The sequence below is a fragment of the Salmo trutta genome, chromosome 6 (genome assembly GCF_901001165.1).
Source record: "Salmo trutta chromosome 6, fSalTru1.1, whole genome shotgun sequence".
Classification (NCBI taxonomy): domain Eukaryota; kingdom Metazoa; phylum Chordata; class Actinopteri; order Salmoniformes; family Salmonidae; genus Salmo; species Salmo trutta.
The window spans coordinates 42,385,111-42,507,006 of record NC_042962.1 but is presented as its reverse complement, the minus strand read 5'-3'; the positions used below and the strand labels follow the sequence as shown (position 1 = coordinate 42,507,006).

Here is a 121,896-nt window from a genome sequence, read left to right as displayed (position 1 = left end):
TTCCCTTTAACATAATTGTCAACATTTAAGCACGAAAACAACAATTTTGTTATTGGAAGTCTAAAGCAACGTAACTTCCCCCAGATTTATCTAGACACTGGTGCCGGGACCTAGCGCCAGACTAGACAATCACCGAGCAGGAATACTCATGATACCAAGAAAACTGGCTAAATGTGTGCCCTCTCGGACAGATGATTTGTCACAAGTCTGAACATCACAAAGCTGTTCTTTCTGATTTGTGGTTGGAGAAGAAGGGGTAAATAAAAGTCCTAGCACCAACAGGAGACAAACACTCTCTCTGTGTTGGTTACGATTGAGCTCCTTTGGCCATGCTGATTGGTCTATAATGACTGAAATGACAATTTTGAGTCCAACCATGTGCTTGCCTGAACATTCTCTGTAATCCTTTGTGAAAGGCACATTTGTTTTTGTAGAAGGAATAATTGTTGTCGAATCATGCCAGAGCTGTAGGCAATCAGTTGAATTCGAACGGTTGGAATAGTGCAGCTGTCCATGTCAACGCCAGAATGCAGCCTACAGTCTGATTATTTAAAAATGTGTTCCAAAAGGGTTCTTCGACTGTCCCTATAGGAGAACCCTTTTTGGTTCCAGGTAGAACCCTTTCGGGTTCCAGGTAAAACCCTCCTTGAACAGGGTTCTACCTGGAACCCAAAAGGGATCTCCAAAGGATTCTCCTATGGGACAGGCAAATAACCCTTTTAGGGGAGGGGAGCCCACGGTGTCAATGGTTTAACTGGTATAAGTACAGTATTGCAAGGCTTATATGATAATGTGTTTTCAATGTTGTCTCGATGTTAACATTCAACAGCTTACAGGCCATTTCTAAAGTTACCACTGTACACTCTTAGAAAAAAAGGTGCTATCTGGAACCTAAAAGGGTTCTTCGGCTGTCCCCATAGGAGAACCCTTTAAAGAACCCTTTTAGGGTAGGGGGGGGAGAAAAAAAAAGGTTTCCAAAGGGTTATTCGGTGGTCCCCATAAGATAACCCTTTTTGGTTCCAAGTAGAACCCTCTGTGGAAAGGGTTTTACATGGAACCCAAAAGGGTTCTACCTGGAACCAAAAAGGGTTATCTTATGGGGACCACCGAATAACCCTTTGGAAACTTTTTTCTAATAGTGTACTTGCTTATAGCCATAAGGCTGTAATGGTATAGCAAACATGCCTTTAAAAGCAGTCTGTGAAAACCAGGAAGTCATGGAAAATCAAGTTGGAATTTGGTTACTTGAAAATAGATTGCATGTGCCCCTCTCGTTCTCTCAGTCTGTGCGTTTGTTTGTGTGTGTGTGTGTGTGTGTGTGTGTGCGTGCGTGCATGTGAGTCGTGCATTCCTGTATGCGTGTGTGTGGGTCTACATGTATGGTTTGGAGGGAGCAGAGACAAAATGGGAGTTAGTGGCCAATGTAGAATTGCCATTGTGCTCTAATACAATCTGACTTCCCCTCCTGACCTGAGATATTCCTCTCTCTAGAATAGAGAACCAGGCAGGCAAACCGAGGGCATTGTGGGCTGAGAGAGAGGAAGGCAGAGGAGGAGGAGGAGGAGGAGGAAGGGAGGAGGCTGTGGGAGGGCTGCAGGGTACTGGGTAGGGTAGGAGGACAGGCCACAAGTGATGCCTGGTATTTCTTCCACTGCCCCCATGCTGAAGGCTGCATTTCTGTCCATGGTCCGTCCGGTAGTCTCCTACATTACAGACAGCTGCTCCTGCTCGTCAGCCTTAGGTCTGTGCCCTCATCTACTCCATCCATCCTCGAAGTCTGCATCACCAGTCCCTCTAACCTGATCTCTTCCAAGGAATGAAAAAAGGGAAAGATAGGGAAATAGTAATTATAGTTGACGAAAACGTTTAAGTTTTCTTAAAGTTGAAAGAGTTTGTTTTATTCCGCAGATCATTGACAGATAGTGGATTTGATCCCTCAACACATCAAGCCAACTGGTGAGAGACTCAATTTTCTGCCCCAGTGGAGAGAGATAAACAGCTTTCTGTCTGGACTCTAGAAGAGAGACTCGACATTGGGGGACAAACCCAGTCATCTTTAGCCAGGACACTGAAAGAGACTAAGTTTGCTGCTTTACCTTGAGAGACACAACCTTCTGTGTCAAGACAAGACAAGCCGAGAAGTTTTCTGTCTAAACAGAGACACACAGCCTAGAAAGAGAGACCAAGACCTCTGGATTTCACCCTCTCAGGGACAGCTTTTTGCCTTAATACATAAACGGAGAGTACGACTGTTCTACTACAATATTCCTTACCCCTAATATTGAGAGTCCTTCACTTTTCTTCCCTGTCACCTGAGCACTGAGAAAACTTTTCTGCATTCTCATTTTTAACAGAAAAGGCACCAGCCTGGTCTAAGCAGCGGCATCTCAGGTAGAGTAACTCTGTCTGTCTGTCTCTGTCTCTGTGTGTGTGTGTGTGTGTGTGTGTGTGTGTGTGTGTGTGTGTGTGTGTGTGTGTGTGTGTGTGTGTGTGTGTGTGTGTGTGTGTGTGTGTGTGTGTGTGTGTGTGTGTGTGTGTGTGTGTGTGTGTGTCCCAGTGGTAGAAAAAGTATCACATTCTCATACTTGAGTAAAAGTAAAGATACCTTAATAGAAAATTACTCAAGTAAAAATGAAAGTCACCCAGTAAAATATTACTTGTGTAAAAGTATTCGGTTTTAAATATACTTAAGTATCAAAAGTAAATGTACTTGCTAAAAAAAAAGTAAAAGTACAAAATATTTTTTATTCCTTATATTAAGCAAACCAGACACATTTACAAATGAAGCATTTGTGTTTAGTGAGTCCACTAGATCAGAGGAAGTAGGGATGACCAGGAATACTCTCTTGATAAGTGTGTGAATTGGACCCTTGTCCTGTCCTGCTAAGCATTCAAAATGTAACGAGTGCTTTTGAGTGTCACGGAAAATGTATGGAGAAACAAAAATACCTTTTTTTTTTAGGAATGTAATGAAGTAAAAATAAAAGTAGTCAAAAATATAAATAGTAAAGTACAGATACCAAAAAAACCTACTTAAGTAGTACTTTCAAGTATTTTTACTTAAGTACTTCACACCACTGGTGCGTGCGTGCATGCGTGGATGTAGATCTGTAGCATCTGCTGTGATGTTGAAGGAGTAAGCATTGTTATGTTAGTACTGAAATATTATCTGACCTGTCAGATGAATTTGAGATCTAAAGTTGACTCTTTTAGACCAAGGGATTGCAGCCAACACATATAAAAGCAGTTTTTAGTCAACTACTCTGGCATTGTCTCCAAAGACAAAACCCTCCTTGTCTTTCAGACTTTTTTTGTTTATGCTGCTGGTGATCATGCCAAAAATAAAACAAACATGACATAGGAAGGAAAAGAGCAGCAAGCCAAACAATATAGAGAGCAGGAGAAAGTCAAATTAGGGAAGTCATACATTCTCAGAGCTTGGACTATTGCTATTAACAATGGGTCGACCCTTATCCTGATGTAATCTCTTAATATTGCATTGTCCTGTGACTTTGGGGCAAAATGTGGCCAAAAGTATTCAATGGGCTTTGAGTGACATGAAAGAATGGTGTTGGAGCTTAAAGGAAAGGACATGATGTCAGACTAACTCTGAGACATCCACAGTTAGATGGTGCTGACGCCTTTACACACACTATATATACCTTTCTCATTAACCTTTTGTAGAAGCAGTTGACTTTAGACACTTAAATAAGTCGCTTGATAAATAACGAAGCTTTGAATGATTAGTGGCAATTACTCAGTCAAAGCGAATTCGACTAATTGTTTAAAGATCTGGACTATGCTCTGTGAAATTGAAAAAATAGTCTTAAGTAGTCTCTTAAAAGTAAGTAAGTAAAAGGGACTGAACGATTCAGGAGGAGTCCAATACCTTCATTGGTCAGACTTCTAAAAGTAAAGTGTGGAATTGTGGATAGACTATAAGGATAGGCTACAGATGATCCAAAAGTCCAAATGTCCAAACCCTTTAGTCTGTAGCTCCCAGGTGGCAATAACTGGGAGTAAATGGTGTGTGTGTCCACCAAGACATAACATGATGAAGTCATGGCTGGTTTACTCTACCATTACAGTACCTCTACGGAAAGCTATCATTCAGGTACCAGACTTTAGTAAACCCTGCTGGAGAGATGGTTCACCTTTTTGAAGTTTTATCTTATTTTCTACTTTAAAATGTGAACTATCCCTGATGGGAATATTTTTAATTTGTGACTAACTGGTCTGTATGAGGATTGATCATGTTAATAATAACTTATTTATGAGCAGGGTGGGAAGGTAAAGGCCCCAGTGGACTGTCTCCCCTATTTCAAATTAGTCAGGAGGCTAAGAGTCAAGTCTGCTAGGAAAGCGTGAGTCAAAATCATCTATGTTGCTGTGAATGATCTAGAGGGACCATACTGTATGTATGCCATGACACCATTATTTGGTTAACACAGACATAAGACAAAAAGCAGAATAAAGGATTGTGTGCTGTGCTTTCCTTATATCATAGAACAGAAAGAACCACGCTGTACTCTCCTATCAGGTGTCCCAGAGTGTTTTCAAGGTATTTTCCCCTTCCCTCTCCATTCATCAGCTGCCCTCAGTGTCACCAGCACAGAAATATAACTACCATAAGGGACATTCCCATTTAAGTCAATGTTCTGTGTAGCCATGAGCGTGAAATTGCCGTGGTCTGAGGGGCTTTGTCCATTCTAGTTTTCCTATTTCTATGGACTCCAGACAAGCACCAAGCACCGTAAAGCGAGCATCATTGTTCTCCTTTCCGAGGTAAACAACAGAAGGAGCAGGGCGGAAGGGCAGAGGGAGCACCTTCTTCCTCCCTAAAGTACCCCCAGCTGCCAAGACCCCAGTCAGGTACATTGTCCTGGTGCTGATCTAAGTAAGACGGAGCCTGCAAAGTGCCAACAAGCACTGACGAAAACCATAATAAGCTGGTCTGGGATAATTGTTTAAAAAAACAAAAAAGTAAACACAGCAGGACTGCTTGGTGTAAGAAAAAACGATTGACGGGTTGGTGTTTTTTCTCATAGCGCAGAGATGAGCTTTTTTGAAACTTGTTTTCTTGATTATGGGCGATTTCCTTTTAAGTGCCTTGGCAGAAGGAAATCATATTGTTTGACATTGCTTCCTTGACTGCCTACGGGGAGACAGGATGGCGACCAAGACCCCTCAGACTGAAACGTAAAGGGAGGTGAGTTTCTATGGGAAGTGAGTTAGTCTCAATGACTGTTCTCAAACTGATTTACTAAATAGATGTGCAGCAACAGTAAAACCTATTCTTCCCCCTAGAAATAAATTCCAGGTTATTTTGCCATGTTTGAATAACTGTTTCTAGACACCAATATGGGCCAGTATTATTTATATTATGTCTTAAAAAAACTACTTTCCACTCAGCCATAGTTCCCATAGCTTGCCTGAGGTCACTGTCATGTGGCCACTAGAACTTAAAACGTCCTCCCACACAAACTACTGGTCTGCTGTAGATAAAGAAGGGACCCCTATTGGTCCACTTTCCCTCTTACTGACACACACTTATTTTTTTTAACCTTTATTTAACTAGGCAAGTCAGTTAAGAACAAAATCTTATTTTCAATGACGGCCTAGGAACGGTGGGTTAACTGCCTTGTTCAGGGGAAGAACGACAGATTTTTACCTTGTCTGCTCGGGGATTCGATCTAGCAACCTTTCGGTTACTGGCCCAACGCTCTAACCACTAGGCTACCTGCCCCCCATACACAGACATGCGAACACACACACGCACACAGTCTAATCAACACCCTCACTTGAGCTTAAAGAGCAGCTCCATACTTTCCATTGGTCCTGCCCTTCAAGGAGAAGTGAGGGAGAAAGAGAGGGGAAATGCTACAACCTTACAGTAATACACAGTCTGACAGTAATACACAGTCTTACAGTAATACACAGTCTCGTCTAGATAGAAAGACTGAGGATCTATACAGTCTGAAAGAAAATATAACCTTCGGTGCCAGATGGATTTTAGTTCAAGGAGGGTTTATTGTCTCTGCTGGTAAGACTGAACACGACGTCTTAGCAGTGAACGCAACCTTAACTTGAACCACTTAGTCTGTACAACGGTAATTATCATACTGGATAGTTTGTCAAACATCAAGTTTGGATAGCTGTCTTTTTACATATGCTATTTAGTTTAATAAAGGTTTTCACCGTGTGCCTACTGTATGAAACTGAGTATTATGAAACGTTGTTCAATAGACACGGGTTAGTTTATCCTTTGTTTGAGTGTGAGTGGGGGGGAGTCTGGAGTGCACACTACAGTGCAGTAGTGTCTGTGCTCATGGAGCCGATGTGGAATCGCCAGCTAGCGAGCTGTGTGTGCTAGTAGTGTTCAACATAGAAGTAGCTGTTTCCTTTGCTCCGCAAGGGCCAAGGCTTTCGTATCCTGTCAGGTAACGTTGCTAGTTCGAGTGCAGATATACAGTATATGCGCAGAGAGAAGAGCTGACAGTAGAGTTCATGGGGTGATGAAATGGTAAAGCTCAGGTGTTCATAAATTAGACCAAGATATCTACCAAGAAGAAGAAGAAGAAGACTTTCCTATACTACAAATAATATTGTTATTTACTGTATATTGTCATATGACGTCTTTTATTGGAAAATGCTTTTGAGGGAATGGGTCCTTTGGAAATTTCTTGACTCAGTTCTGAAACGGTTGAATTTCCATCAACAGAAACAAAGTGCATTGATTTATTAGTTGTCAGCTCTTTATTTTTATTTTTTTTACATCTTACCAGTCACCACTTCCTTATTGATTTTGCTTGTTTTCAATATGTAAAGAAATATGCACCACCTATCTCTGGCCAAAGGAAATGGAAATCAGTATGTCTCACTTTCCCAGGCTAAGTAATGCAAAGATAAGCCCTGTGACATGTTTATTTCTGTGTTTTTGTTGACTTTAGACTTCCTTAAAACTGACATCCGATTTCCCAGAATGCTGGGCCAGGCAGGCAGGGCTGTGGGAACATACTTGGCCCGAACCAGCCCAGTCTACTGAGCCCACTTTGGTCACACAGGGAGAAAAGTCTATTAATATACCCACTCCACAGCCCCAAACACATCGCCTGGTACAAAACAGGATAGAATTGTAAAGCACAGCATCACTCAATACAATACAGCACAGCATTGCTCAGTACAGTACAGTAAGGTACTGAGCAACTCAGAGCAGCTCAGCATAGCACAGAATACTTTGGTGTAATGAAGAGATCCTTGGAAACCAGTAAAATAAAAACACAAGTCAACACTGCATGGCACAAGTGAATTAAGTCACAAAGTGTGACAAGCCATGAAACAGAATAATCAAAAGTCCTGAAAAAAGAAACACAAATAAAATATCCCACAGAACAACAACAGCACTTTCATTCAATGCAGAAATGTAATTCATTGATCTATAAGTGCAGTAGATCGTAGTTAGCGTGGTCCCAGATATGTTTGTAATGTCTTTCCAACTCCTATCATCAATGGCATACCAGTGACCATCGGAGTTGGAAAGACAACGCAAACAGATCTGGGACCAGACTAGATGGTAGTTATAGATGGTGACTGACTGTTCCCTGACTGCTCTGCTCTCTCCCAGGCCGTTCCAGAGGTGTGGTGTGTGACGGGCGATGGCCGACTGGAGTCTACTGGGAAACTTCTTGGAAGAGGTGCAGGAACACTCGACGTCTGTGGGCAAGGTGTGGCTCACCATCCTCTTCATCTTCCGTATTCTCGTCTTGGGCACGGCCGCTGAGTCGTCATGGGGCGACGAGCAGGAGGACTTCACCTGCGACACGGAGCAGCCCGGTTGCGAGAACGTTTGTTACGACACGGCCTTCCCCATCGCCCACATCCGCTACTGGGTGCTGCAGATTGTCTTCGTGTCCACACCGTCGCTCATCTACATGGGCCACGCCATGCACACGGTGCGCATGGAGGAGAAACGCCGGCGCAAGGAGCAGGAGGACCAGGGGGGAGGTGACGGGGAGGAAGGAGGGGAAGGAGGAGAGGAGAAGCATTATCTGGCTCACGAGGAAGACAAGGGGGGAGAGTGCGGGAAGGAGGGCAGCGGCATAGGGAGGGTGCGTCTGCGCGGGGCGCTGCTGCAGACTTACGTGTTGAGCATCCTGATCCGGACGCTAATGGAGGTGGTCTTCATCGTGGTGCAGTACATCCTCTACGGGGTCTTCCTCAATGCCCTGTACGTGTGCCACAGTCGGCCCTGTCCCCACCCGGTTAACTGTTACGTCTCGCGGCCCACGGAGAAGAACGTGTTCATCGTGTTCATGCTGGCCGTGTCGGGCGTGTCGCTGTTTCTCAGCGCCGTGGAGCTCTACCACCTGGCCTTTAAGCAGTGTCAGAGGTTTCTGAGGAGGAAACGACAACAGCAACAGCAACAGCAGCATCAGCTGCTACAAGGACGCACGCCCTCAAGTGCTACGGTCATCGCCGCTGAACCTGACAGCCAACCCCGTCCGTCCATGCCATGCACCCCGCCCCCAGACTTCAGCCAGTGTGTGAGCTCTTCCCCTCACACACACCCCATGCACTCCCAATCCCACCCCCATCCTAGCTGTCCCCCCTTCAACAACCGGTTGGCCCACCAGCAGAACTCAGTCAACATGGCCACTGAGCGCCACCGTGTTGTCCACAATGACCTGGGGACGGAAGACTTCCTGCACATGACTTATGAGGGGCACGCCGACACGCCCAATGCCTGCGCCCCGCCCCCTTCGCTGCTCCAAAATGGCCTCCTGAAAGACAAGAGGCGTCTGAGCAAGACCAGCGGCTCCAGTAGCCGTGTGCGACCCGATGACTTGGCTGTATAGCGCCAATTCCCAGCACACACACTGTTCCTGGATCGTTTCAAACACACACACACACACACAAGACTGGGATGACTATGGCTCATCTGTTGTGGGCGACTAATTTGAGCACTGCATGGCACAAGTCAACGAAGTCACAAAGTATCACAAGTCATGAAACGGAATACTCGAGCTAATCAGAAGTCCTGAAATATGGATGCTTGAGGAACAATTGCCATACACATTGGCACTTACATATCATTAGTATGGGTCTCAGTCATGGTTTTGAGACATGGATCCACGGGCACAACAAAGCTGTAGAGGGGTTAGTGCCTTCATATTTAGCCCTCAGGACTAATCCCCTAATGTGACTGTCTGAGACATCTGTCTGGATGCGTCCTAAATGGCACCCTATTGCCTATATAGCGGCAGGTGGTAAGAGTGTTGGGCAAGTAAGCGAAAAATGGAATCCCTGAGCTGACAAGGTAAAAATCTGTCATTCTGCCCCTGAGCAAGGCACTGTTCCCTGAAGACGTGGATGTTGATTATGGCAGCCCCTCGCACCTCTCTGATTCAGAGGGGTTGGGTTAAAGGTGGAAGACACATTTCAGTTGAATGCATTCAGTTGTACAACTGACTAGGTATCCCCCTTTACTTTTAACCAGGGCACATATAGCTTTGGTCAAAAGTAGTGCACTATATAGGAGAATAAGGTGCCATTTGTGACAGAGACATTGACTGCTGTCTCTGAGTCTCTCCCTGAGAGACAGGGGGGCCTTGTGCCAAACCTGAGAATGACTGGGTCACTGCCACACTATCAGCTCTGTGACACTGACTGGCTGCTGGGGACAGCTAAGTGGGACAGATGACAGCCAGTCTGTCGCTCAGAGAGAGAGAGATACGTGAAGGACGGCTGCCTGTCAGTGACCCACAAACACACGCTTAGACAAATGCTCTACGCGTGTAGGCTTGCTCTCTCTCACGCACGCACACATACACACACACACTACATTTACAGAGGCGCACAGACACGTTCATTGGCATACAATACAAACACGCAGACACACCATGTGAATCCTAATGTTGTAATCACCTCCCACAACCACTTCCCAAAACCATTGTTACTAACTTTGCAATTGAAAACGCTCGTAATCGAACAACTTCTAGAACAGCTAAGTGCGTCAGATGCTTTTTCGCCCTTATACACAGATATCTCTGCTAAACATTGAATCACATAGTGTGATAGTGTCTCTGTGACATCGAAAACTTCAGAACAAAGTTGACTACAAATACAAAGATGCCAATGTGTTTGCAATTGATACAAACAAGCGACGTATAAAAATATTCTTCAAATGAAATCCGAGATGACTGCATTAAAATATAAAGCGTAGGCTGTTGGCCTATTTCAATAATATGTTATAAAATGTTCAAACAATTGAGTTAAATTTTGCTCCAGGGCGCAACTTTTGTTTTAGAAACTAGGGGACATAATAAATATATATATATATATATATATATATATATTTTATCCTGTCAGATAAACACTCCAAACAGCCTACCCAACTGCTCGGAGGCGTCCGCATGGTCCTAAAGCACACCGTTGCATCATTTTGTATCATATTCCAATGACATGGGGGGGACAAAAAATGTAATTCCAGAATGTAGGGGGGACATGTCCCCCCATCGCCAGTGAAAGTTGCACCCCTGATTTTGCTACTTGTAGGCTACTGTCAGTATTTGTCTCAACATATTCCCTGATGTGTCAAATTGATGATTTTGTGCATTTTCATTGGGTAAGCATTATTCATAATAAGCTGCCTCAATATTTGCAGCAGTAGGTGGGAATATATCTCTATATTCCAATGATGTGTCAAATTGATGATTTTGTGCATTTTCATTGGGTAAGCATTATTCATAATAAGCTGCCTCAATATTTGCAGCAGTAGGTGGGAATATCTCTCTAGGAGCTGATCCGTTTTCAGTATTATGAAATAATTATAATGTTAAGGAAATATTTGAACGGAGAAAGCTGATCTGAGAGCAGCGCTCCCTTTCTTTCGAGCCTATCAGGATCTACAAAATGCTCCAACGATGTGCTTTGCGACCGTTCTCTCTGCATGGTGTTTTGGCAGACGCATGATAGATACATCGTTATCGGAAAACCGGGCGGAGACCTTGAACGTGATCTTGCCAAACGAGTGTCTATTGTCAAGGAAAGACCGCTTTAGTTTACCACTGTCAGCTCGTGAGTTAGGAGACTGTGAAAAGTAAGCCGGAGAGGAATTCTCTTCATTTTTGGAAAGTCATTCCCTTTCAGAATTATCAAACAGAAGGGATGATAAATATTAAAAAATAGGACTTCTCTTTTTTACCTGGCAAAGTATGTGGTCGAAAACTGAAAACGTTTTGAACTGGTTAACCTAATCTGTGTGTGTGGTGTTTTACGTTTTGAAATATTTAACTAAATCTAAATGCGAATTATTAACAAAAAAACGTTGTCTAGCTCAGTTTCAATGCATCTTTGTTTAACGTGAATGATTGTATTGGTGTGGTGTCATTGCAATCACATTTTTGTAAACTTGGCACTTTAGCAAAAAGCAATGAAAATATGTATCTTTAGTGTTCCAAATGTTTTCATGTTTATATGTAAAAGTAGATATTGTCTGTCATTAAAAACACATTTACCCGTGACACATGATAGGAATTTGCAAGCTATGTCTTATCTAATATTTTAAGTAGAGCGATTCCATTTTGCACACTGATGACAACGTTCACTGTTCTATCTGCACTATATTGTATATTGACTGTGTGTACGGTAACGACCACTGATCCTCTTCGTACTAATTATGACTAAATGTAAAACAAGCACAAACGCAATATATACATTCCATATGTATCATGCACTGTATTTGACTGATATGTTCTAACCTATGAACACACTTCATCAGAGATATTGGGTTTGATTGTGTTTTTTTTTTTACTGGCTTCTTATCGAGCAACAAGGTCAATCATTTGTTGAGTTTCAGTTTCCATTTGTCCTAATCTTCTATAACCCCTCTTTATAGCCATATTTAAAAATCACAGCTGCATGACAAATTTACCATCACTAAAATTAGCTGAGGACGAAGCCCTCTTGACCAGGCTGCTCTCTGGAATGCTGGGTAATTATAGTGTGTTGGTGGACATTTAATAGGGCTAGGGAATTATTCCCAACGTATCCCAGGGCACAGCCTGGATGGGAGCCAAAGATAACAAACCCCAGGGAATTAACTTACAATGAGTATGTATGGGCATTCATTGGAAATAGTCACTACTTGTGCTTGAATTCACAAAGCATAGCAGTGCCGATCTAGGATCAGTTTAGCCTTTTAAGTTATAATGAATAAGAGGGGGGGACCTGATCCTAGCTTAGTACTCCTACTCTGAGATGCTAATACGGCCCCCCGATTGTACAGTTATAATTTTGGCCTGATACACTTCAAGAATTACTTCAACATTACACAGGAGTAAAACAATTTGCCAACACCAGTCTGTCGGATATTGCTGCCAGTTCCGAACTTCAATAACAAAAAAGGTTTAATGCACTAGGCTCTATTAAATAAAGCAGTAGTCAACCAGGTACCCCTGGGGGATACTTTACCTCTCCACAGGGAATACTTGAAGAGACTCAAAAGACCATAGGCTTACTGGTGAAATGCAAACGAGGGGGTACTTCAGGGAACAAAATGAACTTGGTGGTACAGTAACCCAAAAAGTTAGAGAACCACTGGAGTAGAGTACCACAAAAGGATAGTTGTTGGCATGGGCCCTGGAACTCTAAGAATGGGATGTAAGCACCGCTGACCAGTGTTCCTCCACTAGGTGGCCTCATTGCTCTATACTGTGTGAGATCCATTACAACCGACACAAAGGACTCTTCCATATTGTTTTGATGGAAAATAACATTCATCATACCTAGATTACTCCTCCAAAAGGTGCGATTGACCAGTGTCATGGGAATTCTGGTGCGCTAGGGGAAAATAGTATACAACACATCACAGGCCACCTGTATACCAAACAATATATTTTATTTGTCTTCCAACACCACAGCCCTGTACCAAATTCAATGGAGTCACATGACAATGTGTTAACACAGGAGAGGCAGGGACACAGATACGACCTATTAGCTCATTTTCTGTTTCGCTTTTTTTTGTTGTCATTTTTGTTTAAAAAAAAAAAAATCTGTAAAATTCCATGGTCACCACCCCTCCAAGTAATCCAGACATGGTTAAGGCTGCTCCGTCTTCTTTACTCTCCTCTCTGTACTCCAATCCTGGAAAAGGTGAGAGCAGAGGCTTTGCTTGCTGCTGTGTCCGTTTGTCCGTTAGGGCTAAGAGGGGTTTGAGGTGTGACAGACATCACCCCCCCCCAACCCCATATCCAATTCTAAACCAGGCCTCACCAGCACCTCACTGCGTATGCCCCAGAATCACCCCTCCTACCGAGTGTTTTGACAAAAACAGGAGAAAAGAAAAAAAAAAATAACATTCTTTACAGTTAAATCATGTTTGTGCTTTTTTAATAATACTATTATCTGTATGAGGTCATCGTTTGGCATATTATACAGAGTAACAAAGGAAAATGCAGTTAAAATACTTTGACCCCCCTACATGGTAAACAGCATTTCGGAGTGGGAGTTGCAGCGACATTTGGCTACCCTACCCCCCTCTCCACACCCCCACCCTCCTTTACAAAAGAAGATGGGAAAACAAACTAGAAGTCACTATTAAAATCCCTTTAACAACACAAATACAGTACACAAATACAAATAGCATTGAATCTCTGGAGGGTAGTGATGAGATGAGATGTAAACATACAGCCAAAAATGGTGCAACTCGAGACAACAACAACAACAAAAAAAACGGTGACCTTTTCGTCTTTTCATTCAGTTCCTTGTGTTTTTAATCCTTTATTGTTCTTTACATTTCGTCGTTTAGCTGTTCTTATAACAGTACAACTACGGACCTCTGGTCCCGGGTCATCCCTTGACTTTTTATGAAGAGGCCCATTTCCTATCCGTCCGTAGAACACTGGAGCTTAGACTCGTCCCGTACATTCTACGTTTTCCCAAACAGAGAAAGGTCAGTCCCCTCTGAAATGGTGTACATCCGCCTTCCCCTCCGTGGAACACGCTGCAGTTGCACCACCACACCCGACAGACTGCTAAACCAGCCCAAAAGTGTCTCGGGATGTGTGTGTGTGTGTGTATGTGCCAGAGTGAATGTATGCGTCCCCAGTCCACACAACAACCGCCTAAGAGAGCACAAGTCTCATGTGTATTCCTTTGTTGGCGCAGGTTCTAGACTCCAGGTTCTAGACTCCTGCGGGTTCCGAGTCAGGTCTTTAGTTTCTACTTGGCTGTAGCGGCTCAGAACATGAGGTTCCCGGGGTTTCCGGGACCAGGGTTGAAGCCCATGCCCATGTCCCCTGCCATGCCGCGAGGCCTCATCTGAGGCGGCATCATCATAGTCTGCTGGGGGCCACCCATGCCGTGGAGTGACATCATCATGTTGGGCGAGCCCACAGGGCCCGGGTGATTGTACATGAGCCCCCCCCTCTCTTTAACCTGCATCATCCCATGCCCAGGTCCTCCCATCATGCCCGGTTGCTGTCCCGGTGACAGCATCCGGTGCTGGGGTCCCATCATGCCCTGGGGCATGAAGCCGGGGTGGCCCGGGTGTAGCTGCCGCATGGGATTGTGGCCAGGGTTCCCCATTGGCATGTCTTGGGGCCCCCCCATGTGGCCGGGGCCCGGCGGACCCCCCATCCCCTGCATGGGCATCCCCATCCTGGGGTTCCCCTCCACCATCATCCCCTGCATCTGGGGAGGGAAGCCCTGGGGGCCGGAGGGGTGAGGAGGTTTCCCCCCCGGGCCGTCGCCACCGCGGGGGAAGTAGGACAAAGTCTGGCTGGGCTTTTCCGATGGGATAATCCGGGAGAGGTCAAACTCCGGCATTCCGGTGGCTCCCGTTCGCATGACCTCGTGGAGGTCGTTATCATTATTAAACAAGTTGAAGTCCTGGCCTCCTCCGGGGGTGTTGGGTTTACACATGCTTCCCGGACCCCCGCCGGGGCCCATGTTTCCCATTCGGCCCATGGGGCCCCCCTCCACCTGGAAGCCCATGCCATGGGGGAAACCACCCTGGGGCCCAGGGCCATTGTGGGGGAAAGGGACCTGCTGAGGAGGAGAGTGACCGGGGGGGAATCCCTGGCCTCGGTGGGGGAAGCCCATACGGCCCTGAGGTATCATCTGAGGGTTGCCCATCCCTGGGTCCTGCCCGCCGGGCATCATCATGCCGTGGGGCCCCATCATACCCGGCCCCATGGGCCCCTGGTGGGGTCCTCCCATTGGGTTGGGCGAGGGCATCTGGTTAGGCATGCCGTGGGAGAGGGGCTGGGAGCCCATGGTGTTCATGCCCATGGGGCTGAGAGCGGGCATGGGGCCTTGTGATGTGGGAGCCATCATGCGGTTGTGGCCCGGGTGGTGGTTCGTTCCCATACCTATAGGAGGCAGCAGAGAGGCAGGCAGGGTGAGATCACTACATTCAAACCATAAAACAAAGAGCAAAAACATAAAGTGGTTGGCATACGCTTACACCTCAGTATAGTGAAAGTTCTAGGCTCCAGAGGTGTGTGTAAAAGGCAATTGCAAAGGTGCAAATTTGGATACAGATACGTATAAGTATTTATGATTTGTGATGCATTAACGGAAAATGGCCTGGTCTAAACAGCCACCTCTCTGGTACAGCTGTGTGTGTGTGTGTGTGTGTGTGTGTGTGTGTGTGTGTGTGTGTGTGTGTGTGTGTGTGTGTGTGTGTGTGTGTGTGTGTGTGTGCAAAATATAACAGCGTGTTGGAGCTCTTACCAGACATGTTCATGGGCGGCAGGTTCGGCGAGCGGGCCGGTGGCGAGTCGTCGTCCGAGCTCGCCACCGTTTTGATGGCGTCGTGGTAGAGGGGCGTGGAAGTGGGCATGGCGAACTTGGACATGCGTGACATCATGATGGACAGTGGGTTCTGAGATATCGTGGGCTCAGGGGGCAGGGCGTAGGGGCTGCCAGACGGAAGACTGGAAGCACTACTGGAAGGGGGTGCTGTGGGGGGACCATTCCCACCTGAAGGGGAGTGGGAGAGGAGGACGAGAAGGGGAGAGAGAGAAAGCCAAGGGGAGAGAGAGAAGAGGAAGAGAAGGGGAGAGAGAGATTAGTTACATAAATATCCACTGTATCTTTTTATGCAGAGAACACATTGGGCTGAATCCTAATTAAACTCAAGCTTTCACACATTGCCTGAGTCTTAGTTAAGCGCACAGATCTCAAGTCAAGATTCAGTCCATAAAGCACAATCTACTGAACTGAATTGATGGAAGGCTAACAGAGGAGAAACTTCTGGGACTCACCTTGCTCCACGTTGCCCATCATGTTGGGTGAGGTCATGCTGAGCGGCGGCTGCTTGTTGTTCTGGGGAATGCCTGGGCTCTGCATGGGAGGCTTGGGGGACGATGTCCACCCTGGGGAGGGTGCCGGGAGCGAGGGCGACTTCATGTGGACGGGAGAGGCTCCAGCCGAACCCATCATGGGTGGAGACTTGATGGAGGCGGCCGCCGCGGCTGCAGCCACTGCTGCCGCCGAGGGACCCTGGAGCATGCCGGCCAGCTGGGAGGGCGTCTGGGGGGACTTGAGGTTCCCAGAGGGCGAGCCCAGCATGGGGGACTGGACCTGCCTCAGCGTAGGGGACTTGAGGGGGTTGATGTTGGGTGAGTTAGCCTGGCCGCCCTGGATGTCCTGGGGACCCTTGCGGACCCCCATGTTCCTCTGGTTGGGAGGCGGGCCCGAGTTGGGGGGCATATGGCTGAGGCGACCGTTGCCGCCGTGGTTGGGTCCTCGCTGGTCAGGGCCGAAGGGGGTTTCACCTCTGGGGCACCTAGGGTTCCCAGGCCCTGGCCCGTGAGGCCCCATGCCTGGGAAGTGGCGGTTGGGGCCCATGTTGAAGTCCCCTGGGTGGTGCCCCTGGTCAGGGAAGGGAGCCCCCTGCATCATCTTCTGCGGGCCCATGTTCTCTGGCATGGAGCCTCCTCTCATCTTCATTATCTCCTCGGGGCTCAAGTTCATGGGAGGCTCCCCCCTCATCTTAGCCTGCATCATCTGGGGGTTGGGCCCCATGTTCATGTTCCCGGGGCCCATGCTGAACTCAGGGCCCATGTCCCTGCCCAGGCCCTTGACAAACTCCATCCTGGAGGATGGACTCATGGGGCCAACGTCGCCAGGCATTCTGGGAAACATCATGCCTCCTCCGTTAGGGCCATTGCCAGGGCCTTCCATTGGCCCCCGGGGGCCGTTGCCCCCCATCATCCTGTTCATCTCCATGATCATGCCCGGGGGCAGCCCCATGCCCTGCTTGTCACCCCCCATGCCCTGCTGGAACATGGCCTCCTGCACCGCCTGTGGGTTGGGGAACCTCTCCACCCGACCCCCTGGCCCTACAAACTGCCCCTGTCCGGGCGGGAAGCCCCTGCCATCGCCCATGTTGGGTCCCACGTCGTCGGGCCAATTCATTCCAGGCCGGGGCCCCCTGGGGTTGGGGCCGCCCTCCATACCCGGGTTCATCATGCCAGGAGGGAAGCCGCCGGGCATCCTCTGCATGTGGGGGTGCATGGGGCCCCGGTGGCCCATGCTCATCTGCTCTGGGAAGTGCTCGGGGCCCCACATCTCCCCAGCCGAATTGATCTGGTAGGGAGGCGGGGGCCCGCGCATCATGGGGCCCCGGGGGCCTTGTTGGTGCATCATCATGTCGCCCATGGGCCCCCGGTGCTGCATCTGCTCCTGCTTTCTTTTCTTCTCCTCGTAGAACTCCTGCTGCAGCTTCAGCCATGCCATCTGCTCCGGGTTCATCCCTGTGTGATCCCCGTGCTCACCGCCGGGCCCTCCGTGAGTGTTCATAGGCGGCCCAGGAGGCAGGGGCCCCAGCTCGTCCGGGGAGAAGGGCATGTCTCTGAGGCCTCCGGGCCCAAATGGAGGGCCATCGGGCCGGGGCCCCCCAGGGCCTCCAGGCTTCCCCAGGCTCTGGGACTGGGCCATCATGGCCTGGAGGGGGCCCTGCTCCCCTGGCTTCTTGGGCCCCCCCTCCATCATGCCGGGGTTGGACCCGGGGGGCCCGCCCGGGTTTCCCTGCCCCATGGCTACCATGTCTTTGAGGGATAACTCCTTGTCATCAGGGAAGAGCATGCGCTGGATGTCCCGTAGCGTTTGCAGAGAGCGTTCGCGGTGCTCCAGTTGCTCCTGGGACAGGCCCTCAGAGTTGTCCCCCATGCTGGACATCAGCTCATGTGCCAGCTGCTGCTGCTGCTGGGCTGTGAGTTTGGCGTCGGCACCATTGGGAAGATCCAGAGAGGGGAAGCCCTGTTGGGATGGTCCAGAGGGGGTCTGGTGGCCGGGCGGCCCTCCAGAGTTGCTGTTAGGGTCGTGGGGGGTGCCGTCCTGGGGGCTTCCGCTCTTAGAGTCCATGCCCCCAGAGGCAGCCCCGTCCTGGGGGAAGCTTCCAGGCTTGGCCCCCTGAGGCTGGGCTTCTACTGGCTGCTGTTGGCCTGGTGGAGGTGCTTTGGAGGCCTGCTTGTGGTTCTGGTCAGAAGGGTGAGATGACTGCTGCTGGGGGGCTCCACCCAGCTGCTTGGAGTCACCCCGAGGGGGTCCCATCTGATTATTCTACAACACAGGGTGAGGGTGAGAGGGGGATTGGTTGGGTTACCAAAAGTTCCCACTCACTGACACATTAAGAGACACTATCAAAAGCATCCCAGGGTGCATAATTAATATAGCTTTTTTTTAAATACACAATTATTTTGAGTTGGACAAATATAACATTGTCCGAACCGTGCTTAAAGTTTTAACATTGTTATATAACATTATATTACCAGACCAACAAGGGGCACAATGCAAATGGTCTGCAAATTGCAAACTGACAGGTTTTTATGATACCCCAAATCCTATGATAAATAATAGGCTAGTTAAAAGTGGTTTGTATTGAAGTGGGTTTGTCTTACCACAGGTAGATGGGGCTTGTTGCCCTTGCCGTTGGAGATGTTGTTCATGTGGAAGGCAATGATGTTGTCCGAGTGGCCTGTGAAGACCGCATCAGCCGCCCTGCAGACAGTAGGAGCACACTTATGAGTAGGTGCGTGCGCATGCGTTTCAAAACAGGCAACAGGTAGAAAAGTCCCATTTCAAAAATCTGGTTAATAATTGAATAATCAAAGCCATATATTGAGCATAATTGTGAACAATTGCCACAGCAGACATTAAAAAAGGTCCAATGTAGACAGGGTTTGTTTTTAATTTCTGGGTAACAATTAAGTACCTTACTGTGAATATTTTTGACCGTTTTAATTGAAAACGAACAAAAATAACTTAGTGGAGGGCAATTTCTCAAGCAAGAATTTAGATAGAGTGATAACTATCTCTGTAACTCCTGTTGTTCTATTAACTAATTCACTGCATGGTGACATTACAGGCCTTTAAATGCAACTGCTTAGTAGTGTGGGTTCAAAAGCATCTCATTAGTGTGCAAGATCTTGAGAATCTGTCACAAGTCCCTTTACTTCTATTCGAGATGAAAATTATCAGACACCTTATCGATAGCAACAGCTCATGGTCCTCCTGGAATCAGATGTTTTTTTTGACTCAATGGAGGAACATAGTCAGAGAAATGCTGATGAATGTCTTGCTCGAGCTGTGTATGCAGCTGGTTCACCTCTGATGCTCACAGGCAATGTGTATTGGAAGAGATTTCTGAATGTTCTTCGCCCAGCATACACCCCTCCAACCAGACATGCTTTATCTACTCATTTGCTGAATGCAGAGTTCAACGGAGTTCAAGTGTAGGTCAAGCAAATTGTAGAGAAAGCAGACTATTGCAATCATCTCTGATGGGTGGTCGAATGTTCGTGTGCAAGAAATAATTAACTACATCTCCACCCCTCAACCGGTATTCTACAAGAGCACAGACACAAGGGACAACAGACACACCGGTCTCTACATTGCAGATGAGCTGAAGGCAGTCATCAATGACCTTGGACCACAGAAGGTATTTGCACTGGTGACAGACAATGCTGCTTGGTCTAAAGTGGAGTCCTACTCTCACATCACACCCATTGGCTGTGATGCTCATGCATTGAATCTGCTCCTCAAGGAGATCATGGCACTGAAAACAATGGATACACTACAAGAGATCCAAGGAAATGGTTAGGTATGTGAAGGGTCATCAAGTTATAGCAGCAATCTACCACACCAAGCAAAGTGAGAAGAATAAGAGCATCGCATTGAAGCTGCCCAGCAACACCCGCTGGGCTGGTGTTGTCTTCATGTTTGACAGTCTCCTGGAGGGGAAGGAGTCTCTCCAAGAAATGGCCATTTCACAGTCTGCCAATATGGACAGCCCCATCAAGAGGATCCTCCTAGATTATGTATTTTGGGAGAGAGTGGTAAGCAGCTTGAAACTCCTGAAACCTATAGCAGTAGCCATTGCACGGATTGAGGGAGACAATGCCATCCTGTCTGATGTTCAGACTCTGCTTGCACATGTAAGAGAAGAAATCCGTACTGCTCTGCCCACTTCCCTGTTGCTCCAAGCAGAGGAAACTGCAGTTCTGTAATCCATTAAAAAGCGTGAAGACTTCTGCCTGAAGCCCATACACGCCGCAGCGTATGTTGGACCCCAAGTGTGCTGGCAAGAGCATCCTGTCTGGTGCAGAGATCAACAAGGCCTATGGTGTCATCACTACTGTGTCTCAGCCACCTTGGCCTGGATGAAGGCAAGGTTCTTGGCAGTCTGGCATAGTACACTTCCAAGCAAGGGCTTTGGGATGGAGATGCAATATGGCAGTTGTGCCAACATATCTCATCAGCCAGCTGGTGGAAGGGACATTGTGGATCTGAGGATCTTTCTCCTGTTGCCTCCATCATCCTCCAAATCCCACCAACATGAGCCGCGTCAGAGCGCAACTGGTCCTTGTTCAGGAACACTCACACGCACACACACCAAATTACGCAATGGGCTGACCAATACAAGGGTTGAAAAATTGGTGGCCATCCGGGGATATTTGAGGCTTTTTGAGCCTGACAACGAGCCATCCTCAACAAGGTTGGAAAGTGACAGTGAAGATGAGGCCTCAGAGTCTGATGTTCAAGAGGTAGACATTGAGAAAGTCCAGGGAGAAGACAAGCCTGAGAGAAAGACAACCAAAGCTTTAGTTTCTAGACCATCATTTTACAGATGTATGTTGAAAACGTTTTTGGGAGATGCGATGGCTCATTGGGGATCATTCAATACTCCCTTTCTTTTGTTGTTCAGTGGAATCATCCCATGTGAAGAGTCAACTCATTTAATTAAAATTATTTTTAACTAAATGTGGTTGTTTTTTTTCCTATTGGAAGGATTTAATAATTTGCAATTATGTCTACTTATGATAAGGTAAAAGGTTTGTTTCTGTCTCTATATGATATGGTAAATATATCCAATGCAAAAAAACATCTACATTTTAAATGGTGTTAATATTAATTTGCATACATTTCCCATATATTCCCGTTAATTCCCACGGAAAGATTCCACATCGGAATATTCCCCAAAATGTGCAACCCTAAAGTCGTGGCCAAACGTTTTGAGAATGACACAAATATAATTTTTCACAAAGTTTGCCGCTTCAGTGTCTTTAGATATTTTTGTCAGATGTTACTATGGAATACTGAAGTATAATTACAGCATTTCATAAGTGTCAAAGGCTTTTATTGACAATTACATGAAGTTGATGCAAAGAATCAATATTTGCAGTGTTGACCCTTCTTTTTCAAGACCTCTGCAATCCGTCCTAGCATGCTGTCAATTAATTTCTGGGCAACATCCTGACTGATGGCAGCCCATTCTTGCATAATCAATGCTTGGAGTTTGTCAGAATTTGTGGGGTTTTGTTTGTCCACCCGCCTCTTGAGGATTGACCACAAGTTCACAATGGGATTAAGGTCTGGGGAGTTTCCTGGCCATGGTCCCAAAATATCGGTGTTTTGTTCCCCGAGCCACTTAGTTATCACTTTTCCCTTATGGCAAGGTGCTCCATCATGCTGGAAAAGGCATTGTTTGTCACCAAACTGTTCCTGGATGGTTGGGAGAAGTTGCTCTCGGAGGATGTGTTGGTACCATTCTTTATTCATGGCTGTGTTCTTAGGCAAAATTGTGAGTGAGCCCATTCCCTTGGCTGAGAAGCAACCCCACACATGAATGGTCTCAGGATGATTTACTGTTGGCATGACACAGGACTGATGGTAGCGCTCAACTTGTCTTCTCCGGAAAAGCTTTTTTCGGGATGCCCCAAACAATCGGAAAGGGGATTCATCAGAGAAAATGACTACCCCAGTCTTCAGCAGTCCAATCCCTGTACCTTTTGCAGAATATCAGTCTGTCCCTGATGTTTTTTCCTGGAGAGAAGTGGCTTTCTTTGCTGCCCTTCTTGACACCAGGCCATCCTCCAAAAGTCTTCGCCTCACTGTGCGTGCAGATGCACTCACACCTGCCTGTTGCCATTCCTGAGCAAGCTCTGTACTGGTGGTGCCACGATCCCGCAGCTGAATCAACTTTAGGAGACGGTCCTGGCGCTTGCTGGACTTACTTATGCGCCCTGAAGCCTTCTTCACAACAATTTAACCGCTCTCCTTGAAGTTCTTGATGATCCGATAAATGGGTGGTTTAGGTGCAATCTTACTGGCAGCAATATCCTTGCCTGTGAAGCCCTTTTTTGAAAAGCAATGATGACGGCACATGTTTCCTTGCAGGTAACCATGTTTGACAGAGGATGAACAATGATTCCAAGCACCACCCTCCTTTTGAAGCTTCCAGTCTGGTATTTGAACTCAATCATCATGACAGAGTGATCTCCAGCCTTATCCTCATCAAAACTCACACCTGCGTTAACGAGAGAATCACTGACATGATGTCAGCTGGTCCTTTTGTGACAGGGCTGAAATGCAGTGGAAATGTTTTTGGGGGATTCAGTTCATTTGTATGGAAAAGAGGGTCTTACTTTGCAATGAATTGCAATTCATCTGATCACTCTTCATTACATATGCAAATTGCCATCATACAAACTGAGGCAGCAGACTGTGAAAATTAATATTTGTGTCATTCTCAAAACTTTTGGCCACAACTGTACTTCTGACTAATCAGATCGGCTCTTTTGCCAATAATTGGGCAAGACATCTGAATTGGGATGCCTGTGTAAATACAGCCAATGTGTTCTGGGAGGAAGTTCAAGCAACTATAAACCAGTAATAGCCAGCTGAACTTCACAGGTGAACTAAACAGTTGAAAGCTCCATGGTTAGGGACACGAGTGGCAGGGCTGGAATTGCCTCTTGTTATCTATCACCAATCTATCAAATGTATTTATAAAGCCTTTTTTTTATATCAGCAGATGTCACAAAGTGCTTATACAGAAACCCAGCCTAAAACCCCAAAGAGCAAGCAATGCAGATGTAGAAGCACAGTGGCTAGGAAAAACCTACTAGAAAGGCAGGAACTTAGGAAGAAACCAGGCTCTGATGGGTGGCCAGTCCTCATCTGGCTATGCCAGGTGGAGAACATAAGAGTACATGGACATTAAGGCCAGATCGTTCTTCGATACGTTCAAACGTTCATAGATGACCAGCCGGGTCAAATAATAATCACAGTGGTTATAGAGGGTACAACAGGTCTGCACCTCAGGAGTAAATGTCAGTGGGCTTTTCATAGCCGAGCATACAGAGGACGACACAGGCAGAACACGCCGATCAGGGGGTTGGCTGGGCTACTCAGGGCAGACAAGGGTTGGGGGAAGAGAGAGAGACCTTGTTGTCATCCCCTGTCAATCAAATGAGAACACCCCACTAGGGGACAGCCCAGAGTTTCTTTGGGTGACCCTCTGTCATTACTCACAGCCAGTCTTTCAGTGACTGGCAGAACACACTGAGAAGGTGGCTGGCTAGGCTACTCAGGGCAGACAAGGGTGTGTGGGGGGTAAAGGGGGTGTGGAGGAGGAGATGGTAGTGTACGGGTCAGAGACAGGGAACTAGCTAGATCTCTCTGAATCGTGGGGAGGGAAAGGGGCAACACACCTCACACTAAGAGGTTTCCATCCAGTGACTTCACTTCATTTTGAATGCATTCACTCGTCTCGACCATTCTCCAGAAGTGTGAACTTGCACCCTCCTTTGTCAGATTTAAAAGCATCAGATTGGTCAAAGAAGCATTGGCCTGAGGGAGTTTCTGACCATTGTTAAATCCAGAGAGTTCAGGGTGTGGTACACTTTAATGTATAGATCATGAACAATGACCAATCAACCATACAAACAAACAGCCAGAGCTAGCTTACTTGTTGGCCATCTCTGTTGTGAAGACGTACACAACCTTTGACCCGGGCTTGGGACCGCTGCCGCCCAGCTCCATGCTCTGCCCTCCAACGGCATTGTGGGTCGACGTGGCCGAGCTGAGCGCGTTGTTGGAGTCCAGAGGCTTCATCTCTATCGAATTGCAGTCTGGAGAGAGAAACAGAGAGTAGAGGGGAGAATGAGAGAACACTATGGACCAGACCATGATGTTCATAACCAATGGTGTTGTTTCAGGTTGTCTCCATTGTGCATCTCAAAATATCGCGTTGTGAGATCAGATATAATCTGTTCACTGCAATAAATACAACCTGGAACTATTCGGATGAGATATACAGTATCAAGCATCTCAGAGTAGGATTGCTGATCTAGGATCAGTTCCTCCCTGTCCATGTAATCTTATTCACTGTGATCTAAAAAGCAAAACTGCTCCTAGATCAGCACTCCAAGACCCTTGACACATACAGCCCCAGACCATTAGGCCTGTGTAATCTTCTCTGCGTTATTTAGGAGGACCATGGGGAGCACTCACAGCAAATCACTTCTGTTCCTTCCCAACCCCAGTTTACTGGTCTAGTCCCAGATCTGTTTGGCTGCATTTACACAGGCAGCCCAACTCTGAAATTTTTCCCACTCATTGGTCTTTTGACCAATCACATCAGATCTTCTCACATATTTTTTTCAAAGCTGATCCGATTGGTCAAATTATCAATTCGTGAAAAAGAGGTCTGTATTGGGATGCCTGTGTTAAACGCTGCCAGAGTACCGTTTGTGGCAGTGACCATAGGAGTTGATAAGACTGTACAAACAGATCTGGGACCAGTTGACCAGGTAGCTACAGTACTTACTAAAGAACCCTGGGTCTTCCTCGTCACTCTCGCCCCCAGAGCACCAGTCCGCTCCACTGTAGGGCTGCCGCCGCTCAGCTACACACAGCCTCTTGGCTCGGCTGCCCAGCTCTACACCAGAGAGAGAGATGAAGGAGCTAAGTCTGGCTAGTGTCAATCAAGCACACCTATAAAGCTGTACTCATTACAACTTACTGATTTTGTCATGCACAAGTGAATTGAACAACACATTTAGGCCTAGCTGGTGTTCCGGGGTTTACAATAATGTGATGCAGCATTCGTAGCCTGGTTCCAGAACCGTTTGTGACGTCTTGCTAAATCCGTTGGACAATGACGATATGAGTTGGCTATACAGCACAAACAGACCTGGGGCCAGGCTAGGCGACAGCATAAACACTTTACGACCAAATAACGTGTTGCCTATTCACTAGTTCACATCAATGCTCTCAGCGGGCCAATGAGTGGAGGGAGACGAGCTGCCTGTGAGGCATGTGGAGTAAAGTGGGCGGTCCTGATTGATCTCAGAGAGAGCGAGAGAGGGGGGTGGAATGTAAATTATTTAGCCCGGTGTCTTTTAAAAACAGACAACAACCACGGGGAGCCCAGCGGGACACTGAGGGGTGGCCTGGGTCGTGTTCATGAGGCAAAATGTTGTGCAACAAAAAAACAAAAATGAGCATTCAGATCGTACAACCCATTTCACTTTTGAGTGTTTTCTTCCGATTCGTGCCTACCGAATATGACCCTGTACCTCTTACCCCAAAGTCTCACATGTAGACAACCAAACATGCAAACGTGTCACACACAGTCACTCATTTAATAATAGCATCTTAAACTTTAAAGGCTGGTTTCCCTGACCCAGATTAAGCAAATAGCCTCCAACACTCTACTCAGCAAATTGGATGCAGTCTATCACAGTGCCATCCGTTTTGTCACCAAAGCCCCATAGACTACCCACCACTGTGACCTGTATGCTCTCGTTGGCTGGTCCTTGCTACATATTCGTCGCCAAACCCACTGGCTCCAGGTCATCAATAAATCTTTGCTAGGTAAAGCGCCGCCTTATCTCAGCTCACTGGTCACCATAGCAACACCATCCCGTAGCACGCGCTCCAGCAGGTATATTTCACTGGTCATCCCCAAAGCCAACACCTCCTTTGGCCGCCTTTCCTTCCAGTTCTCTGCTGAAAATGACTGGAACTAATTGCAAAAATCACTGAAGTTGGAGACTTATATCTCCCTCACTAATTTCAAGCATCGGCTGTCAGAGCAGCTTACCAAATCGCTGCAGCTGTACACAGCCCATCTGTAAATAGCCCATCCAACCAACTACCTACCTCATCCCCATATTTTGTTTTGTTTTTCTGCTCTTTTGCACACCAGTATTTCTACTTGCACATCCTCATCTGCACATCTACCACTCCAGTGTTAATTGCTAAATTGTAATTACTTCACCACTATGGCCTATTTATTGCCTTACCGCCTTACTTCATTTGCACACACTGTATACATATTTTTCTATTGTGTTAATGACTGTACGTTTGTTTATCCCATGTTTATCCCATGTGTAACTCTGTGTTGTTTTTGTCGCACTGCTTTGCTTTATCATGGCCAGGTCGCAGTTGTAAATGAGAACTTGTTCTCAACTGGCCTACCTGGTTAAAGCAGCATGCTTAATGGAGGCTCTCCAATAAGTCTCTATTTCAAGTACTTTTAGTCCAGGACTAGGCTTAATCTGCATCCCTACAATAGCTCCCGGTCCACCATTGTATGTATACTTTAAAATCTCACACATTACTAGGATTGTGCACTGTCGACACACCAGACCACTCGCTTTCAGAACTGCAGAACCTTCTGTCCCCACCGCCAGCCCCAAACGTGTGGGCCCCTCCAGGCAAGCAGCTGTGAGCAGTGCACTGCAGGCCCCGAAGCATAGAGCCTGAAAACTTTATGAGGTGGGGTGGTTTGTGTGTGTGTGTGTGTGTGTGTGTGTGTGTGCATGTGTATGTGTGTGTGTGTTAGCTGGAGATGGACATGGAGTGGAAGCTTCATGTGCAGAATGATCCACATGCTCCATCAGATGCACATGCCACAAACAAAATGGCCACTGGCAAACACCTAAAGTATGTCAATAAAAATCAACAATTACCTAACAATCCACATTAACACTAAGGAATCAAACTGACGTGTCTGGAGGGGTATTCTGGGAGAGTATTTTATTAATATATCCTACACCCATACACATTTTTTCTCAAATGCTTTTACCATTTACCACACTAAAATTATAGTAAAGAAAACAAGGGTTGTCATTTTAATTCATCTATAAAATATCTAGTTGTGGTAGGCTTAATACTGAAGAAAAATACTGTTCACATTTATATGATTTCATATCATGAAAGAAGTAGAACCAGATCCTGCTCAGTAACAACAACCTCAGTTGTAACCACCAGAGGTCTCAGTGAAATGGAAATACTAAGGGGAAAATGACTGGACACCCCCTCTAACACAGTGAAATGGTTTCTTCCAAGGCTCCAGCCCACACAGAGTTTTTTCCACCAGGACGTAAACAGCGTTGTGGATGTCTTAATGCAGCACTACAGCCAGCCCCCAAGGAGGAACACACACACATATATATTATATACACACATGCTCCCTCTTACTAGGGCGACAGCTACCAAGAATAGTGCGACTAATGCCATTCCCTGTGGGGTCCCGGGGGCCATCGTGACATGCCAGATAAGCCTGGGAGCCATCTTATAAGGACACGACTCTACATCCGTCACAAATCACAGAGAGTGAACCCCACACCGACAGACCATAAATACACTCCCACTGACAAGCCCACTCAGACAACTCCATATCATGAGTTAATAAATCCCACTTCAACATCCAAGACCTAGTCCTTGTATTTTGGCGGTTCGAATTCACCCCTCTGACTAGTTGATGTCACGGCGGACCGTTGAGAAGAAGGTGCAACAGCAAGGTGATGTTGAAGGTAAAAAAATGTTTTAAAAGGGTACTATTTGGTATGAACAGTCATTTCCACGAGGGGCCAATAATCTGCCTTGAGATTCTGGAGAAAATGACCTACGTGACAGTAAGAGCAGCATGTGCATATCTGAACTGAATCGGGCCCCATGAGACTATTATGATGTAGTGATACTGTAGGTGCCAGAGGATGTTGATCATTACCCTGGCTTGACAGACTAAACCTGTCGATGGCGCCATCACTAGTTGTAGGGGAGGGCTCGGCCTTACCTTTCTGATCCCCCTCGTTGTTGGACGTCCCTGTGTCACGCTGCTCAAACGACTCCACCGAAGTGCTTCTTTCCCTCTTCATTTTTCCCTTGGCCCCGTTGCCTGCATTCAGGCCTTGTCCGTTTTTTAGTCCTAGGCACCCTACGGGCCCCTTAGGGCCTAGAGTTTTGGGGTCACAGGGCGAGGGCTGCGATTGGCTGCCTGCGCCCCCTGGCTTTCCCTGATTGGGTAGTTTTGAGTCCATCTGGGCGGCGCTGGAGGGAGACATGACGGGTGGAGAGCGCACCATGGCCTCCTGCTTCTGTTTGGGACTGCTGATGGAGAGGAGAGACAACCAGGGTTAGTGGGGGAACATCAAACAATGTCATTGCTGCTCTCCCCCAAAAAATGTAAAATGCCAAAAGCAAGTCTAATCACATGCGCTTAACAGTAGAAACTAATACACACATTCTTTACATCAAACCACCAACCGCTGTCATTATCAACAACACATGAGAAATCACAGAAGAGTCATTAATATTCTCTTACATAAACGTTGCAGCGAGAACAGACAGGCAAGTACTACGGCTGAGACTAGTTCCCCAGAGGCTGAGGGAGGCACATGGCAGCTCCCCGCCCTGAGAAAGCATCACTCTTAAAACAGCAGCTGGGTCATGTTCATTAGGCACCAACGCGTTAGAAAATGGACCAAAAAAAAAACAGGGAGGGACTCCACGGACTTCTCAAATAAGGAATGTTTATTTTCATTTTCTGTTGCGTGCCCTAATGAACACAGCCCAGATCCTGGCCGGGGAGCCATGACGCACACAGGTGAGTGACTAATAAAAGGGTAAACACAGCCACCTCCAGTCCTCACCCTTTCTTTGTTGACAGAGTTGGGAACAGCAGGGGAGGTGGAGGGGGGTGTTAATGTATAATCGGTGCCTTGTTAAAGTAGGCACTTTAAGTACACAGCCTTATTTCTCCCCGTGCTGGGCCGAAACCTAGAGACAGGAACACAACTCGCCTCATTGCCATGGAGACCTGCTACACATGGATAAAGCAGGGGACAGGGGGCTGCTCTGTAGCCGACACGATGAAGTCGGAGGAGAAAGGGGAAGTTGAACCTAACACAGGGAAGCACAATTGATACGGAAGGCGAAGTCAGACCAAAGATGGTGGATAAATGAAGATAGTTCACTCAGGCATTGAAAAATGTTGTGTCAGTTCCGTTCTACTTAGCTGGATGTGTCTTCTATAGACACCAATGAAATAGCAGCTGGGTCTGGTCTACTTAGTTCATGGACTTTCATTGAACCAGAAAATAAAAAGTGAGTATGGTGCCTCGCTTCCTCTTCCGTCTCTGGTCTGACCACACACTAACGTAGCTCGAGAACACTGTCGGAATCCATTGCTGGTGGTACGAGGTTTAGCATGACCACTGCAGTGGGCTAAAAGTCCACGGACAGATCGAAAATAGTTCACTGGCAGCATCACAGCACTCAAATGGGAGTAACAACAAGCTCCAAACAGGCCCCTACCAGGCCTCAGTCAATCCTCCATTTAAATGGAGCTCTCCTCAACAGCTCACCCTTTCCAGCTAGCAGTGAAACATAAGCCCTAGCACTCTCCTAAAAACCCAGCCAAAATGGCCTCGCAGCCAAAACCGGAGCCAATATGGATGCGAAGCCAAACGTTGAGCCAATATGGCCGGCGTGCCTACTGTGAGATGGGCCCCAGCAGGGCTTTGGCAGTGCAGCTGCAGCCTTTATACTAGCCCCAGAGGGCCTGAGTCAGCACAGGCCGAGCCAGGGATGGGCTGGCAGAGAGGCAGCTGCGGGGTGGAGACACTCAGGTTCCAGGGCTCACGCACAGCCAGGACCTGCTGCACTAGGTTAAGCTTTAACAGGCCAGAGTAGTTCACCAAGTCTGGTCGTCGTGTAACCTCATACAGGATGCCAGATCTGCTAGATCTGAGCTCGCCTGACCTCTTAGCAGGTTTAGGAGCGGAGGACTTAGATCCAACTGCTAGACAGGATTCAATAAATACCACGCTATAAACTACAACACAGAACGGAGAGTCAGACGGCATGGCTGACGACATGGTGGTCTTAATCAGAGAAGGACAAAGGGTTCGTTCTAGGTCGTCTTTATTGCAGAGACTGTCCGATCTCATGACGCCTGGAGAAGTGTTAAACATCTCAAGAACCACGTTGAGATGGTCTAGCAATCTTCTGAGATACGCAGCCCGATTGCTTTCGAGACAGCGTGGCAGGCATTCAAACTCATTTCACTATGCAGCGGAATTGACAGGTTCTCAAGCGGGGATGCACAACCTACGGCCCTGGAGCGGCCCTGGAGCGGAGGATGGTTTGTCCTTAAAGTTGATTTGTTCCCCTGTTTTAAAAGAGCCAAGAGAGAGACATAATAGCAGACAAGGACCCAGCTCACCTCTGCGTGTTAGCCGATGGGGAGTTCCTCACTTTGGGATTGCTGGAATGCATTGACGGCGATCCCAGGGAGACAGAGGGCGGAGTCAAGTGCTGGTGCGGGCTGGCCGAGGGTGTGGCCTTGGCCCGGGAGTTCCTGTGGCCTGTGCCGGCAAGGGCGGAGTTAGGGGTGGGGTTGTGGTTATTAGAGGAGGGGTTAATGTTGCTATTGGCTCGGCCACTGTCTGGGCCTGCCTCGTCCCGCTCCTTCTTGACACGCTCTTTCCGGCTAAAGTTTCCTGCTGTGGCTGCTGCTCTTTCCTCTTGCACCTCCAGCATCATCTGGATGTCAGTAAATGTGAGGTGCTGTGTGCCTGGAGTCTCCTCAAGGAGCTCTCACAGTCCTTGGGCACACTGGTAAAGACAGGGGTGGAGGGAAGGAAAAAAGAAAAAACAGGAGAAAATGTTAAGAGACTTCACAATGTGTGCATGTTTTGGAATGCCACTGTTGTATCAGGCAACCCTGGCATTATAACATCTCCTTAGATGGTTCGCATCACTCAAAACAAGCAGGTGACATTGACAACTAACCAAATCACGACCCTTTACTTGGTTTGACTTTACACCGCATTAGATACTGATGACCGGTCCACCAACTGACAGGACAACAGTATCATAGACCAGGGGTTGAGAAACACAGACAGAGGCTCTGTTTGAGTAGCCACACTAACATACTACTAAGTACTCAATCTTAAAGCATGGCTTTAGTCTACGTGGTATGCTAGTATGGATGAACATAGAGAGGCCTATTCCTCCCGTGTAACCTTGTTTGGCGTGTCCTCCTCCTCCTCCTCCTCTCCCCCAGGGCCCTTTTTCTCCGAATAACTATCATGAGACAGTTCCCTATCCTCTGAGAAAAGTCCTCCATAAAGCTGCACTGTCAAGATAGCATAAAATATTCAGGATAGCTCTGATGATGCAAGTGGTTCCATAAGCCCCCTCTGGCTAAAGGGTAGGAGACTGAAACCCATGAGAGAATCATCCAAATGAAACTAAGGCCGAAACTTCAGCTTGGCCACAACCACCAAAACACAATTCCACACTAGACTCACAATCAAAACCCAAAAATCGTTCAAAGACTAAACCTTAAAAAAAAAAGCTAGTTGGCTGCCAGTGAATCAAATATTTGGTTCTGGCTTCTGAGATGACTAAAAAGGTTAAAGACAACGTACACTACTCAAACTACTTCGACAGCCCTCCTAGCTTGACGTGCAAACTATATGTGAAATCTAAAAATGTAGTGACAAGAGGACGGGATCGGACTCAAGAAACCAGGGTCCTGTCCTATCCACTAGACATCAAACGAAAGCAAACGGACCGAAACGAGGAGTGGCTACCAGTACTTATAAGATAACCAATAAGAAACTCTTATTTTCATTGCAATTTTGCGTTGCAAGACATACCTTGCTACGTTTAGCTATGGTGTACCCTAATGAATACGGCCCAGCAATGGGAGCACATCTCCGCAGACGTAACAGGCTCAGTATCGGAGTGTGTGAGGCAGGTTTTGTAGGGGTCCTGCTATATCTGACACATCCTTGCCCTCCTGGGTATGCAGCGGGACACATTACTCATGGGAAAAAAATGTGGTAATCAAAACCCAGAAAGAGAGGAGTCAGGGAGGTTGAGAAAGAGAAGGGTGAGCTCACCAGCAGCAAGCCTTGACCAGCTCTACCTCTCCCATCGATGACTGAGAAAAACAAAACAGGGTTCTGTTCATTAGAGCACATCATCGCAAAACATTTCCAACCGGCAGACACGTGGGCTTGGTGTGTCCAACTACAAATGACAAGAGCTATATAACAGAGTTCTGTTCATTAGGGAACGCCGTTTGAAAAATAATTGCAACGGAAAACATAACATATCTTATTGGACAAGTTCAGATAGTACCTCTCCATTTCACTGGGGCGTTTGTCCATTTTGTGCCTAATGAACACAACCCAGGCCAGTATCCCTAGGCAAGGCTTCTGCCCTCTCCGAACACAGTATGTTCATGATATTAACCCGTGTCTGTATAAGGCCATGAAGAGTCTAAGAGAAAAAACAGTTTCCATTCCACCACTCGAGTGCGGTAAGCACCGGCAGAAGCATTGGAGTCAGTCGAGCTTCTGCGCCGGGGAGAGAAAGACCGAGACATTACACTTCACTAACGAGCGTGCACCCACACGGTCGCCATGGCAACGCCACTGGTGTCTGAATCTGAACGACTCCCAACACAACTCAGGAGTGTTTGAACGAACCGTGCCGCTCCACAGACAAGCACCCACCCCCACACACACTGGGAGACACACTGGGAAAGAGGCAGGGGGACCACAACCCCCCCCCCCCAACCAGCCTCATTCAAACATCGACCGACCCCACACACACACACACACACACACACACAGAGAGTGAATGCAAGAATGCACCAGCGTTTCCTGCTCCCTCCCTTCACCTGTGAGATCGGAGATGGACTAAATAACGGGATGATACAGTTTATCAGGCCTGCTGGTCCAGCGCCAGGACAGGACATAACCCCTGACTACAGAATGGTGCAGCAGGAGCCTTTACTAGGCCGGGTCAGGTCAAGGTACCTTGGCTAATGCCCCTCTCTGCAGTGGACCAGAAAACAAGCCAAAAATCACAGACACTTTATTTGATGATGGTGAGAGTATGAGAAGGAGAGGAAAAAGGAGGAGAGAAAGGGAGAGGGTCATATGAGGGAGAAAAAGGAGTGGAACTGAAGGTTTAGAAAGAGACGAAAAGCGGGAGAACGAGGAGAGAGGAGGAGCAAGCGAGGGAGACGAGGAGAAAGGGACAGGCTCTCACCCACCGGCATCATCGCCCACCGATAACTAGCCGGTTCGTCTCAGTCTAGCGATCACAGCAACTAATTGGAAGAATTTAAACAAACTATCAACCCAGCACAGCACAGCGCAACAACAGAGAGCCATTCACACAAACAAGACAGAACAGACCCTCTCCAGCAGTCTGCTTTGCTGTGGTGCCACAGGGGCTCCATGCTAATAGCTAATGTGTCTTCTTAAATGCCGGTATGAACTGCAACTGCTTGCTGTTTACTCTAACAGCGTTCTCTGTGTAACTGTTTGTGTGAGCGAGAGAGGGGGAGAAACAGAGTCAATGAAAAAGAGCGAGCGGGGAGAGAGGGAGAGAGAGAGAAACCATCCACTCACATTTATTTTTTGCATTGCTGGAGGGCTGTGCAAAGCGTTGCAACATCCCCTCTCTCAAAGAGCACTCATTTCCATACTCCCGGCAAGGAGATGAGCGCTCTCAAATTGACCTTGACGAGGGCTCCAAATAAACCCGCTGCGAAGACACCAAAGCATCCTACTGAATACCAGATAAACATCATGCAACTGTGTGAAGTCTCCCCCTGGACGTACTGCGTACTACAGAAATATCCTGAAAAAAGGGGGGGTGCTGGATAGAATTAGTCTAACCAACAAATCTCAGAGAGTGCATGTAACCTGGTGGTGGTTACGCAATATGCACGCATGAATGGAAAATATGGATCCAAAATTACACTCCGATGTTTCACAAACACAGATCTCCATTTTCTGAAGGACCCATTTCTCTGGACCACAAAGTAGACATGCACGTAGGCTACACACACACTCTGTGCCCACCAGCATCTACCAGCCATATTATGTAAATTCCATTTTGAAGCAAAGCCACTACTGATCAGTGAGACTCTCCCCCTCCCTCCATCCCTCCTGTAGTGAGGATATAGCCTCCCTCTCTCCCCCTCCCCCTCTCTGTGTTGGGTCTGTGCTTGGCTGCCTGCAGGGACAAAGGCTCACACACACATGCAAACGAAGCCTGGCCAAAATCTCAGGATTAAAGACCGGCGGTCCCACCAGACACAAACCTGAGTACACACACACACACACGCCTACAACAGAACACAAACGCGTACAAATGTACACACACAATAACAATGTATGACCAAAGAGTAGAGTGCTAAACATGGAACAAAATGGGTCAGATTCAGATTCAAGACAATCCTGGGTGGGTTCTTCTTCTTCACACAGACAAGGCAAAGTCATTCTGCAAAGCCTCAGTCAGTCTGTTTTCTGCCTGCCCGCCGGTCGGCCCATCCAACCTCCTTCCCGTTCCGTCTGTCTGTCTACTCTAGGCGGACACCTTGGATTTCAGCTGATTTTACATCTGTAATGCTCACATTTCAATAGAGGCCAGGGACATTAACTGGTTGGATGCAAAAATTAAAAAAAAGTAGGGTGGACATACATTATGATCCCCTTCCAAAGACAAGCTAACATCACACCAAACCGTTTCACTGGCTAACGGTTGCTGTCAGTCTTGACAAATGTCATCGGTGTCACCTCCAGTCCCGGTGAACTTTAAAACCACAGTTTGCGCGCAAGGAGCTTGACACGCCCTCGGGAGGATGACGCAATCCTACGCTCCTCTGGCCAGGCTCAGTGTGTGCGTGGTGTATGTATGTATGTATGTATGTATGTATGTATGTATGTATGTAAAAGTTGCTCGCAGTCATTAACCGCTGGGTCTAAGATGAGACTGAAAACACTTCGCTCAGAATGAGTCAGACATGAAAGCTAGAAAAGGCTACGGCTACTCAAGAGTATAAAACATCCTTTTTTAGATCGAAATTAGCATATTTTAAAATGTTTCACCAAGCCCAAAATGATAATAATGGTGATTTGGGACTTTAAGAGCAGCCAATGCTATAATGCACCACTAACTGATTCTGTTTCCACTAGCATTGCTAACATGCTCCAAAAATGCTAGCCAGGAGATTCTGGCCATTGCTAAATAACCAATGGTTTGGATGAAATGACAACTGCCTATGTAAGATGAAAATAAGCTAAAACGTATTTTAAAGCCAACTATCCCTTAACTCCAGGCGAGTATTACATACTCTGGGTAAAAATAATACTCAGACTTGGTTCAAGGCAGAGGGAGAATAAGGAGGCTTTACTTCTGAACATACAGTTCTTTGTTGCCAATTTACTTCTAGGAAATTGATTATTGTTGACGTCAGGGACTCATTCCAGGGAACCGCTGTTCTGTGGACAGGCAACTACATCTTGTTTTGAAATCACCATCCTCAAAATGAAGTCTTTGTATTACTTTCATAGAGGACGCCCAAGTCCAAGCGCATGCCTTGGAAAGAACGAGGCTTAACTCTGAGATCTTGTGATCTCTATTTTGCGTTCTAATCTAGATACCCAGAAATCCGCAGGCGCCTTTGAGCCAATGTCACAGAGAGAGGCCTAGGCAAATGTTCATCTGAGCCACTGACCGACCGACCGACTGACTGAGCTAACTACAGGGAGTAAGGTACATTGTACTGCCTCTAGGGTTTGTGCCTCATGGACAAAGATGGAGGAAAACTGGATGTGCTCACTCTACCAACCACTTACTCTCTACCTCTCCTCTCATCCAACCTGTGCTGCTCACCCTCCTCTCCATCCCCCAGCTCTTGCTTCACCAGGCTAATGCTCACCCCCTCCTCCTTCTCAACCCCCTGCAGTCAAGCGGCTTGTCTGTCTGTCTGTCTGTCTGTCTGTCTGTCTGTCTGTCTGTCTGTCTGTCTGTCTGTCTGTCTGTCTGTCTGTCTGTCTCTGTCTGTCTCTGTCTGTCTCTGTCTGTCTCTGTCTGTCTCTGTCTGTCTCTGTCTGTCTCTGTCTGTCTCTGTGTGTGTGTGTGTGTGTGTGTGTGTAGCACTCACCATATCCCTCTGTGTCACGATATAGCCGTGGCCATGTCTGCATTGCAATGGGCCGCGCTCGTCAAATCCCCAGCGCTGCTGGAGACAAAGAGAGAGACATCACTCACCAAATCACAACACCACACTGTCCAACATGGCTGGCACGCACACACAGGCTTAGCAGACAGAGCTGCGGGTAGGCACTTGAGCGGCACCCCTTTTCGCGATACAATGCAACTTTGGTTTAGCAGTACATAACAGCAGCACTTAGACAGCTAGTGGTTCAGTATAGCAGGAATGAGGCCTATTTACATGTACAAATATACATGATTAGGAATAGCATGAAGGAAAACCAAAAAAGGGAAGACCATTAAAAAGGTCATTTCAACCATTACATGTCAACATCATATCTTTACCACATAACGTGCAAACAGAACACCTCCACCGGACATTCTAATTGGTTTGTTAATTACATTTCCTATTAGGTCCACCCGCTCACAGCAGCAATTTAAAAAAGAGATTTATTGAAATTAACCCTAAAACGCATATCAAACTGTACCATGAGGAGAGTGAAGAGAGCAAAGTGGAACTGAAGTTGTCATGTGATGTAGCCCTGTTCTGAACATGATGGAGCGATGCCCATGTCAGATTATGTAATCCCCACTCTCTCCCACACACACGCTGGTGTGGACAAGAGTGTTTGTGTGGACAAAAGTAGTGTGGCAGTTCAGCGTTCACCTTTCAGTGGGTGAGCTAATCTGCTTACAGTGGCTGGGGCCAGGGCCAAAATCTCATCAGCACCACCAAAGACGATCATCCGGAGCAGGTCAGCCCTAGCACCAGCACACTCACTTAATTCCTCTAATCTGCACACGGTGTGTGTGTAAGCCACATCTTCGTGCTTGCATTTAGTACATCTGTGAAGAGGTGCGAGAGTGTTTGTGTACGTCTCCACAATGTGTGTGAGGGTCTGAGGCATGCGTATGCAACAGTGTAGGTTCCGTCCCTCTCTAAGCCCCAACCTCGGCTCGAACCAGGGACCCTTGCACACATCTACAACTGACACCCACGAAGCATCGTTACCCATCGCGCCACAAAAGCCGCGGCTCCTGCAACGCAAGGGGAAACCCTACTTCAAGTCTCAGAGCGAATGACGTCACTGATTGAAATGCTATTAGCGCGCACCACCGCTAACTAACTAGCCATTTCACATCGGTTACACGTATGCCTTGTTTGTGTCCTAACAAGCAATCCTGCACCACCAGTCTGATGCCAAGGAGCAGCAGCCAGACACAAACTAACTTGAAACCAACATGAAACAACAGTGTACCGGGCAGGCATACTTAAGCTCAGCTCAAGTATGAAAGCATTTGACCCAGGTCTGCTGTCCCTGGTTTTGGGTAAGACATCCTGATTGGCCCCAACACTGTCGGGGTCAGCTCATCACACAGTTAATAGGTCACAATATCTGCAGCCAATCACAGTTCTAAGACAATCTACCAACAGCACCGAATGAACAAAAAAAAAGGTCCACAAAGCAGCAAGACGATCACAGAAAGCTATACCCAAACCATAGCCAAACGTTTCCTACTGTGCAGGTAAGAAATATAATTTCATGTAAATCAAAATGAGGAGTCGGAAACGATTGGGAAGGCGGCTGTGTTTCTTAGGAGCGAGAGGGAGAGCGAGAGACCGTATCGATAGAATAATATAATTGATGTGCAGATGGGGAAAGAGAAAACATTAAAACGCAGAGAGCTGATGCACCACTTACAGCCCCATCAATGTGTGTGTGTGTGTACGTACATACGTTGAGTGTACGAGCATGTGTGCTTATGAGTGTGTGTGTGTGTGTGTGTGTTTCTAGTGTACCGAGGGCTATCAGACATCCCAGTCACAGGGGCTGCATTACGGCTTGACTGCGGCAGAGCAGGGGGGCAGAGAGGAGGGGTTGTCACTGCATCGCTCATACATAATGAGGGGAGCATGATCAGCAGATGTGCCTCCCCTCAGCAGACCCAACACACACACACAGACGTATCATAACTGAGATACTCAAACCTAACTCAGTAAACTGATTGCTGTCCAAGCCCTACACAAGACTCACACACAGGAACACAGCTCACTAAACAGATTAAGCTACTGACAAACCAAAGCCCACTAAACCTATTACCAACGAAAACCCTACAAATACCCCTCAACAGACAAGCAGACCCACAACATTTTACCAACAAATCCAGTGGTAAACATAACCCTGTGCAACACCCTCTGAGACGGGGCTGTGACAATACCAGTATTGTGGTATTTTTTCCATCACCAATTGTTTTTATTATTATTATTATTATTATTATTATTATTAGAAGTAGACCAAATTCTTTGGTCCTTTAAAAACCTGCAGCATATAAAATATTGTGTGCTATAGCTTGGATGACAACACCAGGGCTGTTTTCCTAAAGAAGTTAAAACCATGTGTTTCCTTGCCACAATACTAACGAGAAGTCCTGGCTTTACTCTGTATTACACGCCAAATAGTTTTGACCTTGACTTAGGCCTGAACTAGCCTGGTCCCCAGATCTGTTTGTGCTGTTGCCTACTCCCTTGTCATTCAGGGTCGCAAACTGGTGAGGGTCAAAAAAGGGAACCAAAAATCTTTGCACAGAAAATCTGAGTAAACAGCAAGAAAATGTTCCTATTTTAAGAGTGTGGTTGTCACAATACCAACATTTTACTAAAGATGTGTTACATTTTAGTCATTTAGCAGATGCTCTTATCCAGAGCGACTTACAGTATTTTATCTTTATTTAACTAGGCAAGTCAGTTAAGAACAAATTCTTATTTTCAATGACAGCCTACCGGGGAACAGTGGATTAACTGCCTTGTCCAGGGGCTGAAGGACAGATTTTTACCTTGTCAGCTCGGGGATTCGATCTAGCAACCTTTCGGTTACTGGCCCAACACTAACCGCTAGGCTACCTGCCGCAGTCTTTATAATCGTTTTATTTTTTTTCATACTATCACGATTCCGAAATGCATAATGATCTGCATTTTCATATCGGCAGTAAGGGGAAACACACTCGGCCTATATGAAACCATCTTTAACCTACTCTTCAGGCAACTTTACACACAGCCTACACTCCCTCCCTCCCACACACACACACACACACACACAACCTTCTCACTTACTTGCAGCCCGTGAGTAGTTTAAAAGGGGCTCGCAACATGGTTTATAAAATTATATAAAAACGGCCTGCTTGTTCTTAAATGCGAAGTGAAAAGATACAGATCCACTTCACTCGCACTGTGAGCCGTTCCAATATTTAAACAATTGTAACAACAGAAAGCGCACCACGCCATCACGGCTAAATAAACATTTTAAACTGATGGAGATGGGCAGAAAGAACGGCCGGAGACAAGCAGCTGAGTCGGCTAATGGCTGGTTAGGAGATGCGGCTGACTGCTCACAGCTGTCACAGCTGATACTGGATGAAGCGTTCTGATATGACATTTCTGACATCACGCTCTGAACTCCGATATTCTATTTGTAGGACACGAAGGGATGCATTCTGTGCGGTCATTCATTTAGAGAGAGAAGGTAGTGATCACACAGGGAGAAGAACTGTTTGCACCTCTTTTATAGCTCAATGGGCGATACACTCTGCGCCCCACACAGGATTTTTATTTTACAAATCTACACGATTCGCGTGGATGACCGATTTTGAGATCAAAAAACGGTAAATATCGCCTTAAAGTGACGAGTTCGCATCCCTGTCTACGGCAGTGGCATTCAGAGGCTGCGTGACAGCGAATCCTAGTCAGACTGGTCTGTTTGTTCTTACAGGCGAAATTAAACGTATCCACTTCGCTCACGCTCTGAGCCGCTCCAATAATTAAAACAAAATGTAACAGAAACCCCAACACTGTCTGCACACCCCAGCTTGCCAACACGGCTAAATACCATTTTCAAACTGACAGAGATACACAGAAGGAACGGAAGGGGAGAAGTGGCTGAGTTGGCTAATGGCTGGTTAGGGGGATGTGGCTGGCTGCTCACAGCTGTCACACCTGATATTGGATGAAGCGTCTGATATCACGCTCTGAACTCTGATATTCTATTTGTAGGACGCGTAGGGATGCCATCTGTGCTCAGCCATTAATTTCGATATGAGAACATACACCACTATTTAGTGATCACACAGGGAGAAGATCTGTTTCCGCCTCTCTTTTATAGCTCAACGTGTGACACACTGCGTCTGTGCACTTTTCGTCAGACTGACGCCTCGATCACACCTACAGCATCCCTGCACTTTGGTACACCAGAAATACATTCATTTCCAATGGACTGCTGCGTTTGCCTTGCAGCATTGCGTCGCAGAGGCAGTTGTAGTACGTTCAGTGTGGTGCGTACACTGGATTAATTGAACATAAGCCTCAAACTGTATGCGTAGACGGCTTGACAGAAATGAATGATATTAATATATAATATAATGATATAGAAGCTGAATGTTGAACTTTTGTTGCACACACATGCAGAGGTTAATGCCTCGTACCATTTCGCGCAAGAACACTGTCTGTGTGATAGAGGGGTTAGCGGACCACGTCACGTGTCTTGTTTTGAGGCGTTGACTGATTTCATGTCAATGCTAATATGGCTAAAACTCCCTGGCTAGCTAACCAACAACTGTAACAACGTATGACAGACAAGTGCTCATTGTGCAAATGTATTCGTTTTCAATAAAAATTGGAGACGAAATATAGTTTACATGTTGTCAACAATCTATGCCAACCCCGTCTGTTTTGCCCCATAGTTGTGCCAACGTCGGTTGTTGCTAAACAGCCAACAATTCAATAGCAAATAACACCTGATTGGTACTTAATTAAACTGGTCAATGGATCTACATGAATCTCATTTCCATGTTCTCATATCACACTGTTCACTCAATAGGCCTATGTAGCCATGAATTCACACTGCCATAGGGAAAATTTAATTAACAATTTGAACATTTAAGTTCTAGGCTAAGCGGTTAAAACGCAAGTACGACATTTACCACTTTGAGCAGTCGAACAGTTTGCGACTCACCAATCGCCACAACCCAGGCTCTTGCTCAATGGTCTAACAAATGATTTAAAGAAATCATTGTAGCCTTGCCTTCAACTGCAATGATTGGATAAGCCTTGACAGGTAAATATAAGCTCATAGGACAGGGATTTCAGTTGTCATTTCGGAAATTTCAGTTCTGTCATTTCAGTATTCATAGTGCAGGAAGTTCAGCTCTGTCATTTCAGTGCAGGAAATATAAAAACAGGTCAAAGAGCATCTCTAGACCGCATAGAGAATCTTGGTCTAAAAAGTCCTGTTCATTTACCACAAAGGCTGTTCTATTGGCCGTGGCTTTCTCCACTGCCAGTCTGTTTCACCCTGCCACCACTTTTGGAATGGGTTTGTGGGCACAGACACACGCAGCCAAACGGTTGGCGACACGGTGTCAGACCATCAGCTGGTGACGTGAGTGACGCGCATTGGCATGGACACACCAGACACACAAGAGCAGGAGAACTCACAGTGGTGACGAGAGGTTGTGCTTACAATACCGCTGAACAATGCTTATGTTCCTATCATAACACCAGGACCATTTTATCTACGGGTGGTGAAAACCTGTGCCCCCCCAATATCAAACTGTGTTTAGCTAGAACAAGCACAACGCAGGAACAGGAGCAGAATCCTTTGCCAGTGAGAGACAGTTCAAAAAGTAGCCCATTTAATGTCCTGGCAGGCCTCAGCTCTTCTTGGCACGCTGGCACTGTGACACAACCTGGCACTGTGACACAACCTGGCCTTGGCATCGGGAAGAAACCATTGGCAATACATTGCCACTCCAGAACTCACTGCGCTTGGCAAAGCCTCGCCAGTACACTCATATAGCATAAGGTTACAATGTCTTGCCAATGCTTAACCAGCCATATTACAGAGTGAAAGGGAAAAGGAAAAATGTGCCTTGTTAGCAGAAGGGATTATTTGGGATAGAAAGGGGGGAATGGAGGAGAGAAATCCCAGAGTTCTCCTGTTTCAGTGGAGGACGCCAAATGCACCCCTCCCCCAACCGCCAGTAAAGTGTTTCAAATCAGCACACCCTACATTTTTCAACTCAGGGAGGGATAAGGTATCCGTAGACCTGGCAACCTTCATATTCACATCAGGAGCCCATGGGCTGAATTGAAAAGATTCCACTACAAGGAACTGAGCTATACTCAGTAGCCACTAGACAATCAGAGAGAATGTTTCCATTTTCAGGGGGTGCCACAAGCCAATCACAGAATGCCATTCCCTCACTGGGGGTACCACTAGCCAATCACAGAAAGTAGGGGTGTAACGGTTCACCAAACCCACGGTTCGCTACATATTGCGGTTACTGTAGTTCATATTTATATAAGTGTAGGTATTTCTGATTGTGAAATAACAAAAACAACACTAAAAACAAAGTGCAATATGCGTGTGAAATCAATACGTAAACATGGCTCAGGCATTGTATAGGCCTACGCTATAATATTTTTCTTACAAAGAGAAAGATGCGCACTTGTGTGACTCGAATAGAGGGGGCATGTCTGTAGCGCGGTAATTCTCATCTCCCACTCTGGGGTAATGTGATGGGCTGTCACTGTTAAGTAGCTCTCTGTAGCCCTGGAGGTCCATCCATCTGCATTAAGCGCAACACCCGGTGCATCGGCCAAATCATTGACAACTTTGGCTTTGGCTTGCTTATATAGAGCAGGTAGTACCCATTTGCTGAAATGGGTGCGAGAGGGAAGTTCGTAACGTGGCTTGAGCACTTTAACAAGGTGCTGAAACCCCCTATTCTCAACCACCGAGAATGGCCGCGTCTATATACACCTAGCGCTCTTGTCATTTCTTTGGCCTGGTCAGAATCAGCTGCAAAGGGCAACGTGAATACAGACGGGAGACAAAGTTGTGTTGTTGTTTCCTTGCGTTTCCGTCTTGTTCCGGTGGTAGGAATACTGGGGTGATTTCACCGTAAATGTTAAGCCTCAACATGTTTGAGGTGCTGGCAGCTACATAAGCCATTCTCATTGAGCAGTGGCGACACACTGTTAACGTTTTATCCCCAAATCTATGTCCATCTCCGTTATAATCTACTGGGAAGCCAAAATATTCCCAAACTAGGGATTTAAAGGATGATGGAGGATCCTCCTGGTTGCGACAGTTCATTTAGAGGTTATGTGACAGTACCGGAAAACTGAGCCACTGCGAAACCCTACAATTTCAGATTATACAGAGGAGAGAGCGAGAGAGACGACAGAGAGAGATGGCTGATAAGAATTCACATTATGCAGTGGAGGGAGAAGTAAAAAGAGAACGTTCCATTTCTCCAATGGGGTTTTGAGGAACAGTAACTAACCGTGCCAGATTAAAAAGAGGCCCATTTATTAGAGCCATAGCCTGTGGCAGCTGTGGCAGTGACAGATGGCCCAGTGCACTATGGGAGAGTAGCTGGGTCACAATCAGGTCAGTTGGGCACTGGTGGAAAGGGCAGCAACACCCACACACTGCACATGAGTGGAGAGGGAGAGACTGCACATCACCAGGGTCATGTTCATTAGGCATTAAATAGCAGAAAACAGACCGATACTGGGTTTGTCCAATTGATAAATGTTTGAAAACATGAACCAACATGGCCTACTCTTACGAAAACATACAGACTGCTCACAACAGTCTAACACCATCAACCGTATGCACAGAATGTTACCAAACACAATAAACCAGAATAGAACACCCTCCAATACCCTATACACACACCTGAGCCAAGCCAAAGTTGCTGGAACTGTGCTAGGAAGGACAGTGTGAACAGAAACATTTTACCCAGTACGGTTTTGATGAGCATGTTAGTGTCGCCCCAAATTTACATCAACAACAATCTAAACTGAAGCATTAGCCTATATGTTGAGCCAGCAGTATGTCATGACCATGTGACTGGACGAAGAAAGAAAAACTATGGGTCCCAATTAAAGGACATAACTAGACTACTACCCAGCCTTGGAAACAACGCATACACCACACAGTCTCCTGTACATACGAGCACACACACCATTTCCTGTCTGTCAGCCTGTGTGTTCCTGCATCGGAGGCCACTAGTGGGTGTGTAGGTCACGGGCTGTGATTACAGGATGGTGTGCTGGGCTGTTTCATGCCATGTGTATGTGCCCGCCCTCAGATCTGCCCAGGCTGGCGTCACACACTGTGTGTCTCTGCGTCTGTGTGTCTAGGCAGGGCCTGAGATAACACCTGCTGCACAGCATAGCGTTCCAGAAACAGGGTGCACTGTCCTCTACCCAGGGCCTGAACTCATGGATACAAGAACATGCCCCCCCCCCCCACACACACACACACACACACACGTGTCTGAAATTTGTGGAGTAAACCATCACTTCAAGATTTCCCTGTTACTGCTCTTTGAGTTCTTTAAGTTTAGACTCTTAGATCCCATGCACAAATAGACGATCACCCAACATAAGCAGTCAGATGTCATGTGAGGAGTCGATATCTGTGACTACATTGTCATAGAAAAAATAATAAACCATTTGATTAACCGTATTGTAGTCCGTGATACGTGTTGTGCCTAACCTTCCTAATTATTGAATAGAATTGACACATACACCAACCAGCACAAAAACATTTACACATACCACCTGCCTGTAAAGTCCAAACCACAACAGTGACAAAGTAACATGGAGGCTACCTATACACGCATCTGTGTGCGTGTGATGTTCCTTACCTTAAATGACCCCAGGTCTCAGAGACCCCGGCTACTCCTCACGAGGAGAGCCTATCCCAGGGTTCCCTTTGACCTTGGTCCGGCAGACAAAGCAAGCTGACTGGCTTAGCGTCGGCCCCGGAGTCACAACTGTCGCAGAGCCTCAAATCCCAGCCCTCCCTCTCAGCAGAAGATCACAGTGCCCATTCACAAACCTGCAGAGAGAAAAAGACAACCATCAGGGGTGAATTCAGGGTCTTTAAAACGCTCAGAAAAATCGCAGATAGAAACAGAACAAATCCAGTTGGCACGATCCCCTATTCCATCTGAGAGACAATCCTTTTGGTTCTGCACAATACATTCCCTCTACGAACGTTCCGTAACATTACATCCTCCTAAACAGGCCTCAATCGCCAAAGAAGACCTAAAACACGCTTAGGTTTTGGGTGAGGAAAATGATTATTAACAGACCACAGATGTTTACATCTCACTCATATCAAGCCGTTTTAAAAAGTAACAATTGCTACATTCAACGCCTGGTTGAAAAGCAGTGTCTGGCTTTTGGGGGTTTGAGGGCAATGTCTTAGAGAAGAAGAATTAAAACAGGAAGAGGAACATGGTAGGCACAGCCTGGCCCAAATCAAACTTCTTTGATTTTTATTTTAGATAGATTGTGTTTCTTCTTTCTCTGGCTGCAACAGGGGACATGCAATTTAGCAATTATACATTTAACAACTAAGATGCACAAGGGAAAAGATACATAGAAAAAGTGTCCCTTGTATCATGTGTACATGATACATCCCACATATACCAAGCCAATGCATACAACCATCACATATACAAAGGCAATGGAACCACATGGCAGATTCTACACACAGTGCAAAGGGAATAGATAGCAGACAACCTACATATCCACAGCATTTGTGTAACGCACATCAGCTTTGACATTAGGTTAGATGCCCAGGTTTTAAGCCCCTCCACAGCAGAAACACTACAGGACAGCTAGGATGAAATAACATTTGATCCAAGAGGACATCTAGGAAATAACATTACCCTAGCCTGGTATGCATCAGCTTTTAGGCCTTAATTATCATCTCAATGCTCAGATCCATAGTTGAAACAAAAGCAAAGCAGCCACCCCACCTCTATTTTGGTAAAAAGCTAAGATTGGCCTGGAGAAACGTAAACACTCTCAAATTCATAGTCAGAGCTATGAATGAAACCCTGACCATGATATCAAAACTATAGTTTTAACCATGTTTTGAGGCTGTACAGTGTTTGTTTACAAACATTGGAGTAAAAAAATAATTATATTTTGAGTTCTGATGTGGTAAGACACTTGAACTAAGCTCATGCGGCATTTATAAGCTATATTCTTCAAGAATCAGTGGGTATATATATCATTCATTTATAAGTCCAAACATGCATGTAGCAACTAAGGACTCTAGCTTTAACCTACTGTACTGCAGCAGATTTATTTCCCATGCTGGCAAAATTTGCGTTATACGGCTTCATCAGCTATTCTTACCAGTATCAATTTGCCATGGCATCATTCACATCTTCTATATGAATAGTCTACAACACTAAAAAATAACCTTCTGGCAAATATTGATTATGCCCAGACAGTCGTGAGCAGAGTGAATAGGGTGAATAGGCCAACATGTTGGTTATCTAACTAACCTAACATACAAGCAGGAGCCACAACCAGGTGGACACAGGACATGACGCAGTATTCTCTATGGCCAGAACAGGTAGACAGTCCTTGCGCAAGAAACAACTGGGCTAGTTAAACATAAAATACCATGTATAAAACTACAACGGGGTGGTGATGCAAGTTTCCAACTAATTGATACAACACCTATTATGAATACTATACAAACGTATAACTCAACATTTTCCAGTACCTCCAATCCAGTGTTTACATATGCAAAGGAGTTTGGGCTACATTAATTTCAGAATATGTTGCAACGTCCCATTCCAAATTGAGTCGAATACCATGAATGGAAAAATAACTGTACCCTCTCGTAGCTTTTTGTGTTGGTCAGAAAGTTACAAAACATCTCCTTTCACGCTTGTCTTAACAAGCGGCTCAACCCCATTTTTTATTTTATTTAACTAGGCAAGTCACTGCAACATTGTAACACTTCTGTAGCACGAAATGTAAATATAGATTTTGCTTATTCGACCATGGCTGCTCGAGCCTTCCACTAAACGTCGGGGTGGATCACAGAATGGGACAAAAAGCTTCAGGTCAAGTCGGCGAATCACGATCAACATTGCAGGATACATTTGTTGCTTACTGCTTTGCAATGATTTCACCACGTGTAGAACTGAATAAGTGCACTGATTTAAGTTTTCCGAAAGGCAGAATTGGTTAGTATTAGTGGGAAAACGATAAACAAGTAATCGGTAAAGTAAGTAACCCCAACAAATGCATTACGAAAATAGAAAGCAGCAGCATGTGTGTTGCAATGGACAAATACCCATCTACACACATTCATAGGGTAAAATTAGCACTAGGGACAACTTTGAAGCGATATATTGAAATAGCAAATTGAAGTCTAATGTTTAAAGGTGTAACGTTAACTTCAGAGAATAAGGGTCTGACTTCCCAACGGAGTAGGGCCAAGTATGTTTACAGCTGAAAAACGGGCATAAAAATGCTATCTAGCTTGGTTAGGTAAGGTTAGATGTAAAGGGAAACCCTCTCTTACCCATTGTGTCTGACACAACATCCTTCATTATTGAACACGATATCACATATGTATACAGAGCTCCACGAGTCCCATCTTTCTTCGGTGAGGACAAATTATTCCATACACAAATAGACTTTCACCAATAATTATCCTCGAGGAAAGTAAACCATTTTCAAAAGAGGTTAGGCCTACGCGAAAGACGAGGTTAAAATGTTATTTTCCACGACAAACAAGAACAGTAGAATACTTCCAGATTTTGCACAAATAAATCTCAAGCGATAACAAGGGCTTCTCCAAGACGTTCCAAACTTGTGCAGCTTTTTTTCTCTCAAAGGAGTTGTTCCTGTTTCGCCAAAGTTTGGGGGAGGGGTGCTTGTCAAGCAAGCTGAAAACCCCAGCCAGTTTAGAACACAGACAAAACTCACAGAGAAGTGAGAGCGAAGTCGATCCGTTATAGCCTACTAGGAACGACAGTGTAAAGATAATAACCGAATAACCAATTGCAAGACTAGGATAACCATAAAATATCCTATGCATTTTGCATTTGGGAAATTTTAATTTTGGCCTGTTAGGCTGGACAGTAAATAGCAGTGGTGTAAAAATACTATACAATATTTTTACACCACTTAAGTCGTTTTTGGTGTATCTGTACTTTACTATTCATATTTTTGACAACTTTTACTTCACTTCATTCCTAAAGATGTACATTTTACTCCATACATTTTTCCTGACACCCAAAAGTACTTCTTACATTTTGAATGCTTAGCAAGGACAGGAAAATGGTTCAATAGAGCCCCACAGTGGAGGTGTCATAATACCCATAAATCCTAGCAGTCAAACTGGGAAATGGTTCCAATCGTTTTTCCACCATTCATTTTTCCCATAGGGGATTTTTGAAAAACTTAAAATAAGGGCTGTTTCGTGTAGGCTTGCCCTGGCATGATGTTTTGACAACCATGGAAATCTCTCTCGGACAAGGTGACTTTTATCAATATGCTCGGCTCTATTTACTCTCAGATTAAAACAATTGTAATTATCATCAAAGTAGATGTAACAATGTAGGTTCCGTCCCTCTCTTCGCCCCAACCCGGGCTCGAACCAGGGACCCTTGCACATATCAACAACTGACACCCACCGAAGCGGCCCTTGCAATGCAAGGGGAAACCCTACTTCAAGTCTCAGAGCGAGTGACGTCACTGATTGAAACGCTATTAGCGCGCATCACCACTAACTAACTAGCCATTTCACATCGGTTACACTCACCCCCCCTTTGACCTCCTCCTTTTTTTCCGCAGCAACCAATGATCCGGGTCAACAGCATCAATGTAACAGTGTAGGTTCTGTCCCTCTCTTCGCCCTAACCCGGGCTCGAACCAGGGACCCTTGCACACATCAACAACTGACACCCTCGAAGCATCGTTACCCATCGCGCCACAAAAGCCACGGCCCTTGCAACGCAAGGGGAAACACTACTTCAAGTCTCAGAGCGAGTGACGTCACTGATTGAAACGCTATTAGCGCGCACCACCGCTAACGAACTAGCCATTTCACATCGGTTACATAGACATGCCAAACTACAAATCCCTGCACGTCACATCTCGCTGACACCTTTGCTAACAGGTTTTGTATCAATTTAAAGCTTGCACAAGACAGTTCACATAATTGTCCATTTAAAGAAATGTTGGCAATGTATTCATTACTACAGTTATTTAACATTAGATAGTTAACCCAGAGATTCTTACCTTTACCTCGATTAAGCAGTCTCATTCAGATCATCATGGCATTTGTAGTTCTTTATGATAGCCACATTAGCAGCCAAATAGCATTTAATTTTTGGTGGGTAAATAAAGGCGAATATATTGATAAAAGTCACCTTGTCCTAGAGAGATTTACACATTTATCAAAACGTCACACCAGGGTAAGCCTACACAAAGCACAGCCCTTACTGGGGCGGCAGGTAGCCTAGTGATTAGAGCGTTGGGCCAGTAACTGAAAGGTTGCAAGATCAAATCCCCGTGTCATTCTGCTCCTGAACAAGACTGTTCCTAAGCTGTCATTGAAAATAAGAATTTGTTCTTAACTGACTTGCCTACAAAAAATAAAGGTAAAAAATAGTGTTTCTAAAATCCAGAACATTTCCTTGTTTGACCGCTAGGTTTTAAAGGTATTATGACTCATACTGTGGTACTCTATACACACACTTATCAAGAGAACATCCCTGGTATGCCTCTGATCTGGCGGACTCACTAAACACACATGCTTAATTTGTAAATTATGTCTGAGAGTTGGAGTGTGCCCCTGGCTATCCCCCCCTCCAAAAAAAAGAATGGTGCTGGCTGGTTTGCTTAAGGATCCGCCCCTTTTCTTTTTTACATTTCGCCTAAAATGACATATCCAAATCTAACTGCCTGTAGCTCAGGCCCTAAAGCAAGGATATGCATGTTCTTGGTACCATTTGAAAGGAAACACTTTGAAGTTTGTGGAAATGTGAAAGGAATGTAGGACACAATAGATCTGGTAAAAGATAATACAAAGAAAAAAACAACTGTTCTTTTGTATTTTTTTGTACCATCATCTTTGAAATGCAAGAGAAAGGCCATAATGTATTATTCCAGCCCAGGTGCAATTTAGATTTTGGCCACTAGATGGCAGCAATGTATGTGCAAAGTTTTAGACTGATCCAATGAACCATTGTATTTCTATTCAAAATGTTGTATCAAGACTGCCAAATGTGCCTAATTTGTTTATTAATAACTTTATGTTCAAAATTGTGCACTCTCCTCAAACAATAGCATGGTATTCTTTCACTGTAATAGCTACTGTAAATTGGACAGTGCAGTTAGTTTAAACAAGAATTTAAGCTTTCTGCCAATATCAGATATGTCTATGTCCTGGGAAAGGTTCTTGTTACTTACAAACTCATGCTAACCACATTAGCCTATGTTAGCTCAACCGTCCTGTAGACGGGACACCGATCCGGAAGAAGTTTTTTATTATATGGAATTTGAAATTATCTATACTATTACTTTTGATACTTAAGTATATTTTAGCAATTACATTCACTTTTAATACTTAAATATATTTAAAACCAACTTTTACCTAAGTAGTAATTTTCTATTTTACTTGAGTCATTTTCTATTAAGGTTTCTTTACTTTTACTCATGTATGACAGTTGGGTACTTTTTCCACCACTAGTAAGTTGGCATATCTTTCCATATTTTCACAAGCTATTGGAGTAGGAGAAACAATGTTTTCATTAGTCTATAGTTCAGTAGGGCAGGCAATTGCCTCTATCCATATAATCATACCTATGTTTGAGTGCAAAGTAGGCTAATACAAGGGTGGAGGTGTAGCCATATGCATAAGCTATAAGCTTCATAAGCTATCATAATTGTCCAAATAGGTGACATGTCGATGCCATCAGGGTGACAAGGGCATAGCTTATTTGCTAATTTCAATAAAAAATTGCATTTAAAAACAGAAGAGCAGTAGCCTATAAATCTTCCCCTATTTATGATTTCTGCATTGCTCCTCCTAACGAGGGTTGCTGGCATCAATATCTCAGGTTCCACCTACTGCCGATGTTCCCTTGAGCAAGTGACTTAACCTCCAAATTGCTCATTGGGCGCTGCACAGCGGCTGCCCTCTGCTCCAGCCTCTCCAATCAAATGTGTGTTTTTTTGTGTGTATGTGTGTGTATATTAGGGGGGTTGGATAAAAGCAGAATACAAATTTCCACCTCGCGTGGACTAATTAATTAATACAGTATATTTTGTCTTGTCTTGTTTCCTCTGCTACCCTCACTTTGAAAAATAGTTTAACCCTAATTCTTAATCAGATTCTAGGTAAAGTCTATGTGCCATACTGTATGTGAACTGTCAGATCAATTGTAGTTGAAAGAGCCGTGCACCGCATGCCTGCACAGGAGACTATAGTAATTGAAAAAGCAGACACTTTCCTTATAGACTGACGTCTTTTTAGATGTGCTCAAAGGTTTGAACATCAAAGGTGTAGGTGTGTTCTCTTCAAACTGCACCTGGCTACTCCACCACCCCAACCCTTGATTCCCCCCACCCTTGCTCTTATCCACTTGTTCTTCTTTGAACAGTTTTATTTTATATGGGCCTACCTGGCAACTACTTTGCCCCTCCCCCATAGATTTAGGTAAGAGTCTGTTAAATGACAAGAAGTGAATGTGAAGGTATGTCCGTCATCTGTCTGTCTAACTGTCTGTGTCTTTATCAAATGTAGTAGACTGTAGACATGAACAATCAACCTGGACAGATTCATATGATGGATCACTTAAACCCCTGGCATCTCAGGATGCTAGAAGTAGCCAACCTGGACTCAGGGGTAGACGTAACATAGTAAATGTAAATCTTGGCCACCACAATTAGTATAATATGTTAAGTTTCGTATGGTATGTATTAATATGTGGATGTTCATCTTGCATTTCGTATCTAATGTTACAATTACAATTCATATTACATATTACGAATTTAGATTTGTACAATATGTTCCGAATTGCAATTCTTACAATATGTTATGAATTTGCGAAAACGTATGATATGTTACAAATTCCAATTTGAAGTAGGTAACGTTAGCTAGGTGACTAACACTAATCATAGCTAGGTGGCTGACGTTTGCTAGGCTAGGGGTTAGGGTTTAAGATTAGGAGTTAGGTTAAAGGGTTAGGGGAAGGGTTAGCTGACATGCTAAGTAGCTGCAAAGTAGCTAAAAAAAGTAGTAAGTAAACTCAGCAAAAAAAGAAATGTCCTCTCACTGTCAACTGTGTTTATTTTCAGCAAACTTAGCGTTTGTAAATATTTGTATGAACATAACAAGATTCAACAACTGAGACATAAACTGAACAAGTTCCACAGACATGTGACTAACAGAAATGGAATAATGTGTCCCTGAACAAAGGGGGGGTCAAGATCAAAGGAACAGTCAGTATCTGGTGTGGCCACCAGCTGCATTAAGTACTGCAGTGCATCTCCTCCACATGGACTGCACCAGATTTTCCAGTTCTTGCTGTGAGATGTTACCCCACTCTTCCACCAAGGCACCTGCAAGTTCCCAGACATTTCTGGGGGGAATGGCCCTAGCCCTCACCTTCCGATCCAACAGGTCCCAGACGTGCTCAATGGGATTGAGATCCGGGCTCTTTGTTGGCCATGGCAGAACACGATAAACACAAATCCGACCATCACCCCTGGTGAGACAAAACCGCGAATCGTCTGTGAGGAGCACTTTTTGCCAGTCCTGTTTGGTCCAGCGACGGTGAGTTTGTGCCCAAAGGCGACGTTGTTGCCGATGATGTCTGGTGTGGACCTGCCTTACAACAGGCCTACAAGCCCTCAGTCCAGCCTCTCTCAGCCTATTACAGACAGTCTGAGCACTGATGGAGGGTTTGTGCGTTCCTGGTGTAACTCTGGTAGTTGTTGTTGCCATCCTGTACCTGTCCCGCAGGTGTGATGTTCGGATGTACCGATCCTGTGCAGGTGTTGTTACACGTGGTCTGCCACTGCGAGGATGATCAGCTGTCCGTCCTGTCTCCCTGTAGTGCTGTCTTATGCATCTCACAGTACAGACATGGCAATTTATTGCCCTGGCCACATCTGCAGTCCTCATGCCTCCTTGCAGGATGCCTAAGGCACGTTCACGCAGATGAGCAGGGACCCTGGGCATCTTTTTTTGGTGTTTTTCAGAGTCAGTAGAAAGGCCTCTTTAGTGTCCTAAGTTTTCATAACTGTGACCTTAATTGCCTACCGTCTGTAAGCTGTTAGTGTCTTAACGACCGTTCCACAGGTGCATGTTCATTAATTGTTTATGGTTCATTGAACAAGCATGGGAAACAGTGTTTAAACCCTTTACAATGAAGATATGTGAAGTTATTTGGATTTTTATGAATTATCTTTGAAAGACAGGGTTCTGAAAAAGGGACGTTTCTTTTTTTGCTGAGTTTAGTTGCAAAGTTTCTAATTAGCTAAAATGCTTAAGTTATCCGTGATGAGATTTGAACGTGCAACTTTTGGGTTGCTAGACGTTCACGTTATACGCACACCCATCTACCCTGCCTTTAGTAACATTCTGTCCTATGTAACCATACCAAACAAAACATACCTTACTAATTTGATTGTGCCAGTTTTACATTTACTATGTTACGTCTAGTCTATGAGACCAGGCTGTACTAGCAGCCTCATACAGACTTCAGGATAGCAGTTGACATCTTTTGTCACATTTGCATTTCCCTGTGTCCCTTACTGAGGACATGCTATTGGCTGTACTCTATAGTATCCTCTGACCGTACTAGTCGGATCCCCTCAGATGTAGGATACAACACACTCACAAAACCAAAGAAAGAGAATGCCATCTCAGAGATACCAATTGCAATTTTTCACAATCACTTGCCTCTCTTAAAACACTCTTCCTTCAAATAGCTGAGCAAGAGTGATACAATGCAATAGGGATTCTTTGTATCAACACAATAGAATAGACACTAGGCAAATATTTATCTGTTCTATTTACACATAAAGATATAGTTCTTTATATTGGTTAGAAATAGCATCGAATGATCAGAGAGACCTATCGCCATATATATGTTTCTTTATTCAATATGGAGACAAAGACAGTGAATGTTAGAAGGAGGAGAGGAAGCACTAGATTTTTGTCTGTTGTTCGTTCTGCTGCATACTAAGCGTGCAGCGGAGGGAGGGCTGGCAGACTCAAGGGATTAAAAGCGTTTGTTTACCATCTAATCCTTTGCATGAACCCACAGCACCACCACTACGCACCCAGCAGACTCCCGGATCCCAGAAAGAGCGGGGAGAGATAGAGAGAGAGAAAGAGAGAGAGATAAAACAACAACAATCTAAGTGAATACTCCGTTCTGGGGAAAACAATTCCCTTAGAAGTTCCATGGCAATTGCTTTTACCATTTTACTCAGTTGATTCTTGTGCTGGAGCTCTTAGATAACAAGGGGGAGAAAAAAAGGCAATCCTTTTTACTCTTTGGAAGTGATATGAAAGATCGTCTCCTGCTGATAAAATGTCTGTTCCTCTACCCCCAGAGAGTACATGACAGACATGTTTCAGACATATACCACTTACTATATGGGCAAAAACAGAGACAGTTGTCAATGTTTGCATACTTTTACATATAATATGGTGCCTGACATCCCCAGTGTTACAGAGTTGTGTTCAACAGGGTACACCGTGGCAAATTTTTTGCAACGGAAAACAAAACATTTCTTTCTTATTAGAACAAGTCCAGATAGTCCAAATAGGGCTGTTTTCTTCCAATTAATGCCTAATGAACACGGCCCTGTTGTCTCCACAGAGTTAAATGTTTACGGCACACAGTGAGTAAAAACATCAGTTACATACGTTTTTCATGTTTAACACCTCAGAAAGTGGTGACATCTGGTAGCACGGAAAAGCAAAAACAAATCCCGGTTCACAGTGAGGCATGGGCTTTATTTCTATCCTGCTGTCTTGTGTTCCAGGTCTAAGTTGACTCTCTAAGTGAATGTATGTCATTGCCATAGGTTAATAAAGAGACCAACGTATGTGGCTGCTTAGAACAGTGCAATATAGTGAAACAAAGGGATTTAGTGGTGCCCATAAAGATGTATGTTTTTATGAGAGCTGCTCAACTACTGTATATACAGTACCAGTCAAAAGTATTTGGACACGCCTACTCATTCAAGGGTTTTTCTTTATTTGTAATATTTTCTACATTGTATAATAATAGTGAAGATATCTAAACTATTAAATAGCACATATGGAATCATGTAGTGATTTATATTTTAGATTCTTCGAAGTCGCCACCCTTTGCCTTAATAACAGCTTTGCACACTCTTGGCATTCTCTCAACCAGCTTCACCTGGAATGCTTTTCCAACAGTCCTGAAGGAGTTCCCATATATGCTGAGCACTTGTTGGTTGCTTTTCCTTCACTCTGCGGTCCAACTCATCCCAAACCATCTCAATTGGGTTGAGGGCGGGTGATTGTGGAGGCCAGGTCATCTGATCCAGCACTCCATCACTCTCCTTCTTGGTAAAATAGCCCTTACACAGCCTGCAGGTGTGTTTTGGGTCATTGTCCTGTTGAAAAACAAATGATAGTCCCACTAAGCCCAAACCAGATGGGATGGCGTATCGCTGCAGAATGCTATGGTAGCCATGCTGGTTAAGTGTGCCTTGAATCCTAAATAAATCACTGACAGTGTCACCAGCAAAGCACCCCCACACCATCACACCTCCTCCTCCATGCTTCACGGTGGGAACCACACAGGCGAAGATCATCCGTTCATCTACTTTGCGTCTCACAAAGACACAGCGGTTGGAGCCAAAAATCTCAAATTTGGACTCATCAGACCAAAGGACAGATTTCTACTGGTCTAATGTCCATTGCTCTTGTTTCTTGGCCCAAGCAAGTCTCTTATTCTTATTGGTGTCTTTAGTAGTGGTTTATTTGCAGCAATTCGACCATGAAGGCCTGATTTGCACAGTCTCCTCTGAGCAGTTGATGTTGAGATGTGTCTGTTACTTGAACTCTGTGAAGCATTTATTTGGGCTGCAATTTCTGAGGCTGGTAACTCTATTGCACTTATCCTCTGCAGCAGAGGTAACTCTCTGGGTCTTCCTTTCCTGTGGTGGTCCTCATGAGAGCCAGTATGAAACTGGCTCTCATGAGGAATACCACAGGAAAGGAAGCGCTTGATGGTTTTTGCGACTGCACTTGAAGAAACTTTCAAAGTTCTTGAAATTTTCCACATTGACTTTCTCTTTGCTCATTTGAGCTGTTCTTGCCATAGTATGGACTTGGTCTTTTACCAAATAGGGCTGTCTTCTGTATACCACCCCTACCTTGTTACAACACAACTGATTGGCTCACACGCATTAAGAAGGAAAGAAATTCTGCAAATTAACTTTTAACAAGGCCCATCTTTTAATTGAAATGAATTCCTGGTTGACAGAAGCTGGTTGACAGAATGCCAAGAGCGTGCAGAGCTGTCATCAAGGCAAAGGGTGGCTACTTTGAAGAATCTAAAATATATTTTGATTTGTTTAACACTTTTTTGGTTAATACATGATTCCATATGTGTTATTTCAGAGTTTTGATGTCTTCACTATTATTCTACAATGTAGAAAATAGTAAAAATAAAAACCTGGAATGAGTAGGTGTGTCCAAACTTTTGACTGTTACTGTAGGAGGGGATAAAGTCCCAGTCACACCCTTTGTTAGTGTGCACATGTATGTCAGATCTCCCACTTGTGTATCCATCCAGGACATCACCAGGAAGATACAAGTGGTGTGTTTCTTATGGTAGCCCTACCAGAAAACAACAGTGGTGAGGGATGACTTGACCATCACTATGGCACCAATATTATGTTTGCATTTGCTGACCACTGACCCTATAGTCGACACTGTTAACTTATTGTTCTACTATACTATAAGTCAAGTAGGTGACCTTGTGGTGCACAACTGTAGATTTTTAAAGTCAGTGAGTGGTCACTGAGTGAGTCATAAACAACCATTCACAACATTTTGAGAGTGAACAATAATTTGTATTTCTTGAAAAAAAGGCCTTTCAAATTCATAGAGGCTTAACCAACAGCAGTCTTCCAGGTACAGATTTGATTGCTTTTGCAACTCATCACCACTTTCCAGTTATCTCTCCTCCCCGCTCCCCTTCCTCTCATCTCCTCTTTACTCCTCTCCTCTACAATGGAGGTAGATATCTAAACAAGCTCCAATTAAATGAATGCGCCTCTCGAGTGAAATTACATCAATGAGCTAGTCATCAACAAGGAATTTGATAGCAAACCATTCTATTGAGTGCCCCATAATTTATTCAATAACCGCTAATCAGGGAGCTGAAAACAGCAATAAAAATGGGATGTAATTGTTGTCACACAGAAATTAAATCATACACTCAGTTTAGAGTGCATACGTTGAACAACAACCTGGCAAATTAACTAATTAAATATTGATATCCTATTGAAGTGAATCCTGTTCATTTGTGAGTAACGCACAGTTTTTTCCCTACCCAATAAGTAACCTTTAAAGACGATTTTTATCTCTCAGCTTGTTTCTCTGTGAGGTTTTTTGTCCGTGCTTATATCTGGCCCTGCAAAGGAATATAAACCCTTTGACTCTGAACAAACCTTATAAGAAAACAAAGAACTTCTGCCGAGCCTGCACTCTTGTCTTAATTCATTTTCACCACTTTTTTCCAGTGGGCATGTTTTACAATGTCTCTAGCTCTGGCTGCTTTGCTGTCACCACTATACAAAGCCTGCAGGAACACTGGTGAGTCAAGGTGTGTGTCCCAGATGACACTCTATTCCCTATGTAGTGCAGTACTTTTGACCAGGGCCCATAGGGCTGTGGTCAAAAGTAGCGCACGACATAATGATTAGGGTGCCATTTGGGAAACATCCAAGGCCTTTCATAGTCTTCACTGCTGTAGACCACTAGTGAAACCAACAGCTTCAGGATATTCTATTACATTCACATTTGAGTCATTTAGCAGACGCTCTTCTCCAGAGAGACTTACAGGAGCGATTAGGGTTAAGTGCCTTGCTCAAGGGCACATCGACAGATTTTTCACCTAGTCGTCTCGGGGATTCGGTTACTGGCCCAACACTCTTAACTGTTAGGCTACCTGCCGTCCCCTTCTATAGATGGAATGATTGGTTAATACCGCATTCCAACCAGTATCTATTCCAGAAGTTACCAATGGCTAAATCTATGACTTAAAAATGCCTATTTACTCTGTTCCATCTGACTGCGCAATCCACTGTCTCATCAGCCCAGCCAGGCAATTTATAAACTTGATCTCCACTATAAAAAGCATCTAGACATTATCTCACATTTATTTTAGACTAACATTTAGTTTTCAACAGCAGATATTTGTATAAACCTTGCTGTCTGTCTCTCCGACATTTGCAACATTGTTTCAATATTCAAGTTCGTTCTCCAGCTGTCCCATAGTAATGAAGGTGTTGGGAGTCGGGATGAGACAGAGAGGCAGGCAGTGTTTCTCAGCCAGTCGAAATCATGATCAGCTGGCATAATTTTTATGGATATATACAAAGAAATGTCAATTGAAAAAAAGGATAAACGAAACAAAGTCCAGCATGTTTGCAGTCTTTCCAGCTTCAGTTGGAAGTGATTGTGTTAGCTGTGTTGTTGACTAGTGTCCTGATGAGAGAGCATATTTTCTATGCCAGGTAAAATCGTGCCTCATTAGCTCATTGTTATGGGTGTATCCAAATAAATGTCACTAGAAAACAGCTTAAATAAATGCAAATGCAGCTACTTTGCTATTATTATGGCTGCACTGTTAGACGTGACTGTAAGTTAGCCGTAGTTGGCTAACTAGTAAGCAAGGGATAAGAATGTTGTTAGCCAGTATGGCAATGGAACATTTAGAACAAACGACTGGATCGCGTCCATAGATACAGAACAAAAAGACTGAATGACTGGGTCGGGTCGATGGCAACCGAACCAATAGAACAAACGATCAGCCCGTTTGGGTAGCAACCCTAGATTTGTGTCAGGACTATATCTTGTCGAAGGATGAACTATTATGAATAAATTAATCAAAATAGAGTTTTTAATGAAAATATGTAAATCATTATTTGAATATGTTGGTAACCCGTAGTATAAAAGTGATAAATCAAATCAAATGTATTTGTCACATACACATGGTTAGCAGGTGTTAATGCAAGTGTAGCGAAATGCTTGTGCTTCTAGTTCTGACCATGCAGTAATATCTAACAAGTAATCTACCAATTCCACAACAACTACCTTGTACACACAAGTGTAAAGGAATGAATACGAATATGTACATAAAAATATATAAATGAGTGATGGCCGAACGGCATAGGCAAGATGTAATAGATGGTATGGAGTACAGTATATACATATGAGATGAGTATTGTAGGGTATGAAAACATGTAGAGCAGCGTTGTTTAAGGTGGCTAGTAATACATTACATCAGGATGGCAAGATGCAGTAGATGGTATAGAGTACAGTATATACATATGAGATGAGTAATATAGGTTATGAAAACATTATATAAAGTGGCATTGTTTAAAGTGGCTAGTGATACATCTAATTACATCAAGATGGCAAGATGCAGTAGATGGTATGGCGTACAGTATATACATATGAGATGAATAATGTAGGTTATGTAAACATTATCTAATATAAATAATATAAAGTGGCAAGTGATAATGCCCTTGAAGTCGGTGTTTGGAGGATATATTGGCACAGTTAACAACACCTGTGCCAATATATCCTCCAAACACCGGCTTCTTGGGCATAATCACTTAAATATGCAACAGAGATGCTATCATTCCAGTTCCATGCAGCTGCTAGGTACTGAGGGTTGCTGTGTGGCTGTGAGAGGACCACCTCTATGTACACAGATAGGGGGCATCAGGGTGTCATAAATTCAGACAAGTAGCTCCTCTTTGTGTGTGTGTGTGTGTGGGGGGGGGGTTCTTCTATCCTTGTGGGGTCCTAAAATCCCCACAACGATAGTAAAACAGTGAAAATTATCCCTCTTGGGGACATTTCCCACATCCCCATGAGGACAAAGGCTATTTTAAGCTTAGGGGTTTGGTTTAGGGTTAGGCTTACAATTAGGTTTAGGGTTAGAATTAGTCTAAGGGGTTAGGTTTAGTAGTAGTATTAGGGTTAGGAGTTAGGGTCAGGGATTTGGTTAGGGTAAGGGAAATGGAAATTAATTTTAGGTCCCCACGAGGATAGAAGAACAAAACGTTTGTGTGTGTCTGTCTCTCTGTGCGTAGGTACCATTTTGTAACCAAAGGTTTCAACTGTAAATTCCTTGTGAATTCCTTTATAAACTGGATGCCCATGTAGACCACTTTTTCATTACTTACATCGTTGACATTGAGCAAGCTTCTCTATCAATACTGGTAGTCATGCGCATGGTTAAGACTCGTTTGAATGGAAATCAAGTAAATCAGTTGGCTAGCAAGCACTGTGGACGTTTGAGTGAATTACTCTTCATTATCACAAGACTGAACCACTTGCCAGATATAGAAATCTGTCAAAATTCAATTTAGCTGTCATGTACTGTAATAAAAGGTTCAAAATATTACCAGGTATTTTTCTTAGGCTCTCTTATAACACTGTTTCAAGTTATAAGTTACAAGGGTATATAAACAGGAGAATGAAGGAATGAAAAAGGTTACAGATGACAAATTCACAGGTCTCAATCAGACACAAGTATTAAAAGATCATGGACACATGTCAATCTGTGACCTGCAATCGAAATCTATGCTATGCTATGCCATAATATACTATACAATACTACATACTATTCTATACTGTTTATAATACTAATGTGTTCTATAGTATCCTTTTCTTATTTAACTGCATGCATACTGAGTTGAGCCAACCCTGCCCAGAGCTTAGGGTCTGACTAGTATTTTACATCCACAGCTGAGTGAAAATCAGAGTGACTGGTGGCATCAACTGCCCAGCAGACCAACTGCCCAGCAGACCAACTGCCCAGCAGACCAACTTCCCAGCAGACCAATGCTCTGCTCCATGGATCAGTAACACATTTATCTTTAATAATACATCAATACGATCGGTGAGCTTTACCATGTAACGTTAAGGAATGAGGTCTTTCACATCGGATGAGCCTGAATGTTAGGTTTTTCAACAGCATTCTGTTATTTGCAAGACTACACAAAAAATAAAGGACTAAAAGATCTAGAGGGGTCCAACATGATCCTCTGTGTTAGTTTGTAGCCCGGTTCTATAGCCAGAGGTATGGCTATGCAGTGAGTATGGCTCAGTATAGATCAGCCTGCTGCGATTTGGACGGGAGCCGACCTGGACCGTACAGTGCTGGCTCTGAGATTCTCTTTTGTCAACTGGAAACTATGGTGGAGGCGTAACGTGACCGACAGGTGATTTATACACGTCATTGTTGATTTGTGACTGGTGATTGTGTTGTTTCTAATTGCATTGAGTTCTAAACTGTCAGTCTTTCCCACCTGTCATATCTCTGAGAGGACCACAATGGAAATAAGCCTTCAGGCATTATTGTGTTTTATCCTTTATTATTTTTTTATGTATATATTATTGTCTCCAGCTGGAGAACCAGCCTAGGTCCTACTACTTATGCAATAAATTAAATCAATCAATCTATAACAGTGTGATTAATGGCCTTACATTTGCGGCACACACGAAGGTTGAGGTGATAGGTAGGTAGGGTTACAAGATTCTCCTGGGGAATTGGAAATAAAGGCCCTCTGATGCATGGTCAGACTGCTCAAAAGTCATCCTGAGTCCCTCCAATGTAAATCTACCTTAAATCTAAGCTCGGTTCAATAGTATGAAAAGGGTATCCTATAACAGAGAACCAGGGGCTCAGAGAATCACTCACACCATTTTTTTCTGAACCACATCCAGCCCAGAACTCCTCCCATGAGGAGGCTGTGAATATCAATGAGATTTCACTGGGTGGACCCCTTTGTTTTCTTGAAACATGATTGAAAAATCAATATCTTTCTCCAAAACCTTGGCCATGTGGCAAGCTATTGACTCGAGAGGATTTTACCCTCTCATCTTCCTCCTTCAAACCCCGAAAACAAACAGCAGCAACCACACACTTGACCACAGAGACAGGCAGAGAGTAGACACTGCAATCGGGGGGAAGCAACAATTCCATGTTTTAATTGAAGCAATTCAGCAAGATACCTTTTTAAAAGAGAATATTTAAATGAATTGCTTACATTTCTATTTACTTCCTGAATTGTAATGGTATTGATCAACCCTGGTACCAATAGCTGAGTCCTCCTATAACATCCCGGTTATGTCAACAACAAACACAGCGCCGTTGTCAACTACAGCCATGCTGGCAGGGTGGCACCTCATCTTGTGCCCACCGTGTCTGTTGTGACAGCGAGGGAAGGCGGTTGGATCTCTCTTTCTCTGCGAATGCCCTATAAACAGGGTCAAGGCGGGGGAGACAGGAAACGGACCCATGCTCCTGCAGGTCAAAGGTCATTTGACCTTTGTAAATGTATATTGGTGTGAGAGTGTCCTGTGTTGACCCTGTTCATGGGGCCAGCCAGCCGGCAGGGTGGTGTGAGCAGGGCGCTGTGAGCAGGGCGCAGTTGTTTAATTTGTCCTTCCTTTGCGGGGAGAGCGTTATCAGTGCAGTGTAACTGGCTAACATAGGCGTGTGTGCATATGTGAATGCATTTGTATTTATTTGTGTGTGTGTGTGTGTGTGTGTGTGTGTGTGTGTGTGTGTGTGTGTGTGTGTGTGTGGTGATGGCGTCAGCGGTCAAGTCTTGCAAGCTTCCTGTGGCCACAAACTGACGAAGCACAGGCTTCCATCACACCCCATCAGACACAGACAGACCTCAAGTCTCTAGGTACCTTAATATGACTCCAGGTCCTCAATGAACAAAATAGCTACCACGAATGGTATAGGCCCATCCTCCCCTTTCAAGAGCAGCCAATTGCATGCGCGTGTGTGTCTGTGTTCTAAAAGGGAAGTCAGCCAATCCAGCCAACCTCATTGACCCAAACTGATTGACTGTTTCCAAGTCAGCCTTTATCTTGGTGTTGGGCCATTGCCACCTCCGGTTCCACAGCCACAGCCTTCCCTCGATCTGATTCCAGATCTTTTTAGGAAAGCAGCACTTCTCCATGTGGAGGAGAGCCAACACCGTTGCAGTAACTGTTTTGCTCTTTCCCCCAAAATAACATGGCAGCCTTGTGAGAGCAGGCTAAAAATAAACCACTGCCACGGTAGGAAGGCCAAGGAGGCAGAGAGAGAAACCAAAGGTAAGGCTCACTGTCAAGGCTACTGGGTTATCTAGGCTGTGTGTGTGTGTGGTTGTGTGCGTGTATGTGTGTGCTGTATGTGTGCATGTATTCATTGAGATGTACAATGCATTTTTCAAGAGAGAGCTGTTTCAGAAAGGCAGCATTAGTATCTTTACCTGTTCACACTGATTCTGGTATGAGGCTGGTCATATTTGGTTTGGCACTATCTGAGCTGAAATAATTATACGAGGTCTGCTTTATTTCTTAAGATTGTTTAAGTACAAACTTGGACTGAGCTGAAGGATCAAATGGTACCTTCATGGACAATTCTTGGACAACTTCATGGACAAGTATTCCTATTTTGCCCCAAAAATATATTATCCTTTAAAAATACTACTAAATGTATTATTCCCACCAAATGCTTTCACTCACATCTAATCCTGAGGCAAATCCTCAATGAAAATGCTTTCTCTATAATGAATGGATGACATGGTGTTGATGACACGCACGAGTCAACTTGGGGAGGGGTTTGAATTTCATGAGGCATCCTTACAGGACCGACATTACAGTGTACTGAAACACCTATCTGAATCTAAGCATGCAGGAGAGAGCTGTAGTAGAGAGCTTAGACCGTTAGCTGGTTAAAGCTATCATTAGAGAGGGATCACTGTGGCTGACAACGCCCCGCCTACACACACAAACACACACACTCACACACTCTAGCATACTTTCATTTATTTGATTTATTTCACCTTTATTTAACCAGGTAGGCTAGTTGAGAACAAGTTCTCATTTGCAACTGCGACCTGGCCAAGATAAAGCATAGCAATTCGACACATACAACAACACGGAGTTACACATGTAATAAACAAAACATACAGTCAATAATACTATAGAACAAAAGAAAACAAAAAGCATATATACAGTGAGTGCAAATGAGGTAAGTTAAGGGAATAAATAAGCCATGGTGGCGAAGTAATTACAATATAGCAATTAAATACTGGAATGGTAGATGTGCAGAAGATGAATGTGCAAGTAGAGATACTGGTGTGCAAAGGAGCAAGATAAATAAATACAGTATGGGGATGAGGTAGGTAGATAGATGGGCTGTTTACAGATGGGCTATGTACAGGTGCAGTGATCTGTGAGCTTCTCTGACAGCTGGTGCTTAAAGCTAGTGAGGGAGATATGAGTCTCCAGCTTCAGAGATTTTTGCAGTTCATTCCAGTCATTGGCAGCAGAGAACTGGAAGGAAAGACGACCAAAGGAGGAATTGGCTTTGGGGGTGACCAGTGAGATATACCTGCTGGAGCGCATGCTACGACTGGGTGCTGCTATGGTGACCAGTGAGCTGAGATAAGGCGGGGCTTTACCTAGCAGAGACTTGTAGATAACCTGTAGCCAGTGGGTTTGGCGACGAGTATGAAGCGAGGGTCAACCAACGAGAGCGTACAGGTCGCAATGGTGGGTAGTGTATGGGGCTTTGGTGACAAAACAGATGGCACTGTGATAGACTGCATCCAGTTTGTTGAGTAGAGTGTTGGAGGCTATTTTATAGATGACATCACCGAAGTCGAGGATCGGTTGGATGGTCAGTTTTACGAGGGTATGTTTGGCAGCATGAGTGAAGGATGCTTTGTTGCGATATAGGAAGACTATTCTAGATTTAATTTTGGATTGGAGATGCTTAATGTGAGTCTGGCAGGAGAGTTTACAGTCTAAGCAGACACCCAGGTATTTGTAGTTGTCCACGTATTCTAAGTCAGAGCCGTCCAGAGTAGTGATGCTGGACGGGCGAGCAGGTGCGGGCAGTGATCGATTGAATAGCATGCATTTAGTTTTACTTGCGTTTAAGAGCAGTTGGAGGCCACGGAAGGAGAATGGTATGGCATTGAAGCTCGTCTCGAGGTTAGTTAACACAGTGTCCAAAGAGGGGCCAGAAGTATACAGAATGGTGTCGTATGCATAGAGGTGGATCAGAGAATCACCAGCAGCAAGAGCAACATCATTGATGTATACAGAGAAGAGAGTCGGCCCGAGAATTGAACCCTGTGGCACACCCATAGAGACTGCCAGAGGTCCGGACAACAGGCCCTCTGATTTGACACACTGAACTCTATCAGAGAAGTAGTTGTTAAACCAGGCGATGCAATCATTTGAGAAACCAAGGCTGTCGAGTCTGTCAATAAGAATGTGGTGATTGACAGAGTCGAAAGCCTTGGCCAGGTCGATGAATACAGCTGCATAGTAATGTCTCTTATCGATGGCGTTTATGATGTCGTTTAGGACCTTGAGCATGGCTGAGGTGCACCCATGACCAGCTCTGAAACCAGATTACATAGCGGAGAAGGTACGGTGGGATTCGAAATGGTCGGTAATCTGTTTGTTAACTTGGCTTTCGAAGACCTTAGAATGACAGGCTAGGATATATATAGGTCTGTAGCAGTTTGGGTCTAGAGTGTCACCCCCTTTGAAGAGGGGGATGACCGTGGCAGCTTTCCAATCTTTGGGAATCTCAGACGATACGAAAGAGAGGTTGAACAGGCTAATAATAGGGGTTGCAACAATTTCGGCAGATCATTCCAGATTGTCTAGCCCGGCTGATTTGTATGGGTCCAGATTTTGCAGCTGTTTCAGAACATCAGCTATCTGGATTTGGGTGAACGAGAAATGGTGGGGGCTTTGGCGGGTTGCTGTGGAGGGTGCCGGGCAGTTGACCGGGGTAGGGGTAGCCAGGTGGAAAGCATGGCCAGCCGTAGAGAAATGCTTATTGAAATTCTCAATTATAGTGGATTTATCGGTGGTAACAGTGTTTCCTAGCCTCAGAGCAGTGGGCAGCTGGGAGGAGGTGCTCTTATTCTCCATGGACTTTACAGTGTCCCAGAACTTTTTTGAGTTAGTACTACAGGATTTCTGTTTGAAAAAGCTAGCCTTAGCTTTTCTAACTGCCTGTGTATATTTGTTCCTAACTTCCCTGAAAAGTTGCATATCACGGGGGCTATTCGATGCTAATGCAGAACGCCACAGGATGTTTTTGTGCTGGTCAAGGGCAGACAGGTCTGGAGTGAACCAAGAACTATATTTATTCCTAGTTCTACACTTTGTGAGTGAGGCATGCTTATTTAAGATGGTGAGGAAGGCACTTTTAAAGAATAGCCAGGCATCATCTACTGACGGGATGAGGTCAATTTCATTCCATACGCATGCATGCATGAATGCAGAGACACACCCATGCTTGCACACTCACATGTACGCACACAATACACACACACACACACACACACACACACACACACACACACACACACACACACACACACACACACACACACACACACACACACACACACACACACACACAGATAAACATACACAGAGGGAAAACACACACACATCCAGGGTGCAGCACTGTTTACATCCAGACCCTGCCCCCCCTCCCCTGAGACCCATTTCACATTCCTCCACCAGCCTCCCTGCATTCTTTGCGTGGTGAGGAGGGGGCCTAACCGGTCTCTCTTTCCTCCATCTCTCTCTTTCTCTCTGTTCCCTCACTCCCTTTCTGTCTTTTTTCACTCTCTATCTCTCACTCTCTCATTCAACACTCCTTTGCCCTCCCATTCTCTTTCACAGTTTATTGCAGTCCTTTCTTGGTCCCCCCATTCTCTCTTTCTCTAGACATTTTACATTTCTCCCTCACTCACCAAGTCTCTCTCTCACACACACACACACACACACACTCCTCATCCATTTCTCTTTTTCTCCTAGTCCCCTCCCCATCTCCCTCCCTCCCTTCCACTCTCCATCTCGCTCAGTGGAGGTCATTTGGGAGTAATGAGAGCAGAGGAGAGCTGAGCTGAGTGGCCAAGGGGGATGAGAGGAGCGAGAGAGGATCATATATTTACATCAGTCGCCGGTCGGCGCCCCTCTTTCAGCGCTGCCCTTTAGTCCAGTTTAAAGGAGCCCCAGACCAGGTCATTGTCCTGCCACAGGGCTTTATACCTAACCCCCATCCTCCCTCCTCTTTCTCCCTCCTACCAGAGAAAAGAAGGGGGAGCCGGACGACATGGGAGCTAGAGGCAGTCTGCAGGCAGCGTCTCCTCTATCTAAATCCAGGAGCCCAATTTATTACAAACCCAGTAGTGGGAGTAAGAGAGAGATAGAGAGAGACAGAGAAAGATGAATTGGCGAGGGCACTAGAACAGTCTGCAGCACCCTACTACAATCTGAAGTCAAATGTCTACTGTTTCCTGATGATTTACATTTACGTCATTTAGCAGACGCTCTTATCAAGAGCGACATACAAATTGATCTGGTGCTTCTGTCCCAAACCAAGGAGGGCCTACAGCAGCACCTAGATCTTCTGCATAGATTCTGCCAGACCTGGGCCCTGACAGTAAATATCAGTAAGACAAAAATAATGGTCTTCCAAAAAAGGTCCAGTTGCCAGGACCACAAATACAAATTCCATCTATACACCGTTGTCCTAGAGCACACAAAAAATGATCCATACCTCGGCCTAAACATCAGCGCCATAGGTAACAAAGCTGTGAAAGAAGGGCCTTCTATACCATCAAAAGGATCATAAAATTGAACATACCAATTAGGATCTGGCTAAAAATACTTGAATCAGTTTTAGAACCCATTGCCCTTTATGGTTGTGAAGTCTGGAGTCTGTTCACCAACCAAAAATTCACAAAATGGGACAAACACCAAACAGACTCTGCATGCAGAATTCTGAAAAAAATATCCTCTGTGTACAACGTAAAACACCAAATAATGCATGCGGAGCAGAATTAGGCCGTTTCCCGCTAATTTTCAAAATCCAGAAAAAAGCCGTTCAATTCTACAACCACCTAAAAGGAAGCGATTCCCAAACCTTCCTTAACAAAGTCATCACCTACAGAAAGATGAACCTGGAGAAGAGTCCCCTAAGCAAGCTGGTCCTGGGGCTCTGTTCACAAACAGACTGCACAGAGCTCCAGTACAGCAACACAATTAGACCCAACCAAATCATGAGAAAACAAAAGATAATTACTTAACAAAAAAATAATTAACAAAAACAGAGAGTACACAGTGGCAGAATACCTGACCACTGTGACTGACCTAAAATTAAGGAACGCTTTGACTATGTACAGACTCAGTGAGCATAGCCTTGCTATTGAGAAAGACCACCATAGGCAGACCTGGCTCTCAAGTGAAGACAGGCTATGTGCACACTGCCCACAAAATGAGGTGGAAACTGAGCTGCACTTCCTAACCTCCTGCCAAATGTATGACCATATATCCCTCCGATTACACTGACCGACAAAGAATTCGAAAACAAATCCAATTTTTATAAACTCCCATATCTATTGGGTGAAATGCCACAGTGTGCAGTCACAGCAGCAATATTTGTGACCTGTTGCCACAAGAAAAGGGCAACCAGTGAAGAACAAACACCATTGTAAATATAGCCCATATTTATGTTGATTTATTTCCCTTTTTGTACTTTAGCTATTTGCACATCGTTACAACACTACAGTATATAGACATAATATGACATTTGAAATGTCTTTATTCTTTTGGAGCTTTTGTGAGTGTAATGTTTGTTATTTTTTATTGTTTATTTCATTTTGTATTTATTATCTATTTTACTTGCTTTGGCAACGTAAACATATGTTTCCCATGCCAATAAAGGGAGACAATAAGCCCTTTGAATTGAGAGAGAGAAAGACAGACAGAGAGAGAGACAGTGAGAGAGAGAGAGAGAGAGAGGAACACAGATACACAGAGGAGAGAGAGATAGAGAGGTAGAGAGAGAGAGAGAGAGAGAGAGAGAGAGAGACAGACAGACAGACAGACAGACAGACAGACAGGCAGGCAGGCAGGCAGACAGACAGACAGACAGACAGACAGACAGACAGACAGACAGACAGACAGACAGACAGACAGACAGACAGACAGACAGACAGACAGACAGACAGACAGACAGACAGACAGACAGACAGACAGACAGACAGACAGACAGACAGACAGAGAGAGAGAGAGAGAGAGAGAGAGGAACACAGATACACAGAGGAGAGAGAGATAGAGAGGTAGAGAGAGAGCGAGAGAGAGACAGACAGACAGACAGACAGACAGAGAGAGAGAGAGAGAGAGAGAGAGAGAGAGAGAGAGAGAGAAACACAGAGAAAGATATACAGAGGAGAGAGAGGTAGAGAGAGAGGAAGAGAGAGAGAGGTAGAGAGAGAGAGGTAGAGAGAGAGAGAAAATAAAAGAGAGAAAACAGAGAAGAAAACAACTGGTGGGGAAGCCATTATATGGCGTAGTAGCATCTGTGGCCCTCCGATTTTGAGTCTAAATGTGATTTTCCCCTCCGTGCCGAGAGAGAACACTGAGCCAGACGGTCCTCTGGAAATTACCAGCCGAGTGAAATGGTAAACAGGCAAGAAGAAGCACACCAAATACGTCTGCCTTGCCAAGAGCCTCCTATTTTACATACCATCAGTCTCGGCTATAAATTCCAACGGTGGCTAATTGAAGTGAAATACCTTTCTCAAGAGAACTGTAAATAGTGCCTCTCCTTCTAAATGTACTTATACATTGCACTGCTGTCCCCTGTGTTGTGCTGTGCAGTGCTGTGCTGTGCCGTTCTGTGTTGTACTGTGCAGTGCTGTATTGTGCAGTGTTGTGCAGTGCTGTGTTTTGCTGTGTTCTGCTGTGTTGTGATTCTGTTGCTCAGATTGACACTTGCTTGATAGAGCGGCCACATCTCATCAGTCACCCCATTAATGTGTGTGCGTCTATTCAGTCAGCTCATCCACAACAAGAGACAGGCCTCCTAAATACTACACTTCAAATCTGCCTTTTCTTTTACATCATCACTATACCATGTATTGTACCCCATTTTCTCCCAATTCAAAAACATCACCATATGATGCATGCATGTACACTCCCAGCAGCACTATCACCTGTTTAATCATTGAGATTGATACATAATAATTCAGAGTGATGACAAAATAACAAGGCTGATAGTCCACATGGTCATATGTATGAAAGCTAGCTATCGTCTCTCTGAATCTAACGACTATGTTGGTACCAATATCCAGTTCAGTTAAATCAATGTTGGTATGGAAATGGCAATAGGACAGGAGTGTTATTGTGTGGGTGGAGGATATGAGGAGGTGAGGAAGAGGAGAGGAGTGAGAGGAGAGAGGATGAAGAGGGAGAGTGGTAATCAGATGAATAAATGGCAGTGACCGAAGGTGTCACGTCCTGACCATAGAGAGCTCATACTTTTCTATGGTAGAGTAGGTCAGGGCATGACTGGGGGGTTTTGTCTAGTGTATTTATTTCTATGTTTGGTTCTAGTTTCTTTTTTCTATGTTGGGTTTTTGTCTAGTTTATATTTTCTATGTTGTGTTCTAGGTTCTTTTTTCTAGGTTGGGGTTTTCGTATGAGTCCCAATTAGAGGCAGCTGGTCATCGTTGTCTCTAATTGGGGATCATATTTAAGTTGTTGTTTTCCCCCACTAGTGTTTGTGGGAGATTATGTTGAGTTAGTGCATGTTATACATCTTCGTCACGGTTGTACATTTTTATATAGTTTATTGCATAGTTTCACATCTAAATAAAGATGTGGAATGATACGCACGCTGCGCCTTGGTCTCGTTCATACGACAACCGTGACAGAAGGTCCCTGTGCATCGCTGTTCCTGGTCTACGCTTAATTACCTGCTTCCACCTCACTTCCTCTGAAGACTCAGAGAGCCAGAGCACAAGAGCACAGTGATAACTCTCACTCTCTCTCTCTTTCTCTCTCTCTCGCACATGCACACGCAAAAACACACATCCCACTGGTCACAGACGACAGTACAACATCTAGTTTTGATTTACATTTGGTTGAGTTGTCAATTCATGTGAAATCAACCAAAAAGGGTGAAAAAATACTAAATTCTCTTATCAGTTTTCAACATTGATTCAATATCATTACATTTTTTGGTTGAAATGACATGGAAACAAAGTTGATTCAACCAGTTTTTGCACAGTGGGATGCATGCATGCATGCACACACAGTGGCGGCCCGCCCATTTGGGCGTTAGGGGTGGCACCCCACTTGTGATTCGTAAAAAAAAAAGACACTTCTGATTTTTACAAAAAATAACATATATTCTATAATTCATGGATTGTTTTAAATGCTCATAAAAGTGTAGTACATGTTCAAAACAAGCTGTTCAGTTACTTACTACTCTGGTCCTCAGCGACTGCCAGCAGTAGAAGCAGCTTCACATCCCTTTTGCCAGGTATTTTCTATGAGGGGGAACTGCTAGCATAAATTATAACAGCACAAAATAAATGGACAGTCCTGGGGTGCTCAAATGTGAGTTCAGTCAGAACTTCTGGGTCTGCTATAGACTCCCTGCCAATATGTCTCTCACGCCAGGCGGCTTACTTCCGCACGTGAAACTAGATCTGCTCTATCAGGTACAGATGGCGCTAAAGGAAGAAGTAAATAGCAAATTATAGTTGTAAATAAATAGTCATAACAGTCATGGGAGCCAGGGACCTGATAAACTGGACATCTACATCCAGCAAGAGTCGAAGGACAGAGGGATACACTAGCTAGAACCTTCTCATGGCGGATCTGGTAGGGCAAAAAAAGCATGACTGTGGCTTGTTTCCCTCCCTGTCGTTCATCACGCTCTACTTTAGGTGACAGGGCAACATGTTTTGTGGACTTGAACAGCATAAATCCGTGTGTATCACAAAGCATGATCAAATTAATTAACCAGCTAAGGTAATTATGAGAAACATTGAGAAATATTTTGGTCGATTTTTTGGGGGTCATATTAACCAGTGATAAGCAGCTAACTAGCTATAGCAAGCTGTAAGCTAATATCTGACTAACTCTGAAAAAATAAGTTATTTCAAAATGAAGATTAACTGGCTAGCGCATCATGCTTTCTGACATTATGTTAGCTAGCTATCCCTCAGTTAGATAATGTGTTTTCACTTATTGCATCTTTATGCTTGTTGCGTTCTCCCTGGTGCACTCGTTTGTTCCTGAGCTGGCTGCTCGTTCTAAATACTACTACCGCCTCTCAATTATTTTTGAAAATGCTTACCTTTTACAGATTTGACAATACCAGATAACACAAGTGCACCACAACAGTCTCCAATCTCACAGTTCATGGAGACTCGTGTAGGGCAGTACAGCATTAATCATCCACAGCAGAAAGCTATCAACAACGCAGTACTGTCCGACCTGGTTATCGATTGTAACTTGCCTCTGTCTATTGTGGGGAAAGTACAACCCAGTGTGTCGCAGACCATTGACATCAAAAATAGAGAACCTTGCTACAGAGAGACGTTCAAAACTGAAAACTCAGTTGAGCAACACAGACCATGTTTCAGTCACAGTGGACATTTGGAGAAAGATGGAGAGAGGATACAGCTCAAGTCCAATCTCTTGGCCTGTGACTGCCTCAAAAGACCACACATGGCCGAAAAAATCTGAGCAATTTGAGGCCATATGTGATGAGTACAGCATTAAAGATAAATTGGACGGTATCATTAGTGACAATGCTGCCAACATGAGAAAAGCATTCACTGTGTGCTACCCTATTGAACAAGAAGACAAAATACATGACGAAGATCACCTTGATGACCCAGAGCTCTGGAATGACCTAACCCTGGAAGACCAGGAAACAGTGCATGCTGCTATTGCAAAAAAACAGCGCTTGCAGTGTTTTGCCCACACTCTCCAGCTGGTGGTGGGAGATGGCTTGAAAGAAACAAAAGTGATGACTCCTTCTCTTTCAAAGCTATCAATCAGCTCACTGCTGCATACAAGCACAACATTCAAAGAGGTGTTTGAGGCTGAATTTGGGGAAAGAGGCATCCCTGCTGCTGTCAACACAAGATGGAACTCAACACTGAGACAAGTGAAGGCATTTATCCAATGTGACCATCTAAAATTCTGTCATGTTCCAGAAAAGGCTAGGCACAAGGTGTTGTTCACAGTACAGGAGTGGAATAAGTTGAAGGAGTTGGTGGACATCCTGAAGCCATTTGGAGAAGCAACAGATATGAAACAGAGGGAGAAGATGGTCACAATCAGTTCTGTTGCTCCCTCTGCCCTGTCCCTGAATCACCACCTGGAGCAGCGGAAGCCTCAAATCCATTTCCTGAGCGGCCTGGTCAGAAGTCTCCAGGCATCCCTGAACAAACTATTTATTGGAATCTTCATCAATGTGAAAATGGCCAGGACACAAGATGGAATCACTGCCCCCTTTTCAGATCAGTCTACCTCAAAGCAGCTGCCTTGGATCTGGCTTTTTCTCTGTGGGTGGAACGCCATGTGCTGGTCAAGGAGGAGGTCAAGGAGGAGGTGGCACAAAGAGTGAAAGGTAAATATTATTGAGTTTAATGTAACTTTTTCTCATAATTTAATCCAATTGACTGCAACAATAATACTTTTTCAGTTTAACCCACTGCATCACCAATACTCTAGTACCGGCCTTTTTGTTTCTGCTTTTACATGTTTTGCCAGAACTGATTCTGCAAGATGCTGCAGGGACTGAGCAAGCTGTGCCTCTTGTTAATGAGGAAGAGCAAGAGGACCATAGCCTTGGACAAGAAGAAGGGCTGTTTGCAGCATACTGTAAGAGGCAGAATAAAGCTGTTGGGACCACTCCAGCACTACAGCTAAGTCACTACCTTGGCATATGTGAAGAACAGAATGCCCTCTTGTTCTGGGCAATGAACATGAAGGCTCTTCCTTCACTGTCCCGAGTGGCCATCAGGGTCTTGGCAGTGCCTGCCTCCAGTGCTCCGGTGGAGTGTGTCTTCAGCCATTGTGGCATCATACTGCGTCCTCATCGTGCACAAATGACTGACGGACTTCGAATTTGGTATTTTGCAAATGCAATGCATCATAGGGCCCTGAGATAAGAGAAAAAATGAAACTGTTTAGGCATTACACACACACACACACACACGTAGTCTCCATGTTCAGGTTTTATCTCCCATCTTTGGGAACTGTATTTTTTTCTCAGACATTCAGGCCAGTGTTCAAATTGTAGGCCTACTTGAAGTTCAGTAACAGTTGTTTTGATGTACCTTTTAATAAATGATTATAACTTTGTCAGGATTGTTTTAGGTGTCTAGATTATGTCAAGAGAGAGAGAACTACAATATTTTGTTTTTGCTGTCATATTGATATTACATTTACATTTACATTTAAGTCATTTAGCAGACACTCTTATCCAGAGCGACTTACACATTGGTGCATTCACCTTATGATATCCAGTGGAACAACCACTTTACAATAGTGCATCTCCGGAAGGTGGTGATTGACTCCGCTGTCCTGGCGTCGTGAGGGAGCTTGTTCCACCATTGGGGTGCCAGAGCAGCGAACAGTTTTGACTGGGCTGAGCGGGAACTGTGCTTCCTCAGAGGTAGAGAGGCGAGCAGGCCAGAGGTGGATGAACGCAGTGCCCTTGTTTGGGTGTAGGGCCTGATCAGAGCCTGAAGGTACGGAGGTGCCGTTCCCCTCACAGCTCCGTAGGCAAGCACCATGGACTTGTAGCGGATGGGAGCTTCAACTGGAAGCCAGTGGAGAGAGCGGAGGAGCGGGGTGACGTGAGAGAACTTGGGAAGGTTGAACACCAGACGGGCTGCGGCGTTCTGGATGAGTTGTAGGGGTTTAATGGCACAGGCAGGGAGCCCAGCCAACAGCGAGTTGCAGTAATCCAGACGGGAGATGACAAGTGCCTGGACTAGGACCTGCGCCGCTTCCTGTGTGTCTTTCTCGTGGCTACCCATGTATTTCCATGGAAATATAAAGTTTATTTGGAAAGTAATAAATATATATATTTTTAAAAGCATTCATGATTTGCTTGAATTTAATATAGTAACTCTTCCTCTTGTTAAAAATATGAAATTGTATTAAATTTGGTGAAGAGCACAATATGAATTGTTTAGGACTCGAAACTCAAAGTTTAGGACTTGGGACTTGTCGGTCTTGACTTGAGACTTGACTTGGGACTTAAGTGCTAAGACTTGAGACTTACTTATGACTTGTAAAACAATGACTTGGTTCCACCTCTGTATTTTATGTTTGAGATTCTTCAAATAGCCACCATTTGCCTTGATGACAGCTTTGCGCACTCTTGGCATTCTCTCAACCAGCTTCATGAGGTAGTCGCCTGAAATGCATTTCAATTAACAGGTGTGCCTTAAGTTAATTTGTGGAAATTCTTTCCTTGATGCGTTTGAGCCAATCAGTTGTGTTGTGACAAGGTAGGGGGGTATACAGAAGATAACCCTATTTGTTAAAAGACCAAGTCCATATTATGGCAAGAACAGCTCAAATAAGCAAAGAGAAATGACAGTCCATCATTTAAGACACAAAGGTCAGTCAATATGGAACATTTCAAGAACTTTGAAAGTTTCTTCAAGTGCAGTTGCAAAAACCATCAAGCGCTATGATGAAACTGGCTCTCATGAGGACTGCCACAGGAATGGAAGACCCAGAGTTACCTTTGATGCAGAGGATAAGTTCTTTAGAGTTACCAGACTCGGAAATTGCATCCTATATAAATGCTTCACAGAGTTCAATTAACAGACACGTCTCAACATCAACTGTTCAGAGGAGACTGTGTGAATCAGGCCTTCATGGTCAAATTGCTGCAAAGAAACCATTTCTAAAGGACACTGTCACGACTTCCGCCGAAGTCGGCTCCTCTCCTTGTTCGGGCGGCGTTCAGCGGTCGACGTCACCGGTCTTCTAGCCATCGCCGCTCTACTTTTCATTGTTCCATGTGTTTTGTCTTGTTTCCCCGCACACCTGGTTTACATTCCCTAATCACACTACATATATACTGCTCAAAAAAATAAAGGGAACACTTAAACAACACAATGTAACTCCAAGTCAATCACACTTCTGTGAAATCAAACTGTCCACTTAGGAAGCAACACTGATTGACAATAAATTTCACATGCTGTTGTGCAAATGGAAGAGACAACAGGTGGAAATTATAGGCAATTTGCAAGACACCCCCAATAAAGGAGTGGTTCTGCAGGTGGGGACCACAGACCACTTCTCAGTTCCTATGCTTCCTGGCTGATGTTTTGGTCACTTTTGAATGCTGGCGGTGCTTTCACTCTAGTGGTAGCATGAGACGGAGTCTACAACCCACACAAGTGGCTCAGGTAGTGCAGCTCATCCAGGATGGCACATCAATGCGAGCTGTGGCAAGAAGGTTTGCTGTGTCTGTCAGCGTAGTGTCCAGAGCATGGAAGCGCAACCAGGAGACAGGCCAGTACATCAGGAGACGTGGAGGAGGCCGTAGGAGGGCAACAACCCAGCAGCAGGACCGCTACCTCCGCCTTTGTGCAAGGAGGAGCACTGCCAGAGCCCTGCAAAATGACCTCCAGCAGGCCACAAATGTGCATGTGTCTGCTCAAACGGTCAGAAACAGACTCCATGAGGGTGGTATGAGGGCCCGACGTCCACAGGTGGGGGTTGTGCTTACAGCCCAACACCGTGCAGGACGTTTGGCATTTGCCAGAGAACACCAAGATTGGCAAATTCGCCACTGGCGCCCTGTGCTCTTCACAGATGAAAGCAGGTTCACACTGAGCACATGTGACAGACGTGACAGAGTCTGGAGACGCCGTAGAGAACGTTCTGCTGCCTGCAACATCCTCCAGCATGACCGGTTTGGCGGTGGGTCAGTCATGGTGTGGGGTGGCATTTCTTTGGGGGGCGGCACAGCCCTCCATGTGCTCGCCAGAGGTAGCCTGACTGCCATTAGGTACCGAGATGAGATCCTCAGACCCCTTGTGAGACCATATGCTGGTGCGGTTGGCCCTGGGTTCCTCCTAATGCAAGAAAATGCTAGACCTCATGTGGCTGGAGTGTGTCAGCAGTTCCTGCAAGAGGAAGGCATTGATGCTATGGACTGGCCCGCCCGTTCCCCAGACCTGAATCCAATTGAGCACATCTGGGACATCATGTCTCGCTCCATCCACCAATGCCATGTTGCACCATAGACTGTCCAGGAGTTGGCGGATGCTTTAGTCCAGGTCTGGGAGGAGATCCCTCAGGAGACCATCCGCCACCTCATCAGGAGCATGCCCAGGCGTTGTAGGGAGGTCATACAGGCACGTAGAGGCCACACACACTACTGAGACTCATTTTGACTTGTTTTAAGGACATTACAACAAAGTTGGATCAGCCTGTAGTGTGGTTTTCCACTTTCATTTGGAGTGTGACTCCAAATCCAGACCTCCATGGGTTGATAAATTGGATTTCCATTGATTATTTTTGCGTGATTTTGTTGTCAGCACATTCAACTATGTAAAGATAAAAGTATTTAATAAGATTATTTCATTCATTCAGATCTAGGATGTGTTATTTTAGTGTTCCCTTTATTTTTTTGAGCAGTGTATATTCCCTCGATTCCCCCCCAGGTCTTTGTGTGGAATTGTTTTGTTACGTGTTTTGTGTGACGCGCCAGGCTGGTTTTTCCCCGCGTACCATTTTTAACCCGAAGTATGTTTAATTGTTAAACATTTGCATCATTGTGACTGTTGTCGCGCCTTTCACTTTTGCCATTGGTTTGAGGTTTTTTGACGCAGTTGCGTCCGTCTGTTGTTGCTTCTGCCAAGTAAAGTGTGCACCTGATCACAACTCTCTGCTCTTCTGCACCTGACTTCTATACAAGTCGCGTACAACCTGACAGACACCAAGAAGAGACTTTCTTGGGCCAAGAAACACAAGCAATGGACATTAGACCGGTGGAAATGTGTCCTTTGGTCTGATGAGTCCAAATTTGAGATTTTTGGTTCCAACTGCCATGTCTTTGTGAGACGCGGTGTGGGTGAACAGATCTCCGCATGTGTTTTTCCCAACGTAAGGGAGGAGGAGGTGTGGGGGTTCTTTTCTGGTGACTGTCTGTGATTTATTTAGAATTCAAGGCACACTTAACCAGCATGGCTACCATAGCATTCTGCAGCGATACGCCATCCCATCTGGTTTGGACTTAGTGGGACTATCATTCGTTTTTCAACAGGACAATGACCCAACACACCTCCAGGCTGTGTAAGGGCTATTTTACCAAGAAGGAGAGTGATGGAGGGCTGCATCAGATGACCTGGCCTCCACAATCCCCCGACCTCAACCAAATTGAGATGGTTTGGGATGAGTCGGACCGCAGAGTGAAGGAAAAGTAGCCAACAAGTGCTCAGCATATGTGAGATCTCCTTCAAGACTGTTGGAATAGCATTCCAGGTGAAGCTGGTTGAGAGAATGCCAAGAATGTGTGTCAAGTTGTCATCAAGGCAAAGGGTGGCTGTTTTTAAAATCTCAAATATAAAACATATTTTGATTTGTTTAACACTTTTTTGTTTACTACATGATTCCATATGTGTTATTTCATAGTTTTGATGTTGAAAATAGCAAAAATAAATAAAAACCCTTGACTGAGTAGGTGTTCTAAAACTTTTGACCGGTAGTGTATACAGCATGTATAAGCTGGAAGTAGAAGCCTAAGTGTTGTTGTCCATTTAGTTTACTCCAATTAGGGGAGGGATGGTAGGGTTAAGGAAAAATAATAAAGGAAAATATATTTAAATTTGTTATATTTTATATAATTTATATATTTATCCAAACAATATGGGGGACTGGAAATTATACAGATAATTACATTGATGGAAGCCACAATCTATCTGCAATATTAAAGCTGATCTACCCCTTAAAAAAATGTATATAAAGATATATAATAATACAGAGACAGAAATACAGAGAGAGATGGGGAGGGAGATAGCTGTGTCTGAGTGGGTGTGTGTTCTGATTCTGTACTCTGGCTGAGATGTCTCTCCAGACAGTGCACTATTTCTGTCATCCTACTCAGTTTCCCAGCTGTAATCGAAAGCCTAGCAGCCTGCTGTGACTTTATGCTCCAGGCAAGCTGCTCCCAGACCGTTATTTTACACCAATAAGAGCTCTACACACTCCCACAGTAACACAAAGATGTGCCTCATTGAGTTGTTCCCGTTTTAGAAACAATCCTCTTTAGAAAGAGCATTAATAATCAAAAGGTTATGTTTTTGAGACCATGTGGCTATTTCATCCATGTAATAACTGATTCCACAGGTACTGCCTTTGGACAAACTAAATTCAGGATTCAATTCAAGGATTATTATATGTTATTTACGCTTCAGCCGACCTGCGCAGTGTTTACCATGAATTTGATCTCCGCGAACATTAGGGAAAGTGCCTTTAAAAGTTGCATTGTCGGTTGTATAGTGTGCTGCACTGCAATGCCTTGCATTGAATCTCAGCCCAAGCGGTGGATCAAAAACAGTCATTGGTCGAAAACAAATTAAGCTCTTCCTGGAACAGACATACAGTGGGCCATTTGTTTGTTTTTACAAAGAATGTCTGCCCTGTACAGCCACCTGATGTAGAACCACACACACACACACACACACACACACACACACACACACACACACAGAGCTCTTCATTCATTACACAGTACCATACTGAAAAGCAACCAAATGAACACCACTTTAATACCCCTCGCACAACTTATGAGACTACAAGACCCTGTTCATCAAAGCAACATTGAAATAGAATTGGGATCCATTCACAATGTAAAATATGAATTCGCAGTCAAACCCCAACAACAAATCTCAAAAAGCCGTCATTTGGGACAGTAAGCAAAGAAACTGCAGTCATGAGTCTCAATTGAAAGCAAATTGAGTGTACATAAAACAAAATCTATTGAGTGTTCCTTTAAAACGCTTTCGGCTCCAGATAAAATTTTCTGGGATTCCTCGCTGTCTGGCCTGGGTATATTCCGTTTGTGGGACTGTGAACGCTGAAAAGACCAACAACGAGGCAGGAGGACACAAAAAAAAAAGTCCCTCCCCTATTCCTTAAAGGGTTCATCTGGGATTCAAAGAACAACAAAGCAGCAACCCCACCTTTTTTGGTAAACAGCTGAGGGATGGGGCTGGATGACCAGTCCTTGCATCCATAGCCCCGTCTATGAATTTGAGAATGGTTACATTTCTCCAGCCCCATCCCTCAGCTGTTTGCCAAAAAAGTGGTGGGGTAAGGCTTTGTTGTTTAAATCCTAGATTTCACTTTTAAACAATGACATCTGGCCACAATGGACATTCTGTTATGAGCTCTAAGACATGGGGTGAGTAGGTCTATCTATATCACACAGAGGGTGAGTATGGTATACAGTATACACAGGCATTACTGTTTGGCATGGATTCAAGTTTTAATGTCACGTGCACAGGTACAGTGAAATGCCTTTCTTGCAAGCTCCAAAACCAACAATGCAGTACTCAATATCAATGTGGCACAAAAAATAGCATAAGGTAGAACAAAAAAACACAACAAATAAAAATAAGAAAAACACAAGAAAGTAAGAAGAAATACACAGGGTCAGTTCCAATACCAAATGTACAATGTGCAAAGATACTGGAGTGATAGAGGTAGATGTGTATATATATATATATATATATATTAGGGGTAAGGTGACTAGGCATCAGGATATACACAAATAATGGCAAAGTATTTGGACACCTGCTCGTCAAACATCTCATTCCAAAATCATGGGCATTAATTTTATTTTATTTATTTTATTTCACCTTTATTTAACCAGGTAGGCTAGTTGAGAACAAGTTCTCATTTGCAACTGCGACCTGGCCAAGATAAAGCGTAGCAATTCGACACATACAACAACACAGAGTTACACATGTAATAAACAAAACATACAGTCAATAATACAGTAGAACAAAAGAAAACAAAAAGTCTATATACTGTGAGTGCAAATGAGGTAAGTTAAGGGAATAAATAAGCCATGGTGGCGAAGTAATTACAATATAGCAATTAAACACTGGAATGGTAGATGTGCAGAAGATGAATGTGCAAGTAGAGATACTGGGGTGCAAAGGAGCAAGATAAATAAATAAATACAGTATGGGGATGAGGTAGGTCAATAGATGAGCTGTTTACAGATGGGCTATGTACAGGTGCAGTGATCTGTGAGCTGCTCTGACAGCTGGTGCTTAAAGATAGTGAGGGAGATATGAGTCTCCAGCTTCAGAGATTTTTGCAGTTCGTTCCAGTCATTGGCAGCAGAGAACTGGAAGGAAAGGCGGCCAAACGAGGAATTGGCTTTGGGGGTGACCAGTGAGATATACTTGCTGGAGCGCAATGCCACGAGTGGGTGTTGCTATGGTGACCAGTGAGCTGAGATAAGGTGGGGCTTTACCTAGCAGAGACTTGTAGATAACCTGTAGCCAGTGGGTTTGGCGACGAGTATGAAGCGAGGGCCAACCAACGAGAGCGTACAGGTCGCAATGGTGGGTAGTGTATGGGGCTTTGGTGACAAAACGGATGGCACTGTGATAGACTGCATCCAGTTTGTTGAGTAGAGTGTTGGAGGCTATTTTCTAGATGACATCACCGAAGTCGAGGATCGGTAGGATGGTCAGTTTTACGAGGGTGTGTTTGGCAGCATGAGTAAAGGATGCTTTGTTGCGATATAGGAAGCCGATTCTAGATTTAATTTTGGATTGGAGATGCTTAATGTGAGTCTGGCAGGAGAGTTTACAGTCTAACCAGACACCCAGGTATTTGTAGTTGTCCACGTATTCTAAGTCAGAGCCGTCCAGAGTAGTGATGCTGGACGGGCGAGCAGGTGCGGGTAGTGATCTATTGAATAGCATGCATTTAATTTTACCTGCGTTTAAGAGCAGTTGGAGGCCACGGAAGGAGAGTTGTATGGCATTGAAGCTCGTCTGGAGGTTAGTTAACACAGTGTCCAAAGAGGGTCCAGAAGTATACAGAATGGTGTCGTCTGCGTAGAGGTGGATCAGAGAATCACCAGGAGCAAGAGCAACATCATTGATGTATACAGAGAAGAGAGTCAGCCCAATAATTGAACCCTGAGGCACACCCATAGAGACAGCCAGAGGTCCGGACAACAGGCCCTCCGATTTGACACACTGAACTCAGTGTGTCAAATCCCACTGAACTCAGTACTATCAGAGAAGTAGTTGGTAAACCAGGCGAGGCAATCATTTGAGAAACCAAGGCTGTCGAGTCTGCCAATAAGAATGTGGTGATATGATATGATAATATGGAGTTGGTTCCACCTTTGCTGCTATAACAGCCTGCACTTTTCTTGAAAGGCTTTCCACTGCTATTTTGGAACATTGCTGAGGGGACTTGCTTCCATTCATCCACAAGAGCATTAGTCAGGTCAGGCACTGATTTTGGGCGATTAGGCCTGGCTCGCAGTCGGCCTTCAAATTCATTCCAAAGATATTCGATGGGGTTGAGATCAGGGCTCTGTGCAATCCAGTTCAGTTCTTCCACACCGATCTCGACAACCATTTCTGTATGGATCTCGCTTTGTGCACTGGGGCGGGGTCATGCTCAAACAGGAAAGGGCCTTCCTCAAACTGTTGCCACAAAGATGGAAGCACAAAATCATCTGGAATGTCATTTTATGCTGTAGGTTTAGGATATTCCTTTACTGGAACTAAGGAGCCTGGCCTGAACCAGGAATAACAGCCCAAGACCATTTTTTCTCCTCCACCAAACTTTATAGTTGGCACTATGCATTGGGGCAGGTAGCATTCTCCTGGCATCTGCCAAACCCAGATTTGTCCGTCGGACTGCCAGATGATGAAGCGTGATTCATCACTCCAGAGAAAGCGTTTCCACTGCTACAGAGTCCAATGGTGGTGAGCTGTACACCACTCCAACCGACATTTGGCATTGCGCATGATGATCTTAGGCTTGTGTGCGGCTGCTCGCCCATGGAAACCCTTTACCGACAAACAGTTATTGTGCTGACGTTGCTTACAGAGGCAGTCTGGAACTGGTAGTGAGTGTTGCAACCGAGAACATACGATTTTTACACGCTTCAGCACTCGCCGGCCCCGTTCTGCGAGCTTGTGCGGCCTACCACTTCACGGCTGAGCCGTTGTTGCTCCTAGATGTTTCCACTTCACACTTACAGTTGACTGGGGCAGGTCTAGCAGGGAATAAATTTGACGAACTAACTTGTTGGAAAGGTGGCACGTTGAAAGTCACTGAGCTCTCCAGTTTTGGGCATTCTGCTTTCAATGTTTGTCTATGGAGATTGCATGGCTTTGCTCGATTTCATACACCTGTCAGCAACAGGTGTGGCTGAAATAATGGAATCAACTAATTTGAAGGGGTGTAAACATACCTTTGTATATACATTTGCTATGTAGTGTATGATAAACAGAATAGCAACAGTGTAACTGATGATTGTATGTGAGTGTGTCTGCATGTTATGTGTGTTTTGGAGTGTCAGTGTGCGTGAGTGTGTAGAGTCCTGTGAGTGTGCAAAAATAAAAATAAAATACAAGGGTCAACTCAGTCTGTGTAGCCATTCTGTTAGCTATTTAGCAGTCTTATGGCTTTTGGGATACAAGCTGTTCAGGAGCCTGTTGGTGTCAGACTTGATGCACCAGTACCGCTTGCCGTGCTAAAGCAGAGAGAAAAGTCTATGGCTTGGGTGGCTGGAGTCTTCAACGATTTTCTGTGATTTCCTTTCACACCGCCTGATATAGAGGTCCTGGGTGGCAGGGAGCTCGGCCCCAGTGATGTACTAGGCTGTCCACACCATCCTCTGTAGCGCCATGCGATCGAGGGCGGTGCTGTTGCCAAGCAGTGAAGCAGTCAGTCAAGATGCTCTCAGTGGTGTAGATATAACTTTTTGTGGATTTAAGGGCCCATACCAAACCTTTTTAACTTCCTGAGGGGGAAGTGGCACTGTCCTTATGGATTTGGACACCGAGGAATGTGAAGCTCTCGACTAGGGCTGTTATGGTGACTGTATTACCGCCACACCGGCGGTCACAAGTCATGACGGCGGTCAAATTCCACATGACCGTTTAGTCACGGTAATTAGGCTTCTCCAAGCTCTGATGCTGCTGATGGTTATTAGTAGCGGATGTTTCACATTCGGCCATGATTGGGAGTCCCATAGCACAATTGGCCCATCGTCGTCCGGGTTTGGCCGGGGAAGGCTGTCATTGTAAATAAGAATTTGTTCTTAACTGACTTGCCAAGTTAAATAAAGGTTACATTTTTTTTATTTAATTTTTTTATAAATAGAAATAGCCTACCAAACTTGCTAACTGCCTGGTACTCTGCACTCTATTGTTCATCTAATAACTCTAATCAAAAATCTAATCAAACACTTCATGAGAGCCCATGAGCTCATGTTGTGCAACATTTCGATAGGCTATGCAATTGCGTGAGAAAACAGAGGGATGGCTTCTATAAAAAAGAGGTTCCCATCAGCTTTCTTGGCCTACTATATTTATTTATCAACTTTCCTAATATTAATCACATTGCTTTTCTTTACAACAGGAGTACGTACAGTGGCTTGTGAAAGTATTCACCCCCTTGGCATTTTTCCTATTTTGTTGCCTTACAACCTGGAATTAAAATGGATTTTTGTTGGGTTTGTATCATTTGATTTACACAACATGCCTACCACTTTCAAGATGCAAAACAAGAAATAAGACTGAACTTGAGCGTGCATAACTACTCACACCCCCCCCCCCCCCCCAAGTCAATTATTTATAGAGCCACCTTTTGCAGCAATTACAGCTGCAAGTCTCTTGGGGTATGTCTCTATAAGCTTGGCACATCAAGCCACTGGGATTTTTGCCCATTCTTCAAGGCAAAACTGCTCCAGCTCCTTCAAGTTGGATGTGTTCCACTGGTGTACAGCAATCTTTAAGTCATACCACAGATTCTCAATTGGATTGAGGTCTGGGCTTTAACAAGGCCATTCCAAGACATTTACATTTTTCCCCTTAAACCACTCAAGTGTTGCTTTAGCAGTATGCTTAGGGTCATTGTCCTGCTGAAAGGTGAACCTCCGTCCCAGTCTCAAATCTCTGGAAGACTGAAACAGGTTTCCCTCAAGAATTTCTCTGTATTTAGCGTCTTCCATCATTCCTTCAATTCTGACAAATTTCCAGTCCCTGCCGATGAAAAACATCCCCACAGCATGATGCTGCCACCACCATGCTTCACTGTGGGGATGGTGTTCTTGGGGTGATGAGAGGTGTTGGGTTTGTGCCAGACATAGCATTTTCCTTGATGGCCAAATATATCAAATTTAGTCTCATCTGACCAGAGTACCTTCTTCCATATGTTTGGGGAGTCTCCCATATGCCTTTTGGCGAACACCAAACATGTTTACTTATTTTTTTCTTTAAGCAATTTTTTTTCTGGCCACTCTTCCATGAAGCCCAGCTCTGTGGAGTGTATGGCTTAAAGTGGTCCTATGGACAGATACTCTCATCTCTGCTGTGGAGCTTTGCAGCTCCTTCAGGGTTATCTTTGGTCTCTTTGTTGCCTCTCTGATTAATGCCCTCCTTGCCTGGTCCATGAGTTTTGGTGGGCGGCCCTCTCTTGGCAGGTTTGTTGTGGTGCCATATCCTTTCAATTTTTTAATTATGGATTTAATGGGGCTCCGTGGGATGTTCAAAGTTTCTGATGTTGTTTAGAACCCAACCCTGATCTGTACGTCTCCACAACTTTGTCCCTGACCTGTTTGGCGGGCTCCTTGGTCTTCACGGTGCCGCTTGCTTAGTGGTGCTTCAGACACTGGGGCCTTTCAGAACAGGTGTATCTATACTGAGATCATGTGACACTTAGATTGCACACAGGTGGACTTTATTTAACTAATTATGTGACTTCTGAAGGTAAATGGTTGCACCAGATCTTACTTAGGGGCTTCATAGTAAAGGGGGTGAATACATATGCACGCACCACTTTTATGTTTTTAATTTTTTTTACATTTTTTTAAACCAGTTATTTTTTTCAATTCACTTCACCAATTTGGACTATTTTGTGTATGTCCATTACATGAAATCCAAATAAAAATCTATTTAAATGATAGGTTGTAATGCAACAAAATAGGAAAAACACCAAGGGGGATGAATACTTTTGCAAGGCACTGTATAGCCTACCTGGTTGGCATTAAAATTAGCCATGGGAAAAGCGTTCTCCAATCGCAATTTTCGAGACAGGTGCATGAAAGTGGTCCATTCTAAATCAAAACAAATTTCACACATATATTATTTAGTATATGTACATAGAAGTTTAAATCAAGAATAGTCTGATAGGTGACAATATTAGACTATCACTTGCGAATGATTTATTATCACTTGTGAATGATGCCCAGCATAAGGCAAGAAACAGTGCATGTCTTTTTTGCCGACTTTTTCAAATCATAGTCGCACACCTCATGTAGCCTAGCCGAAAGGCCTATATGTATTAAGTGACCAAATAACTTCTTAAAATTAAGCACATTAATCCGCTTTACAACGTGCATAGAGCCTAACTGGCATATTTAAGCAGCGCCTGAGTTTCAAGTTTGGGGAAGATCATTTTCACCATAAAAATCCACCTTTATAATAAAAGCAATACATGCATAATCGCTTTTACGGTCACTTTTGAGAATGGTGTTTTCCTGATAGTGGAACATTCACGCTTATAGCCTACTGCCGAGTGCGCATTGCTGCATTTATAATGTGAAGAAATAGCCTCATAGCTTATCAACATGTTAAGCTAAACGTTCTGATCTGTTGCGTCAGCCTCATTGCTTAAATATGTATTTTTTCATGCTAGTGGTTGAATTAATTTGGGATCTATCACATCCCACAATTGTCCCAGACTATGTTTGCACTATTTATTTCTTGCACAGAATAGGTCATCTTTTGTACTATGGGGATAGTAGATTGACAAAGGCTAGTGCTTTTGCTGTTTGTTAGGCCTACTCATCTGGCTGACGAAAAGTACATGTGGACAGTTCTTCCAATATCTTCAATATGCACCTCCGAATTAGATAAGGACTTGCGAAGCTGCGTCCCCGATGTGTCTGTCTTCCCTTGTGGTCTGCAAGAAAGACCCGATCACCTAACAGAGTGCCATGTGAGTGAGAGGTGCTTCGGCGCACGCAGCTGGGAGAAGGGAATTATAATTATTATATATAATTATTATATTCCGCCACATGCCACAAAAGGCCTGTATTTTTTTAGGGGGCATTACAGCCACACAAAGGGCCTACCGCCAGGAAATTCAAGGCATTATCAAGTGCTTGTCAAATTGTGAATGAGAGACTGATCAAGTGTGTACAGCCTGCGCAACATTCATGCCATTCATGCAACATTCTAAGTCACATGCATGCAGACTTAGAATGTATTAAAAATAAAAACATATAGCCCAACGTTTGAATCAGAACTAAAGTTACATAAATAACTCTAAATTAAGCACATAGTAGTACCTCTTTCTTTGTTAACCGATCAACACAGAATAGCTGCATGTACACACTCCCTCAAATTGTGCCAATTAGATTAGAAATAGGCAACGGCCTTGGAACTGTTGGTTTCATGTTTTTTTTCTACGAAACCGTGAATAACTGTGTGCTTAGTCTAATCTGTTTTTGAGCTCCAACGGCGCCAACAAACATTTTCAGTTTAGCACCCGGGTTTAGGTTAAACGGTCTTAAAATTGTATTGTGTCATGTGTATTGCAGATTGTATGCAAGTGTATCATTCATCATTCATTATTCATAATTTTTCTACACAAACATTCTGTCGGTACGAGCCCTGGTCCCTCTGGTTTTTCCCTAGCGAGTTAAGTCGTACCAGGTTTATTATATACTGACAGTGTCCTTTTCACCATATTTACAGTATTGATTTATCTGAACCTGCAAAGGAGACGTGTTGATGGAAGTTGGGCATGATCTGTCTTAATAACATGTAATTCAAATCGGCAGCGTCAAGATAGGCAGTCTCCAGATGTATGTTTTCCTGCTTGTTTATAGTCTTCAATTAGGGCTTCACTCTGGCCTCTGTTGGAGGAGTGTGTAGGTGATATGCACATGCCACATTTCTCCACCAGTGCTGGGCCAAGAAAGCTAGCCCCCCAGCCTGCCTATGACCCTGGGCCTCTCTTTGCAGCTGCTGCTCGGGGGCCTCTTTCCCCCCCAACTGCACCCCTCAGCTCCTGGCCCTGATGCCTCTTTCTCCACCTCTCTCCCCCCTCCCTCTGCCTCCCAGACAGACAGCACTCCTACTTTGTGGAGGATCTGGGGACACTACCGCCACATGGGATCAAGTAACCAGTGGCCCCTCGTGTTGCCGGGACTACACACAGGGCCAGTGGACATGCACTATAAGATTTACTGAGTCAGACACTAGGAGGCATGAAGGAAGGAGGTGAACAATGCCACAATCAGCCACATAACAAACTCAGTGCAGAAACAGACAAAAAGAGTCTCTCAGACATAAAGACAGACATGTTGTCATGTTGATGCACTCTGCACACCTGGTGTAGCTCAGAAAAGCAATAGTTATAAACAACCTTTTTTTAAATTAGGCAATATTCAACGCTGTATGTTTGGGTGTGTGTGTGCCACAGGCCCAGTTTCCTGCCCATGGACTGACTGGTCTGAATGATTTAGCCCTGTGTGTTTATGGGTGCTGGCCACTCTCAAATTAAACAGCCTTGACAGCTCACCTCTCGTGTGTGTGTGTTTTAGATGCATGTTAGTGTGTTAGTGAGAGAGTGTGTGTGTCATGAGAGAGAGCAAGAGATGTATCCTGGACCTAAATATATGGCATGTCCCCTCCTCCCAGACACACATGCATACCCACAACCACAACTTCTTTCTATATCTTATGTTTCACCAAGTCGTGGCTGAACGATTATATGGATAATATAGAGTTGGCTGGGTTTTCCATGCGTCGGCAAGACAGAACAGCTACCTCCGGTAAGACGAGGGGTGTTGGTCTGTGTCTATTTGTCAATAACAGCTGGTGCGCAAAATCTAATATCAAAGAAGTCTGAAGGTTTTGCTCTCCTGAGGTAGAGTACCTCATAATAAGCTGTAGACCACACTATTTACCAAGAGAGTTTTCATCTATATTTTTCATAGCTGTCTATTTACCACCACAAACCGATGCTGGCACTCAATGAGATAGATAATGCCATAAACAAACAAAAACAAGAAAAAGCTCATCCAGAGGGGCCCGCTCTTAGTGGTCGGGGACTTTAATGCTGGAAAACTTAAATCTGTTTTACCTAATTTCTACCAGCATGTCACATGTGCAACTAGAGTGCTCCACACACAGGGACACATACAAAACTCCCCTGCCCTCCATTTGGCAAATCTGACCGTAATTATATCCTCCTGATTCCTGCTTACAAGCTAAAGCAGGAAGTACCAGTGACTCGCTCAATACAGAAGTGGTCAGATGACGCAGATGCTAAGCTACAGGACTGTTTTGCTAGCACAGACTGGAATATGTTCCGGGATTCTTCCGATGGCATTGAGGAGTATACCACATCAGTCACTGGCTTCATCAATAAATGCATCGATGACGTCGTCCCCATACGTACAGTACATACTCCAAACAGAATCCATGGATTACAGAGAACATCCACACTGAGCTAAAGGGTAGAGCTGCCGCTTTCAAGGAGCGGGACTAACCCAGACGCTTAGAATAAATCCTGATATGCCATCCGACGAACCATCTAACAGGCAAAGCATCAATATAGGACTAAGATTGAATCATACTACACCGGCTCTGCTGCTCATCGGATGTGGCAGGGCTTTCAAACTATTAAGGACAACAAAAGGAAGCCCACTCGTGAGCTGCCCAGTGACACGAGCCTACCAGACAAGCAAAATAACTTCTATGTGCGCTTCGAGGCAAGCAACCCTGAAGCATGCATGAGAGCACCAGCTGTGTGATCACGCCCTCCTTAGCAGATGTGAGTAAGACAGGTCAACATTCACAAGGCCACAGGGCCAGATGGATTACCAGGACGTGTACTCAGAGCATGCGCTGACCAACTGACAAGTGTCTTCACTGACATTATTCAACCTGTCCCTGACCAAGTCTGTAATACCTACATGTTTCAAGCAGACCACCCAAGAACACCAAGGTAACCTGCCTAAATGACTACCAACCCGTGTCACTCACGTCTGTTGACATGAAGTGCTTTGAAAGGCTGGTCATGGCTCACATCAACACCATCATCCCAGAAACCCTAGACCCACTCCGATTCACATACCGCCCCAACAGATCCACAGATGACGCAATCTCTTTTGCACTCCACACTGCCCTTTCCCAACTGGACAAAATGAACACCTACATGAGAATGCTGTTCATTGACTACAGCTCAGCATTCAACACCATAGTACCCTTTAAGCTTATAACTAAGCTGACCCTGAGACTTAACACCTCCCTCTGTAGCTGGATCCTGAACTTAATTGACGGGCCGCCCCCAGGTGGTAAGAGTAGGCAACAACAAATCTGCCAAACTGATCCTCAACACGGGGGCCCCTCAGTGGTGTGTGCTTGGTCCCCGCCTGTACTCTCTGTTCAACCACGACTGTGTGGCCAAGAATGACTCCAACACCATCATTGAGTTTGCCGACGATGCAACAGTGGTAGGTCTGATCACCGACAATGATGAGACAGCCTATAGAGAGGAGGTCAGATACCTGGCAGTGTGGTGACAGGATAACAACCTCTCCCTCAATGTGAGCTAGGGATCGTGGACTACAGAAAAAGGAGGGCCGAGCACGCCCCCATTCACATCAACGAGGCTGTAGTGGAGCAGGTCGAGAACTTCAAGTTCCTTGATGTCCACATCACTAACAAACTAGACGCCCTCCTGTGTCTGGGAGACCCATAAGGTGGCCAACAATTGGCCCAGCGTCGTCCGGGTTAGGGAAGGGTTTGGCTGGCTGGGATTTCCTTATCCCATCGCGCTCCAGTGACTCCTTTGGTGGACCAGGCGCCTGCAGGCTGACTTCGGTTACCAGTTGTATGGTGTTTCCTCTGACACATTGGTGCGGCTAGCTTCTGTGTTAAGCGTGCAGTGTGTCAAGAAGCAGTGCGGCTTGGCAGGGTCGTTTTCAGAGGACGCATGGCTCTGGACCTTCGCCTCTTCCGAGTCCGTACGAGAGTTGCAGCGATGGGACAAGACTGTAACTACCAATTGGATATCACGAAATTGGGGAGAAAATGGGTAAAACTTAAAGAAATATAAAAAAATATATACAAACGGCATTGTTGGTTAAGGGCTTGTAAGTAAGCATTTCACGTTGTATTCGGTGCATGTGACAAATACAATTTGATTTGATTTGTTAGAACACAAACGTGTCTGCCACTGTGTAGGCCTACAGTACAAAGTGTCCAGTTGTGTGCTTTAACATCTGAATTGTAACATGTTCCACCTCTGTACCCCCCTGACTGACATGGCATCCCCCTCTGTGTTCAGTAGCTGTGAACATCTTTGTCACACACAGTCCTCCCGCAGGGTGTACCCCTGTCATTCTAGGTGTGAGATCGCTGTCAACTGACTGTCAGACAGACAAGACAGACAGACAGACAGACAGACAGACAGACAGACAGACAGACAGACAGACAGACAGACGTAAACTAATTAAATCTATTTTCCTGTCTGTTTCTTGGAACGACTGAGGCATATTCTGCACAGCAGGGCTGTGTTCATAAGGGCATGCAACTCTAAAAGTTGTAAAAATTTTGCAATGGTGAACAGAAGTCCCACCCTGTTTCAGTCAGTTTTCTTCCATTTGATGCCTAGTGAACACATCCCAAATCTTCCACAGCTGGGGAGAGAGACAAAGGAGCCTGTCGAGTGTTGAGTGGTTAATCTACCATCACCCTTTGAGGACACCACCACCACCAGACCACCAATCATGTGTCTCCGTCCCTCTCTCCTCACACGGACAGTGTGAGACTGGACCCCACCCCTGAACCTGGGAAACCCCTCCCTGTTATTCAGCACATTTGATTATATAATGTCCCTGGAAGCATCGAGGCTATCTAAGCTTCTCTCTCTCTCTCTCTCTCTCTGAGTGGTCCTTACCACTTCTGTCGGGGTTCTCATAAAACCTAAAAGAGAAGTTTCTATTGACAGTCACCAGGTTCTTGTTCGAATACCACACAGCATGTTACCTGAATAGTAGGTAAAGCCAAGCACTGTTGCCCAAACCCAAGATACTATTTTTAAATGACAAATGAGCTACCAATAATGTCATGTACATAAGGTACTTTTGTATAATAATATACCTACATACCATGGCTGGGGTAGAGTATGGGTTGGATTAAAGAAAGCTCTGGTCAATCAAATCTTCTCTCTCTCTCTCCCCCATCTTTCTATCTCCTCTCTCTTTCTCTCTCCCCATCTCTCTCTCTCTGGAGTCATCCATATTCCAGAGCCTTTGAGTAAACCCCCACCCCTCTCCACTCCCTGCGTTGCCATGGGAACGGCAAGAGACAGGTTCACGTGTCATCTTCCTTCAGATTCCTCCTGGCTCTGGTGTGAATTTATATTCATGCACAGCAGCAGCCCCGTATACAACACGGAGACACACACAATACACACTCTCACACACAGGCGTTCTTACAAAAAAATGTACAATTATCTTCACAGATATGCACACATCTAACACACACACACACACACACACATTGATTATGGTCAGAAATAGCCATGGGCTCTTCCTAGTGTTACTATCGTGTTCCTGGTGCACAGACACAAGTAGAGGGAAAGACTTACCCAGCCCCGACCTAATCACAGCTACATGATTAAGTAATGACTGTCTCCCCCTCCCTAACTGTCTCTGTAGCCAACTCTAAATATAGACAGGTGGGTACACTATTTCCTGGGTTCTTATTGCTCTCGCCTTCAGATAATTATGTTTAATTACCCTCTCCACTAATTTGATGTGATGATCTCTCTGTGCATTTCTTCGATGACACTACACCATCCATACAGTGTCTAGCGCTATCGCTCTCTCTAGGTCTCCTATTGTTTCTGAGAGAGAGAGAGAGAGAGAGAGAGAGAGAGAGAGAGAGAGAGAGAAAGAGAGAGAGAGAGAGAGAGAGAGAGAGACCAAGTTCTCATTTACAACTGCAACCTGGCCAAGATAAAGCAAAGCAGTGCGACAACAACAGAGTTACACATAAACAAACGTACAGAAAAGAAAAACGTAAAAGAAAAATCTATGTACAGTGTGTGCAAATGCAGAAAATGCGAAAACAATTACAATTTAGCATTAATACTGGAGTGATAGATGTGCAGATGATGATGTGCAAGTAGAGATACTGGGGTGCAAAAGAGCAAGAGGGTAAGTAATAATATGGTGATGAGCTAGTTGGGTGTGCTATTTACAGATTGGCTGTGTACAGGTACAGTGATCGGTAAGCTGCTCAGATAGCTGATGCTTAAAGTTAGAGAGGGAGATACAAGACTCCAGCTTCAGAGATTTTTGCAAATTGTTCAAGTCATTTGCAGCAGAGAACTGGAAGGAAAGGCGGCCAAAGGAAGTGTTGGCTTTGGGGATGACCAGTGCAATATACCTGCTGGAGCGTGTGCTACGGGTGGGTGTTGCTATGGTGACCAGTGAGCTGAGATAAGGCGGGGCTTTACCTAGCAAAGACTGTTTGCTGATGATGTGGTGCTTCTGTCCCCAACCAAGTAGGGCCTACAGCAGCACTTAGATCTTCTGCACAGATTCTGTCTTACCTGGGCCCTGACTTTAAATCTCAGTAAAACAAAAATAATGGTGTTGCAAAAAGGTCCAGTTGCCAGGACCACGAATACAAATTCCACCTTGACACCGTTGCCCTAGAGCACACAAAAAAAACTGTACATACCTCGGCCTAAACATCAGCCCCATAGGTAACTTCCACAAATCTGTGAACGATCTGAGAGACAAGGCAAGAAGGGCCTTGTACGCCATCAAAAGGAACATAAAATTCGACATACCAATTAGGATCTGGCTAAAAATACTTAAGAATACAGTTATAGAACCCATTGCCCTGGTTGCGAGGTCTGGGGTCACAACCAAGAATTTCACAAAATGGGACAAACACCAAATTTAAGACTGCATGCAAAATTCTGAAAAAATATTGTAAACCACGTAACGTAAAACACAATAATGCATGCAGAGCAGAATTTGCCGATACCCGCTAATTATCAAAATCCAGAAAAAAGCCGTTAAGTTCTACAACCACCTAAAAGGAAGCGATTCCCAAACCTTCCATAACAAAGCCATCACTTACAGAGAAATGAACCTGGAGAAGAGTCCCCTAAGCAAGCTGGTCCTGGGGCTCTGTTCACAAACACAAACAGACCCCACAGAGCCCCAGGACAGCAGCACAATTAGACCCAAACAAATCATGAGAAAACAAATAGATAATTACTTGACACATTAGAAAGAATGAACAAAAAACAGAGCAAACTAGAATGCTATTTGGCCCTAAACAGAGAGTATACAGTGACAGAATACCTGACCACTGTGAATGACCCAAAATGAAGGAAAGCTTTGACCATGCACAGACTCAGTGAGCACAGCCTTGCTATTGAGAAAGGCCACCGAAAGCAGACCTGGCTCTCAAGAGAAGACAGGCTATGTGCACACAGCCCACAAAACAAGGTGAAAACTGAGCTGCAATTCCTAACCTCCTGCCAAATGTATGAACATATTAGAGACACATATTTCCCTCAGATTACACAGACCCACAAAGAATTTGAAAACAAATCAAATTTTGATAAACTCTCTTGGGTGAAATACCAGTGCGCCATCACAGCAGCAATATTTGTGACCTGTTGGTACAAGAAAAGGGCAACCAGTGAAGAACAAACACCATTGTAAATACAACCCATATTTATAGTGATTTATTTTCCCTTTTGTACTTTAACTATTTGCACATCATTACAACACCGTACAGTATACAGACATAATATGACATTTGAAATGTCTTTATTCTTTTGGAACTTTTGTGAGTGTAATGTTTACTCTTCATTTTCTATTGTTTATTTCACTTTTGTTTATTATCTATTTCACTTGCTTTGGCAATGTAAACATATGTTTCTCATGCCAACAAAGCTCCTTAAATTGAATTGAATTGAGAGAGAGAGAGTCCCATGCAGTCTCCCAGCCAGTCACGTCACGCTCTCTCACCTCTCCTTCTCTCCCCGTGGGCCACTTCACCAGAGCTGACCTATATCCTGAGGGGGTGGCAGGCTGACTCAGGTCCTGGGTTGAATCCCCTCTGCCTGCCTGCTGCCACCACATAGCAGCCACACAAACGGGCCCAGAGCCGTGGAGCAGCAGTGGCACGTCTGCTCGCTGCATGGGGACGAGTAGGGGGACGAGGAGGAGGGGTTTTTGTGTCTGTAACATGGACCCCATCTGGGATGGGCCCTGGCCGTCACCATGGCGACCCTCCGACACAGAGGATCTCCGTCTGGGCGATAGACACCAGACCCTGTCTCTGTCCGCGTCCGTGTCCACACTGCCGTTTATCTCTACGAAGATGAAAGCATTGATTGAGGCTTGACGCATTGCAAATGCCTCATCATCATTTAGCTAGCACCATATCAGTAGATCTGTGACTGTGCAAGTGTTATTTCCTGTGTGTTTGGGTGCAAGTTTTGACACATTTTACATATCTGTAAAGAAAGGACAAAGAGTCTGGATATGAATTATATGCAGAAAAAAAACACAAAGCTAACATAGCTAACAGCTAACCCGCTAACAAGGTTTTAGCCCATGGGAAGCCTCAGGCCAGAATGGGGCTGCATTTGAAAAACAACGTTGGAGCTTTGGCTTGTAGGGAACACAGCACGGTTAGCGTGATTAGCACATGCATGCACTCCTGTGTCAGTCAGAGCGTACAGACAACTACTGTCTCCACTAATGATCTATTTCACAAACGTCATCGACTTATTGGGGCACAAAGAGAACAATGTTGAGGGGAGCTTGTGTCCATTCACACCAGGGTTGTGTTCATTAGGGCACGCAACATATTTTTTGTTGTTGTACGTTTCTCAAAAGAAAATGTAAATTAACGCTGATCACCATCACCATCAATACATATAATCAAGAGCACATACATTTGCATGGAACCACACTTTACAGTGCAAGGAACCATTTTTTGTTGTTGAATACTTTGAGAAATTGTCAAGGTTGTCTACACAGACAGAAATAATTTACCCTGGCTGGTGTGGCTGCTTATTGTTTGAGCTAGAAAAAAAACCAACAGAGCTGCTGGGAGGGAGGCAGAGGGAGACAAGGAGAAGGAGGCAGAGGGAGACAAGGAGAGGGAGGCAGAGGGAGACAAGGAGAGGGAGGCAGAGGGAGACAAGGAGAGGGAGGCAGAGGGAGACAAGGAGAAGGGGCAGAGGGAGACAAGGAGAGGGGGGCAGAGGGAGACAAGGAGAGGGGGGCAGAGGGAGACAAGGAGAGGGAGGCAGAGGGAGACAAGGAGAGGGAGGCAGAGGGAGACAAGGAGAAGGGGCAGAGGGAGACAAGGAGAGGGGGGCAGGGGGAGACCAGAAGAGGGGGTAGAGGGAGACATAGGGAGAGAGAGAAGAAGAGGGGAAGACAGAGGGAGAGAGGAAAGGAGAGGCACATACCCAGCAGCCCTCTGTGATGCCCTGCTGACAGTCCAATACTGCTGCAGCTTTGAGCGTCGTTTACCTAGAGTGGAAACACTATTGATCGTACTGCCATCCGGTGCTGAAAAGACTTCAAAAAACGTTTTGTCTTACTTTATTTAGCTAGCTAGCTTGTGGCGTGTGTGTGTTTGTGTGTATGTGTCCTGCTGGGAGAGGAATGAAACCTTGATAGAAATTATGCAAATATTAAGGACAATGACAAGGGCTATAGGGAGGATTTTTGGGAAGGGTAATCACACCAGGTTGAACACAATATTGGCTTCTGGCGAAATGAGGTCTCTGGGTTTTCAATGGGATTTCAGTTGTGTGTCACATCTCGAATTTTCAGCGTTAGGTTTCGGTAGAATTTAAACCAAATATAGATTTGGTTTAGCTTATTTAGCATAAACACAGCTCTAAATTACTGATCCTCAGAACTACTAATACTCTCAACACACCTTGGCCTGCATTCTGTTTCTGTCACGCCCTGATCTGTTTCACCTGTTCCTGTGATTGTCTCCACCCCTTCCAAGTGTCTCTTATTTTCCCCAGTGTATTTATCCCTGTGTTTCCTGTCTCTCTGTGCCAGTTCGTCTTGTATGTTTAGTCAAGTCAACCAGCGTGTCTTTCCCGTACTCCTTTTGCTATTCTCCTTTTTCTAGTTCTCCCGGTTTTGACATTTGCCTGTTTCTGGACTCTGTACCCGCCTGCCTGACCATTCTGCCTGTCTTGACCACGAGCCTGTCTGCCACTCTGTACGTCCTGTACTCTGATCTGGTTTTGACCTTTTTGTCTGTCAACGACCATTCTCTTGCCTACCCCTTTGGATTATTAAACATTGCAAGACTCCAACCATCTGCATCTGGGTCTCGCCTTGTTCCTTGATAGTTTCACTGTAAAGACAGAGGTTTTACCCCAGCTACTAGGCAATATGCCTAAAATACCTCTTAAAAGTTTGATAAACACAGCATAACTGCCCCTATCTTTTTGAGAATAAAATAGCTCTTGTCCTTCCTTTGAAAAACCCTCAAGTGACACACTGCTATGCCACTAGCTCTGGAAACAAGAGCAGGCCACCCACACATCTAATTCACTAATTCTCTTTCTAAAATGATCCGTCAGAAATTGTTGCAACCTCTATTACTTAGCCAATTCAACCTCTCTTTCGTATCGTCTAAGATCCCCAAAGATTGGAAAGTTGCCACGGTCATCCCTCTCTTCAAAGGGGGAGACACTCTAGACGCAAACTGTTATAGACCTATATCCATCCTGCCCTGCCTTTCTAAAGTCTTCGAAAGCCAACTTAACAGATCACCGACCATTTCAAATCCCACCGTACCTTCTCCACTATGCAATCTGGTTTCCAAGCTGGTCATGGGTGCACCTCAGCCATGCTCAAGGTCCTAAACGATATCGAAACCACCATCGATAAAAGACAGTACTGTGCAGCCGTCTTCCTCGACCTGGCCAAGGCTTTAGACTCCGTCAATCACCGCATTCTCATCGGCAGACTCAATAGCCTTGGCTTCTCAAATGACTGCCTCGCCTGGTTCACCAACTACTTCTCAGATAGAGTTCAGTGTGTCAAATCGGAGGGCCGGTTGTCCGACCCTCTGGCAGTCTCTATGGGGGTGCCACAAGGTTAAATTCTCGGGCCAACTCTTTTCTCTGTATATATCAATGATGTCGTTCTTGCTGCTGGTGATTCTCTGATCCACCTCTACGCAGACGACACCATTCTGTATACATCTGACCCTTCATTGGACACTTTGCTAACAAACCTCCAAACGAGCTACAACGCCATACAACACTCCTTCCGTGGCCTCCAACTGCTTTTAAATGCTAGTAAAACTAAGTGCATGTTCTTCAACCGATTACTGCCCACACCCGCCCACCCGACTAGCATCACTACTCTGGACGGTTCTGACCTAGAATATGTGGGCAACTACAAATACCTAGGTGTCTGGTTAGACTGCAAAGTATCCTTCCAGACTCACATTAAGCATCTCCAATCCAATATTAAATCAAGAATCGGCTTCATATTTTGCAACAAAGCCTCCTTCACTCATGGTGCCAAACATACCCTTGTAAAACTGACTATCCTACCGATCCTTGACTTCGGCAATGTCATTTACAAAATAGCACCCAACACTCTACTCAGCAAACTGGCTGCAGTGTATTACAGTGCCATCCGTTTTGTCACCAAAGCCCCATATACTACCCACCACTGCGGCCTGTATGCTGTCATTGGCTGGCCCTCACTACATATTCGTCGCGAAACCCACTGGCTCCAGGTCATCTATAAGTCTTTGCTAGGTAAAGCCCCGCCTTATCGAAGCATTTTACTGGTCACCATAGCAACACCCACCCGTAGCACACGCTCCAGCAGGTATATTGCACTGGTCATCCCCAAAGCCAACACTTCCTTTGGCCGCCTTTCCTTCCAGTTCTCTGCTGCCAATGACTGGAACTGTTTGCAGAAATCAGTCTTATATCTCCCTCTCTAACTTTAAGCATCGGCTGTCAGAGCAGCTTACCGATCACTGTACCTGTACATAGCCAATATGTAAATATCACACCCAACTACCTTGTTCCCATATCATTACTTACCCTCTTGCTCTTTTGCACCCCAGTATCTCTACTTGCACATCATCATCTGCACATCTATCACTCCAGTATTAATGCTAAATTGTAATTATTTCGCCTCTATTGTCACGCCCTGGCCATAGAGAGGGTTTTGTTCTCTATTTTGGTTAGGCCAGGGTGTGACTAGGGTGGGCATTCTATGTCCTTTTTTCTATGTTTTGGTATTTCTTTGTTTTGGCCGGGTATGGTTCTCAATCAGGGACAGCTGTCTATCATTGTCTCTGATTGGGAACCATACTTAGGTAGCCTTTTCCCACAGGGTTGGTGTGGGTAGTTGTTTTCTGTTTGGTGTGTTCACCTGACAGAGCTGTTGCGTTTTGTTCCACTTTGTTTTTTTGTTGCAGTGTTCAAGTTATTAATAAACATCATGAACACGTACCACGCTGCGCTTTGGTCTACTCCTTCTTCCAAAGACAACCGTTACATCTATGGCCTATTTTTTGCTTACCTCCCTACTCTTCTACATTTGCACACACTGTCCATAGATTTTTCTATTTTTTTCCTATTGTGTTATTGACTGTACATTTGCTTGTGTAACTCTGTGTTGTTGTTTTTGTCGCACTGCTTTGCTTTATCTTGGCCAGGTCGCAGTTGTAAATGAGAACTTGTTCTCAACTGGCCTACCTGGTTAAATAAAGGTGAAATAATTTTTTAAATAAATAAATAAAAAACATCTCACCACCATGAAGAGTCTGGGTCTGAACTACTAACGCAATCTTTTCTTTGGTCCAACCACCTTCTTATAGAGTAAATAAATCAGGTAAAATGGCCTCCTAACTGGACCTAGATTAAGACTAGTCCTGGATTAAAAATGTATGTTCCATGGAGAATCTCCATTGAAATAGCCTTTTAGTGGATAACTAGTTTTATCATCTGTGTACGGGAAACTGGCCCTGTTCTTTAGACTAGATTACATTTTCAGTATAGTTATTCTCCATTTGCTTTGTTCTGAATCTGAACTTTCTCATTTCATAGTCTATCTCCTCCTCAAAGTACAACAAAGTGGTGGAATACGGGGCTTATCCAAAGAGTGAATAGTTTCACATATTAACTAAGGAGCAGCTCCAAAGGCCAGGGTTCCACGAGGCCATGGGCCAAGCAAAACACAGGAAGTTGAGTCAAGAGGCAAAATCCCTTGTATGGAGGTGTGGTGAGAGCTGGCCTGTGCTGACCTATGGGACCAGTAGTATGTGGGTTTGATGGGTGAACATCTGACATATCACTCTCTGCTTTTTGATGAGGGCTACCATGGGGATACAGTCCAACAAGCCCTTGGTGGAACCACGATTGAGTTACAGAAAGTCAGGCTGGATTTACCAGAAAGAAGAGAGGTGGAGGAAGGGAGGAGGGGCAGAGGAAGGGAGAGAGAGAGAGACAGAAGAAAGATAGCAGACAGCGAGAGAGCGTGAGAGAGGGGAGGGAGGGAGAAAGATAGAAAGTGAAAGAGGGGAGGGAGAAAAATAGAGACAGAGGATAGACAGGAGAGAAAAAGGGAGGGAGGATGATAGCAGAGATAGAGGGATAGAGAGAGAGAAGAAGAGAAAAAAGAAAGAGAGAGATTGGAAGAGAAAGAGAAAGAAAGCAGGAGAGAGAACGAGAGAAAGAGAGGTACAGCTGCGCCCGTTCCCCATGCTCTCGGAGGAGCCATCACCAGCACAGCTGCGCAGATGCTAGTGTGATCTGCTACGCTGAGCAGAAGCATTACAGCTCTGCACCACAGCACGCATACGCAAACAGACAGACACCCAGCACATGCACAATATACACACACAAACACCACATTTCAACAAGACGTTTCCACTGCAAATACAAGAAATGATCATGCACACGATGCTCATGCACACGGGGACACTCGCTGACACAAGATCAGCTTGTCATCCACCCAAGCAGGTTGATATTTGTTGTCATGAATCTTGCCCTGGAGGCAAAACTGAGCGATTTCCGCTAGATAGGCCAGCTGCAGAGTCAAACTTGGCTATATCGTAAAGATTCATGAAAACAAAAAAATGTTCTGCCTCCAGGTCAAGATTCAAGACAATAAATGCCAACCTGCTCCACGCAACCGCGCAGCTATAGTCACGACACACAATACACCCCCTTATACAGTAAATCCATATGGGAGAGTTGTGTATGCCTGTATGGTTTGCATGAGTGTATAGGAGCCTTGAGACAAGCAATGTGGTATGTTCCATCCTATTCCTATCATTCACAGCAGCAGAGAAAAATGGGCTGTGTGGGAAAAAAAGGTAGGGCATTCAAGATCGGTATGATTTTGATTGCCCTGCCTTGATAGTAGTACACTCTGTACAGTATCAGGTTATATTGTATTGGTATTTGAGGTTGAGATAAGTGCTGAGAGCAGGGTGAAGGGGCTACAATGTGTGAGAGAGGTGTAAAAAAGAATGCTAACTCTTCCGACAGGTACAAAGTAACAGGCAGAATGTGTGGCTCCTCACAAAGACTATGAGGTGACCTTTGCTGTGCCTGAGCAGCACAAAAGAACTCTACCTGTGATGTTGACACACACACTACCTGTGACACTGAGAAATGCACCTGTTGCCATGGGAGATGATGTGTGGTTTAGGAGTGTATATAACTTCTCGATGTCTGAATGAAAAGCCCTTGTCCTTGAGGAAGGCGTGGCGATCCAGTGAATCGAAAGATTATTATATTATTATCCATGACTAAGCTGTGTCCTAGCAGATCTGAGAGAAGAGATGGACAATTGTCAGTGGTTTTAAAGGGCTCAGCTATAGGGTTCTGATAGCGTTTAGCTCAGCAGGCTCACAGTTTTGAGGCACGTAGGAGACCTGGGTTTCGAACCCAGTCGTTCACACTTGGCAAAATAATCAATGAAGTGGGCTCTGGACATGAACAGGACCATTAATCAGCTGAATCTATCTGAATCGGCTCTAACATTGGTTATCATATCAGATTGCAAAGGATCTCAGCAGTTTGATTATCCTGATCCTCTCTCTCTACGCTATACTCTTTTTACCGTTATGGCAAATGTCTCCATTTATTTTCCATTTATGTTTTTTCCATATTCAGATTACCTTCCTGCCCCTTTTCCACATGTACCTCCCTCTCTGTGTCTCTCTCTCTCTCTGTGTGTGTGTGTGTGTGTGTGTGTGTGTGTGTGTGTGTGTGTGTGTGTGTGTGTGTGTGTGTGTGTGTGTGTGTGTGTGTGTGTGTGTGTGACAGACAGACAGACAGCGAGAGATGTTGGGGAAAGTCGCTCATTGCCTCCATCTCTCTCTCTCTCTCTCTCTCAAACACACACACAGGATAAGAGTCATTAGCATACTTCCAGAAGCTTCCATGGACCAATAAACACCACAAGTCAAGCAAGACTGCTTTGAATTCATCACAGCCCCCTTCCTTCTCTCCCTCCCTTTCTCCAGTCCTTTTTGCTGCTTGTATATTGTGAGCGCTGGGCTCCCTGATGACTCACCCTCCTCCCTGATGCCTGCTATCCCACACTGCCACTACTGCCACCACCATGGACCGAAGACCAGCAGCCAATGATCTGGTTTAACCTCTGCCCAATCAGGAGGCTAGGGCACCACAAAAGCACTAAACCAGGAACCTGACCTACACACAGGAATTCAATATTTTGATTCTTTGTCATTATTTTGTGAATGAGAACTTGTTCTCAACTGGCCTACCTGGTTAAATAAAGGTGAAATAAATTATATTTTAAAAAATACATTTTTCTTTTCAGACCCTCTTTTTTCCTATCTCCCCCTCTCTCTTTCAATATCTCTCTCTCTCTCTCCGTCTCTCTCTGTCTCACTCTCTCTGTCTCAGATTTCCCAAATGCGAAGCGTATCAAATTATCCTGTGGCTCTGTGCAAGTGCATTAAAGAGAGAGGACTGTAATAGAGGAGCATAAATCCTGGGGAAATGGGAACCAGAACCAACATGCAGACACAGTAAATTATGAAAATAGAGCAATAATGATCCCAAAGCAAAGGGGCAGGTATTATTTCCATGTGACTGTGGCGAACCAGAGGAGTTCTAGGAACGAAGTGGCACTGAAATGGAAGAAACAGCACCACCTTTCACTGTGTAAGTCTTTGTATAGGCATGCATGTGCCCATGAGTGTTTGTGTGTGTGGTGTGTGTGTGTGCACGCACGTTTGTCTAATACGCTGGGGAAGCTGATTCCTCACCCATGCTGAGTCCATTAATTGAAGCTAAAGTGCAGGTCTGTGCTGATATCATGGAATGCTAACAGCCAACGCAAATGTATCAGCATTACAGGCCAACCGCCAGAGTAGCGCCATCATTTGTCCTAGCTATATCAGGTCAGCCTTGGAAAAGTCATGAAACATTCCAGCCACTGAACAACAGCACCATTTCTAGAAGTGCACAAATGTGTCTAAGAGAAGACGTCCTTGTTAAATCAAATGTTATTTGTCACATGCATATGGTTAGCAGATTGTTAATGCGAGTGTGGCGAAATGCTTCTGCTTCTAGTTCCGACCACGCAGTAATATCTAACAAGTAATCTAACCTAACAATTTCACAACAACTACCTTATACACACACAAGTGTAAAGGAATGAATGGCAGTTAGCAGCTAGCAGTTAGCTGCAGAGATCTAGTATGCTATCCTATTATAGTGTTACATGGGAAAGCCAAGGTCGATCCATAGCCAGAGTTGTGATCTGATGTGCTGTACATACTCACAGAGGTGCTCAATGTCTCTTTCCTTGATCATCACCCATCTGGGTTGAGTTCATTAGGGCACGTAACAGCAAACACAAATGATTGTTTCTTACTGGACCAAGTCCAGGTAGTCCCTCTTTGTTTTAGTTTCTTCTGTTCGGTGCCCAATGAACACGACCCTGATGTGTACGAAGCAGGAGACTACAGCAAGGTTTTCTACAGCTGTGTTCCATCATAGAGAGAACTCTCTCCCAAATTAGATTTCCCTCATCTGCGGGCATCTTGGCATTGAGCAGAACCAGGTGAGACCATTGACGATAACAAACAAGCTACAGGGAGAAGAAACACAAGATCAATGCCTCTCTAACAAGAACTGAGACTAGGTAATAACCATATTACCGCCACGAGTCATGAAGGCAGTCAAATTCCATGTGACCGTTGCCAGTAATTAGGCTTTTCCAAGCTCTGATGCTGCTGATGGTCGTTAGTAGCCTACCAAACTTGCTAACTGCCTGGTACTCAGCACTCTGTTGTCCCTCTAATCACTCCGACATCAATGCAAATGTATTCGGAAATCGAATCAAACACTTCGTGAGAGCCCATGAGCTCATTTTGTGCAACATTTCAATAGGCTATGCAATTGCGCGAGAAAACAGACCGGTGGCCTCTACTAAAAATAGCAGGATCAGCTATCTATAGGCTAGGCCTACTATATTTATTTCTCAACTTTCCTAATATTAAGCACATTGTTTATCTTTACAATAGGAGTATAGCCTACCTGGCTGGCATGAAAATAAACCACAGGGAAAAGCGCCCTCCATTCGCTATTTAAGTGAATAGATTACGTATTTTTTCCCCTGCCCCTGTTTGGAGACAGGTGCATGATAATGGTCCATTCTAAATCAAAACAAATTTCACACATATATTATCTAGTATATGTAAAGACCAGATTAAATCAAAAATAGTCTGATGGGTAACAATATTAGCCTATAATATAATTATATATTATCACTTGTGAATGATTCCCAGCATAAGAAACATCGTCCTTTTTGTGTGACTTTTTCAAATCATAGTCGAACACCTCATCTAGCCTAGCCCATAGGCCTACATGTTTTAATAATGTTTGTATCACAACTAAAGTGGCCAAAGAACTTCTTACAATTAAGCACATTAATACACTTTACAAGGGGTGTAGAGCCTAACTGGCATCAGTGGTGTAAAGTACATAAGTAAAAATACTTTAAAGTACTACTTAAGAAGTTTTTGGGGGTATCTGTACTCTACTATTTATATTTATGACAACTTTTACTTTTACTTCACTACATTCCTAAAGAAAACTATTTACTTTTTACTCCATACAGTTTCTCTGACACCCAAAGGTATTCATTACATTTTGAATGCTTAGCAGGACATGAAAATTGTCTAATTTACTCACATCTCAAGAGAGCATCCCTGGTCATCCCTACTGCATCTGAAATGGCGGACTCACAAAACACATGCTTCGTTTGTCATGGATGTCTGAGTGTTGGACAAATAAAAAACTAGAAAATGTGTCCGTCTGACTTGCTTAATATAAGGATTTTGAAATGATTTATACTTGTACATTTACTTTTGATACTTAAGTATATTTTAGCATTTACATTTACATTTGATATTTAAGTATATTCAAAACCAAATACTTTTAGACTTTTACTCAAGTAGTAATTTACTGGTTGACTTTCACTTTTATTTGAGTCCTTTTCTATTAAGGTATCTTTCATTTTACTCAAGTTCTATTAAGGTATCTTTCATTTTACTCAAGTTCTATTAAGGTATCTTTCATTTTACTCAAGTAAATTCTTTTCCCACCACTGAGTGGCATACATAAGCAGCGCGTGAATTTCAAGTTTGGGGAAGATAATTTTCCCCATAAAAATGAACCTTTATAATAAAAGCATTACATGCATAATTGCATTTGCGGTCACTTTTGATAATGGTGTTTTCCTGCTAATGGAACATTCACGCTTATAGCCTACTGCCGTGCGCGCATTGCTGCGCTTATAATGTGAATAAGTAGCCTAATAGTTTATCAACATTTTAAGCGAAACGTTCTGATCTGTTGCGTAAAAAAGTGTTTTTAATGCTAGTGGTTGTATTGATTTGGGATCTATTGCATCCCACAACTGTCCCAGACTGTGTTTGGAATATTTATTTCTCGCACACAATAGAATAGGTCGACCTTTGTACTATGGGGATAGTAGATTGACATAGGCTAGTGCTTTTGAAGTTCGTTAGGCCTACTCATATTGTTGGCTGACGAAAAGTAAATGTGGACAGTTCTTCCAATATTTTCAATATGCTCCTCCGAGTTGGATGAGGAAGCGCGCAGTTGCGTCCGGATGTGTCTGTCTTCACTTGTAGACTGTGAGAAAGACCCGAAGGCCACTGCCCGCAAAAGGCAGGGATTTTTTTAGGGTGCAATACAGCGACACAAAGGGGATGCCACAGTCAAATTCCAGGCATTATCAAGTGCTTGTCAAATTGTAAATGAGAGCCTGATATAGTGTGTACAGCCTGCGCAAAAAAAAACAAAGCAGAGCTCATGCCTTTCAAGCAATTTTTCTCGAATCATCATTGGAGTTGCATCATGCAGCCTTACAATGTATTACAAATCAAAACATATAGCCCAACATTTGTAGAACAGCTAAAGTTACATTAATAACTCTAAATTAAGCATATAGGAACACCTATTTCTTTGTTAACCGCTCAACGCAGAATAGCCGCATGTGCACAATTTTAAGCAAATGTTGTCTGTTAATGAACTAGTGTAGCCCACATCCACATGGCATAGCCAGATCAGGGCCTAACATAAGGACAACTCAGAGTATGCTATTCTGTTCTTCTGAAATAGTCAACATTTTCTTTATATCATGTTTCTTTAGACCTGTCTAAAATAAATAACGGATTTACTTTGAAGGTGTAGGCTATGTTACATGGATTTATTAGACTTTTTAAAATGTAGATGTTCCAAAGGTCTGCATCAGTGGCTTGTAGGTGTAGAAGCCATGATATGCTAAATGTGTTTGTGTTAATTAACGGTCAATTACCGTGAGACCAACAGTTATTTGCTTGACAATTACTGACTGACGAAATCTTGTGCCCGCCACATCCCTAACTGAGACAACAGCACTGCTAATGCTATGCGCTAATGCTAATGCAATCGCTAACGTGTGTTCCTATGCATTATCTCCCATCTGCTCTGAGTACTTTTGTAGAGCCCACCCAGGTGTGAAGGGCCTCTTGAACATGCACATGCTTTGTATGCTGTAACGTGCTTGATAGAGATGAAGTGAAGCTGGGGAGTTCAATCAAGTGTTGTGTGCTATTGTTTAGCTAGCATCGGTGATATCACGCTGAAGAGCTCTGAAAATAGGCCTACTCAACTTAATGTTGGTTTGACACTTGAGGAAGGCAGCGACTCTATAGAGTAGACACAGTCCTCAACACAGACCTAGATAGCTTCTAAAGAAAACCGCCCTGGAGATTCACTCCGAATGTTAAACACTGTATCGAAGGTGCTAAATGTTTTCAAACGACACAGCAGCGCAAGCGCATTCTTTTGGGGATATCGCCATTGGATATTGATACAAAACCTCGCCTGTCCTTAAAATCCAGCATAAACAATGTCAGTCAACATGCAGCGTGGTTTTCCCTTCATTTACAATTGGTTGAATTCTGGCTCAAGCCTCCTTAGACATTTCTCAGTAGTAGTACTTGAGGGAAGTATTTCCCCCGTGACAGGGGCTTAGGTAAATTACAGGGACTTCTGGTCTTTGTAGAGAGGACTTGGGCTGTCTGGACAGCCCCTGTACTCTGCACTCTGTGGAGCCATGCAACTGAATGAGCTCAGCAGCCTCCCCATGGAACACATGGGGAGGTCATCAAGCAGAGGGAGACTGGGAAATAATCTGACCATCAGCATGAACTAAGCAAAATGATCCAGACACTCATCTACCACCTATACTTCTAACCCTGCGCTGATCAACCTGTCTCTCTCTCTCTCTCTCCGACCCCTCAGTCCGGTCCTGTCAGAGTAGGGAGCTGAGGCCAAATGTCTGATTGCTGTCTGTCCAGCCAGCAAACCTCCTCTCTCTCTCTCTCCTGAACCATGACCATTGATCCTTCAATTATTGGATCCTCTGCTCGTTTTTCCTTGAAATTGCTTAGCTATAGCACCGGTAAATTTGTCACCACTTTGGGCAGAAATCCATGTTGAGATTACAGGGCCTGTTGATGGGGGATGGGTCCCTGAGGCCAGGCTGTGCTGCAGGACTTACACAGACTCTTTCTTACTACCCTCTTCTCCAATAGCCAGAGCTAGCTTAATACATGAACCCGAATCAGGACACAAAAGGTGGGGTGATTATACCAAAGAGGGTGTGTAGTATGCTCAATTATAACTTTGATGCGATTCACTCTGGTCTCCAGATTCAACTGTCTTTGGAGTGCTGTCACCCCCCCCCCCCCCCCCCCCGAATACACAGCCTGATGGACACCTCCAAATGAACCTCCTAGAATCACCATGTCTCACAAGTCAAGTCCTCAGTCCACATCCTCTTTCTAAAGTTATTTCTGCTGGCCAAAAATGTGCTACGGAACCCTAGGAAATAATGAAACTATTACGAGTGTTCATTCTCACATCCTGGCATTAACTAAACTGTCATCTAACTAAATGCTTTTTTATGTTTGCAGTGGATTATTAACTGTTGCTGTAATGTAGGCATAATTTATGCATTAGATATTTGACAACTGTGAAGAATAAACCCATTTATTCTGTTGCACGCTCCCCAGTGAACTATCCCTTTCAATGATAGAATTTCCTCGTTTTAAACCCTAGAACTCATTTAATCATCATGCCTTTTCTTCTTTTACCGAATTACTCAATATGATGTTTTACTGATTATACAGCAGTATAATTAAGTTTAATGCTATTTCCTGTTGTATAGAGAAACAGACTTAAGTTGCATTCTCGAGGTCATATGCAAATTCACAAGTTGCCAAGTCTGCCTTTTTTGCATAACAAAAATGCTCACAACCTATTCGCTTGTCCTAGTCTGAAAAATGTCCAAAGAAATATGCTTAGAAAAGGTTTTTGTTTTGAACAGACAAAATGTGTCTGTGTCACAGCGGTACAAATATACTCTATCAACAAATCCAAGTACCCTTTGATGCATTATCAGGTAAAGCTTGCACAAATAAAACACTCATGATTGCCCACGCTCATTCATTCAGTGCTCATTTACTTATATTTAGGTGAGTTAGGTGCAGTATAAACGGCAGTTAACTCGGGAAGATCATTTCTTCTCATTTTTTGATGCATTGCTTGAATCAACTGGAAGTGAACTCTGCCTCTTGTAACACTGACTCCCCCGTGTGAAATGTAAATCCCTGAACTACCACATCTTTGAAGCTGATGTCTGAGGACCCAGACAGGACTAATGTAGAACGGAGTGACTGTCTCCTGTCCTCTCCTCCCCTCTCAAGTTCCATGTTTTAATGTCATGTTCACAAGTACAGTGAAATGCCTTTCTTGCTAGCTCTAAACCCACTAATGTAGTAATCAATATACTAAAAATAACATAAGGTAGAAAAAAACAAAAAAAGAACTAAGAAGAACACAAGAAAGTAAGAAGAAATACACAGGGTCAGTTCCAATACTATATTTACAATGTGCAGGGATACTGGAGTGATAGCGGTAGATATTTATAGGGTAAGGTGACTAGGCATTAGGATATATGATAAACAGAGTAGCAGCGGTGTACATGATGATTGTGTGCATGTGTGTAGAGTCAGTATAAATGTGTGTGCATGTTGTGCTTGTGAGAAAATCAAGCGTGTGTGTGTGTGTGTGTTGGAGTGTGTATGTGTGTTGGAGTGTCAATGTGTAAGAGTGTGTAGGATCCTGGGAGTGTGCATAGAGACAGTACAAAAATAAAATAAAGGGGTCAACTCAGATAGTCTGTGTAGCCATTCTGTTAGCTATTTAGCAGTCTTATGGCTTGGAGATAGAAGCTGTTCAGGTGCCTGTTGGTGTCAGAGTTGGTGCGCGGTACCGCTTGCCATGCGGAAATGGAGAGAACAGTCTATGGCTTGGGTGGCTGGAGTCTTTAATGATTTTCAGGGCCTACCTTTCACACCACCTGATATAGAGGTCCTGGATGGCAAGGAGCTCGGTCCCAGTGATTTACTGGACTGTCCGCACCTTCCTCTGTTGCGGCATGCGATCGAGGGTGGTGCTGTTGCCATACTAAGCATACCAAGCAGTGATGCAGCCAGTCAAGATGTTCTCAATGGTGCAGATTTTTGAGGATTTGAAGGCCCATGCCAAACCTTTTCAGCCTCCTGAGGGGGAAGAGGTGCTGTCGTGCCTTCTTCACGACTATGCGCGTGTGTGTGGACCATTTTAAGTCCTTAGTGATATGGACACCGAGGAACTTGAAGCTCTCTACCCACTCCACTGCAGCCCCATCGACGTGTAGGGTTGACCAGAGATGAACTGTTTCTCCTAGCTTATATGAGAAATATTACTGGGAAGAAATGACAGATTGTCTGCATAATTAAATAACATTCAGCTAAGACATCCATTCAAATCCCCAGGGGTCTCTTCACAGTCCCCAATTCCAAAACAAATTAACAACAACGCACAGTTTTACACAGAGCCATGATTGCATGGAACTCCCTTCCATCTCCAATTACTCAAGCAAACAGCAAAATTACCTTAAAAACACAGATTAAAAACAACTCATGGAATGGCGGGACTGTGAGGGGATACAAACACACAGACATACTCTTAACACGCACATTATTTTTGTTGTTGTATTGTTTGTATATTGTTGAATTTTAAATGTGTGTGAATTTCCTTGGCTATCAGTGTATCAGTTTTGTTACTTGTCATGCTTTGTGTTTTTTTTGTGGACCCCAGGAAGAGTAGATGCTGCTTCTGCAAAAGCTAATGGGGATCCAAATAAAGAAACAAACACACTTCATTCTATCATGTCCACTTGGCACAGAGGACTTACTTTAACTCAGGACCAAACTGAAGAAAAACGATCATATCAAAGACTGACAGCAATATCGCTCAGATTAAATATACTGCTGAATTGGGAGAGCATGGAAATGATCAAATAATACAAAAACAAGTGCCTATGAATATATAATCACATTGGTGAACTAAAGTTATGGTGAACTAAAGTCACAGTGAACCATTCTTTGAAATTAATTAGAGTTGAATAGTCAATGAATATAGCAACAAACAAACAAACAAACAAACAATATTTCCTCCACAAAGAAATTGTGTATAAAATTCTAATGCTTTTGTATACGTTTTAATACCAGCTGAATCCCAAGCATTGTGCACAGTTCACTCTTTGCATCGTGTGTTGAGTGTTAACCAAGTGAATATGACAGACAATCTCAGAATTATTAACTCCCCAAACAGCCATTCGCTGCCAGGGCCTAACAAAGACTCTGTATATAAGATGGAGAGTTCTAATTCTCAAGATACAATGCAGCTGTGGACAAGCCTCATAACATGGAAAGGGAAGAGAGACAGAAAGAAGGGAATGGAGAACCAAAAATCACAGCAGGCTTTTTTTCTTCTCTAACCGCTGGTTGTTTGAAATCTGCCCGCTACCCACATGCTCACTTGGTTCGACAGACATAGCCCCCCACCCCCAAAACCCCTCAGGGGCAGATAGGTCCACCCTGCCCCCCACACACTCCCCCAACACTGTGTTCAGCCACAACCACAAGTGACAAAGCTGACACGGAGAGGGCGGTCTCATTGTCTCACCTCTGTCTCACACATGGGACTGGGGAGATCTCAGACGGTTCTCCCTCCCACCTAACACCCTCACTCACCGCCGTTACTCTCTCTGTCTCACACACAGAGGGTCAGACTATCATAGGGGGGTTATCCCATTTACAGACTAATCAATCCCACATTCCAAACCACACTGACAATCTCACACACACACTGCCTTTTAAGCAGGCTTTACCACACAGCTCAATGCATTGCATTTATCCTCATATAAACAATCTCCACATTAACACTGGTGTAAATAAAAATCCAGATTTACACTTTGATGGGAGGTACACCAACACCATGCAATTCACCCAGTGGCTTCCCAACTCCAGCCTCCACACACGCTAACCCCAAAATACAACTAACCCCTGGAAATAGAAAACAACCAAAGCTGAAGAAACACACACAGACTACTCACCCAATCAACCTGTGCTACCGCAGCTCTCTTCTCCTCCTCACTCGCTCTCTCCTTCCCTCGCTTCCCCACTACCGCGGACACAAAACATCTAGAGGAGCGCTTTGGTTTTCATTTGTTTGGTGTTTTTTCTTCTCTTTGGGCTTCTTACTCCCCACTCTTTTGTCCTGGCCGGTGAAAAGAGTGCACACAAAGACTTCTTCTTCCTCGCAAGCCCTGGTCCCCTCTAGCATCTAGACACTAGGACATCATCAAAGCAACTCGGGGGGGAACACTTCAGGGGCCTATTGTCTCTGTGTGAGTCTGTTTTTCTTGCAGCTCCCCCCCTCATGACTCGCCGCCACTTGGTACAGTCTGGGCATTCACGCCAAGTAGCTTTCACACATGGTGGAGGGGAAGCTTGTCTCAAGCAATTGCTGACAAGCTGCAAACAAGACAGCCCCCCCCCCCCCCCGCACACACACACACACACACTCACAGACATCTACCCTTACAAACACCCCTTTCTCCCTCTGTCTCCGTCCTCTCTGCCACTCGTTCTTTATCCCCCACTATTCAGGTCGCCCCTCCTCTCCCTCTCTCTCGTTCGGCGTGTAAGCCTTCCAGTCTCTGACCTGCTCACACACACACACACAGCAGAGGACTGCACAGGCACCATACTGCTCCCGCTTTCACAGGTGAAAAATCACATCGAGAGGGGAGGGTAGGATAAAACATTGACGATTCAGACTGAGGGAGAATAGGAGAGGCACCTAAATAGAAAGAGAGCAAGAGAGAGTGAGGGAAAGAGAGAAAGGTGGGGGGTTAGGAGAGGCACCTACATAGAAAGGGAGCAAGGGAGAGTGAGTGAAAGAGAGAAAGGTGGGGGGTTGGGTAGGACAGGATCTGTCCTCATGCCTGGCCTCAGAGGTTGGAGATCACAGCGTGAAAGAGGGGGGGGGGGCATAGTGGAGACTAGATCAGGGGGAAGGTGTTGCTTTTGGAACAATGAACCATGAGCACCAAACGTAGGAGGTAAAAGTAAAAGTCAGCTTCAACCCACATAAACTGACCCATAAAGTGAGTGTGTGGGTCTGTGGGATTTTGGTGTTTGTGATTGACAGACATAGATGGCAGCCAGACAGGTCAACAAATCAATCCTGAGGCACTTTGTGTTTATCACTAAAACCCCATTATTTTGTGGTTATATGTTTTGTGATTTTGACAACCTGCACAATGGTATCTTTATCATACACGTATGTAGTCGGTTTACCCTCAGCTTTCAAATCACCTCACTGGCCTTGACCATGTTGCACATGCAGCTTCATGCTGCTACCAACTTGTTTCAAGCAGACCAGCATAGTCTCTGTGCTCAAGAATTCCAAGGTAACCTGTCTAAATGACTATTGCCCCATAGCACTCACATTTTTATTTTTATTTTATTTCACCTTTATTTAACTAGGTAGGCCAGTTGAGAACAAGTTCTCATTTACAACTGCGACCTGGCCAAGATAAAGCAAAGCAGTGCGACAAAAACAACAACACAGAGTTACACATAAACAGACGTACAGTCAAAAACACAATAGAAAAATCTATGTACGGTGTGTGCAAATGTAGAAGAGTAGGGAGGTAAGGCAATAAATAGGTCATAGAGGCGAAAATAATTACAATTTAGCATTAACACTGGAGTGATAGATGTGCAAATGATGATGTGTAAGTAGAGATATTGGGGTGCAAAAGAGCAAGAGGATAAATAACAATATATATATTTTTTACCTTTACTTAACTAGGCAAATCAGTTAAGAACAAGTTATTATTTTCAATGACAGCCTAGGAACAGCGGGTTAACTACCTTGTTCAGGGGTAGAACGACAGATTTGTACTTTGTCTGCTTAGGGATTCAATCTTACAACCTTGCGGTTGCTAGTCCAATGCTCTAACCGCTAGGCTACCTGCCGTCCCATGTGGGAATGAGGTAGTTGGGTGTGCTATTTACAGATTGGATGATTTTTGCAATTCGTTCCAGTCATTGACAGCAGAGAACTAGAAGGAAAGGCGGCCAAAGGAAGTGTTGGCTTTGGGGATGACCAGTGAAATATACCTGCTGGAGCGTATGCTACGGGTGGATGTTGCTATGGTGACCAGTGAGCTGAGATAAGGCAGGGCTTTACTTAGCAAAGACTTATAGATGACCTGGAGCCAGTGGGTTTGCGACGAATATGTAGTGAGGGCCAGCCAACGAGAGCATAAAGATCGCAATGGTGGGTAGTATATGGGGCCTTGGTGACAAAACAGATGGCACTGTGATAGACTACATCCAGTTTGCTGAGTAGAGTGTTGGAGGCTATTTTGTAAATGACATCGCCGAAGTCATGGATCAGTAAGATGTTCAGTTTTACGAAGGTATGTTTGGCAGCATGAGTGAAGGAGGCATTGTTGCAAAATAGGAAGCCGATTCTAGATGTAATTTTGGATTGGAGATGCTTAATGTGAGTCTGGAAGGAGAGTTTACAGTCTAACCAGACACCCAGGTATTTGTAGTTCTCAGTCAGAACCGTCCAGAGTAGTGATGCTAGTCGGGCGGGCGGGTGTGTGCGGGCAGCGATCGGTTGAAGAGCATGCACTCGGTTTTACTAGCATTTAAAAGCGGTTGGAGGCCACGGAAGGAGTGTTGTATGGCGTTGAAGCTCGTTTGGAGGTTTGTTAGCACAGTGTCCAAAGAAGGGCCAGATGTATACAGAATGGTGTCGTCTGCGTAGAGGTGGATCATAGAATCACCAGCAGCAAGAGCGACATCATTGATATATACAGAGAAAAGAGTCGGCCCAAGAATTGAACCTTGTGGCACCCCCATAGAGCCTGCCAGAGGTCCTCCGATTTGACACACTGAACTCTATCTGAGAAATAGTTGGTGAACCAGGCGAGGCAGTCATTTGAGAAGCCAAGGCTATTGAGTCTGCCAATAAGAATGCGGTGATTGACAGAGTCAAAAGCCTTGGCCAGGTCGATGGCGGTTATGATATTGTTTAGGACCTTGAGTGTGGCTGAAGTGCACCCATGACCAAATGTTCGGTGATCTGTTTGTTCACTTGGCTTTCGAAGATTTTAGAAAGGCAGGGCAGGATGGATATAGGTCTATAACAGTTTGGGTCTAGAGTGTCTCCCCCTTTAAAGAGGGAGATGACCGCGGCAGCTTTCCAATCTTTGAGGATCTCAGACGATACGAAAGAGAGGTTGAACAGGATAGTAATAGAGGTTGCAACAATTTCAGTGGATAATTTTAGAAAGAGTGTCCAGATTGTCTAGCCGAGCTGATTTGTAGGGATCCAGATATTGCAGCTCTTTCAGAACATCAGCTGTCTGGATTTGGGTGAAGGAGAAGCGGGAGGGGGGGGGGGGGGTGGCTTGGGCAAGTTGCTGCAGGGGGGGCTGAGCTGTTGGCCGGGGTTGGGGTAGCCAGGTGGAAAGCATGGCCAGCCGTAGAAAGACATACAATGAGACAAATCACAGTCCTATTGATTATTGTGGATTTATCGGTGGTGACAGTGTTTCCTAGCCTCAGTGCAGTGGGCAGCTGTGAGGAGGTGCTCTTATTCTCCATGGACTTTACAGTGTCTCAAACAGGATGCAAATTTCTGTTTGAAAAAGCTGGCCTTAGCTTTCCTAACTGACTGAGTATATACTGGTTCCTGACTTCCCTGAAAGTTGCATATCACGGGGGCTATTCAATGCTAATGCAGAATGCCACAGGATGTTTTTGTGCTGGTCAGTCAAGTCTGGGGTGAACCAAGGGCTATATCTGTTCTTAGTTCTACATTTTTTTGAACGGGGCATGCTTATTTAAGATGGTGAGGAAAGCACTTTTAAAGAGCAACCAGGCATCCTCTACTGACAGGTTGAGGTCAATATCCTTCCAGGATACCCGGGCCAGGTCGATTAGAAAGGCCTGCATGCTGAAGTGTTTTAGGGAGCATTTGACAGTGATGAGGGGTGGTCGTTTGACCGTGGACCCATTACGCACGTAGGCAATGAGGCAGTGATCGCTGAGATCCTGGTTGAAGACAGCAGAGGTGTATCAAATAGGGTGCCCATGGTTACGGATTTAGGGTTGTACCTGGTAGGTTCCTTGATAATTTGTGTGAGATTGAGGTCATCTAGCTTAGATTGTAGGACGGTATGTTAAGCATGTCCCAGTTTAGGTCACCTAACAGTACGAACTATGAAAGATAGACGGGGGGCAATCAATTCACATATGGTGTCCAAGGCACAGCTGAGGGCTGAAGGGAGTCTATAACAAGCGGCAACGGTGAGAGACTTGTTTCTGGAAAGTTGCATTTTTAAAAGTAGAAGCTCGAATTGTTTGGGCACAGACCTGGGTATTTATTTATTTTTTAAGTTAAGAGTTAAGAGCAAATTCTTATTTACAATGACGGCCTAGGAACAGTGGGTTAACTGCTGACAAAACTCTGCAGGCTATCTCTGCAGTAGATTGCAACTCCGCCCCCTTTGGCAGTTCTATCTTGTCGGAAAATGTTATAGTTAGGGATGGAAATTTCAGGCCTTCCTAAGCCAGGATTCAGACACGGCTAGGACATCCGGGTTGGCGGAGTGTGCTAAAGCAGTGAATAAAACAAACTTAGGGAGGAGGCTTCTAATGTTAACATGCATGAGACCAAGGCTTTTACGGTTACAGAAGTCAACAAATGAGAGCGCCTGGGAAATGGGAGTGGTGCAGGGCCTGTGTTAACCTCTACATCACCAGAGGAACAGAGGAGGAGGAGGATAAGGGTACGGTTAATCTATAGCCATGAAATGCTTTGAAAGGCTGGTCATGGCTCACGTCAACACCATCGTCCCAGACACCCTGGACCGCCCCAACAGACGCAATCTCTATTGCACTCCACACTGCCCTGACCCACATGGACAAAAGGAATACCAATGTAAGAATGCTGTTCATTGACTACAGCTCAGAATTCAACACCATAGTCCCCTCCAAGCTCATCACCAAGCTCAGAACCCTGGGACTAAACATAACCCCTACAACTGGATCCTGGACTTCCTGGCGGGCCACCCCTAGGCGGTGAGGGTAGGCAACAACAAATCCACCACGCTGACCATCAACACGGGGGGTTAGGATTGGCTTGACTAGCTGCATCACCGCTTGGTACGGCAAGGGCAAGGCACCCGACCACAAGGCGCTACAGAGGGTGGTAAGGACCGCCCAGTACACCACTGGGGCCGAGCTCCCTGCCATCCAGGACCTCTACACCAGGTGGTGTGAGTAAAGTGGTTGTTCCACTGGATATCATAAGGTGAATGCACCAATTTGTAAGTCGCTCTGGATAAGAGCGTCTGCTAAATGACTTAAATGTAAATGTAAATGTCAAAGGAAGGCCCAAAGAGTTGTCAAAACTCCAGCCACCCAAGCCATAGACTGTTCTCTCTGCTAATGCTTCTTAACAGCTTCTACCCCCAAGCCATAAGACTCCTGAACAGCTAATCAAATGGCTACCGGGACTATTTGCATTGTCCCCTCCACCCCCATGTTTACGCTGCTGCTACTCTGTTTATTATCCATGCATCTTTTCCTCTACCTACATGTACATATTACCTCAATTACCTCGACTAACAAGCGGTATCAGTGCACCAAGTCTGGAACCAACAGGACCCTAAACAGCTTCTACCCCCAAGCCATGACTGCTAAACAAGACTGTTAAATAGCAGATCAAATGGCTACCTGGACTACCTGTATTGATTATTTTTTGCACTAACTCTCTTGTACTGACTCTATGCACACACACTGGACCCTTCCCATACACTCACACATACTTACACTGACACCACAACACACACACACACACACACACCACACATACATTCACACACAGACACTCACACACACACACTTTCACACTTACCACATACGCTGCTGCTATTGTCTATTATAATTTTTTTTTGCCTAGTCACGTTACCCCTACCTGTATGTACATAGCTACCTCAATTACCTCGTACCCCTGCACATCGACCCGGTAATCTTTATTGTTATTCGTTATTCACTGTGTATTAATTCCTCATGTCACTATTTCATCACTCCTTTCCGAAGGAGGGTTTTGACTAAAAACCTCAACATCAGAAGAGGAATGGGAAACTGTATGCTGTCACTAACATGCCTACATCTATGAACAAATAACAGTAAATGGTATTGACAATGTCTGAGTGATGTATTTGGTACTAGATATCTCCAATACAGAATCTGAATGAGTAGCTGGGTAAGCAAAGGGTTAAATATACCAGCAACTGACCCAAAATGGGGAGGGAGGTGGGGGCGGGGCAAGGGGACAGTATTCCATTGAGAATTGGTGGTATTGCAATGCCTGAGATTGGGTTGAACCAATGTGAGCTGTATCGTGGGGGTGCTCCTCCCTCAAGCCTGTGCTGCTTCTTCCTCTCCTCATTCCTGTAACTGAGAACTGCACAAAAACCTACAATTATAATGTGTATGTTGAGGTATCGTTTTAACAAACCACTAACTCTTTTTATAACACCTGTGTGAGTGCTGGGGAAATATTGTGTCCCTCTATGAAGGAAGGGGGAGGGGTAGGCTCAATAAAGAAAATGGTAGAAGATCACTGTCACATTGAATGTTTGTTATTTTCAATAAACATGTACTGTATGTGACTCAATGTTTTGTGTAGATAAAATTATGTAATGTTGTGCTACTGTTAACTAGAACATTACGCAGTGACCTGGTAATTGTATGCACGTGAGAAAATCTAATGTGTATTCATTGCACATTAGTTTGAGGTGGGAGGAGTCTTTCACCTAGGATTACACATTAATGGTCTGTACAGAGTAGTGGGAATACCCATTGGATTCACTACTACTCCTGTGTTAATCATACCTGCTACTAATAGGACTGTGATTTGTCTCATTGTATGTTTTTCCCTTTGGTGAGGGCTGAAAACTGATGTAACATGAGATAGCTCCATCCATGTCCAGTCAAACATATCCCTTAATCACAGTCAATGGCATCGTGTATATTTTTTTTAGGACACTGGAGACTAAATTCAATATATTTGAATGAATTATGTATAAAAAAACTAAATAAAATATTGTTCTATTTTTGTCCTACAAGTGATCAAAATTATAAGGCATGTGGTCGGAGATTAAACTGGTATGACGCAGCGGCGTAGTCAGAAATTCGTTGGTGGGTGTCCTGCAGATATTTTTTGAGGGGAGGGAGACAACTAACTTCCTGCAATTCTACACATTTTGCCATGGGGCAAAGCATTGGCGAAAATCTGATATCAACTTTGGAGGGGACAATTACATGAAATTTTCTCAAGAGCAATTCCTGAGGGGGACACCAAAAGTAGTGCTGTAACACATAGCCTACATTGTAATATGGTAAATGTATATTGAGGAACCAAAGAAATAAGGTGTTTGCCGTACTCCTAACTACCGGTACCCAAAACTACACAACTAATCACAACAGCAATACCATTGCCTCTAACAAATCTTAGTTCAGTCACCAGTTTAAGTTGAGAGTGGGGGTATCCATGGCATTTTCCAATTATGTTCCTATTTTACAAGTCAAAAAAATTGAGAACCTTTCATAATGTTGCCAACCAAAGACTCAACAAACTAACCTGAGACTCCCTGTCTCTGCCAGTCTGTCCCTGCATATCTGTCCCCAACTCTGCTGTCTGTGTGCCATCTGTTGCCTGCTCTGCCTAATGACATCATTGTGAAACATTTCCATTAGAATTTCATTTCTTTCTTATGAACATTTTATCAACTAGTCTTTGAGATGTTAGGCTACTAGGGTTCTTACTATGCGTTTTGGTGTATTGAAAAATACTCTGATGTCCGTCTTTTATTTTTCTGCCATTTTTCTACCTGGCTGGCTGGCTGGCTACACACACACACACAGTGTGTAGGTTATTTACAGTAGGAGATGGGCTTCTATCATCTTCAATCATTCTATTTGGGCTTCGATCTAAAAGGTAGCTAGCAAATGTGAAACGGATTAAAATGACAAGAGTTGACAGCTGTATGAGTTCACCATTTACACAACATATGCTGCAACCTTTTGTAATTTTAATAGTTTGTTTCATATTGGCTGGCTTCCAACAATAGCTGACTTTGCAAAGCTAGCGAGCACCAATTCAGTTTCAGTGGTGTTTGCTATAATCTTTGCTACCCGGGTTAAATAAAGGTGAAATAAAATAAATAAATAAAAGTTCACTTGCGACAATTTAGCTTTTGCAACGAGACCATTAAATATATTTAAGACAATGGTAGAAGAGAGTGTAGTTCTGTTCAGTTTGGATTTCAGTTTATCGCTAACCTTATCACAGGGACTTTGAAGCACTAACTTACATCATCTGCATGCTGATTCCATCTTTGACGACGCCACATAAATGGAATAGGTACTAGCTAGCTTAATAGTTAATATTTGCGCGCTAGCTCTGCATATTCAGCTAGTGTGTGTGCGCGATTGACTGGATTAACCTCACGTCAGTTACGTAGCAAGCTAAGGAACTGGCAGTGGATCAAACCATTGTGAGGAAAAGGGTGGGGGGGGGTTGCAATCTTTTGAAACTTAAAAACGCGCTATTAAGTGTCTATAATCAGCACAATTGCTTTCATTGCGTGTTATTAATATTATTTAAATTACATAGTTATGTTTCAGTGATATATTGGGGGGGACAAATCATGTTTTTCCCAGGATGGGGGGGTCGTGTCCCCCCCATCCCCCCCGGGATTTCCGCCCCTGGGGCAAAGAAAATCATGTGCACTTTTATAGGGAATCTCATGCTATTCCAAACGTTTTGCCATGAGCCTGAGAGAGAATGATGCTGTTTTAAAGCTAATTTCCCGCAATTGTACACATTTAGCTTCCGGATATCAGGACAGCGATTACTCACCTCATACTGG

General features: G+C 44.6%; 2 protein-coding genes and 1 long non-coding RNA gene across 10 annotated transcripts; 2 read left to right on the top strand and 1 right to left on the bottom strand.

The window, feature by feature from the left end:
* The first annotated feature begins 1,606 nt into the window (after positions 1–1,606).
* On the top strand, positions 1,607–9,295 carry LOC115195955 (gap junction alpha-5 protein). 3 transcript variants are annotated; one of them, XM_029756331.1, is made up of 3 exons: positions 1,607–2,243; positions 2,355–2,391; positions 7,625–9,295. In XM_029756331.1, exon 3 carries the CDS (start codon positions 7,656–7,658, stop codon positions 8,853–8,855), a length of 1,200 nt encoding a protein of 399 aa, XP_029612191.1. In that variant the 5' UTR covers positions 1,607–2,243; positions 2,355–2,391; positions 7,625–7,655; the 3' UTR covers positions 8,856–9,295. The 3 variants fall into 3 exon arrangements, with proteins under 3 accessions (XP_029612191.1, XP_029612193.1, XP_029612192.1); XM_029756333.1 differs by lacking the exons at positions 1,607–2,243; positions 2,355–2,391 and adding an exon at positions 3,029–5,209; XM_029756332.1 differs by lacking the exons at positions 1,607–2,243; positions 2,355–2,391 and adding an exon at positions 5,718–6,043.
* Positions 9,296–9,461: 166 nt separating this feature from the next.
* On the top strand, positions 9,462–11,780 carry LOC115195954 (uncharacterized). The gene is made up of 2 exons (XR_003878785.1): positions 9,462–10,669; positions 10,778–11,780. It is a non-coding gene; the product is annotated as an uncharacterized LOC115195954 (long non-coding RNA).
* A 1,101-nt stretch (positions 11,781–12,881) lies between these two features.
* Positions 12,882–113,421, bottom strand: LOC115195953 (B-cell CLL/lymphoma 9 protein). Of its 6 annotated transcripts, none has more exons than XM_029756326.1 (11): positions 112,981–113,421; positions 45,328–45,521; positions 36,563–36,640; positions 30,809–31,200; positions 28,379–28,692; positions 25,121–25,231; positions 24,260–24,422; positions 18,909–19,008; positions 16,269–18,570; positions 15,736–15,984; positions 12,882–15,371 (listed from the first exon to the last, which is right to left on the bottom strand). In XM_029756326.1, exons 4-11 carry the CDS (start codon positions 31,126–31,128, stop codon positions 14,239–14,241), a joined length of 4,692 nt encoding a protein of 1,563 aa, XP_029612186.1. In that variant the 5' UTR covers positions 31,129–31,200; positions 36,563–36,640; positions 45,328–45,521; positions 112,981–113,421; the 3' UTR covers positions 12,882–14,238. The 6 variants fall into 6 exon arrangements, with proteins under 6 accessions (XP_029612186.1, XP_029612184.1, XP_029612185.1 ...); XM_029756324.1 differs by lacking the exon at positions 112,981–113,421 and adding an exon at positions 48,021–48,486; XM_029756325.1 differs by lacking the exon at positions 112,981–113,421 and adding an exon at positions 48,021–48,486 and having other exon boundaries at positions 36,563–36,637.
* Between the last annotated feature and the right edge of the window lie 8,475 nt (positions 113,422–121,896).

Excerpts from the sequence above, each read along its gene's own strand:
- LOC115195955 (XM_029756331.1), top strand. The coding sequence starts at position 7,656 with ATGGCCGACTGGAGTCTACTGGGAAACTTCTTGGAAGAGGTGCAGGAA.
- LOC115195953 (XM_029756326.1), bottom strand. The coding sequence starts at position 31,128 with ATGATGCTGGAGGTGCAAGAGGAAAGAGCAGCAGCCACAGCAGGAAAC. Across the intron at positions 24,423-25,120 it reads GGAAGACCCAGGGTTCTTTA|ACTGCAATTCGATAGAGATG; the intron begins GTAAGTACTGTA and ends TTCTCTCTCCAG. Across the intron at positions 19,009-24,259 it reads ACAACAGAGATGGCCAACAA|GGCGGCTGATGCGGTCTTCA; the intron begins GTAAGCTAGCTC and ends TACTGTCTGCAG.